The 144,179-nt window shown below is 39.2% G+C and overlaps 3 protein-coding genes, 1 non-coding gene and 1 pseudogene across 8 annotated transcripts in view; 1 reads left to right on the forward strand and 4 right to left on the reverse strand.

Moving 5' to 3' along the window:
* Positions 1-492: 492 nt before the first annotated feature.
* Positions 493-25,653, reverse strand: LOC104442512 (ABC transporter C family member 12-like). 4 transcript variants are annotated; one of them, XM_039311296.1, is made up of 28 exons: positions 25,465-25,653; positions 24,635-25,043; positions 23,766-23,950; positions 23,283-23,322; positions 22,917-23,073; positions 22,394-22,508; positions 22,220-22,300; positions 22,071-22,095; positions 21,665-21,721; positions 21,007-21,072; positions 20,608-20,682; positions 20,400-20,507; positions 20,093-20,227; positions 19,370-19,476; positions 19,196-19,289; positions 18,415-18,582; positions 17,289-17,429; positions 16,550-16,750; positions 16,361-16,459; positions 16,126-16,278; positions 15,282-15,643; positions 14,556-14,736; positions 13,905-14,228; positions 12,391-13,147; positions 3,365-3,486; positions 2,160-2,405; positions 1,455-1,884; positions 493-1,192 (listed from the first exon to the last, which is right to left on the reverse strand). In XM_039311296.1, exons 2-28 carry the CDS (start codon positions 24,965-24,967, stop codon positions 1,098-1,100), a joined length of 4,857 nt encoding a protein of 1,618 aa, XP_039167230.1. In that variant the 5' UTR covers positions 24,968-25,043; positions 25,465-25,653; the 3' UTR covers positions 493-1,097. The 4 variants fall into 4 exon arrangements, with proteins under 4 accessions (XP_039167230.1, XP_039167229.1, XP_039167228.1 ...); XM_039311295.1 differs by having other exon boundaries at positions 24,635-25,166; XM_039311294.1 differs by having other exon boundaries at positions 24,635-25,166; positions 25,418-25,653.
* A 16,963-nt stretch (positions 25,654-42,616) lies between these two features.
* LOC104440731 lies at positions 42,617-92,014 on the reverse strand (annotated as a pseudogene).
* On the forward strand, positions 81,843-81,949 carry LOC120293036. The gene has a single exon (XR_005550696.1). It is a non-coding gene; the product is annotated as a small nucleolar RNA R71 (small nucleolar RNA).
* A 7,405-nt stretch (positions 92,015-99,419) lies between the features above and the next one.
* Positions 99,420-100,067, reverse strand: LOC120292458. The gene has a single exon (XM_039310644.1). It carries the CDS (start codon positions 100,065-100,067, stop codon positions 99,420-99,422), a length of 648 nt encoding a protein of 215 aa, XP_039166578.1.
* A 41,135-nt stretch (positions 100,068-141,202) lies between these two features.
* Positions 141,203-144,179, reverse strand: part of LOC104440737 (ABC transporter C family member 12) — an 18,651-nt gene continuing 15,674 nt past the window's right edge. The window contains exons 25-28 of one of the 2 annotated variants that reach the window (XM_039311291.1): positions 143,712-143,833; positions 142,508-142,753; positions 141,792-142,221; positions 141,203-141,539 (exon numbers count right to left, since the gene is read on the reverse strand). In XM_039311291.1, the coding sequence (XP_039167225.1) occupies positions 141,442-141,539; positions 141,792-142,221; positions 142,508-142,753; positions 143,712-143,833 (896 nt within the window). In that variant the 3' untranslated portion in view covers positions 141,203-141,441. Of the gene's footprint in view, positions 141,540-141,786; positions 142,222-142,507; positions 142,754-143,711; positions 143,834-144,179 lie in introns of those variants that run through there. The other variant, XM_039311292.1, reaches the window with a different exon arrangement.

Genomic DNA, 144,179 nt, shown 5'->3' on the forward strand with positions numbered 1-144,179 from the left:
TCCGTAAACGAAACGAAATGTTGCTTTGTGAGCACAGTAGAAGGATTGTGGAAATTGTGTTCATGCTTTTGACCATGAAACATCTAAAGAGCAGAAAACAAAGGGCGACCCCACTTATGGGGTCAAGGACTGGCAATTGTCGCTGTAAGTAGCAGAGAGCATATCACTTTGCATAAGAAAACATTATGGCCCAGTAATACAGATAAGCGGCATAAAAGAATACAAAAGCGGCATTGTGGCCCCAAGACATCATGCTCACAATCACTATAAGCACAAATATTAAAAGTATCCGCCAGAATTGGCCCATGACATATCAACACATTGGTCGACCTTATGATCTGTCACCTAGATCCTTTGAGAACTTACTGATTATTCTTCCCGTTTGGTTGATCTGAAAGAAAAGCATCGGAGCCCTTAATATAGACTCTCTCTCAATATGTTGTCTTTTTAGGTAGGGAACCAACCTATTTTGGAAACGATCCCCACAAAAAGTTTGAAGTCCTAATTTAGTGTAGAATCATTTTCTCTATCAACGTTGGGCTAATCGACAATAACAATGAGAAAATACAATGCTAAAACTTGCTCGAAAAATAGAATAAATGCTAGTAGAAAACAACTTCCAAATCCTGGACCATACATGAAGCCAAGTTTATTCTCCACTGCTATGATGCTTTTACATAGATGAAGATTAACAAGTGTGGCATATTTTTTGGGAAAAATACCAAAAATGTCCTAAACCTATTACATTGGTATCAATTTAAGTTAAATATTTTAATTTGACCAATTAATTCTAAATTTTTTAACTTTTTATCAACTATCCAACTAATTTTTGCCGGAATCGCTGACAGGGAGGCCGACTGTCCTATATGGTGCGGCCGGCGTTGATATAAACATTTTTTTAATAATGTTTTAATAATTTTGGAATTTCCTTATAATCTTTTTTATTTTTTATTTTTTTCTTCTCTTTATTATTATTGTTATTTTTATTTATTTTGGGCTTAGGCCGGCAAGAATATTGTCCATGTCTGTGTTCACCTTCACGTGCAAAACCCTTTGAATAAAAGTGAAGAATTGGGTTGACGTCACCACTTGTTTTATCACATTTCCACAGCATCCCAATCCGAGTTGTCCCCAAACTTGTGCTCTAGTCGTTCGTATCTACTGTCAGCCAGTCTGCTCATCAAACCTAGACCTGCATGAAGGATGATTAATTAGACGCAATGTGCGAATGAAAATGCAAAACAGGATGCATGAAAATGCAAAACAGGACGCATCAAAACAAAAAAGTAGATACCATATGATCTTTGGTCATTTCTTCTTTAATACTTTCGCAAAACCATCCTTCTATAAGCAGGAACAACGGCATATTTTGAAGGTTCAAGTACTCGATCTCATGCAACGACTTTAAGCAAGCAGAATATAGAACAAGGTATGTCCAAGAATGAAGCACGAACCTTCAACTAACTTGTAGAGAGCAGACCACCAGCTATCAGCAGGAACTTGATAATGGTACAAAGCATTTTCTATGTCTTCATTGTGCTTCCCTTCCAAGACGCCATGAAGGGTTATAACTGCATCTTTTGTTCTCTTAAGGATGTTGTCACTGCTGTTGTCATCGTCCTCGATGTTCAAAATCTGTAGGGCATTGTTGGAATTAAGGCTGACTGCTAGAGCAACGTTGGCAGCGGCAGCCCAGTAGGAAGAGGCCGATCGTCGTCTCTCACTATCTAGACGCTTCATTTCCATCCGTAAACTACTCTCTTTCTTTTGGAGGACTAAGCCGTGTAGATACTGCGCATGGGCAGAACCCGTGCTTTGAACCATCTTAGAGAATGCGCTTGCTTCATTTGACAGCAGATTCTCTGGAGTATCGTGTTCTGCTACCTGAAGTGAAAGTTGAAAGCACTGAAATCGATACAACAATAAGTAGAAACGCAGCTACATTGAAATGCATGAATAGTTCATTGGCGAATTGGAGTCTTTGTATGCTGAATCAAATGAGATGGTTAATTCACTTCTTATTTTCAAAAGTGTCAAGGGCCACAATAATCATACTTCAGAGATGAGAGTACTTTTACATATCCATGATGACAAACCATTAGTGTGCAGTTTTTGCTAGTATTGATGTGTGCATGATGAATAGCAATGTCAGAACATACTTGGCCGGCATCAAGCACAAGAATTCGGTCGGTATCAATAATAGTGTTAAGCCTGTGAGCGATGATGAGCATGGTGCAGTAGTCGAATTCTTCACGGATGGTTTTCTGGATGAGAGCATCAGTTCCAACATCGACAGCTGCAGTTGCTTCATCGAGAACAAGAATCTTTGATCTTCTTAGTAATGCTCTAGCTAGACACAGCAGTTGCTTCTGTCCGATGCTGAAGTTCTCTCCGCCCTCAGAAACCTTTACAGGACACAACCAACATCAATAATATGAAGATTTTTAGCTTCGTCTTTCTAACTTATAAGAAAGAACCCACGGATACCTTTGAAAGCCAATAGAATAATGCAGAGCATCGGCCACTTGCATATGGAAAAGTCCAAACATATATATAAATTGACATCCCAACTTCAGTTAAGACTTCAGACACTACAATATTTTATGTATTGAGAAAACGTAATACAAGGGATCCATCTTTTGCCGGTAAAACAATCCCAACGTCTATACCACTCTGCCCACTACACCACCAAGTCCTTGCCAGATATGATGGCTCTTTTACTCTGCCCTGCAGTCTATAATTTACTTCAGAAGGAGGGATATCATTCATTTAAGGGAAATTCCGCAGATATTGTGAATAGTCTTGCTTTGGAGACTTCTCCAGTGAGATAAGCTAAACATAGTGCAAGCAGAGCATTAGAACAAGTTATAATCATACATAGAAGACCATAGCAACTAATTTATCACCAATCTTGTCTCATCTCCTTTAACTTCAAAAAGTCTTAACATCCATGCTAATTTTAGATACATAATTTTTCCCCCCCTGAAAGTATAGGATAAATATCTTTGTTTCTTCCGGATAGTGCTTCGCTGAGAATCTATTGCATATGCACGTCAAACTTTTTAGCTGAACATTTAATCCATGTAACTTGCCTTGTATCAGTTCAACTTAATTTCTCTCTTCCCTCTGCCAAAGGGTATTAATCTAGTCAGGTGTTCTCATCACTATCTCAATTCTTGCATGCTTTAGACAACGTCTAACAATCCTTGTCCTTCACAAGACAATTTTCTTGACTTAAATATCTTAATCTCAAACATTGTTAGGTAACTTCCGATAGTTTCAATTACATAAACCTGAATTTAATAGGAACTGCAATGATCCCTTCATCAACATTTTACATCTATTAACTTTATTGCAAGCCTACCTCAGCATCCAGACCATAAGAGTTCCTCCGGATAACATCCTTCAAATATGCTCTCTCCAGAGCCTCCCAGAGGTCAGCGTCATTATGTTCATTGAAGGGGTCAAGATTGAATCTCACAGTTCCTACACAAAATTGAAAAGAAAGAAACTATTAGAGATGACATTTGGCTCCATAAATAATGGAATCTAAAGTTTCTTTTTGGTATATTGTAGATGCTTCTCAGTCCACAGTAATGAATTCAATGTATGCAGTTATGATCCATTCTATAGCCATTTTCACATGAAATATCGGACAGCACATAAAAGGAAAATCAGTCATTTTTTATCCAGAAAATTCATTGGAACTAAACCAAATCAGGAGGACAGTGAATTAAGAATCATAGAAGTATAAAGGGTAAAGTAGTCACTTACCAAAAAAAAAGGGGGGTAAAGTAGTCTTTAGGACCTTTATGCCTTTTTTTTTTTTTTTTTTTTTTTGGGTAAAGGTAATAATATGTTGAGCTTCAAACCAACAATATACACAAGATCCGGCACCACAAAACTTGCACTCAACAAGACAACAAGTCAGAGTGAGTGGAAGGGAGCCAAATGTAAAAGGCAGCCGCTAAACAAAGCAGCAGCAAACAAGGAAAGAAAACAGGCTAAAAGCCAAGACTACCCAAGGCAACAACAGGAACCACCTACAAACCCCCAGGCCAGCATCACCGCCCTCTACGAACAGCTTGTGGGTGTTCAATTAATCTAGTTATGGTCTCTCGATTGGTGGTGTTTGTGGGTTGTGGAGATTCTTTTATGTGGTGATATATTTTTGATTGTGGTGGATTATTGAACTGTTGAGATTGAGTTGCCCGAAGGACAATATTGTGAGAATTTCCTTATTACTATTGGAGAATGGGTGATCCTGCAAAGAGTAAAAGTAAGGGTGATCCTAAGAAGAGTAATAATGTGATAACTGAGGTGATTTCCTCTTCTTCTAATCAAATTACCAACAAGAAGCTTGATCGTAGTGCTAATTTTCATTAATGGAAGAAAATTGTGAAGCTTACTTTGACAAGTAGGAATTAGCATAAACACTTGATTGAGCATAAACCCTAGGATTATGCAACTTGGGATGTTATTGATCTAGTAACTCATATTGACACAATTAGAGAACTATTAAGAGAATTTTTTTTTTAAATGCAAAAGTTTAACTAATCTAAAGGGAAGCAATGTTCTAATATGCAATACTTTGCCAATTTTAAGAGGATATAAAGGAGTTGAATGCTATCTCCCAAATTCAGCGAATGTTTAGTAAATGCAACTTCAGAGAGAACAATTGGCTATAATAGGATTCCTATGTCCTGAATATGAAATTGTTAGGTCTTAGATTCATAGAGAGACTATTGCATCTCTCACAGATATGTTTGCTCAGGTTTTTCGGGCAACTCAAAAGTCTTCTCAGGAAACCTTATTTATAGTAGATAATTCAGCTTCGTGTCCTACTCTCGAACTAGTAGTGGTAGGAGTGATGGAGGAAAATGTGGAGGATATAGTAGACATGGTAGCCAAGGCCCAATAACAAGGAGCGGCCAAGGCCAATAGCAATTTTATAAACAATCCCACATGTCAACTAATAACTCAGAGGCCACACAAACTTCTCATTATTGAGGCAAAGCTGGTCATACTCAAAAAATTTGCTACAAGTTATATGAGAGACTTGGGCAGCAACAACAGTTTGCAAATACTGCATTTGGTACTGACTCTTCTCCACAATCTTCAGTTGGAAAGGTAATGGTTATGTCAAATGAGAAATTTGCTTGGTACAACCAATTTCAGATTTCACAACCTACTTCTTCCACTGCTACTTTGGTACAAACAGGCAATGCCAATGCATGTCTTTCAAGTGCTTCTCGTCCTTGGATCATTGATTCTGCAACTTCTGATCACGTGTCAGGTCTTTGAAGTATATTTTCCTCTCTTACTCCATCTACATCCACAGTTACCCTAACCAATGGATCATCATCACCTGTTAAGGGAGCCAAGACAGTTCATTTAACTCTTTCATTGCCATTGTTCTCAATGCTTTATCTTCCACAATTTCCATTTAACCTCAAGTCTATTAGTAAATTAACCAAAAAATTTCAATGTCCACATTCTACCCTAATTCTTGCATTTTCTAGGATCTGGCTACAATGAGGACAATAGGGAGAGGACGTGAGGCGGAGGGCTATATGTGCTTGAAGATCCCCTTTCATGCTTGAGTGTTGCATCCCTACATCATATCCATTGTCAGTTTGGTCATCCTTCTCTACACAGTCTTCAAAAGTTAATGTTGGAAAATCTCCTATAATCTCTCCCAAATCATTTGGCATATTATGTGATATTATTTGATTTGATTTGATCATGTGATCTGATTTTGTAAGCTGTAAATTAGCTATTGACAAAGATTAGGTCCTCTATTCTTGATTTTCTCACCTAATTTAGGTCATATATTCTTGTATATATATATACTATGTAATCACTCGATGATGATATGAGAAAATACAGATTCTTTTCTACATGGTATTAGGGCCTGGTTTTCTGATGTATATTCCTTGCCTCTGTTTCTTTTCCACTACTACTGCTTCATTGGAGCCCTTTTTTCAGCTTTATAACTGCTATTCTGTTTCAGCCTTATTGCTTACTTAACCAGCCTTATTGCTGGCCTTCAATTGTGTGATAACCACCCTTGTCTCTCGATCCCTTCTTAGTCTCCTCCTATAATCTGTCCTTAAAGTTGCTGGAATGGAAGATTTAGGGAAGGCTACTCCAACCAAACAGGGTCCTCTGTTCAAAATCAATCCAACTCGACATGAAGGAGACAAAGTTGGATTGAACGAAGTAGCATTGAGCGACGCACTAAGTAGTGAAGGCAGTGGTTCAAACCCACTATCTTCATTAGGAGTCTCCCCTGAAGATAGTGGTGGGAAGTAAAAAACAATTGGTTTTCATTAAAAGTGACATCTATCAAGATAAAAACTCAACATGTTAAAGGGTCATAACATTTATAACATTTATTAGTATTAGCATATACCCAATAAAGACACACTTTAGAGCACGAGGGTCGAGTTTGTTTCAGTTATGATTATGAATACGCACAAATGCAACACAGCCAAAGACATGAGGGGAAATGTGATATTTATGGGAGACATCAAGATTAAAGGGAGACAGGAGCTGTAAGGGGCTTCTATTTCCTAAGGTTTTGAAAGGAACCCGATTAATAAGATATGTTGAAGTTAAAAGAGCTTCCCGCCAAAAATGTTTTGGAACAGACATTTGAAAGAGAAGAGCCTGAGTAACATTTAGGAGGTGCCTATTTTTTCTTTCGAATACTCCATTTTGTTAAGGGGTATCAACACAGGAAGACTCCTGAATAATACCTTTGAGTTTAGAAAAAATGGTCAAGATACTTATTTATTTCCCATTATCAGACCTAAGTCTCCTAATTGACACTCCAAATTGATTGACTATTATTTTATGAAAGTTTTGAAAAAGAGATTGAACATTAGAATTGTCTTTCATAAGATATAACCATGTAGTTCGAGTACAATCATCAATAAAAAAGACAAACCACTTAGCTCCTCTAAAATTAGCAATTCTAGAGGGACCTCACATATCAGTATGGATAAGAGAGAATGGTGTTGAAATTCTACCATTATTATTCAAAGGAAACGAAATATGATGATGTTTTGCAAGTTCACAAACTTCACACTGAATATTTTCAACAGCAACATCTTTTTAGTCCACCTAGTCCTTCAACAAGTCCATTGAGTCCTCTGACCAGTCCTAGTTTCACATCAAGTCCTCTGCCTAGTTCATCATCATTTTCATCTAGTCCTCCTAAGAATGAACCAACTATACTGCAAGTTTACTTAAGAAGGATGAAGCTCAATCTGGAACTGAATCAAGTCCCGTTATCCGAACCGTTATCAGGTAATAAAATCACTCTCTTCTTCTAATGAACCTAAGTTAAGTGATTTGGATTCACCTATTGCCTTAAGAAAAGCTACCAGGAAATGTACCCAACACCCTATCTCCCAATTTGTGTCATACCATAAATTATCTACTCAACATAAAGCCTTTATTACTGCTCTTAATTCAAGTTCTGTTCCTAACTCGGTACATGAAGCTTTTGAGAATAGGAATTGGATGCAAGCTATGACGGGGGAAATGAATGCATTAAAGAAAAATGATACATAAGAAGTTGTGACTTTACCCAAACACAAACAACCAGTGGGATGTAAATGGGTTTATACCCCTAAGTACAAAATTGATGGCACCTTAGAGAGGTATAAAGCAAGGTTGGTCGCAGAAGGGTATACCTAAACCCATGGGGTGCATTATCAAGAGACCTTCGCACCAGTAGAAAAGATGAACAGCACAAATATCACTTTCTTTTGTGGCTAATTTTGGTTGGTCTTTACAGTAATTTGATGTGAAGAACGCGTTTCTACATGGAGATTTGGAGAATGAAGTCTTTATGGAGCCTCCGCCAAGTTTTGACGAGGATTTTGAAAACAATAAGGTGTGTAGACTTAAAGAGGCTCTATATGGTCTCAAACAGTCCCCAAGAGCTTGGTTTGGAAGGTTCACAAAGGCGATACTTGAGATGGGTTACAAGCCCAGTAGAGGGGATCACACCCTATTCATCAAACATTCAAATGAAGGTATGGTCACAGCTCTACTTGTATATGTAGATATAATTGTGACTAGTAATGATGAAGCTGAACAAAAGTCTTTTAAGAGCAATCTTGCTCAACAGTTTGAGATCAAAGATCTTGGAAAGTTGAGATACTTCCTTAGTATTGAGATGACCTACTCTAAGAAATGTATTTTTATATCCCGAATGAAGTATATACTTGATCTTCTCAAGGAAACAGGATGTCTCAATAGCAATGCGGTGAGCACTCCTATTGATGCATACCATAAAATGGATGGACACGGAGAGAGTGTCATTGTTGATAAAGGGAGATATCAAAGGTTAGTAGGAAGGCTTATTTATTTATCTCATATTAGGCTAGACATAGCCTATGTTGTGGAAGTTGCAAGTCAATTCATGCATGATCCTTAAGAAGAACATATGCAAGCTGTCTACCGGATTCTTCACTATCTCAAAGCTACTCTTGGAAAAGGTATATTATTTAAAAAGAGTGACAAGCTGAATCTTGAAGTCTATACTTGTGCAGATTATGCTAGGTCACCAATAGATAGAAGGTCCACATCTGGTTATTACACTTTTTTAAGGGAAAATCTTGTCACTTGGAGGTAACAAACAAAATGTGGTTGCTAAATTGAGTGCAAAAGCTGAATTCAAGACAATGGCGAATGGGATATGTGAACTTTTGTGGCTCAGGATTGTAATTGAAGACCTCAAAGTGGAACACGAAGGAACTATAAGACTTTATTGTGATAATAATTTAGCAATCAACATTGCTCACAATCCAGTTTAGCATGATCGAATCAAGCATATTGAGATAGATAGGAATTTTATAAAGGAGAAGCTTATATCCAGTTTGATCAATGCTCCCTAAACTCCTAGCAAAGATCAGCTAGCAAATGTCCTGACCAAAGGTCTACTAGTGTCAAGATTTCAGGAGATTATCAGTAAGTTGGGCATGGAAGATATTCACTCACCAACTTGAGGGGGAGTGTTTGAAAATCTCCTATAATCTCTCCCAAATCATTTGGGATATTATGTGATATTATTTGATTCGATTTGATTATGTGATCTGATTTTGTTAGCTGTAAATTAGCTACTGACAAAGATTAGGTCCTCTATTCTTGATTTTCTCACCCAATTTAGGTCATCTATTATTGTATATATATACCGTGTAATCACTCAATGATGATATGAGAAAATACAGATTCTTTTCTACAGTTAAATTCTAGTTTTTAGTCACTTTCAAGTTTAGAATATGAGTCATGTCAACTTGGCAAATTACATCATACTAGTTACCTACCTCGAGTCAACAAACAAGTGGCGTCTCCTCTTTTGTTAGTTCATTCAGATATCTGGGATTCGTGTCGTGGTTTTTCAATTTAGGTTTCAGATATTTTATTCCTTTTGTTCATGACTTTGCGAAGTCAAGTGGTTATATCTAATGAAAAAATCGTTCATAATTGTTTTTCTATATTTCATACAGTTATATTTGAATTCATACTCAATTTAGTGTGTATGTTAAAGTTTTACGTTCTAATAATGCTAAGTAATACTTTTCTACATCCTTTTTCTAATTTTATGACTCTTAACATGTTTTTTTTTTTTTTTTTTTTGGTAAAGGACTCTTAACATGTTATGATCCATAAATCTTCCTATCCTAACACACCATAACAGAATGGTGTTACTAAAAGAAAGAATATACATTTTTTGAAATTTATTATATCCATGTTGTTTGAGTTGAAGGTCTCCAAACCTTTTGGTCTGATGTTGTCCATACTACATGCTATCTCATTAATCATGTCTTCTTTTGTTTTGGGAGGTGGTATTCCATTTTCTACTTTGCTTCCAAATGAGTCACTATTTGTCTGACCACATTGAATTTTTGGTTATGATAACTTATTCATGATCATCGACCTAGAGTATGAAAAGTTGATCCCAAGGCTATCATTTGTGTGCTTTTGGGTTATTCACCTATTCAAAAGGGATATCGTTGCTATTCTCCATTACTGAGAAAATACTTTATAACCCCTAATGTTTCATCTTTTGAATTTACTTCTTATCACGATATTCCAATTACTGTGTTTGAGTTCGATGAAGACTAATGTGTGACCACTATTCGATCATCTATTACCGTGTCTACAGAAGAACCACTTGCTCTTCAGGATTATACTCGGCATCCTCGGGTAGCTACCGTGTCTACAGAAGAACCACTTGCTCTTCAGGATTATACTCGGCATCCTCGGGTAGCTACTACTCCCCCTTCCTCCTATCACCACTATGTCATCTTTCGTTCCAAATCCACCATTAGCTGAACCTCCTCTTATACCTAATCTTGATCTCCCTATTGCTCATAGCAAAGGTACATGTGATTATACTCAACATTCTATTGCAAACTTAATCTCATACTTTTCAATGTCTTCTTTTCAGTCCTTTTTATCTACTATTAAACAATTTCCAATTTTAAGTTTGTGGTCAAGGCATTACAAAGCTCTAGCTAGAGGACAATAATAGTACAAGAATTAGAGGTCCTCCAAGTTAATCAAAATTGGGAATTGGTACTTCTTTTAGGCAAAACTATTATTGGTTGTCGATGGCTATATTCTATGAAAGTCAATCCCAATGGTTCTCTTGCTTATTTAAAAGCAAGGCTTGTTGCAAAAGGATATGCTCAAGTGTGTGGGGGTTGACTATCTGAGAACTTTTTCTCATGTTGCCATACTTCTATTTGTATTTTAATCTCTCTTCTGCCACGTATAACTGGCCCTTGTTTCAATTTAATGTCAAGAATGATTTCTCGCAGGGTACTTTTCATAAAGAAATTCATATAGAGCAACATTTGGTGTTTATTGCTCTGGGGGGGCAATTGGTTTGCAAATTAGAAAGGTCATTGTATGGCTTGAAGAAATCCCCACAAGCATGGTTTGGGAGATTTTTTGAGGTTATACTTTCTTTTGGACTATCTAGATGTGGAAATGGTCTCTCTTTAATAAATAGTTAGCGAGAGGCAAACTATTCTTGATTGTGTATGTTGATGATATTATTATCAAAGAGATGACTTAGTTGGTATAGCTATACTAAGATCTATCTTCAGCAATTGTTTCAAACTAAGGACTTGAGGTCACGTAGTGACTAAAAGGTATTGTTCAGTCATAGCAAAAATATGTATTGGATTTGCTCACTGAGACAAGTATGTTAGGATCAAAGCCTCTTGATTCACCTATGGAAAAAGGGGTTAAACTGGTTACTAAGGGAGGAGAGATTCTTAATAATCTTGAGAGATACAGAAGACTAGTAGTTAAGTTCAATTATCTCATCGTTACTCAACTAGACATTACCTTTCCAGTTAGTGTGATAGCTTGTTTTTTCTCTTCCCCTCATACATCTCACTTGGATACAGTTAGTCAAATATTGAGGTACTTGAAGAATGCTCCATGCAAAGGAATTGTTTATCAAAACAATGATCATAGTAGAGTTGAAGGATTCTCTTATGTTGATTGGCGAGATGTCTAGATGATAGAAAATCAACCATTGGCTATTGTAACTTGATTGGAGGAAATATGGAATCATGGAAGAGTATGTTAAAGAGTGTCATTGTCTGCTCTAGTGCTGAGTTATAATATAGAGCCATGGCAGAAGTGACATGTGAAATACCATGTAGTGCATATAGCTTCCAACCCTTTGTTTCTTGAGGGAACAGAATACATTTGAGGTTGACTGTTATTCTATTCAAGAGAAGTTGCAGAGCGAAGCGATCCTTCCCAATCACATTTGAAGTAGTGAACAACTTGTAGACATCTTTACTAAACCTCTGGGTAATAGGAGGATTTGTAACAAGCTGGGCATGATTAATATCCATGCTCCAACTTGAGGGGGAGTGTTAGAAATGTAAAGGGTAAAGTAGCCTTTAAGACATTTAGGGCTTATTTTGTTGCTGATTACTAATCTATAAGTTGAACTTTACATAATAACACAATTACTTTACCCTCTCACAGATATTTGAACTAATCAGGACTGGTGAGCTGGATTGTTCATGTCAAAAGGAAGCAATCACCCCATAGTAGTTGGGTAAAGAATTGGACTGCAACAAGGGCAAGTAGCTCTTGTGAATCGACGCTTGCTCCAATGAGTAAAAAAGTTCCGGAGATCCAATATTGGACATAATAAGAAAGAGCGAGAACCCTCAGCTATGTACTAGTTTGAGGACATAGCAATATCAACCAGTAAGAAGACTGGAAAAGCATGCAGAATTTCCTATGGAATATCAAAGAGGTTGAGGGAAACGGGGGAGGGAAGAATGAAGCTATTATAAGAAACAAGTTAGGGTGATAAAAGAATTTCACAGTACCTACCTGAGAAAAGAACTGGTGATTGAGGTATGATGCCAAGGACTTTCCGCAAATCTTCCAGTCCTATTTTAGAAGTGTCGCATCCATCAATCAAGATTCTTCCTTTTTGCAGCTCGACAATTCGGAACAATGCATTTATCATGCTAGATTTTCCAGCACCAGTTCTTCCGACTATTCCCAGCTTCTCACAGGGCGCTACCGTAAAAGACAATCCATGCAGGATGGGAGGAAGTTCAGGTCTGTAACGAAGGACCACATCATCAAATTTCATTGATCCCCATGAAGGCCAACCAGGAGGGGGCCGATTGTTCTCTATTATAGCTGGAGCCTCGGAAGGCAACTCTATGTATACACCCACACGCTCTACGGCATTTAGACTATTCTCAGCTCCGCTTGCTTGTCTCAGAACACCACTCATAAGGTTCGTTATATTCAAAGTGTAGCTGAGGAGGAGGCCCATAGCTGAAGCAGACGCTGCTCTGTTTTCTGCTTTTCTGGTCTGCATCACTGCAAACGTTGCGGTCAACCAGATCATTATGCCTCCTAGAGTCTCCAACCTAATGGAGCGCCAACGGTTGGAACTAATATTGACAAGGGTGAATCTGATATTATTGTCCATGGCCTTGGCATTAAAGGTGCTCAATCTATCATGTGCTTTGTATGCACATATTGTTGACATGCCATTCAATGCTTCTCCGAATTGTGCATAAATTGGAGATCTAGTGATTGAATCCAAGCGTTTCACTTCACGAGATGTAGTCTGTTGACAACACAAGGCAAACAATTAAAGGACAATTATATCCAAACTTCCCAAGGACTCGGCTATGTGTAGAGGACGAATCGTGCTTTAGAACAAGAGGGGGATAAAGACACCATAAATGCTGTAACTTCCATACGGTACTTACTTGATTGCCATAACTATTTTTTCAATCACTTGAGTGTTATAACTTTTAATTGATCGCTTGATGCCATGACTTTTCAAAAATATTAACCCAAGTGCCGGAAGTCCAACATTGCATGACACTTGTGGTGAATATTTTAAAAAGTTATGATACTCAATTTATCAATTCAAAAGTTATATGACACTCCTTTTCCCAAAGAAGAGGTGTAATGCTGTCGAGCAATTAAAATAATCTATTGTTATCCTTGATTATTAGCACCCCCTCTACCAAAAAATGACAAAAGGATGGCTAAAGAAAATGTTGTTCTGAGCCATTTGTGATTAATACTTAGTCACTGTTTCATATAAAGGAAAAAGGAAGTATTGCTTTCTACTGTAGAAGAATAATGGAAATTGTGTCTCAGAGTTTCCACTATGAAACGTCTAAATGCCGGTGCGTAGTGTCACAAGCATCACCAAAAAATGCAAATACTACATGACATCGTCAGCTTATATAGCAAAAGAAAATAGCCAAATCCACTTAGTGGGACAAGGCTTGGCAATTCTTGTTGTAAGTAGCAGAGCAAGTATAACCCTGTATGAAAAAGCATTAGGGCCCAAACAAGACTGCGCTCACCTGGTAATATAGATAGGCTGCATAAAACAAGATCAAGAGCGGCATTATGGCCCAAAGAGAGATTGTGCTCACAATTCCAATCAGCACAAAGGTTGAAAGTAGCTGCCAGACTTGGCCAATAAACCTATTCACAAGTGGGGCAACATTACAATCTATGTCACCTAGATCCTTGGCAAACCTGTTGATTATTCTTCCCATAGGGTTGGTGTGAAAGAAAAGCATCGGTGCCCTTAATATAGACTGGAGCATAGAATCGTGCAATCTTTTTGCCGCATGAAGACTCGAAATAATCAACCAATAAGCATTAGTCAGTGTCACAGTCACCTGATTCATGGAAACACAGGAGTCATCACTGGAGTTGCTAAAAATACCTTCAGGTGACATATACCCACATCCACCAAAGACTCCAAAACACAGAAATCTAAAAATATAGCAGAGCTAGCAAGTAGCCTGTTTCATGGTATTGGATTCTCATTAAAATTACATTAACCTTTCGGCATTACGAACTAGGTATTGTAATCCAAACTCAAGGACTAAGAGGTAATATGGCTTTTCCACTTCATCAATAATCAAGAAAGAAATCATAGAAGTGCAAGCTACTACAGAAAAGATAGTGAACTTAAGAGATCTATCTACTTAATATTGACGTACCTGACTAAAGGACAGGAGTGCATAGATCAATATGTAGAATCCTGGTCTGTAGTTCCCTGCAGTGCTTTGATCTGTCCAGAAACTCAACCACATGCTACTTGAAATTCGAAGAACTTCAGTTAAAATATAGCATATAAATAACACTGCCACCACCCACAGGCCTCCCAATGCCCCTTTGTACCTGAAAATAGATTAAGCAAAAAAGAAGATTAGTTCATACATTGCTATGTAAATCTATACAATGTGGTCCAGATTTATGAGTCCTAATAAAAATAGAGGGGAAAAAGCAGTTTACCCACAAGACACAGTTTTGGTTTTCACTAAAAAGGAATTAGCACATCCATCAACTGTAGGTGCTCATAAGCATTTAATGACACATAGTTATCATGTGGAGAAAACCTAAGCATCACAAGAAAAGGTACCTAGAGACCACATTTTCAGTGATGTCAAGTGAAGCTGAGAAACAAAGGTAGCACAAACTTACGCTACATCAATATTGCCTCCATACAGTATTAAAAGTAGCATGAACTTTCCTGAACTTTTCATTTGAGAAATGAAACACGTTTGAGGTCATTTAATTGGCTAATTTGAACCCCAGTTCCATTGTTGAGTCCAACAAAGTTTTTAGGTCATGAATTTCTTATCCAAAAGTAAGTCTTTTTTGTAAATAACATGTATATACATTAAGTGTTAAAAGTTAAGGCTTCATATCGTGGATTTCACTACCTCATCAGGACTTTCCAACTCATGATACCCGTTTCCCGTTCCTCTTGCTTAATAAGTATCGACTTCCCTCCTGTACCTTTCTTCTCATTGCCTTGATCTTTTGGCATTTCGTTAACAATGTTAGCTCCTGCTTTGGATGTTTTCTCCTCCTCTTCTGTTTGTAACTTCACTTTTCCTGCATTCTCCATAAGTTTCTGGAACAGTACCCCATTTCTAGAGAGCTCCTCAAAAGTCCCTTCCTCTTTGACCATTCCTTTATGAACCAAAATGATTTGATCCACTTGAGGAAGAAAATGTAGCTGGTTTGTGACAAGAACTCGCGTCTTCCCTCGTAGATTTTCCTTGATACAGCTATTAAACACCTGTAGGTGACTGTGGGTTAGTATAAGTTAATACAGGAATTGGCCTCATTTCTAAAAATTAAAAGAAGAGATCCTACTGAAGGGAAGATCTACAAATATGAAATTAAAGTTCACTTCAGATGTGGAGATAAGTTGAGCCAAAGTTCAGATACCCCCCACTTAACAACTAATAAAAAAATGGTGAAACAAAAACAATAATAGATAAATCTAAATTTAAATTAAGAAGTCTTAAATCAGAAAATACATATGAGCTTTGAAATTAGCAGACATTGCTTCAATTATCCCAAGATTGATCACAGCAAGTTGTCTTGAGGGCAGGACTGTAGCATCAGAATTCTTATCTTTGTTTAATTTAAGCATTTGAGCATGCTTCACATAAAACGCTTTTCATGTATACAGGTAATTGTTGAAGCCCTATAACATCAATTGCTACACCTGTAATAATCTGAAATGACTAATATCCTGTATCATTAATTTCATACCTGTCGACCAACATGAGCATCCAGAGCACTAAAAGGGTCATCAAATATGTAAACATCTGAATTTGAGTAAACAGCCCTGGCCATAGAAACCCTCTGCTTTTGCCCTCCACTTATATTTACCCCTCTTTCGCCAATTTCTGTAAGATCGCGGCCCTGAAGATTGATTGAAACAGATAATTAACAGATCACATCCTGTGATAATAAGACAATCTTGCAAAGCACTGTCCCACTTAACTGGAAGCAAATCAAGATCATGCTCCAGTTCAGTAACTCTAACCACCTTCCAATATCTTTCTGGTTCAAATTCAGACGCAAATAATATGTTGTCACGCACCTAATATCCAACACTAGGGATTAGGACACAACAAAATGATGATATTGTTCCCAACATTGACAGAAACAAAACCGGCACTGTGCAACTTACAGTGGCATTGAAAATCCAGGACACTTGAGGAACATAAGCAACGGTTCCCCGTATAGTAATGCATGCATCGGAGATAGGAGGGAGTTCCCCAAGCATCGCGGATATGAGAGATGTCTTTCCCTCTCCAGTACCACCAACAATAGCAACTAAGCTACCAACTGGTATGTCCAGATTGATGTTTGACAATGTGGGTTTTTCTACCTGAAGTTAGCTGAAAATTTAGCCACCAGTTGAAATAAGATATGGCAACAAAAGATTGGAAAGCACCATTTATATCAGTGAGAATAAAATAGTTACATTAACTTGAAATTTCAAAAATGATGGAAAAAGAGACGCACTCCTCTGAGTTTTGAGTTCAGTTATTTGCCTTCTCAGACATTTAGCAAGAGTGAATTCACCCAAAAAATTACACTCTAGAAATTAGCACAAGTTTCCTTCCACGATTGGTGACCTTTGTAGAAGTTGTGAATGAACTCATGAATTCATGCTTAAGTTGTTCAATGAGCTGTGCTTTAAATTTTGATTATGCCTCAACTAACTTCGGGGTTCATGAAATACTTCTAAGATGCATTTATGCTTCAAATCAGGCAGTTGTTATTTTTGTTTATAAATGCATGGTCGATGGTGTTACAACCCCTAAAACCCAGACAATTCATACATACTGAAGTCAACAGTTTATTCACATTGAAAAGGGAAAAGGTAAGCAATTTTGTGAGAATGAGGCATATGTTTATTTGACCTTTGAGTCCCATGAAAAGTGCCCATCCTTGATTGATATAGCTGGCTGTCCTGGCTCAATCGGTGGATTTGGAACTACAACTCTCTCTTCTGTTAAAAGTAGTTCCTCCAAACGTTGCAGGGAAAGATTTGCAGTAACAAACTGGGACACAAAAGTTCGATTGGAAACTAAAAGATGACATACAAATGTTCGCAAGCACTGTTAAAATAAGGTTGTCAAATCTAAGATGAAGAATATTTATCATCTTTGAGAAAGCAAAGGTAAAAAACCGTAATAAGCACAAAATGGATATTCTGACTCCCACTTTCGAAATATTGTAAAAGAAGTTTATTGAAGAGATAATCTGTTACAGATTTAGTGATTACAACATGGTTTTAGCCCTCCATTTCAATTATCACATTGATATTACAGGTTTAACCTTCAACTCATTAAATTTCTATTTTATGTTATTTCAACAACCGGACTGCCAGTTTAGTTTGGACAATAATGTAGTATATGAGAAATGATCGTCCACTTTTTGAATGTCATATTGTCCAACTCAAAGAATCAAACCCATCAGTATGATGATCTACTGTAGCTCATAGCTCACCATTGATATTCCATCTATTGAAAGACAAAAACTAAACTGAGTAGTTGATTAGGTTGATCTGACCCCAAGCTATCTTTTTATAATAAAGCCAAGAGGCCAAAATTGTAGCTCACCATTGATATTCCATCTATTGAAAGACAAAAACTAAACCGAATGGTTGATTAGGTCGATGTGACCCCAAGCTATCTATTTATAATAGAGCCAAGAGGCCAAAATTACAATATCACCCTTATTGCTGCCATACATAAAATAATAAAAGAAATAGACAAATATACCCCTATCAAACAAATACTCTCCGCACTATCTCATTTTTCTAGCAGTTTAATATTGTTAATTATATTCTTCTTCACTAAAGCAAGATGAATTAATACTTAAATATACAATATATCCAAGGTACTCAATTAGGGGGAAAAGCAAAATGATATTTTCACCAACCACATAATAACGACACATGTTATGTTGACAATGGGGTGGATCAGTAGACTATTCTATTGAGTACAGAGATACAGAAATGAGGGTAGGATGAAGTGAAAGAACCTGAGACATCAAGTTAGGTAGCCTGTTCAGAGGAGATTGTAGCACCGCAAAAAGAGAAAGTGATGTAAACGCTTTCGCTGGCGTCAAATGCCCACCAAGTAAAGTGAATGTCCCGAATGAGACAACGGTTATGATGACGGGGATGCTGTTTAGTACGAAGCTGTTAAACTGCCACCAAAGTTAAACTCTCAGACAAATAGAAAACCATCTGGCATTATGGAAGAGAAAATGCCACATTCATTAACTATCCCGCCCGCGTGACAAAGAGGGTCCAAATTCATGCGTCTACTGCTACTTCAGAAACAAATAGAGACTATTTTTCCTTGCAGTTTTTGGTAATAAATCTGCTGATTCAAACAGCTAGTATAAGTCTATGACTACTCAACTTACACAAATGGTTAACGGAGTCCAAGACCAGATGGATGATTTGACACAGTAGATCAATCACTTTTTTTGATTGTACACTTACTCTCAATATGAAAAGAAATAGAGAATTTGAATTGCTAGCACATGAGCACAAATGAAAGTCTTTTAACTGCTGTTGGGAAGTTTACACCTCTCTCTCTCTCTCTCTCTCTCTCTCTCTCTCACTCACCAACTCACTCACTCACACGCGGCACATTTGTGTGTGGATGTGTGCGTGTGTGAATGTATATGAGTGGACGCATACATGTGTGTTCTATACTGATCGGGGAAAGCAAGAATATTCCAACTGTCAATACAGAAGATAATTCCACAATCAACAGGCATAAGATCATCTAAATTTTGAAAACGTACATACCGCAGATAGAAGTTGTGCTCTACGGAACCATGAAAGCTCATCATTTCGTACTTCTTGAACTCTAAATTGAAAGATCTTTTCCCAAACACAACATCTGCAAGAATTTTTCCAATGAATTTCAGTCGTTATAAAAAGAACACAGCCATAGAGAATGTGGGCCAAAGCTTCCCATACTTCGCAGTGTCCATTGCAGCCAAAATTTCGTTCATGAGGCTGACTCTCTTGTCAGTCCACTGCAGCCCTTCCTTGGTGAGTTTTCGCATTTTGCTGATTATGACTGTCTAGTTCACCATAGAAAAGATTAGAACAAGTAAACTAATTGATTGACAGATAGACAATTAATCGTCATGATATAAATGTTAATCCACGAGCTGAGAGGGACAATGTGGCACAGAGAACCTCATTTAACTAACCTTATGGTGAATAATATAGAAGTTGTGAGTCTGGGAATTTCTTAATGAGCAATAAGCAGATTCGGTAGACACCACTAATTTTGACTCATGGAACTCTTTACATGTTAGACCATTATCCTTTGGTCATAATGGCAATAAGATATAATTGCATTCATATCTTGAGCAACCAGATTAGGCTTACCTAAAGCGTGCATTGTAGCACAAAGCACCACACCAATATTATATGCCTATCAGCAATATCAGTCCCATACAACCATTACTATATGAAAGTTCAGAGGATAAACAACCTCTGCTGAGTACCTAGATCAGAATGCCCTTCATAACAATTAAAGTTAAAGAGAAGTGGGACCTCCAAGTCAGCACAAATATTAGCATATATAACTTTAGCTTAAATTGGTAAATGGTTACTAATCATGGAACATATGGCAGTACTGATGTTATAGTGAGGATAAACTTTCAAGGGAATAAGAAAACACAATCTTACTTGCAATGGGATCATGAGGACAAGCATGAGACATCCAAGCAGAGAAGCAATGCCTAATTGCTGGTACAGAAGAACCATGGCAATGACAATACGAAATGGAGCTGACCATAAGTTGTGAAGTTGTTGGCATATTTGCTGAAGAAGGTCAGGTATCATGTAAGATGTATTTCAGAAAGTTTACTTTGGAAAAATCAGAAGTGGGGCATATGAAACTAAGGAAGATGTCACCATTGACTTAACTAAATCACGTTACAATAAGAGAACTATGGTAGCTATGTCATAGTCATGTCTGAGGTAAGAATCTCACCTCAAGTGCATTAGCATCTGTTGTTATCATGTTTGTTATCTTTCCAGATTGGAACTTCTTGCGACCCTCATGAGAGAGTCTTAAGGATTTGTGGAAAATGGCTGCCACCTGCCAATTAGGTTGAATAAGCTGTGGTAATTGCTCTCCTACACAACCTAGACTAAACATCTGATACTGAGGATTAATACACATCTGGTAGAGGTTTTACCAAAGTTGACCTCAGCCTAAATCCTGTCCGAAATGCATTCTGAAAATACTGGGCTTCACAAAGCACACCGAATGACTGAACAGAGTCCAAGCAGAAGTCAATAACATATCCTAAAACAGCAATTTTCACATATCTTATTGATGAAAGGACACAATCATGGGATCAGAACCAACACACAGAGGCACAGATAAATGATGCAGACAGCATTGACACATGGTGACAAATTTACTTTAGAGATAAATGCAATAAGCATGGGAGTTTACCATTTACAAAGATGATAATTATATTTACTTCATATATTGTACAATGAAAAATGAACGGTGCACAAACTTAGAATGAAAGGATTCTATCTCCTAACATAAATCAAAACTTCGACAATAAACAAAGAAAGGATCATACCACACCGACAAGAATTGAAAAGGCGTAGACGTAACCAATCCATGCAGGGTCCCCTCTTTGCATTGACTGCACGTTGCAAAGAAAGAGGCATCAGAAAAAAAAAAACCATTCCTGGAGCGTCTAACATAATCCACCATGATGTTGAATGAAATACAAAAACAAAAGGTCAGTCTCTGCACAGAATATATCAAGATCAACATGCCATAAAACAAAACGATAAGATTCTCATTAAACCAAACGTAGTCCTTATAGTTATTATGCCATTGCCGTTCACTTTGTCCCATGTATATTGGAGCAGCTTCTCTATCACAATAATACATGGAGCACACTCAAATGATTACTAGAAAATGACATTTTACCCTAAGAAAAGCATGCTAAGCCTGTTTCTGCCAGGGTCTGCCCTCCCTGTGAACAATCTTTGAAGTTTTCCATCCTAGGATGGCCTGTCAAACAATATTCTGATCATTGAAGAGGAAGGTCCATGGATACAATTTCCCCTAATGAAGCACATATTTCTGGAATATAAAGATTCACAATTCTAGGATTTCATCAAAATCTTAAAAGTAGAGTCCAGCATTGACTTGAAAATTGATGCCTACGCATTCATCTGTGAGAGAGAGGGAGGGAGGGAGGGAGGGAGGGACATGGAACAACTTACTTGAAGGAGGTGGTTCAGCAATGTGGGCCCTGCAAACCGGGAAAGATCGGTCCCAATCTGTGGTTATTCTTGTCAGAAAGAGCTACCAAGCTTCCAATGAGCATTGCTTATTGAAGTGAAAAAATTGCTCTTGAAGTAGCGTTATTATAGTGATCGTTCAAGCTCAAGCACAAGACAAATCCTTAGAGATTCCAGCCTTATAGAAAATGCTTTTTTTCTTTCAGGTTCATCAATTTTATTCAGCTCAACCAAACTTATTATGTAACAGGCATGCATAGTATGTGATCATCTTATCAGGAAAGAAGTCAAAATATTTGATTGAGCACCCATGCACCACAACCAAGGAATCGGAACAATTTGGAATGAACATGGTGTTCCATTAGATCATGACGGGTAAGGATGATACCTTAAAGAAGCCTCCCAACCAAAACCTGAAGAAGCAACAGAAACAAATAACATGAGATGGGGAACATTCAAACAACAAAGAAACTTACAGAATAATGACGGACAGACGTCAGTGCACGGTCAAATCAAAATTGTTTTGAAGAATGGGACCTTCCCCCAAGGCTGCCGTTCAAAGCTCTTAAAAGCCATGGTTTGGGCCTTTGAGACTCTTTGGCCCAGCATTTCTGGAATCTGCAAAATAAGATGTGATTGTGACACTTTAGAATTGCATCTGAATACACACAAAGTTCACGATACAGCTAAAGAAAAGTGACTGACAAAAACCTTTTAAAAAGTGTCTCCGTTTGATCCCATGAGTCTAACTTCCAAACATCCTTTTCGGTGATTGGTCTGTTGTAGCCTTGCCGCATAAGTGGAGTCATCCAGCTGAAGCATATCCCTTTAAAAGAGATAAGAGAGAGAGAGAGAGAGAGAGAGAGAGAGAGCTGATTAACAAAACACTAAACAAAATCCAATGTTCGATCTCATGAGACCCACAAAGACATGTCTCATTTCACTTTTATTTTCAAGCAAAGCAATTATATTTTGCTTCAGGGAGGAAGAGATATGCACAAACTGGGAACCAACAAATGCCACCATCAGAAAGCAAGCAATACAAGCAAATTGGACTCATTAAGCAGACACAATGTAAAAATGTCAAATTATTAGTTCATTATCTGTGCTTATTGGAGAACGACAAGCAGCGGTTCGATATGTCAATGCATAAAGACTAGCTGAACTGGTCTGGTTTTATAGAAAATAAGGAGCACTGTTGGATAGAGAAAAATGAAGTTCTGGTATTACTCACTGGAAAATATGTTGACATGCCTTTCAGGACAAACTTGCTCCTCTCCCGGAAGAGCCTCATATTCGACACTATCAAGAGGCTCGGTGTGGATCATCGTATACCCCGGATAAGGAACCAGATTTGGAACATAAACTAAAAGAAGAATCCCAAATAGAACCTGCATGAAAAGAAGCACAAAAAAGAAGAAGTCTTAGTCAGGGTTCTTTAGATCAAGGTGACCAAGGACAGAAAGAATATATAATAATTGTCAAATGTTCTCATCAAATCTATTAATTAATGAATCCCAGCAGGTGCTGTTTAATCAAAAGGTTATGAAAGTTATAAACAGATGATTCTGGAGTAACAGTTTTTTGAAAGAGAAGTAACCTGGCAAAAAACCTTGCTGATATACAGATAAAGTGCAGACCTGCAGGATAAAGTAGATCGATATTAGGTCCTCCCTAGAACATCTTATTATGGATCTTAAACTCTAGAACATTATGATGCATTATAACAATATGAAAGCTATTTAATGAAATAGTACTACTAGCAGCCTGCACCAGTTTAAGGAAGCTATTTACCCATATTGCCAGAGATGGATGGGAAAATCTTGCAAAATGTCTTTCTGCGATGATATTTTAACAGTAGAAAAGTTAATTGTTTTGACTACTTCATCTATCGGCATAGTTCGAAGAGAGAGAGAGAGAGAGAGAGAGAGAGAGAGAGAGAGAGAGAGAGAGAGAGAGAAAGAGCATTTAATAACAACATTTAATTTCTCTACTTGCATTCAACTGTATGGGTAGGCGAATATGAGATGTATACAGTCTGAAGTATGAATAGTTAAATGTCTGCTGAAGGATAAAAACTAACCTATGATGCTGATAGTGGTCTCTCATCAAGAAGATAAGATTAAGCATTACGGCTTCCCCCACCAGAACATAAATGAGTCCAAGCAGCAGGTAGCACCTGAACTCCCGGATGTAAACTTGCATTTCTAGGCCAATCATAACTAGTATAGAGCACCAAGCAAGAGACTCTATGGTTAATGAAACCATCTGCCAAAGAGAAAAAGAGGTTTGATTACAAAATAAATTAGATTCTCAGTTTGCCAGCCAATGTAAAACAGCAACATTTGAGATTGTTACAGACTGGAGATCTGAAGACTCATAGTATAACACAGATTGCAAACTATTATGGTCAGACATTTGTTGGCAAATGGCATTGAAATGCACATTATGGCAGCAGCAGAAACAGAGTTGTGGAATCTAAGAGTTAACTATAAATGGTAGTCATTGCTTACTCAGAGTGTTAAACTTGGAACCAATGAAAGTTGGAAAAACTCACATGTGCAAAGAAGGATGTTTTCCATTAAATTCATCATTTTCTCAAAAGACTAAGTTCAACATTACACAGAATGTTGCAGCGATGAGGAATGCCATAGTCCCACGAGGACTGGTGCCAATCTTCTTGCAAAAGAAGGCAGTTGAAACAGAAAAAAGAAAGGAGAGTCAATGTGCTAGTGAACAATTTCAGTCTAATGCCTTCTTATTTTGTTAAGGCTGAGCAACTTGCTAACAAATATAAGTTTGCTAATAAGACTTACTATATGGGACTCTGTCGATGTGCATGACCACACATTAAACAAAATAACCAGCAAACCAAGAGTGTCCATCAAACTAAGAAATATCTCATGAAAGTTGGAGAGTTGAAACTAGGTTTTTGACACAGTAAATTTCTACCTCATATGGAAGGAGGCTAGTCTGACCATCCAGACTGAAAACCGAAAAGCCCATCACCAACCTCAGCACAGGCTCAGCAGTGCAGTTAAAAGAAAGCAATCCCAACATAGAGTGGTAGCATTTTGACCTCAAATGGTATCTCTGGACTTTTGAGGTCATCTTGATCAACCAAATTCGGTAGCAGCAGAGGCCCAGAAGAACCAAATAAGATATGGAAATGACCAAGGAATCCACAGCACAAGGTGTGAACGCACCAAAGGCGCTGTCTGTGCTCCTTGCCCAAATCCCATTTGCCACCGGCCGGCAATACCACTCCAACGGCTCGAAAACCATCTTATTGATCAAGTAAGGTATCCGTTGTCAGTTCAAGTAAGTGCTTCTTTGCTTTCCAATTGAAATGAATCCTTTCCTACAACAGCGAGAGTCCATCACAACTGCTTCAGTTAGCATTGCAAATATCCACGCAGAAGTCTCATTAAGCAAAAACTTCCCCCGAATCAATGCACGTGTTCAGAAACACTCATAATGAATACTGCAGGGAAATTGGAATTAAAAGAAGTCAAGAAAGAAAACCCACTATGGCAAAAATCACAATAAGTCACAGTCCATTGAAGATTGCAATGCTAGCAAAGTCACAGTCCATTGCACTTTTTTCCAAACTAAAAACCCAGTTAATCTTTTCCTCGACTTGAGCTTTAAAATGCCCTCAATCACCGAAGCAACGCTTTGAGCTATGACCCAATAGAAATTAGAACTCCAATTGATTTTAAACAAAGTACCAACCAATCGCCCCTAACGAAATGACAAACGAGGAAGAACAGCGAGCCAACCAGAGTGATTGATTGTGAAATCGGCCGTCAAAGGCAGATCAATCATCACCAAGAAAAAGGGAATGAAAGAAAAAGAGGAAAGAGGATGAAAGAAATAAGGAAAAGAGGTCCGAGACAGGCAAGAACATTTGGCGCTATGCATGCGTCGCCGCTTATGGCGGCAACCCCCTGACATGAGCTGAAACGAGAGGAGGGCGCAATGACGAAATATTCGCTTGATTGATTTGCTTTTTCCTTTTCGGTTGGAATATTCGCATGAATGATTTTTTTTTTTTTGTAGGAATATTCGCATGATTGATTCAGGAAAAGGTACAAAAAAAGAAAATTCTAAATCTATTAAATTTGTATCAATTCAATTTTAATCATTTTAATTGAATCAATTTAATTACTAATTTAATTCATCGACTAATTTAAATTGAAAATTACTAACGTTAAAGTCGATCATGCCACATTGATCGGTAGGTGGCAGCCTGGACATTTTAAATAATATTTAAGAAATTTTTTATTTTTAACTATTTTTTTAAAGAACAATTTTTTGATTTTTTAAAATTTTTATTTATTTTTTAACCATTTTTTAAATAACGATTTTTTTTTTTTTTAAATGAATGGATTAAGTTACCACAGTTCACTTAGTAATATATATCTATTCTAAGCAAAGTGAGCATCCACTATACATATTTATAAGCATACTAGAAACTTAATAATCTCAAATCTAGAATACTAAAAATGAGTATATTACTTCAACAAAGCTTTATACATATCTTAAATACTCGGTCAATCAACAATATCAAGTCAAACATCAATATCATATCCCATTGACCAATCAGTTGCTCAACATCCAATTATAGTCACGCTGAAAAGCCCCATAACAAAGATTGTCCAAATTCCCTTGATTAGGACTCCACTTAGATCAACTGGTGGCTTGGCCCAAAGGACGTCCTAAAATAATATTTGTACTCGCAGCCCCTTAATGGGTGCCGAACATAGCAACAATGAATACCAAGTTAGTAACATCATCCAATACTAACCCACAAAGCTAATTAAGGATCCATCTCATAAATCTATCACAAAACAAAATATTTAACCTTTCACGAAGTAATTGATCAAGCAAAATACATTTCATAAACTATGTTTATAAAGCAATACATACAGCCTTTTGCAAATCCTTTCATAAAGGATTCACAAATAATCAATTCAAATTATTTGTAAAGATACTTTATTATGCCATTTCAAATATCAAGACAACAATTAAATGCCCGACCATAATGTGTAACGAATATGTTCTAAATACTATTCTTTATTTTAAAAAATCATCCCGTACAATGCCTTGCATAACTTATAACATAGCTAATGCCTGTCATTTTCAAGACATAAGTTTAGAAAATCATGGAAGAGATAAGCCCCACTCACTGCAAATAAAGAGCCCTAATCAGAAGTTACGCCGCCCGGAAAGCTTCAGAATCCTATCAAAGAAGGATTATCCAAACATCGAACTTACGCACCAATTAAAGACCTCACAAATGGCCACTTTGCTTTCCTTTTTGAGAAACAATGGCCACTCGTGTGCTGAAGTTCGTCGCATCACATCTCTCTACATCGAACTCAAATGTAAGCGAGCTTGCTATTAAAGGAAATTTTCTTCAAAGTAATTAAAGACCCTAAGCTTTGCCAAGCCAAAGATTGCAGGAGACGGACGAAGACCAGTGCCAAAAACAAAATCTCGAAACTGTTCCAGCAACGTGTGTAGAACTTAAAAAATTTATCCCGATCAAATCCTAACAAATCAACTTTTGTCAAATTCCACAACTTCACGACACCTAGAACTTTCATTATTTCATGATTTTAAAGCTAAACAGCTCCTAAATTGAACCTAGCAACTCAGAATTCATATTTTCGATAGCTTAATTATTAGAATTCATTCGATTAACTACTATGAAACGAAGTTAATTTGGTTTGATGATACTTCCTTAGTGAGCATGCAGCGTTTCATGCATGCTCTGATCTTCCCTTTTTGGTCCTCTCTCTCTTCCTTTCTTTCTTTTGATAGTTGATTTACTTTGTCAGCCACTAAAGTAAAAAAAAAAAAAATCACAAAATAGGCTGTGGTTCTAGGTAGGGAACCGACCTATGTTGAAACTGTAACATCCCGGGCCCTACTGTGTAATATTGTCCGCTTTGGGTCACCCGCCTTGGCGCGGACGAACCGTCATCCCAGCCACGGTCTTTTCCCTCACGGCTTTAAAACGCGTTACTTGTAACATCCCGGGCCCCACTGTGTAATATTGTCCGCTTTGGGTCACCCACCCTGGCGCGGACGAACCGCCATCCCAGCCACGGTCTTTTCCCTCACCACTTTAAAACGCGTTATGCAGGGGCAGAGGGCCATCCCTCGGGCCTTCCCTCTCCCAAGCCATAATATTGTCCGCTTTGGAGGCACGGCACACCGGCCCGTCCTCCCTCACGGCTTTGTTTTCAACGCAGCAGAAGCGTACGTGAAACGCGTTACACAGATTAGAGGGACCCAAACCTTATAAGCTTATCAAAATCTCTCTCCCTAGGCGATGTGGGACAAGAGAGGAGGTTATTACACTCTCCACCTCTTAACATAATAGTGTAACAACCTTCCCTCTTGTCCCACATTGCCTAGGGAGGGAGATCTTGGTCAGCTTATAAAGCTTGGGTCCCTCTAACCTGTGTAACGCGTTTCACGTACGCTTCTGCTGCGTTGAAAACAAAGCCGTGAGGGAAAAGACCGTGGCTGGGATGGCGGTACGTCCGCGCCAGGGCGGGTGACCCAAAGCAGATAATATTACACGGTGGGGCCCAGGATGTTACAAGTGGTATCAGAGCCGACTCCCGACCGCGTGTGGGACCACAGCTCAAATGCTGTTCTGATGCCCGTGGGGCCATAGCGAGGACGCTATTCTGTTAAGAGGTGGAGAGTGTAACAACCTCCTCTCTTGTCCCACATCGCCTAGGGAGGGAGGTCTTGGTTAGCTTATAAGGCTTTGGTCCCTCTAACTGTGTAACGCGTTTCACGTACGCTTCTGCTGCGTTGAAAACAAAGCCGTGAGGGAGGGTGGGCCGGTGGGCCACGCCTCCAAAGCGGACAATATTATGGCTTGGGAGAGGGCGGGCTAGTGGGCCGTGCCTCTGCCCCTGCATAACGCGTTTTAAAGCCGTGAGGGAAAAGACCGTGGCTGGGATGGCGGTTCGTCCGCGCCAGGGCGGGTGACCCAAAGCGGACAATATTACATAGTGGGGCCCGGGATGTTACAAGTGGTATCAGAGCCGACTCCCAACCGCGTGTGGGATCACAGCTCGAATGATGTTCTGATGCCCGTGGGGCCATAGCGAGGACGCTATTCTGTTAAGAGGTGGAGAGTGTAACAACCTCCTCTCTTGTCCCACATCGCCTAGGGAGGGAGGTCTTGGTTAGCTTATAAGGCTTTGGTCCCTTTAATCTGTGTAACGCGTTTTAAAGCCGTGAGGGAAAATACCGTGGCTGGGATGGCGGTACGTCCGCGCCAGGGCGGGTGACCCAAAGCGGATAATATTACACGGTGGGGCCCGGGATGTTACAGAAACCGATCCCCACCAAAAGTTTGAAGTCCTAACATAGTGTTTAAGTATTTCCTCTATCAACATTGGATTAATTGACAATCACAAGGAGAAAAGACAACCCTAAAACGTGCTCGAAAAATAGAATAAATGATAATAGTAATCACCTTATAAATCCGGGAATACATATGAAACCGAGTAAGTTTATTCTCCACCGCTATTATGCTTTAACATAGATGAAGATCAACAAGTGTGGCATATTTTTCTCCAACCATTGTTAGAGGTTGTCTTGGAAGACGTCCAAATAACAGTTACAATTTGATGTGCAATGATCTCAGTCAAATGAATTACCATGCCCCCCCCCTCCAAAAAAAAAAAAGGATAAGTACACTATCAGTGTTAAAAGTTGTGTATGGTGCTCACTTTGTTGTCAAAAGTTTCCGTCAAATCACTTAAGTGCCAAAAATTTTGAAAAACGATCATGTAAGTGCCAACGCCAACAAAATTGGCCGAAAATCCGATGTGGCCTTTTTTTTTTTTTATTAATTTTTTTAGCCGACATGGCTCATCGGAGAGTTGAGTCAGCATCCAAACACCAAAACGACGCCGTTTGGTATATTTCCCCCAACTTTGAAATCCTAATCCCCAAATTGAGAGAGAGGGAAGGCTTGTTTTTGTCTTCTTCTTCCTTGAAGACCCACACCAGCAACGGCACCAGCACAACACCACCACCACCACCACCAGCGCACCAGCAGCGACACCAGCAATGCACCAGCAGCAGCAGCAACGCACCAGCGGCACCTTCGACCCATCTTCTTCCTCCTCCTCCTCCACCCTCGCCTTCGATTTTTCTTGCAACTTATTACTCGAGCAACAATCCCAGTCTCTCCTCGCTCACCTGGTCGAGCAACTACAATGGTGGTTGAGCGATGGTGGCCGAGCAGTGACGGTGGCCGAGTAGTGACGGTGGCCGAGCGATGGCGGGTGAATGATAGTGGCCGAGCGGCGGAAACCCTCATTTCAATCCCCATGTGAGCTAAACGGCGTCACTTCCGTGAAGCCATCCATGTAGGACGGCAAAACGATGTCGTTTTCTTAAGGAAATCGAAAACGACGTCGTTTAAAGGCCCTATCAATTTTTTATTTTTAAAGCCACGTAATCATTTTGGTCGGAATTTTTCGCTAGTGGCACCCAAGTGATTATTTTTCCTTTAATTTGGTACTTAAGTGATCCGACAGAAACTTTTGGCACCAAAGTGAGCGTCGTACACAAGTTTTGGCACTAATAGTGTACTTATCCAAAAAAAAAAACAATATAACATTACCAGAAAAGATATATATATATATATATATATATATTTAAACAAAGAAACATGACATAAAATAAATATTTAACTGTGCGTTTGAGCGTATGATAATTCAATTTATTTTTCTCCTAACTTTTAGGGGAGAAAGTAGTTTAGGAATCAAATACGTTTTCAGCTGGGTAATTAATAGCATGCAAATGAGTCATGACCATTTGTTCAAATCAACTTGAAACACTCATTATACAGTTTGGCCCCTTTGGATTAGGAATAAAATACTTGCCTATCATAATCTTTAAGCACTTTGCTCTGATCGGTCCATTCCCTGCTACCTTTACATGCAACCAATCTTGAGCTTTAGTGGCCATAATATCAATCTTGAGCTTCACTCTATAATGCCAATGATCTTCCATTATTTTGCAGTGTTCAACTTCTAACACAGGGTCACACGAGCTCGCAAACAAGTGAAAGGGTGACGGCAACAACTGCAACACTGCTAACAGTAACCATTGCTCTCAAGGCGAAAAACTAGCGGTCACAATCAGTGAAACTTCCATCGGCCTGACCTTGAGTCCAGCCAGATCCTCATCAATACAAATCGCAACTACCGACACCACTGCAACTACCGACACCACCAAATCTCTGCGACCACCCTGGAAGTGATGTTTCATCTCTCGAGGTCAGCCGAATCCTCATCAGTACCACGCCCAACCACTGGCACCACCACATCTCCACAACCACCTTGTTCATGTCATTTGCCATAAGCTTATTATGTAAGTACATGGGTTAGTATTGCTACTAGATTTAGGTATACTATCGATAGGTTTTATTCTTCTTCAAGCACTTGAGTTCCATCAATCATTTTCCATGTTGTCACCCATTCACCACGCATCAACTGAGCGTTGACAATAAAACAATTCTAATAATTGTAAAACTAACTAACTAGATTGAAGTGTTTTTATTTATTATTTGGATATTGCAGGTTTTGTATGATGGGAGAACAGTAACTATTCGAACAATATCGAATTAACGTAGCGGAATAAAATAATCTTCCTTCTTGTATAAACCTAATAGGAATCAATATAGTGGAGTAAAATAAATACCAAGCACGCGAACACAAGACAATTCTTTTATGTGGAAAACCTTCTCGATGTGAGGAGATAAAAAACCATGGGACTAGAGTCCACCCAAAAATCTTCACTATCAACAAATTTGGGTGAACAATGTTCTTCTCTAGCAAATACTAGAGGTACATAGCACCAAAGATCTCAAGAATATAACTCTTGGCAATACACATGAATTGCACAAGAGATCAAGGATAAATCTAACCAAAAACGCAGGTTTTGATCAATCCATGAAAAATCTAATGTAGAGAGCTTCAAACAAAAATCAAACCGTTCAGATTCGAAAAGATTGCGCCACGAACATGCTGACAAAATTTCAACTCAATCGAAGCACGAATCAACCTCCGATGCCAACTTGTAAATTAGACTTTGCCCCAACCCTTAGATTTTCTGCTTTCTCTTTTTCTCTTGTTATTATTATTATTATTATTATTATTATTATTATTATTATTATTATTATTATTATTATTATTATTATTATTATTATTATTTTTATTATTGCGGCTACCACTTTTAAAGATAATGAGAAACCCTAATTCTCCGTATGACTTATCATATGGGTTCAAGCCCTTTTTGGGCTTGCAACTCATTGAGCTTCCTCTATATAGGAGTGAATCCAACTAACATTGCACAAGCTTTGGAGGCCTAGTCTTGTCAGGAATACAAGACTGCAAGACCAATTAAACAAAAAGGCAAAGCACCCAGTGACCAAAAATACAGACAAGTTGAGGAGGCATCAACACGATTGACAAGTTTGTATGAGATCAAGTGATCAACATGAAGGCAATCAGTGTTTTGGGCCTTCCGAGCAGAGACTTTTTAGACAAAAAAGATGAGGGCGGGTTAAGCTTCCCCTCTTGAGGATTCATGACAGGAGATAAGTGAAGAGAAGACAAGATTGTTCGGATGGTCATAACTAAGGCCCTATTTGGCAATGCTCATGTTCTTTTATTTTTCTATTGTTTTGCTCTCTGAAATAGAAAAAGAATAAAAATCAGTTTAGTAACGTCAACTAATTTTTCTATTCTCCGGAATGAAAAAGTAATTGGGGAATAAATTTGGAACAGGAACAAGAAATAGATGATAGATTAAATATAAACTAAAACCTAACGATCTCGATTTATCGATCACAGATAAATTTATACTGAATTCAGGATCGATTTGCGGAAATGTAAAGATCAACATATCTCTAGCCATTGATGAAATCTGCAAAGAGGAAAATCTCAAAACCTTGGACGGATCCACGTAGCACGATCAATCTGCAATAGAGGAACGCCAGATGTGTACGTCCTGTTCTACTAGCCAATACCCCTTAAACCTGATGGTGTGCTTTTTGTAGTGATAGGATTTGAATTAGATGACCTGACGTTTTTATTCCGTTTATTACGTTACCGATATCTTCCATCAAGACCGTTATGGTAACATATTAATAGGCAAATATCATATAATACACGTGGGTAATAAATTGGGCAATAAATCTGAATTTATTGGGAATACAATATTGGGATCATATTTAGAATAATAAAAATATATTACATATTATAACATTAAAATTATAATATTCTCCCACTTGATCTCAATATTCCATCAAATGAATTATTAACCCAAACCCACATAAACTTCATACTGAAATAAACACATGAATCACGGCAATGAGTCCTCTTAGAGCAAGTATGATCTTCCATGTATCACAATGCGTTTCATCGGCCCATATGTAATCAAATAACTTAATAAATAAACCATATATTTACTTTATGTCTCACAAATTCTTCCATATAAAGAAAAATTTACATGATTGGACCAATACCCATTCTAAATACATGATCCTTATAACTTATTGATGACATGCTTTTAGTTAAAAAATCAGCTATCATCAAGCCAGTACTTACATGTTCCATGACTACTTTCTTCTCTTTAACACGCTCTCCGATGGCTAAATACTTGATGTTGATGTGTTTGCTTCGACTATCACTTTTGTGGTTCTTAGCCATAAAAACTGCAGCTGAATTGTCGCAAAATATTCTTAATGGCCTAGCAATGGAATCCATAACTCTAAGCCTTGATATGAAACTTTTCAACCACACACCATGTGAGGTGGCCTCAAAACAAGAAACGAACTCTACCTCCATAGTAGAAGTGGCAACCAAGGTTTGTTTTGCACTCCTCCAGGATACAGCTTCGCTAGCAAACATAAAAATATATCCCGATATTGATTTACAGAAATCAACATAGCCAGCAAAGTCTGAGTCTGAGTAACCAAACTACCTCTAAGCTGTTTGTCCCTCTATACATAAGCATATGTCCCTTAGTTCCTTGAAAGTACCTCATCACCTTCTTTGCAGCTCTCCAATGGTCCATACCTGGCAAGTCGAGTGCAAACCTAAGCATACATCAAGCTTCCGATAGCAAAAGCATATGTGCTGTTCTTCATTTGTTCTATTTCAAAATTGATTTTCAGGCATTGGTTTAATTAAACCTATCACCCTTCACAATGGGTGTTATACTTGGTGAACAATATTTCATCCGAAACCTCTCCAAGACCTTATTAATATAGGTTTCTTGAGATAATCCTAATATACCTCAAGGTCTATCTCTATGGATCTTAATCCCAATGATATAAGACGCTTCACCCATATTCTTCATATCAAAACTCTCAGAGAAAAATTATTTCACTTCATATAACAACCATTTTATCATTGGTTGCAAGTAAAATGCCATCTACATATAGCACAAGAAAACAAATTTTGCTCATACTAACCTTCTGGTATATACATTGATCTATGACATTCTCTACAAAATCGAACGAAGAGATAACCTCATGGAATCTTAAATACCATTGGCGGGATGCTTGTTTCAAGCCATATAAAGACCTTTTAAGCTTGCATACCAAATGCTCACCAGCGCTAGAGAAGAATCCTTATGGTTATTTCATGTAAACCACTTCTTTCAATTTTCCATTGAGGAATACCATTTTTACATCCATATGATGTAACTTCATATCAAAATGAGCAACAAATGCCAAAATAGTACGAAAAGAATCTTTCTTGGATATAGGAGGAAACGTCTTCATGTAATCAATTCCCTCCTTTTGAGTAAATCCCTTGGTAACGAGTCTAGCTTTATATCTCTCTATATTGCATAATGAATCATTCTTAGTTTTAAAGACCCATTTACAACCAATGGTCTTCGCACCATCAGGCAACTCAACTAAATCTCAATCTTCGTTTGATGCCATAGAATTTATCTCTTTCTTCATGGCATTGTACCATAAATTGGATTTATCACAGCTTATGGCTTGTGAAAACGTATCAGGATCACTTTCAGCTCCAACATTATAGTTAGATTCTTGTAGATACACAATATAGTCATTAGGAATTGCTGATTTCTTCATTTTAGTAGACCTTCTTAATATTGCATCAACATCCTCCAGAAGAGTTTGTTATTCAACTGGAAGCTCAACAGTATCTGGTAATTGCTTAACAATTGGGTCTACCAGATCGACATCAATAGGTTGTGGATCTTCAATAATTGGTTGCTTAACAACCGGTTGAACTGAAGGGGCGTTGTAAGCACCAATCAATCCAATACTTGAGGTGGAATGTTGAGTATCTGAATAATCTTCTTCGAGAATAAAGTCCATGAATTGATCGCTCCCACTAATCGGATCATTCTTAAGAAATTTAGCATTTCTTGATTCCACAAACCTAGTAGTGTGAGATGTACAATAAAATCTGTATCATTTGGGCTTTTCGACATATCCAACGAAATACCCACTTATAGTTTTTGGATTTAACTTATTTTCCTGTGAATTGTAGACTCTTACTTCAGATGAGCATCCCCAAACGTGTACATGTCGCAAACTCAGTTTCCAACCTTTAAATAACTCAAAAGGTGTCTTTGGAACAATTTTTGTTAGAACTCGGTTTAATATGTACACAACCGTTTTAAGGGCCTCAGTCAATAAAAACTTAGGAAGTTTGGAGTTGCTTAGCATATTCTACACCATGTCCAATAATGTCGGTTTCTTCTTTCTGCGACACCATTTTGATCTGGTGAACTAGGCATAATATATTGGGCAATAATCTCACGCTCTTTAAGAAAATTCACAAATGGACTAGGTGCTTGTCCATCTTCAGTGTATCTACCATAGTATTCTCCACCTCTATCTGATTTCACGATCTTAATTTGCTTGTCACATTATTTCTCTACTTCAGTTTTAAATACCTTAAAGGCATCTAGTGCTTCATGTTTATTACGAAGCAAGTAGAGATACATAAATCATGAATAATCATCTATTTGACCATTTGAATCCATATCCGGATTACAAATATCTGTATGTATAATTTCTAATATTTCTATATTCCTCTTAGCACTTTTCTTTGATTTGTTGGTCTGTTTCCCTTTATACAATCCACACAAGTGTCATAATCAATAAAATTTAGAGTAGTAAGTACTCAATCATTTATTAGTCGCTTAATTCTATAAACAGAGATATGTCACAATCTTCGATGCCACAACATAGAGAAATCCTCATTCACAACACATCGTTTTATGCCACTGTTATCATGAACGTGCATCACATTATTAATGACATTATCTTGTAAATTAATTCAAAAGAGACCATCATACAAAATACCATTCCCAACAATTTCAGAATTATACGATAAATTGAATGTTGAATTTGAAAATTCAAAGGAATATCCCAAAAGTACAAGTCTTGAAACCGAAATTAAATTTCTAGAAAAACTAGGATTTTAAAAGGTCATTTCTAAAGTTAAAACAAAACCACTACTGAGAACTAATCTGCATGTCCCAATAGCTTCCACACGCGAGCGCATATTGTTTCCCAAATAGATGCCTTGTTCACTTCCCATTAGTTTCCGATGGTCTCGAAAACCTTGCAAAGAATTCGAAATGTGGATTGTAGAACCATAATCAATCCACCAAGTGTTGTGACTCACATCAACCATATTAGTTTCATAACAAACATATGCGAGTTGGTTACCTTTCTTTTTGAGCCATGCCTTAAATTTGGCGCAATCTTTCTTCATGTGCCATTCTTTTTACAAAAAAAGCTCTTGGATTCCTTCTTAATACTAGCTTGGGGAGGTAGAGGCATCTTACCTTTTCCCTTCTGCTTGCTTTGCCCTTTATACTTATTATGTGTTGCCATATGAGCACTTTCTTCTTTCTCCATTAGTAGCCTCTCTTTCTCTTGAACACACATGGTTATGAGTTCATTGATTGACCATTTATTGTTATGTGTGTTGTAAGAGATCTTGAAAGAGGCATACTCCTGTGAGAGAGTATTTAGAATATAGTATACAAGAAAGGATTCTAATATCCCAACCTCAAAATTCTTCAGCTGAGTTGTAATGTCCCTCATCTTCATGATGTGCTCACGCACACCTCTTACACTGGTAAGATTCAATGATGAGAACTTCATAATTAAGGTTATGGCATGCGCCTTTTCTGAAAACTCAAATTGTGCATCGATAGCCTCTAGCAATTCCTTGGCATTGCTATGCTGAATGACTGAATCACGAATGCTAGCAAAGAGTTTTGTCTTTATGTACATTACACTGAGACGGTTGGACCGCTGCCATTGAACATAATGAATATGTTCAGCATGAGTACTATTCTCGATAGGTTCAGGTGGTTCGTCTGACCTTAGAGTATAATCAATATCCATGCACCCCAATTGAGAAGAACTAATTCTCTCCACTCTTTAAAGTTATTTCCATTAAGCTCGGGAACAATTATACTAGAACTAATCGTAAGTGGTAAGACTACATCATAATCAAAGAAAACTTATGTATCAATATATTTGAGGCAAATAAACTTAAATAATATTTTACGGGATAAGTACACTAATTGTGCCATAAGTTGTGTATGGCGCTCACTTTGGTGCCAAAAGTTTTCGCCGGATCACTTAAGTGCCAAATCAGAGAAAAAACGATCACTTTGGTGCCACGGGCGAGAAATTTCGACCAAAATGATTACGTGGCTTTATATTTTAAAAAAAATCGATAAACTCTTTAAACGACGTCGTTTTCTGTCCTACTTAAGAAAACGACGTCGTTTTGCCGTCCTATGTGGATGGCTTGGGAAAAACGATGCCGTATAGCTCATTTGTGATTAAAATTAGGGTTTTTTTTTTGTTCATCCTCGCCGACCAAGCTTGCTCGGCCACCATCGCTTGGCCACGGTGCTCGGCCATCGTCACTTGGCCACGATGCTCGGCCACCGTCGCTTCGGCCACCGTGCTCGGCCACCATCGCTCAGCCAAGAACTAATGGGAAAATAGGAGGCGAGGGTAGAGAAGAAGGAGGAAAAAGGGGGATCGAAGGTGCAAACAGAGAGAGAAGATGAGGAGTGCGAGGGAAACAAGGAAGGCGCATATGGAGATGGTGGATTGAGCTCTGTTCAAAGAGTGGCTGGTGTTGGTGTTGTTCTTCGAGGAAGAAGACACCGCCGCCATGGCTTCTCTCTCTGTTGGTGTTGTTCTTTGGGGAAGAAGACGACATTGCCATGGCTTCTCTCTCTCTGTTGGTGTTGTTCTTCGGAGAAGAAGATGATGCTGCCATGGCTTCTCTTTCTCTGCGCTGGTGTTGTTCTTCGGGGAAGAAGACAACGCCACCGCCATGACCTCTCTCTCTCTCTCTCTCTCTCTCTCTCTCTCTCTCTCTCAATTTGAGGATTTAGGGTTTCGACTTGGGTTAAGACACCAAACGACGTCGTTTGGTGGTTTACTTGTTGACTGGATTCTCCGGCGAGCCACATAAGTATAAGAAATTAATATAAAAAAAAGGCCACGTCAGATTTCTAGCAGTTTAGATCGGCGTTGGCACCAAAGTGAGCGTTTTTCAAATTTTTTGGCACTTAAGTGATCTGACGAAAACTTTTGGCACCAAAGTGAGCACCGTACACAACTTATAGGACCATTAGTGTACTTATCCCAATATTTTACCAATGTAAAACATGTTATAAATATATGAATCACATAACATCAAAAATTGCCTATGGGCTAAGTTTCTAATTTAAATTGATTCATAGTTACTTCATGATGAAACTATCAAATTACATTCCTTCCTTAATCCCCATGGGTAAATTAAGAAAGATAAAATAATATTTCATCTTAATTAATCACATTAATATATTGAAAAATCCTGTGGGATAAAATTCATAATATTAATGTAAATAATTACAATTATTGTCGTTGACTATATGTGATCCAAAGGCTTTTAATGTATATAATTTAATATAATCAAAGATGCTGTGTCCAATCCTTAATTAATTAAATATATACGGATCACTAGACATTTAATTTTATAAAAAAATATTCATGAAATTGCACATAAGGGTAGAACAATAAAATCACGTGCAAGAGGGGGGGGGTAAAACTGGAATTTTGCATGGAAGGCCACAATTGGAATCTTACTTTTAAGGGGTAAAATAGGAATTTTACGCCCAAAAAGGGTAAAATCGTAAATTTCCACACCTCGGGGGCAAAATCGGAATTTCATGCGTCTAGGGCAGAACCGCAATTTTCCTTAATGCGTAGGGGCAAGATCGTAATTTTATTTAGTGATGGTAGAATTGTAGTTCTGCAAAAGCATAATTTCTTTTTTTTTTCTTCTTCGGGCGCATTCGATGCACGGACCCGTTGAAGCCCCTCGGGCGCGTGCATCACACAAGCCTGCTACATGTCGATCACAGGCGTCCGTTGCAACCGCTCGGGCGCGTGCGTCGCACGCACTCGCTACAGACCCTCGTGCTGGTGTGACGCACGCACCCGAGGCTTCTTTTCGACTTTTTCTTTCGCCGATGTTCTATTGTGACCAACCTCGTTCCGCCGCCTAGGTCTCCTCCCACAGCCTGTTTCCGACCAAATTGGTTTATGGGTTTCGAAGAGAACATTAGAACGAACGAATAATTTCAAGATCCGGCAAAAATGACCAACATATTGATCAGAATTAAGCCTAAAACAATCTACCCTAAAAACCCTAACCACCAAAATTTCACCGCTCGATTAACTTCCAACGATTAGTAATATTCCGAAAAATTTAAGGGTTTTTCTTCCTAATGGCGGTGTGATCATGCAGATTCTTATCACGTGGTGGGTCGCCTAAATTTGGCCAGAATTTTGAATTCCGATCCAAACCATACATAAATCCGAATTTACCCACACATAATTCAATGAAAATAAATAAAATTCCAAAATTCCATCAAGGCAGAGATTATAAACATTTTCTGATACCAACTGATAGATTAAATATAAACTAAAACCTAACGATCCTGATTTATCAATCATAGATAAATTCATACAGAATTCGAGATCGATTTGCAGAAATATAAATATTAACATACCTCCAGCCATTGATGAAATCTGCAAAGAGGAAAACCTCAAAACCTTGGACGGATCCACATAGCACGATCAATATGCAATAGAGGAACACCAGATCTGTACGTCTTGTTCTACTAGCCAATACCTCTCAAACCTGATAATGTGTGTTTTTAATTTTTATTGATAGGGTTTGAACTAGACGACTTGACGTTTTTATTCCATTTATTATGTTACCGATATATTCCATCAAGATCGTTATGGTAACATATTAACAGACAAATATCAAGTAATACACATGGTAATAAATTGGGCAATAAATCGGAATTTATTGGAAATACAATATTGGGATCATATTTAGAATAATAAAAATATATTACATATTATAACATTAAAATTATAATAGTAGAAAAAAGTAGTTTTAGGTCTGTTTGGTAACACTTATGTTCCGAAAACGATTTCTTTGAAGAAATAGTCTTTTTCTATTTATATTCCTCATAAGAAATTCTGAGTAAAAAACGCATTTGATAACTACACAAAATTTCTATTTTTGGAATGAAAAAAGAACATGAATATATTTGGTACAATCCACAAATTTTTTTGTAATGTATAATTTCTTCTAATTTTTTATTATTTTTTAAGATTTCTTTTTCTTTTCTTATTCTTCCTTGCCATCGCTAGCCGACGGTCAGCAATAGATGATCAACAGTGGTTAGTTGATGGCGCAAAGTGATTAACGATGGCCGGACAATGAAGGGTGACGACGGGGGTAGCAAGCAGCAAGGAAGAAGAAAAGTAATAAAGAAAAAAATAATTTATTTCTAGAAATTGTTCTTGAGAACAAGAAATTACTTTTTTTCTACTTCTTGTTCCTGTTCTTTTATTTTTTCTATTCTTTTTCTCCTTAAAATAAATAAATAATCCATTTGGTAATTTTAACTAATTTTTCTATTTTCCGGAATATAAAAGTAGCTAGAGAATAGATTTGGAACGGAAACAATAAATAGAGAAAAATAGTTTTTATTCTCGAAAATAATTTTTAGAAATAAATTATTTTTTATTTTCTCTTCCTTGCCACCTGCCGCCCATCACCATTGCCCCTTCATTGTCTAGCCACTGCTAGCCATCGCTAATAATTGGTGGTTGGCGGTCGAGCAGAGGCGGCAGTAAGGAAGAATAAGAAAAGAAAAAAATATTAAAAAATTAAAAGAAATCATATGTTGCAAAAAAATTATAGATCATATCAAACACATTCATGTTCTTTTTTCATTCCAAGAATAGAAACTTTACGTAGTTATCAAACACGTTCTTTTACTCAAAAAATATTCTAGAAAAAAAACTATTTCTGAAAAGAAATTACTCTCAAGAACATAAGTGTTACCAAACGGACTCTAAATGTTTGAGACTCCAATACTCAATTCTTACTCGAGCTTAACTAAGTAAAAAGCATTCTATAAGTTCAAACTTGACTTGACTTGGTTTAATTTGACTCAATATGCAAAGGTAATTTGGGTCTGAACAATAGCTCAAGCATAATATTGAAGATTAGAACAACCTTAAGTAATCAAATTCTGGAATTGATTTGGGAGGCAAAAATGATCAGGTCTCACTTGGTGATACTCTTGTTTCAATTCACCCACATAGCCAACGTTTCACTATCCAAAGCTAATGTGATGTTCCATCTTTTGGTTACACGTTCTCATTTTGTTTTATCCAATTTTATGTCTTTTAGAAAAGGAAAAGATCACAAACGCAGATCTAAATGATTTCACAGACTAAAGTAAGGATTTTGACCCTCGACTACTTTATTTGTTGTTGTTCTTCAGCAAATAGGATTCTGATACAAGAAAGAGGGCTTATGTAATTTTGAGTGGAGAGGATTTATCATTTCTCATGCTTTTGATGTGACGGCCCGAGCAACGGTCCTCGGACGTGCGCAAGGAAGGGGTCCCTCTCTTCTCTTGTCCTACATTGCCTAGGGAGGGAGGTCTTGGTTAGCTTATAAGGCTTGGGTCATTCTAATCTGTGTAACACGTTTTAAAGTCGTGAGGGAAAAGACCGTGGCTGGGATGGCGGTTCATCCTCCTAGGGCGGGTGACCTAAAGCGGACAATATTATACAGTGGGGCTCGGGATGTTACAAGTGGTATCAAAGCCAACTCCCGACCACGTGTAGAGCCACAGCTCGAATGTTGTTCTGACTCCCAACCTCGTGTTGGGCCACACATAGTGAGGACTCTCTTTTGTTAAGAGGATGTTGTTCTGACTCCCGACCTCGTGTTGGGCCACGGCTCAAGCGACGGTCCTCGAACGTACGCAAGGAAGGGGTCCCTCTCTCCTCCTGTCCCACATCACCGAAGGAAGGAGGTCTTGGTTAGCTTATAAGGCTTGGGTTTGTGTAACGCATTTTATAGTCGTGAGGGAAAAAGATCGTGGCTGGGATGACGGTTCGTTCGCGCTAGGGCGAGTGACCCAAAGCGAACAATATTACACAGTGGGACCTAGGATGTTACATTTGAGATTCATGCACTGTAATAAAATTTAAGGTGTACAAAAAAGTTACGTAGGACTTCCAAGTCATTTCATGCAGTATGCTTTGAACCGATTATGATGGAAAGAGGACCTCTATAATTTCCAATAGAAGAGGAATCATCATCTACCTCACCTCCGGGATTCGCAAATGGTAATGAAATTCAAGGCGTACAAAGAAGTTAGGGAAGACTTATGAGAAGATTCGCACATTGTACTTTGAATCATGTACAAAAATACATAAGACAGGTTGAACAGAATGCTTACCTAAAATACTTCCACTTGGTGAAGTTAGCTAAGCCTTGATCCCAGATTCTCATATTCAAATTGAATAGTTGGAATTTTCATTTACTAGTACTTGAACTAGCAAGCAAACATCGAGAAGAATCATGTACGCTTAAGGGCTTCATGCACATTGACTGGTTTGAGGGTAGCTAATACTGAGCATCACCAAACTTGGGGGAATATTTAACCATAGCTCAGTTTCGGGAGATACACATGATACATTGATAGACGTACGCTTGTACAAATTGAAGATTCTTCTCCACAGAGGACAATATCTCTGTATTCGCCTTCGCATGTGAAATCCTTCGATTAAAAATGAAGAATCGTGTTGAAGTCTCCACTTCTTTTACAACATTTCCACAGCATCCCAATCCGCGTTATCTCTAAACTCGTGCTCTAGTCGTTCATATCTACGGTCAGCAAGTCTGCTCATCAAACCTAGACCTGCATGAAGGATGATTAATTAGATGCAATATATGAATTAGAAAAGGATACATCAGAACAAAAAGTAGATACCATATGATCTTGGTCGTTCCATTTTTAATACTTCTACAATTCCATCCATCTATAGGCAGGAACAACCTTATACTTTGAAAGTCCAAGTACTCATTCTCATGCAACAACCTTAAGCGAGCAGAGACCCTAATTGAGATATAGAACAAGGTATGTCCAAGAATGAAGCACTAACCTTCAACTATCTTGTAGAGAGCAGACCACCAGCCATCAGCAGGAACTTGATAATGGTACAAAGCATTTTCTATATCTTCGTTGTGCTTCCCTTCCAAGACGTCCTGAAGGGTTATAACTGCATCTTTTGTTCTCTTAAGGATGTTGTCGCTGCTGCTGTCATTGTCCTCGATATTCAAAATATGTAGGGCGTGTTGTTACTGATCAAAACAGTAAACAAAAAAATAGAAAACCAGAAGCTATATTTTTCAAATGAGGAAGAGAAGCACAGAGAAACAGAACACAAACTTGCATACGTCTGTTCTAAAGGAAACTGTCAAGTACAGAACAACTTAAACAAAGCAAAAACTGCTCACGTACATGCAACACATAACTGCACACAAACGTGCTATTAACTTCCTAGAAAATAGCAAAAACACTAAATAGATAACTAAATTGAACTTGGCTGTTTTTTTTTAATAAAAAAACAGAGTAAAACAGAGCAGAAAACAGAACAGAAAACAGAGTAAAAAAAAAAAAAACAGAAAACAGCAACTGAGACATTATAATCCAACAAACTCCTCCTTGGATCAGTTGCTGCTGCATGCTCCAATTTTCTTTCTTAATACTTCAAATCTTCCAGCTTGAAGTGGTTTTGTGAACATATCTACAAGCTGATCTTCAGATCTGCAATAGATCAATTTAAGTTCACCACTTTGTTGCACCTCACGCAGAAAGAAAAATTTGACTTTAAAATGCTTGGTTTTGCCATGAAAAACTGGATTATGAGATATTGTTAACGCAGCCTGATTATCCACATTAACTTCAATACAATCACTGGAATTTAACCACAAATCCTTCATTATCTTCTTCAGCCACAAAGCTTGATTTGCAGCTGCAGTAGCTGCTATAAACTCAGCCTCTGCTGTGGACTGAGCTACAATCTCTTGCTTTTTGGAACACTAGGAAAAACAAGCAGAACCAAAACTGAAACAATATCCAGACGTACTCTTCATGTCATCTACTGAACCAGCCCAGTCACTATCAGAAAAACCTTGCAAATTAAACTTCTGACATTTCTTAAACTTCACACCAAAGAACAATGTTCCTTTGAGATATCTTAATACCCTTTTTGCTGCAATCAAATGTAACTGACTAAGACTACTCATAAACCTAGATAAAACACTCACAGCAAATAGAATATCTAGTTTGGTTGTTGTAAGATACATGAGACACCCAATCAGACTTCTATACATAGAAGCATCTATTGCATCTATTCCATCATTCTTCTGCAGCTTCTCTTTAGCAACCATAGGAGTGCTTACACTTCGACAATCTTCCATCTGAAACTTCTTTAGAACTTCCTTCATGTATTTTTTCTGACAGATGAAGATCTCATATGAAGCCTGTTTGACTTCCAAACCCAAAAAATAAGCCATCTTTCCCAAGTCTGACATCTCAAAAACTGCAAATAAATCTTGCTTCACCTTCTCTATCAATTCCATATCATTCCCTGTCACTAATAGATCATCTACATAAAGTGACAGAATTACAACATTGTGATTCACTTTCTTGACATAAAGAGTGAACTCACTTAAGCTTTTCACAAAGCCAAAATCTTGCAAATATCGATCTATCTTCCCATACCAAGCTCTTGGAGCCTGTTTCAGTCCATATAGAGCTTTCTTCAACCTGTATACACTCTCTTCTTTCCCTTTGATACTAAAGCCTTCAGTTGTTCAACAAAATTTCCTCATCAAGCTCTCCATTCAGAAATGCAGACTTGACATCTAACTGAAATATAGGCCACCCCTTCTCTATTGCAATAGCTAACAGTAACCTTATTGTATCAAGTCGTGCAACAGGAGCAAATGTTTCATAATAGTCTACTCCCCATATTTGTGCATAACCTTTCACCACCAGTCTAGCTTTGTGTTTATTAACAGAACCATCAGGATTAAGTTTTGTTCTAAACACCCACTTAACCCCAATTACATTCTTATTAGATGGTCTGTCAACAAGCTCCCATGTGCGGTTTTTCTGGATCATTGCAATCTCCTCCTGCATTGCTGCAATCCACCTTTGATCCTCCTTAGCTTCCACAAAGTTAGATGGTTCGAGCATTGCCACATTGCTTCTTTTATAGATTTCAGCAAATGACCTTGTACCTCTCACACTGTCTTCCAATCCATCTATAACTTCATCAACCTCTACATTTGTTGCAGGTTGTTTTTTGAATTGTTGCTGTTCTGCACTCTTTCCTTCCATCCAATTCTACTCATCTTCCTCTAGAAAAACAACATCTCTGCTTACAGTCACCTTCCCTGTCATAGGGTGAAAAATTCTGTAAGCCTTTGATTGGAGACTGTACCCAATGAAGATTCCAAGCTCTGCCTTCTTATCCAGCTTGTCCCTCTTGACCTCAGGAACATGAGTGTAACACAAACACCCAAAAACCTTCAAATTTTTCACATAAGGTTTAACACCATACCAGACTTCAAAAGGTGTTGACCTCTCTAATGCCTTTGTGGGCAACTGTTCAACAGAACACCGCGGTATTATTTGTTTCAGCCCAGAACTTTTTAGGCAACATCTTCTCATGCATCATACATCTGGCCATCTCCATAATACTTCTATTTTTCCTCTCACTGACCCCATTATGTTGAGGTGAATATGGAGCAGTGAACTGCTGCACAATTCCTGCTTGCTCACAATTCAACTTAAACTTGTGAGCGGTATACTGTAACCATTATCGGACCGAGCATTTTTATTTTCTTCCCACTCTGATTCTCAACTAAGGCTTTAAACTTCACAAACACATCAACAACTTTAGACTTGGCTCGCAGAAAATAAATCCAACTCATCCTAGTCATATCATCAGTGAAGGTAATGAAATACCTACTACCATTGAGAGAAGACTCAGACATAGGTCCACATAAATCTGTGTGGACTAATTGCAGCTTCTCACATGCTCTCCACCTCCTCCTTTGAAAGGAAATCTGGCTTGCTTGCCAAGAAGACAAGTTTTGCATTGTGGAAATTCCTCCTCCAAACTTGGCAAGTCATCTCGCAAGCTATTTCTCCGCATAAACAACATGCTCTTCCCGTGAACATGCCCAAGTCTTTTATGCCATATCTCTGCATTTTCTTCTTTGCACTTTAAAGCCATCTATTGTATCTCTTATGGCTTGAACATGAAACTCTTGTCCTCCATTGGAATTCTTAGCACTTCTTTGCTATCTGCATTATTAACAAGACATTCATTCCCTTCGAACTTCACTTTATAGCCATTCTCAACTAATTGGCCAACACTTAACAGATTATGGTCAATATTTGGCACAAAGAGAACATCACTAATCAGCTTCACCTCCTGACTTCCTTCAATAGCCACTGTACCCTTCCCTTGTACTTCGATATACTGTCTATTGCCAATTCTGACTCTGGACCTGACTGACATGTCTAGAATCCTAAACAACTTCGAATTGCCAGTCATATGATTGGTACAGCCACTATCCACCAGCCATGCATCATTCCCAACAGAAGATTCATAAAATGAAGCTACAAACAAGTGCTCTTCCTTAGTTTCATTCACTGCTACCTGGGCTTTTCCTGCTTGATGGTAATTTTTTTCTTTGCAGATGGCTTCCATGTGACCCAACTTGTGACATCTTTTGCATCTAGCATCAGGCTTTCTCCAACATCTAAGAAACTGATGATTAGTTCCACCACAGTATTGACAAGGCTTTTTGTTCATCTTCCATTTGCTAGACCCACCAGAATTTCCTTCTTTTGCTACAATCTTGGAGTCACCGACATTTTCTCTGGACTGAATCCATTTCTTCCCTTTGCCTCCATCATTTGACTTCACTCTAGCTTGCAGCGCACTCTCTACAAACTCTTCTCTTCTCATCAGTCTTCTGTGCTCCTGCGCCTGCAGAGCATTTAACAATTATGCAAGCTTTATATCAGGTTAGTCTCTTGTATTTTCCAGAGACGCTATGGTGGCTTCGAACTTCTCTGGAAGAGACACCAAGATCTTCTGAACAAGCCTTTCATCCTTCAAGTCAGTCCCTAAAACTCTGATTTTTTTCAGCTATCCCAACCAACCTATCAGAGTACTCCTTCACTGACTCGAATCCTTCATCCGCTGTCTCTCAAACTCCCTCAAGAGATTCAGCACCTTCATGCCTCTTATCTTCTCATCTCCCTCGTATTCATCCTTCAAGAAATCCCATATTGCCTTTGCGAGAATCACATCTCATGATCCTTGTGAAGATAGTGGGTGAAAAGCGGCGTACGGGCATGACTTTGCCTTGGCCTTCCTTGTGATTCTCTCTTTATGGTACTTTATCTGATTCAAGGTCGGATTGTCTGGAAGTGGAGCAACCTCATAATCATCCTCCATAGCCTCCCATAAATCATGACCCTCCAAGAATGCCGTCATCTTGACAGCCCAAGCCTGATAATTTTCCCCTTAAAAGACGGAGTTGCCATTGCAGAGAATCCATTCGATCCTGCCTCCATCAGCTTTTTCTTTGCAAATCGGAAGCAATCTTCACTCAATTACCCTCACTTCACAGTCCCTTAAGATCCCACAAACGCTATGATACCAATGTTGTTACTGATCAAAATAGTAAACAAGAAAATAGAAAACCAGAAGCTATATTTTTCAGATGAGGAAGAGAAGCACAGAGAAACAGAACACAAACTTGCATACGTCTATTCTAAAGGAAACTGTCAAGTACAGAACAACTTAAACAAAGCAAAAACTGCACACGTACGTGCAACACATAACTGCACACAAACGTGCTATTAACTTCCTAGAAAATAGCAAAAACACTAAATAAATAACTAAATTGAACTTGGCTGTTTTTTAATAGAAAACAGAGTAAAACAGAGCAGAAAACAGAACAGAAAATAGAGTAAAAAAAAAACAGAAAACAGCAACTGAGACATTATAATCCAACAGGGCGTTGTTGGAATTGAGGCTGACCGCCAGAGCAACATTGGCAGCAGCAGCCAGTAGGAGGAGGCCGATCGTTGTCTCTCGCTGTCTAGATGTTTTGTTTCCATCTGTAACCTACTCTCTTTCTTTTGGAGGACTAAGCCACGTAGATACTGCGCATTAGCAGAACCCGTGCTTTGAACCATCTTAGAGAATGCACTTGCTTCATTTGACAGCAGATTCTCTGGAGTATCGTGTTCTGCTACCTGAAGTAAAAGTTGAAAGCATCGCAATTGATTCAGCAATAAGAATTAGAAACACAGCGACATTGAAATGCATGAATGGTTCATTGGGGAGTCACGGTCCTTTTATGTTGAATCAAATAAGATAGTTAATTTCATTTTTTATTTTGAAAGTGTCAAGCGCCACAAGAATCATCATACTTCAGAGATAAGAGTGGTTTTGACTTTTACATATTCATGATGACAAACTTTTAATATGCATTTCTTGCTATTTCTGATGCGTGCATGAATAAGTAGCAATGTTAGAACATACTTGGCCAGCATCGAGCACAAGAATTCGGTCGGTGTCGATGATACTGTTAGGTCTGTGAGCGATGATGACCATGGTGCAGTAGTTGAATTCTTCACGAATGGTTTTCTGGATGAGAGCGTCAGTTCTAACATCGACGGCCGCAGTTGCTTCATCAAGAACAAGAATCTTTGATCTTCTTAGTAATGCTCGAGCAAGACACAGCAGTTGCCTCCGTCCGACACTGAAGTTCTCTCCGCCCTCAGAAACCTTGACAGGACACAGCCAACATCAATATCGATGGTGATCTTTAACGTTCTCTTTCTTAGCTTATAAGTAAGAACCCACGGATACATTTTAAAGCCAATAGAATAATGCAGAGCGTTACATTGGCATCAGCCACTTGCATATAGACAAGTCCAAACATTTATGTAAATCGACATCTCAACTTCAGTTAAGACTTCAGACACTATGATATTTTATGCATTGAGAAAACATTATACGAGGGATCCTTCAGTTTTTTTCGCAGGTAAAAAAATTCCAATATCTATACACTCTGCTTGCTATACCACAAAGTCCTGCCCAGATTGCTCTTTTGCTCTTGCTTGTGGTCTATAATTTAGTCCAAAAGGAGGGATATTACGCATTCATGGAAATTCTGCAGGTGTCATAAAATTAGTCTCAATTCAGAGATTTCCCTAGTGAGATGAGCTAATGGGAGTGCAAGAAGAGCATCCAAGCAATATTTATAACCATACATAGAAGATCATTGCTATTTATTTCTGACCAATCTTGTGCACATCTCCTTTAATTTAAAAAGTTTTGAAATCATGCTACTTTTAATTACATAATTCATGTTTCTAGAAGTATAGGATACATATGTTTGTTTTCCATGAATGGTGCTTCGCTGAGAAGGCATTGCATATGCATGTCAAACTTTTTTGCTGAATACTAAATCATGTCGCTTGCCTTCCATCAATTTGACTCAATTTTTCTCCTTTCTCTGCCAAAAGGCATTAACCTAGTCAATTGTTGTTGTCAACATCTCAACACTAACATGCTTTAGACAACGTCTAAAATCCTTATCCATCACAAGACAATTTTCAAATTTGAAATATTCCCCTTTAACTATGTTAGGTAACTACCGATAATTTCATCAACATGAGCCCAAATTCAACAAGAATTGCAATGATCCCTTCATTGGCATTTTACATGTAGTTACTCTACACAAGCTTACCTCAGCATCCAGGCCGCAAGAGTTCCTCCTGATGACATCCTTCAAATGTGCTCTCTCCAGAGCCTCCCAGAGGTCAGCGACGTTATGTTCATTGAAAGGGTCGAGATTAAATCTCACAGTTCCTACACAAATTTGAAAAGAAAGAAACTATTTGAAATGATATTTAGTCTTCACAAACAATGGGAGTCTAAAGGTTATTTGGTATATAATGTAGAAGCTTCTCAGTTCACAGTAAGGGGGTTCAGTGTACACATTTGTGATTCGTATTGTGGCCTTTTTCACATGAAATGTAAGACAGCACATGAACAGAAAATTGGTCATTTTTTATCCAAACTGTTCCTCGAACTCAAATCAAAGTAGGACAATGAATTAAGACATTTGAACTGATTAGGGCTTGTCAGCAGATTGTTCATGTCAAAAGAAAGCGACCATGCAAGAGTAGTTGGGTAAAGAATTGGATTACAAGAACCGTAAGTGGCTCTTGTGAACCGATGCTTGCTCCAGGGAGTAAAGACTTCTGGAGCTCTAATGTTGGACATATAAGTGAGAAAGAAAATTCTCAGCTATGAATTTGTTTGAGTAGATAGCAATATGAACCAGTGAGCAGACCGATATCAACATGTCAGCAGACTTTCCTATGGAATATCACAGAGGTTGAGTGGAACAGAAGTGGGAAGAATGAAGCCATTTTAACAAAGAAGTTAATGTGTTAAAAGAATTTCACAGTGCCTACCCGAGAAAAGAACTGGTGATTGAGGTATGATGCTAAGGACTTTCCGCAAATCTTCGAGTCCTATCTTAGAAGTGTTGCACCCATCTATCAAGATCCTTCCTTTTTCGAGCTCAACAATTCGGAACAAAGCATTTATCATGCTAGATTTTCCTGCACCAGTTCTTCCAGCTACTCCAAGTTTCTCACGGGGTGCTACTGAAAAGGACAATCCATGCAAGACCGGAGGAAGTTCAGGTCTGTAACGAAGAACCACATCTTCAAATTTAATTGATCCCAATGAAGGCCAGCCAGGAGGGGGCCGGTTGCTCTCTACTATAGCCGGAGCCTCGGAAGGCAATTCTATGTACACACCCACACGCTCTACAGCATTTAGACTATTCTCAGCTCTGCTTGCATGTCTCAGAACACCACTCAAAAGGCTCGTTATATTCAAAGTGTAGCTGAGGAGGAGACCCATAGTTGAAGCAAAGGCTGCTCTGTTTTCTGCTTTTCCGGTCTGCATGACTGCAAATGTCGCTGTCAACCAGATCATTATGCCTCCTAAAGTCTCCAACCTTATGGTGAGCCAACGGTTGGAACTGACATTGGCAAGGGTGAATCTGATATTATTGTCCATGGCCTTGGCGTTAATGGTGGCCAACCTATCATATGCTTTATATGCATGTATTGTTGACAAGCCATTCATTGCTTCTCCGAATTGCGCATAAACTGGAGATCTGGTAATTGAATCCAAGCGTTTCACTTCACGAGATGTAGTCTGTTAACAACCACAAGGCAAACAATTAGAGAGGCAATTACATCAAAAATTCTATAGGGACTCGGCTACTGGTAGAGGACGAAACATGCGATAGAACAAGTGGTGTAACGCTATCAAGCAATTAAAAGGATTTTCTCTTAGCATTGATGACTAACGCTCCCTCTGCCAAAAAATGACAAAAAGATGGGTAAAAGAAATACTCATTCTGAGCCAGCATTGCTTATTACTTAATCACTGTTTCTTAAAAAGGAAAAAGAGTGTTGCTTTCTACTTTAGAAGGATTATGGAAATCATCATTCCGGATTTCCACTGTGAACCATCTAAATGGCAGTGGGAAGTGTCCAAAGAATCCCAGAAAATGTAAATGCAACATCAAAATCTCAGGTTATGCGGCAGAAGAATATAGCTTTCTCCACTAAGTGGGACAAGGCTTGGCAATTGTGGCCATAATGAAAAAGCATTATGGAGCAAACAAATCTGCACTCACCTGGTAATACAGATAGGCTGCATAAAACAAGATCAAGAGCGGCATTATGGCCCAAAGAGAGATTGTGCTCAAAATTCCTATAAGCACAAAAGTCGAAAGTATCTGCCAGACTCGGCCCATGAACACATTTACAAATTGGGCAACATTGCAATCTATGTCGCCTAGATCCTTGGCAAACCTGTTGATTATTCTTCCCATTGGGTTGGTGTGAAAGAAAATCATGGGAGCCCTTAATAAAGACTGGAGCATAGAATCATGCAATCTTTTTGCTGCACGGAGGCTCGAAATAATCAACCAATAAGCATTAGTCAGTGTCACGGTCACCTGATTCACAGAAATACGGGAGTTGTCATGGAAGTTGGCAGAAAGACCTTCTGTTCGGTTGACAAATACCCACATCCACCAAAGACACAAACGCAGAAATAGAAAAGCTAGCAAATAGTCTGTTTCATGGTATGATAACTTAGATTGTCTCTAAAATCACATTATTGTTTCCTCACTATAAACGAGAAGTTGTAATCCAAACAGGACTAAGAGGTAATGTAGCTTTACCATTTCATCGATGATCAAGAGAAAAAATTATAGAAGCACAAGCTACTGCATAAAAGATAGTAAACTTGGAGAGATCTATCTACCGAATTTTGATGTACCTGACCAAAGGACAGAAGTGCGTAGATCAATATGTAGAATCCTGGTCTGTAGTCCTCTGAAGTGCTTTGATCTGTCCAGAAACTCAACCACTTCCTACTTGAAATACGAAGAACTTCAGTTGAAATATAGCATATAAAGAGTACTGCCACCACCCACAGGCCTCCCAGTGCCCCTTTGTACCTAAATATATCATATGAAGGTCAAAGATAAGTAGCATTATTGCTATGTGGTGCGGATTATTGAATCCTTAAAAAAAATGAAGGAGAACAGCATTTACCCCCCCCCCAAAAAAAAGGACCAGTATTGGGGTTTTCAATAAAAAAAGGAAATGGCAAATGCATGGACCTTCGATGCTATTTAACGATACACATGAAACATAGTTATCACATGGAGCAAACCTAAACATCGCAGAAAAAGGTACAACCATGTTTTGACTGATGTCAAGTGAAGCTGAAAAAAAATGTTGCACATACTTACACTATATGATTATTGCCTTTATACAGCCTTAGGTGTTAGATGGACTTACTCAAACTTTTTGTTCAAACTATCACATGTATGTTCGAGGTCATTTAATTGGCTTATTTGAACCCTAGTTCCATCGTAGAGTTCAAGAAATCTTTTAGGTCATGTATTTCGTATCCATAGATAAGCCTTTCTGGTAAATAATTTGTCTACCGACAATTGTTAGAAGACGAAGTTTCATATCATGCATTTTAGTACCTCATCAGGACTTTCCAACTCACAATGCCCGTTTCCCGTTCCTCTTGCTTAATAAGTACCGACTTCCCTCCTTTACCTTTCTTCCCACGGCCTTGATCTTTTGACGATTCATCAACAATGCTGTCAGTTGCTCTTTTAGATGTTTTCTCCTCTACATTTTTCTTCTCCTCCTCCTCGGCCTCTTCTGTTTGGTCCTCCATTTTTCCTGCATTCTCCATAAGTTTCTGGAACAAAATCCCGCTTTTAGAGAGCTCCTCAAAAGTCCCCTCCTCCTTGACCATTCCTTCATGAACCACAAGGATTCGATCCACTTGAGGAAGAAAATGCAGCTGGTTCGTGACAAGGACCCGGGTCTTCCCTCGCAGCTCTTCCTTGATACAGCTATTGAACACCTGTATGCGACCGCGGGTATAAGCTAATACAGGAATTTGCCTCATCTCTAAAAAATTGAAAAAAGAGATCCTACTGAATGTAAGATCTATGTATGTGAAACTGAAGGTCACTTGAGACGTGGAGAAAAGTGGAGCCAAAGGTTCGGATACCCCATTTTATTAAAAATTAATGAAAGAAGCTGGTGAAACAAAGAGAATAATAGATACGCCCAAATTTAAGTCCCAAATCAGAAAATGCCTATGAGTTTGAAATTAGCATATGTTGCTTCAATTATCCAGTTTTGATGGCAGCAAGTTGTCATAAGGGCAGGACTGTAGGATCAAAATTCTCATTCTTGTTTAACTGAAGCATTCGAGCATTCTTTGCGGAGAAAGCCTTGCAGTTGCAAGTATGCAGTTAATGTTGAAGCCCTGCAACATTAATTGCTACGCCTGGGGTAAAGAGTAAATAATATTCTGTGTCATGAATTTCAAACCTGTCGACCAACATGAGCATCCAGGGCACTTAAAGGATCATCAAATATGTAAATATCTGAATTTGAGTAAACAGCCCTGGCCATAGAAACCCTCTGCTTTTGCCCTCCGCTTATATTCACCCCTCTTTCACCAATCTCCGTAAGATCACGACCCTGAAAAATAATTGAGACTGATAATTAACGGATCACATATCCCATGTTAGTAAGAGAATCTTGCAAAGCACTGAGTCCCACTTAACTGGAAGCAAATCGAGATCATGCTCCAATTCAGTTACGCTGACTGCCGTCCAATATCTTTCCTGTTCAAATTTGGTTCCAAATAAGATGTTGTCACGCACCTGAGATCACACACACTAGGGATTAGGACATGAGAAAAGATGATGATAAGGCACTTAACATCGACAGAAAAACAAAAACAGCACTGTGCGACTTACAGTAGCATTGAAAATCCAGGACACTTGAGGAACATAAGCAACGGTTCCCCGGATAGTAACGCATGCACTGGAGAGAGGAGGGAGTTCCCCAAGCATTGCAGATATGAGAGATGTCTTTCCTTCTCCAGTACCACCAACAATAGCAACTAGGCTACCAACTGGTATGTCCAGATTGATGTTTGATAATGTGGGTTTTTCTGCCTGAAGTTAGCTTAAAATTTAGCCTCCACTTGAAATAAGATAGTGCGACAAAAAGACTGGAGTTATGCTGAATTATCCAATATCAGTTAGAAAACATAGTTACACTAACTTGAATCAGCAAAGTGATGGCAAAAGAGACGCATTCACCCAGAGAAATATGTCCTCTGAGTTTTGAGTTCAGTTATTTGCCTCCTCGGACATTTAGCAAGAGTGAATTTATCCCCAAAGATTACACAAGAATTAGTCAAGTTCCTCGCATGATCAGTCACGTATGTAGCAGTTGTGAGAGCACTACTCACTTATGTAAATGCTTAAGTTGTTCGATGAAAGGTGTTCTTTAAGTTTTGATTATGGCATCTACTAACTTCAAGGGTCAATGAAAATTTTCTAACATGCCTTCATCCTTCAAATCACAGCAGTGATTACTATTGTGTATGTCTATAAATGCATTGTTGGTGGTGTTACAATCCCTAAAACCTGGATGACTATACTATTATCAACAGTTTTTTCACATTGTAAAGGGAAAAGGTAAGTGATTTTGCCAGACAAAATGCAGCATATGTTTATTTGACCTTAGAGTCCCATGAAAAGTGGCCATCCTTGATTGAAATAGCTGGCTGTCCTGGCTCAATTGGTGGATTAGGAACTAAAATTCTCTCTTCTGCTAAAAATAGGTCCTCCAAACGTTGCAGGGAATTATTTGCAGTAACAACCTGGGACACAAAAGTAAGATTGGAAACTAAACGATAGCAAACAAATGTTTGCAAGCACAGTTAAAATAGAATTCTGAATCTAAGATAGAGAATATGCATCATCTTTGAGAAAGCAAAGGTAAAAAACCGTAATAAGCACAAAAGAGAAACTCTGACTCCCACTTTCCAAATGTCAAAAAAGTAAGGTAATGAAGAGATAATCTGTTGCAGATTTAGTCATCACAACATTGTTTGGCCTTCCATTTCAATTATCAAATTGACATAACAGGTTTAACCTTCGACTAATGAAATTTCAATTATTTATGCTATTTCAACAACTAGGTAATCAGTTTATCTTAAAGAAATATGTAGTATTTGAGAAATGATTATCCCCTTTCCACACGCCATATTGTCCAACTCAAAGAATCAGATCCATCAGTAAGATAATCTACTGCAGTTCATCTTCGATATTCTATTCGATTTCTCTAGCAGTTTGATATTGTCAATGGTTTTCCTCATCGCCAAAGCAAGATGAATTGATACTTAAACTGAGTGAGGCTATCATGAACAACATATTCAAGGTACACGATAGGAGCAAAAACAAAATGATAGGTACACGAAGCACGAAAATAAACACGCATGTTTGATGTTGATGATGCGGTATATCAGTAGACTATTCTATTCAAGTGACAGAGATACAGAGATAAGGTTAGGATGAAGTGAAAGAACCTTAGACATCAAGTTAGGGAGCATGTTTAAAGGAAACCGTAGCACAGCAAAGAGAGAAAGTGATGTAAACGCCCTCGCTGGTGTCAAATCCCCACCTAGCAAAGTGAATGCCCCAAATGAGACAACGGTCACGATGACGGGGATGCTGTTGAGAACAAAGCTGTTGAACTGCCACCAAAATAAAAATCTCAGACAAATAGAACCATGAGGCATCATGGAAGGAGAAAATGTCATGTCCATTAGCTTTCTCGCCCTTCTGACAAAGAGAGTCCAAATTCACTCGCGTGCCATTACTTGAATGGAGACTATTTTCCATGTACTTTTTGGTAATAAATATGCTGATTTAAGAAGAGATAGTATGAGGCTATGATGCATGAAAAGAAATAGAGAATCGGAATTGTTTGCATACAAGTACCTATGAAAGTATTTGAACTGCTGTCAGTCTGCTTGGTAAGTTTACCATGGACAGAAAGCCAAGCCAGGTCGTTTCAGAATATTTTTTTTTTTTACACAAGCAATATCCTGCCACTGATGTTCTTTCATCTGTATGGCTCTCTCTCTCTCTCTCTCTCTCTCTCTCTCTCTCTCTCTGCATGCGAGCGTGTGTTGTTGTGCAGATGTGCATGTGTCGGTGTGAAGAAGTGCTCGAGTCAGTCTGCATGTGTGTGCGTGTAAATATAATGCATATTCGGGAGAGCAAGAATTTTCAAACTGTCAATAAAACTGATAATTCCACGATCAAAATGCATAATATTATCTTAATTTTGAAATAGTCCATACCGCAGATAGCAGTTGCGCTTTACGGAACCATAAGAGCTCATCACTTCGTATTTCTTGAACTCTAGATTGAAAGCTCTTTTCCCAAGCATAACACCTGCAACAATTTTTCCATTGAATTTCAGTCATTGTAAAATGAATATAGCCACAGAGAATGTAGGCCAGGGCATCCTGCTTATTCAACATACTTCACAGTGTCCATTGCGGCCAAAATTTCGTTCATGAGGCTGACTCTCTTGTCAGTCCACTGCAGCCCTTCCTTGGTCATTTTCTGCATTTTGCTGATTATGACTGTCTAATTCACCAAGAAAAGTTGTAAGATGTAAGACAATTGATTGTAAAATGGAGGATTAATCATCATGGTACAAATGCTAACCCATGAGTTGATAGTGACAATGTGGTGCAGAAAACCTCTTTTAGCTAATCAATACTACTCCTGATACAACCGTTACTACATAGAAGCTTCGGACAAAAAACGTCCTCTACTTCCTAGATCAGAATGTCCTTCAAACAAATTAAAGTTTAAGAAAAAAGGGACCTCCAAATAAGCATAAAAGTTAACACATATATGGTCTAACTTAAATTGGTAAATGTTACAATGATCATGGAAGTGGAGATGATAAACTTTCGCAGGAAAACAAAAGAAGAGCGTAAGCTTACTTGCAATGGGATCATGAGGACAAGCATGAAGGATCCAAGCAGCGAAGCAACACCTAATTGCTGGTACAGAAGAACCATGGCAATGACAATACGAAATGGAGCGGACCATAAGTTGTGAAGTTGTTGGCATATTTGCTGAACAATATAAGGTATCACGTCAGATGTAGTTCACGAAGTTTCACTTTTGCAAAATCAGAAGAGCTGGGCATATGATTTCCAAACTAAGGAAGATATCAGCATTGACTTAACTAAATGACAGTTGCAGCAATAAGAGAACTATGGTAGTAATGTCATGATCATGTCTGAGGTGAGAATCTCACCTGAAGTGCATTAGCATCTGTTGTTATCATGTTTGTTATCTTTCCAGATGGGAACTTCTTGCGACCCTCATGAGTGAGTCTTAAGGATTTGCGGAAAATGGCCGCCACCTACCAATAAGGTCGAATAAGCTATTTAATCGCTCCACTATTATAAACGGCGAAGAATGACCTAGACTAAGTATCTGATACTGAGGATTTGTACACATCTGGAAATGTTTTTTTTACCAAAGTTGACCTCAGCCTGAATCCCGTTCGAAGTGAATTCTGAAAGTACTGGGCTTCGCAAAGCACACCAAGCGACTGTACAGAGTCCAATCAGAACTTATTAGCATATCTAAAAACAGCAGATTTCACATTTCTTATTGATGGAAGAACATCATCATTGAATAAGAAGCAAAAGCCAGAGGCAACGACAACGACAATTATAAGTAAAGCAGAAATTTTTGGCATATGGTAAAAAATTATCTCAGAGATGGTATCGATAAACTTGATTTACCATTTACCATGGTGATAATGATATTCAGGCCCCTTTTGTTTTGCGGAAGATGAATGATTTAAAAAATATTCTGCTAAAAAAGATCGCTTGTATTACTTATAAAAATGAACGAAATGAAATATTTAGTCTACGAAAATATTTAGATATAAATTGTCGTCTTTAGCGAAAAAAATTTCATTGACTAATCCAAGCGATCATTTTCTGGTAAAGGCTTTCCAAATCATCCATTTTTTAATGAAACAAACGGAGCCTTACTTCACCTATTGCACTATAAAATTTTAACGGTGTTCAAACTTGAAGGAAAGGACTCTGACTCCCAACATAAATCAAACTTTGACACAAAACATACCACACCGACAAGAATCGCAAAGGTATAGAGGTAACCAGTCCATGCAGGGTCCCCTTTTTGCATTGACTGCACGTAGCAAAGAAAGACACATCAGAAAAACAAATCTGTTCTTGGAAAAGTAACTCCATCTAACATGAGCCATCATGCGTTGAATGGAATACAAAAATAAAAGGTCAATCTATGTGCACAATATTTTATGCCATGGAAGGCAAGGCGATTGAGACCTCAAGATTAATCTACCCGTAGAACAGAACAGATGACATTTTTATTCAATCAATCAAAGTCCCACAATCATTATGCCGTTGCTGTTCATTTGTTGTCCTGTTTATGTTCAATCAGCTTTTCTGTCACAACAAAACATAGATCACTTCCAAAATGATTACTAGAAAATGGCATGTACCCTATGAAAAGCATGCTCTGTTTCTGCAGGGTCCCGCCTCCCTATTAACAACCCTTCAAGTCCTCCATCCATAGATGGTCTTTCAAATAATATTCTAGTCATTTGAGGAAGGATCCATGGGAACAATTTTCCAAAATTAAGCATATATTTTCCAAAATTAAGCATAAAAGGTCACAATTCTTAGATTGCCTCAAAATCTTAAAAGCAGAGTCCAGCACTGATCTAAAAATTGATGCCTACATATTCATCTGATGTGTATTTATATATACAGAGAGAGAGAGAGAGAGAGAGACTTGGAAGAACTTACTTGAAGGAGGTGGTTCAGCAATGTGGGCCCAGCAAATTGGGAAAGATCATTTCCAATCTGTGGTTATCCATGTAAGAAAGAGTTACTATGCTTCCATTGAGCATTGCATATTCAAGAGAACATTATGCTCTTGCAGGATTGTTGTTACTCCTAGACTCAATCACGAGACGAAGCCTTAAAGACTTCAATCCTTTAGATACCTTTTTTTTGCTATTTCAGATTCGTCAGTTTCTAATGTTCTGCTCAACCTAAGTAAATATATAAAGGTGCATGCATAGTATATGGCAATCATCATCCAGCTAAGATAGGAGTTAACATTTGATAAAGCACATCCACCACATATGTGGTATCATACTTACCTTAAAGAAGCCTCCCAACCAAAACCTGAAGAAGCAAGCAAACTGGGCAAATGAGATGGGGAACATTCAAACAATGAGGAATCTTACAGAATAAAGCTGTACAGATGTCTGTGCACTGTCAAATCGAAATTGGAATGAAGAATGAGACATGAGATGCAATTAAACCAATACATACCGTCTTCCAAGGCTGCTGTTCAAAGCTCTTAAAAGCCATGGTTTGGGCCTTTGAGACTCTTTGGCCCAGCATTTCTGGAATCTTCAAAATAAGATACGATTGCCATGCTTTAGAAATTTATCTGAATACACAAAAAGTTCAAAATACAGCTAAAGAAAAGTGGACGCAAACATTTTGATCAGCTCCTCAGTCCTATCCCAAGAGTCTAACTTCCAAACATCCTTTTCGGTAATCGGTCTTTTGTAGCCTTGCTGCATAAGTGGAGTCATCCACCCAAAGTATATCCCTATACGAGAGAGAGAGAGAGAGAGAGAGTCATTGACGATACAACAACAAGCAGCTGATTAATAAAACACTAAACAAAATCCAACTCCATTTCACTAGACCCCCAAAGAAATGTCTCATCTCACTTTCATTTTCTAGCAAAGCAATTACATTTTGCTTCAGGTAGTAAAAGATATGCGCAAAGGGGCAACAGACAAATGCCACCATTAGAAAGCAAGCAAAAACACAAGCAAATTGGACTCATTAAGCAGACAGAATCTGAAAATGTCATATTATTAGTTCATTATCACTGCTTATTGGAAAATTGCGGGCAATTTGACATGTCAATGCATAGAGACTAGCTGAACTAGTCAGATCTTATGAAAAACAAGCTGAACGGTTGGATAAAAAAATGAAGTTCACGTATTACTCACTGGAAAATATGTTGACACGCCTTTCAGGACAAACTCGCTCCTCCTCCGGAAGATTCTCATATTCAACACTATCAAGAGGGTCGGTGTGGATCATCGTATACCCTGGACAAGGGTCCAGATTCGGAACATAGACAGAAAGAAGAATCCCAAATATAACCTTCATCGAAAGAAGCACAAAAAAGAAGAAGATTAAATCAGAATTCTTTTGATCGAGTTGACCAATGACAGAAAGAAATCTCAATAATTGCCAATGTTCATATCAAATCTATTGACTGATGAATCCTGACAGGAGCAGTTTGTTCAAAAGGCTAGGAAGTTATAAACAGATGAGTCTAGGAGTAACAGTTTATTGAAAGAGAAGTAACCTGGCAAAAAACCGTGCTGATACACAGATAAAGTGCAGACCTGGAGTAGAAAAGATAATATATTAGGTCCATCCTGGAACATACTGAATATGGATCTTAAACTCTAAAACAATGCGATGCTGTTACACATTGTAACCAAACAACCTGCTTCAAAAAGGTTCTTAATTCTCCAAGAAAGATTTCCAATTCTAGTAGATTGAATAAGGCAACTCAACCTACAACTGGCTATCATCTTCGACCAATCAAAATTAGTTTCACATTCCCACAGAGAGATCATGGTGTTGGCTTAATTATGGCAAATCAACAGTGACATGCTTTCAAAACTAACATATATAGTATGAAAGATGCGTAACATGAAATATTATAACTAGCCAAACGCACCAGTTTAAGAAGCAATTTAACCGTATTCCAGGACCTGGACGGGAAAAATCTTGCAAATATGTCCTTCGCCATGATTAAGTGATGACATAATTTTCAGTAAAGCAGTGTGGTCACCAAGGAGAACAAATGCACACTCCATAGTATTTTAACAATCGAAAAGTCAATTCTTTCAACAGTTTTCATCAATCTGCATAGCTTGAAGATAGAGAGAGAGAGAGAGAGAGAGAGAGAGAGCATCTAATAGTATCACTATACTAGTATCCAAGGGTATATAAGGAGAATATGAGATGTAGATATTCGAAATAGATATTTGAAATTTGAGCAGTTATGTTAAATGTCTCCTAAAGGATAAAAACTAACCTATGATGCTGATAGTGGTCTCTCATTGAGAGGATGAGATTGAGCATCACAGCTTCCCCCACCAGAACATAGATGACTCCAAAGCGCACGTACCATCTGAACTCCCGAATGTAAATGTGCATTTCTAGGCTGATCATAACTAGCATGAAGCACCAAGCAAGAGACTCTATGGTTAACGATACCATCTGCCAAAGAAAAACGGAGGTGTGATTACAAAGCTTATTAGACTCTCAGTTTGCCAGCCAATGTAAACAGCATCATTTGAGATTGTTACAGACTGGTGTTCTGAAGACTTTCAGTATAACACAGATTGCAAACTATCATGACCAGACATTAGCGGGCAAACGGCATGGAAATTCGTGGTATGGTAGTGGCAGAAACAGAGTTGTGCGATTTGAAAGTTTTAACTACAAATGGTAGTCGATTTGCTTGCTCAAAGAGGATTAAACTTGGAACGGACGGAAATTGGAAAAGCCCACATGTGCAATGTTTTCCATTAAGGGTTGGGGAAAATGTTTTCTACTTTTGAGAAAGAGGAAAAAAATTTCCTCAATCACTTCCTCTTATCTCACACTCATGTTACCCTTTTCTTTCTTTTCTTTTTTTTTTTTTAAAGAAAAAAAAATCGAATTTTTAATTTTTAAATTTTTAATTTTTAATTAATTTATTTATTTATTTATTTTTTAGTCCTGGCTTGGCTGATCGTCGACCATGACAATCGCTAGCAACCGGCCAGGCTCATGATCTGGTTAGCAGCGAGCTCGAGGCCTTGGCAAGCCCACTCGCTTGGCTCACCGTCTAGGCAAGCTCGGGCCTTGCCAGAGGGTGAGCGCGAGCCTCTGGCTCACCAATCTGGCACTGGCCAAAGAAGAGGAAGACAAAAACAAAGAAAAAAAAATTAAAATTATTTTTAAATATAAAAATAATTTAAATTATATTTAAAAAATAAATAATAATAAATGTTGAAAAAAGAGTGCATGAAAGAAAAAAATTTCCTGGAAAATATTTTCCACTCATTTCTAGGTTTCGGCCAAATACCAGAAAAAAAAAATTACATTTTCTTGAAAAATGGCTTTCCAAGAAATATTTTGCAAAAACGCCACATTTTTTGCAAATCAAACGGAACATTTTGTGGCTTTTATCAAAAGGCTAAGTTCCACATCACACGGAATGGAGCCATAATGGGGAATGCTACATTCTGACGAGCATTTACTGGAGCCAAGCTTCTTCCAAAAGAAAGCAGTTGAAACAGAAAAAAAAAAGAAAGGACGGTCAACGTGCTAGCAAACAATTTCAGCCTAATGCTTTCATTTAGGTTGGGGTTGAGCAACTAGCTATGTAAGTTTGTTAATGGTTTACAATATGGGAGTCCCTCGATGTGCATGGTCACACATTAAAAAAAAAAAAAAAAAAACCAGCTAATCAAGATTGTTCATCAAACAACAAAGTATTACGTTTACGTTGGAGAGTTGAAGCTAGGAACACGGTACAGTAAAATTCCTACCTCATATGGAAGGAGGATAGTCTGACCATCCAGATTGAAAACCGAAAAGCCCATCACCAACCTCAGCACAGGCTCGGCAACGCAGTAAAAAGAAAGCAATCCCAACATATAGTTGTAGCATTTCGACCTCAAACGGTATCTCTGGACTTTCGAAGTCCTCTTGATCAACCAAATTCGGTAGCAGCAGAGGCCCAGAAGAACCAAATGGGATATGGAGATGACCAAGGAATTAATGGCGCAAGGTGTGTACGCACCGAAAGCACTGTCCGCAGTCCTTGCCCAAATCCCATTCGCCACCGGCCGGCAATACCAATCCAACAGTTCATGAAGTAATTCCTTTTTTGCATCGCAATGAAGATGGAGCCTTTCCTACAAGAGAAAGAGTCCATCGCAACTGCTTCAGTTAGAAATGCAACTGTATTCACCCAGAAGTCTCATAGCAAAAAATTCCCTAGAATCAATACACACGTTTGGAAACGTCCATCATGAATGCTGCAGGGAATTTGGAATTGGAAGAAGTTAAGCAGGAAAACCCGCTATGGCGAACTCACAAGAAGTCACTAAGTTTATGTAGATTGAAAAATGAACTGCAAGCAAAGTCACAGTGTTCCCACCTAAAAAGCTGGTTAAATGTCTTCGACTTCAGAACCTATGTAGCACCGACATGAACACGCAACATGCGACACGGCATGACACGACACACCAACACGTTATATATTAAATATATTTTTATATATAAATATAAATATAATAATAATAATAATAATAATAATAATAATAATAATAATAATAATAATAGCCTAGAATTAATTTACACGAAAAATCTTAAATAATATCATTCATTATTTTAATTTGTTACAATAATACATAAAACTTAGAGGAAAAAAACATTGTTTGAAGAAAAATGCTGAAATTATATTTTAAATTTATTTATTTATCATATATAGCATTTTTTTATTACTTCTTGCATAGTAAAAGAAATTTAAAAAAACAAAAACAATTATAAAAAAACAAAATCGAAAAAAAAATTGACCCCGTGCGTGTATATTTATAGCAATTTTATTACTTCTTTTATTAATTTTTTTGTGTATATTTATATTTTGCCCTCTCAAATATTAGAAATTTTTTAAATTGATATTGTCTGTCAGAATTCTGGACTCGCATGTCGGAGCGTATTGGAGAGAGTTGACTATGTGTCGGATTTTTCGACACTCGTTGACCGTGTGTGGGAGCATGTCGAGACGTGTCGGAGCATATCGGACACATGTCGAAGTGTCGGATATGATACAAAGACTTCCAGAAAGTGTTTGTGCTACATAGCTTAGAACTACGACCTAGAAGAAATTAGAAGTCTCATAACTCGCAAACATAGCACCAGACAATCGTCCCAAACAAAATTAGAAACGAGAAAGGACATATAACTCCACAAACACACACACTCGGACAGGGAGGGAGGGAGGACCTGCAACACTGTCTGGAGCTGCTTCATGTTGAAATGGCTCGTGAGCTATATACATGGCGAGGGCATTGAGTGAGACAACAAGAGTGCGGCGGATGAATCATCACCAAGAAAAAGGGAATTAAAAAAAGAGGAAAAAGGATGGAAACAAGGGTCAAAAACAGGACATTGGAAGTCTGACGTTTTTCAAAAGAAGAAAAGGAGAGGGGGACCGATACAGACAACGACATTTTGGCGCTAGTGCGTCACCACTTACGTAGGCAGCCCATTTTTTTTTTTTTTTTTGGTCAGAACGTAGGTGGCCCTCTCACATTAGCCGCAACGTGATTAGTTTATGGCATTACTCACTATATTTTGGACTTACAATCATACAAATTGACGAAGGCCGCGAGGGGCATTCTCTTTAGGAGTCCATTATAATCATTCGGATTTTTTAGTCTCTTGATTCACTATCCTCTTCTTTACAGATGGGCAACGTCCCAAGGTTTTTCTTTATGAATTTCTTGAGCTCATAGATCATTAGGATGCAACCTCCCCTAGATTGATTTGTTATATTATATCCTACGGTGTCGTGAAAGATTTGAGAAGCCTAAATGCATTAATTGATAGCAATAGTTTGGGTTTAGAGGGTGTCATGGTTCTACTTTAGAGATATCCATTAGGGTGCAACCTCCCTTAGATTGATTTGTTATATTGTATCTTGCACTGTTGTGAGATGTTTGAGAATTCTAAATGCATTAATTGATAGCAATAGTTTGAATTTAGAGGGTGTCATGGTTCTCCTTAGGATATTCTCTCAATCTTTTTGTGACATCCGGAATTTTTCATCTTTGTTGATAATATCTAGGATATAAACTTCAGTATCATTTAGTTTGGAATTTCGGATATGAATGGACGTCATCAATTTTATGGGGTGTGGAAGGTATTAGGACGATTTTCTGCCATTGTAATTGCTCGGAGCTCGATTTGTTAAAAGTAAATTGACAAGTGTTGACATCTATGTGGTAATATAGAATGATGGTAATTTATTCACCACCCTTTTAGTTGTAGATATGAACCGATATGCTTTGAATTATGTATTTCGTGATTCTTCAAGTTTTAAATTTACCAAATTAAAATTTTCCGAGCATTTGGTATTATTCACTAATAATTATAGTGGGTTCAAAATATTTTTAGGATTTACCAATTGTTTAGAACGGGCACCGATTTCCATGTTCATGTACTATTTGCTAGATTTTTTAGTAACTTGATGAAACATCTATGTTGGAAACTATGTAGTTGGAAATTGTGTAGTTGATCCACTTATTACTTTTTAATTTGTGCCACCTCTCTTCATTCCAACAATTATCTTTACCCACCATTGATGACATTAAACTAAGCCTAGCGTTGACATCATGCATGACATCGTTAATATTAATATTAGTCCATTAATAGCATTGATGACTCATTTCATTTATTTGGCCATCTACTTCAGAATTAAGCCATTTGTAACATTTTAATTTGAACACATCTTCTTTAATTTTCAAATGTTTTGTCACGTCTCGATTCTCGGGCACGCACATATCATTATCTATTGGTTGATTTTATAATGCGATATCCCAAGACTATGTATCGCCGACCCTTTCATTTCTTAAGCATATGCGGAAGCAGTTATAAATCTCTAGACAGTAAATCGATGGGATAGAAAAGTAAGGCCATATTTTTCATATTGAAACTTATAACCAAATTTTTATACAAAACATAAACTAGAGTAGGGGTGAGCAATGGTCTAGGGTCGACCTTGGACCGACCCTGGACCGACCCAACCCTGCTGGTCCTGGTCCGGTTCTCAAGGGAACTGGGTCGGTCCTTGGTCTGAAATTCGGGACCAACACCGCGGTTGGTCCTCGGCCTTAAGAATTTTGGGTCGGTCCAACCCCGGACCAACCCCCCGTATATTATATTATATTATATTACATTATATTATATTATATAATTATTTTATATATTCAAACCTAAGTAAAATGTTTGTTATATTATATTATATTGAGATGTTCTATCAATAGCATTAATAGTAATTTCAATTTAAAACTTTTGTTGAGTATTAATTAAGTGTCGTTTGTTTTGTTTTCAAGTATTTAGAAGTTTAAGTGAATTAACAAGATGTGAAGTTATATATTCATGGTTTATATTAAGTATTTTGAACTTTTTATGGTTTAATTGTATTTTACTAATGAATTGTAGCTATACTTTGCTTTTCAATTTGCGTCAAATGGTATAAGTTTTTTAATAGTAGAGTAGTACTGCAGTTGCTACGGTGATTTACTAGTCAAGTGATGTGAAGCTTATTTTTTGGTTGAGTGGACTCTACATGATCAAATGCAGGAAAACGCTTTTGCATATAATGTTATGAATATTAAAGATAGATGATTACAAGAACTTTCTATCTTGTCCCATATCTTGAAGAGCGGTTAGCAGTGCGAAATTTCTATTATTGTGTCATCTTAAATTTGCTAAATATGTATTGGTATTTATAGTTTAGTTGCACAATGCCACATTATCGATGGATGTATAATTTGAATTTGTAGATTTTCTTTTTGATGGAGTATAAAAAATAAGATGAAAAAGAATTATCAATCGGTCCCGGGTTGACCCTAGAACCGGACCAAACCCATTGGGTCGGTTTGGTCTTTGGTCCCAAGCTCAATAGGGTCGGTCCTTGGTCTTAAAAATTGAGGACCGACACTGTACGGGTGGGTCCTAGGGTTAGAGGGTAGCCCGGACCAACCCGGACCATGCTCACCCCCAAACCAGAGTACTTTACAACTATTCACACATTTTTACTCTAACTCTATTCACATCAAAATGGAGTTCTCAAAAGAAGATAGAATCTCAATCCATCCAGGTTGTACTCCAGATCCCTCTCGGTATTATCTTCTTCTTCCAAAAATTCTTCTCCTCCGATTTTACCTCAAAGTTCTCATTCTCAAATTCCTCATTTTCAGCTCTTCATCGGGATCCTGAAATGTTGTCCCACAATCGGGATGAGACTACGTCTCAGCAAGTTCTACCCCACTAAGGCCTGATTAGTAAACCATTATACTATAGGCTGCCTAAACACGCACATGTCAGAGGACTTACCTTAGTCTTAGATTCCACTTGCAAGTTAGTACAATTCATAATAGGCAACCATTTACTAAAAACAAATCGAACTAGTCGATTACATGTCACCCAAATCATTCCTCACGGTGGAATATCTAAAAGCTAGGCCACGTGCATTCTCCAGGACGACATTCCAAGTCTCCGAGCCACATGCCTCAAACCTTGGGCCCATGTGCATTCTTTAAGGCGACCTCTTTGCCAAGGTGGTCACCAAGCCATATGCCCTTTTAGATGTCATTCTCGAATACTGGATTCACGTGCATTCTCTAAGGCACTAGTTCGTCAAAGTGACGTATTAGATCACTAAGTCACGTGTTCTTTTTACGATGCTCGGGCCCACATGCCTTCTCTTAGATGCTAACTCACCAAAGTGATGCATCAATTCACCGAGCCACGTGCCATTTTAGATGCCAAACTCTGTCACCGAGCCACGTGCATTCTCCAGGATGACATACCGAGTCTTCGAGCTACATGCATTTTCTCAGGCGGCCTCTTCGCCAAGATGACATATTCAACCACTGAACTCATGTGCATTCTCCAGGTGATATTCCAATTCACCGAGCCCACATATTTTCTTTCAGGTGATTACCAACTTACTTTCGATATTGACAACCAATGCCCAACAATTTCTCAATCAAATAATCAAATCAACTCAATAGTGACATACCCTAAAATTCACAATTTAAATCAATTCCATACAATTTAAAGCTCAATTAAATAAATGGACTGTGTCATGACAATCAACACGAGATTTCGGTCATCGGCCATCTCAACCTTAATTTCTGAAAAATAAATAAATAAATAAATAATTTCGAAAATTAAATAATTAATATTAAAATTTCAATTTAGCTCAAAATAAAACCCGATTAAATAAATGGACTTCACCACGGTCATCAGCATAATATTCCAGTCACTGGCCATCCCAGTTGAATTTTTGGAAAATAAATAATTAATTAATTTAATTCCGAAAAATAATATTTAAATACCAAAAATTCCACTTAGACCTGAATTGTTAAATTAAAGCCTGATAAAGGGTCTGAAAAATCCCGAGCTACCCTCAATAAATATTAGATCATGTCTACTTGCTAAATACATATTCAATTTGTCTAATTTGCATCACAATTAACTAATAATCACTAATCTATTCTAATCTAACCACCTAATTGCATTTAATTAAACATAACCTACCCCTAAGCATAATTAGCAAACTAAGCCGGGATTAGTGAGATTACTCACCGGAATCGCGCGCAAGTCGGATCAATCCAACGGGGACGATGCGAGGAACAATAAACCTCAAAACAGGTCTTGGGTTTGGGGCCCGGAAACGGCCCAAAAGCAAGCTCGAAGTCGCTGGATACCCACTCGCTGGGTTGCTGTTCTAGGCTGGTCGAGGCTGGTCCGGTGGCTAGGGTGGCGAGGAAAGGTCGGTGGAGGGCGCGGGAAGCTCCGGTGGGTTTGAACGGTGGCTGGAGATGGTCGGGCAACCGCCGGTGGTGGTCGAACAGGGGCTGGGCAGAGGCGACTGGAGCTGGACGACGCTGGATTGGCATGCGGAGAGGGACGAACGGCAGCTCGGTGGGGGGCGCACGCGTGAACGGCGGAACAGCGGCGAGCGGAGGAGCAGACGGTGGTCTGGCGAGCTGTTCTTCAGGCGACGTTCGCGGCTGCTTCCGCTTCTGTCTTTGTTGGTCTTCGCGCGGAACGGAGGGGAAGAAAAAAAAAGAAAGCTTCAACGGTGGCTGAAGGGGGTGAAGGAGAGGCGGAGGCAAGCGGCGGGCGGGGGAGCACACGGGCGACGTGCGGGTGGCGGAGCGCGGGCGACGACGCGGAGCTGCTCCTATCTTCTTGCGGCTTCTGCTTCTGCTTTCGTTCAAACAGTGAGAGAGAGAGAACATGTCGAGAGAGAGAATGAAGAAGAGATAAGAGAGAGAGAAGAAGGTAAGGTGTTTGACTGGTCAAGAAAAAGAAAAAGAAAAAGAGAGAGAGAGAGAGAAGAAGAAACCAATTTGAAATTGGCAAGGGGTGGTAGGCGGTTGGTGGGGTGCTCGCACGAAGGGGGAGGGGAGGAGAGAGAGAGAAAAGAAAGAGAAAAAGAAGAGAGGGAGAGAGAGAAATAATACCATTAATCTTATTTTATTTCTTTTCTCTTTCCTTTTCTATTTTCTTTCGTTTTTCAAATTTTTCTTCTGATAATTTTTTTCCTGAAATTTCGAACTGTTAAATTATGACTCTTTGAAATTTGTTGGACTTGTGAAGGGATTTCAAAAAGAAAAAGAAAATATGGGCACATGTGTACGAATTCTTTCTTCGGAATTATTGCTAAAAGTTGTTGTCCTCGTGGAGCCCAGCACACACAAGTTTCGTTCCTTTTAGCCGATGAGAGAAAAGAGGAAACATCCTGCACGTGAAGAAGGGAAGTGGTGGGGCCCAAGGTCAAAGTTTTGACCTTGGGCACACACACACCCATGTATAAAAGCATCGAGCAGGTCTTCTTTTTTCCTTCTTCCGAAAATTGTTGCGGAAGCCCTACGTACGTGAGAAGCCGTGCACGTCCACGCCGCTTGAAGAAAAGCCGCAAGATCTTGAAGTCTCGCGAAGCCGTACGTAGAGAGTTTTATAACGTGGTAATTTTGTACCGTGAGTTTATACCCATGCGATTTGTTATTTATACACTTAGGGTTTGGGGTTAAATTTAGGTGTGGAAAATATTTGAGCGATTGAGCGATTGTAAACTCTGATTCTCCGATTTTAGTGGATTATTTGTTGTTAGCTCTCCCCGTGGACGTAGGTACTGATATTTTGACCGAACCACGTAAATTTCTGGTATCCTTATTTTTCTTGTTTATTTTTTTTGCGATTTCGCGTTGACGTAAATTACAAAATCCCGTCGTTTCCGCGTATTATATCCCAACAATTGGTATCAGGGCTTGGGGTTGGATTTCTTGATTGTGATTTGGGGCTTTTGCTTGTCTAATTATTATCTGGAAATTCTGTTATTGCAATTATGTTTGAGAGGAAATATGAGATTGAGAAGTTTGATGGGAGAAATAATTTTGTGTTATGGAGCATCAAGATACAGGCTTTATTGACAACACAAGGTTTGGCTAAAGCACTAAATGGCGAAGATGAGTTGCTGATTATAATGAAAGCCTCAAAGAGGATAGAGCTTATGCAAAAAGCAAATAACATAATCTTGTTAAATTTGTCGGATGAGGTCTTACTAGAGGTTATAAAGGAGAAGGATGCCGCAACATTATGGGCAAAACTTCAAGCACTTTATGTGAAGAAAGGTTTGAACAATCGCTTGTATATGCTGAAAAAGATGTTTCAGTTTAGATATACTGAAGGTACGTCTATTAGAACCCACCTAGATGAATTTAATAAACTCATGTTGGATCTAAAGAACGTCGGTAAGATACTTGATTATGAAGAACAGGGCATGATGTTGTTAGCCTCTTTACCAGAGTCATGGGAGCACTTTACTGATTTATTGTTGCAGGGGCGTACTACAATTACCTCAGAAGAGGTAAAGTTCGCCTTATTCTCTAAGGAGTGGCATAAAAAGTTGCGAGATGACGGTTTGGCAAAAGGAGCAGCGCAAGCACTGACGATTCAGGGTAGAGAACAACATTGAGAGCCTAGTAGCAGCAGAGGTAAAAGCATATCAAAATCACGTGATAGAAAGTCCAAGGGACGCGTGAAGTGCTTTGAATGTCATGAGGAGGGGCACATCAGGAGAGATTGTCCAAAGCGGAGGAATAAAGTTGATAAGCAGAATGCCACAAGCAATGTGGCAAACGCTGCTGAGGGGAGCACTAGTGATGTAGAAGCTGTCTTATATGTGACTGTTACTTTGTCAGGAGACGAATGGATGCTAGATTTGGGGTGTTCTTATCACATGACGCCTCATAAGAACTGGTTTACTACTTACCAAGCTGCAGATGGTGGTGGGGTTCTTTTGGGGAATAATGCAATTTGTAAGGCTGTGGGGATAGGAACAATTTGAATTCAGATGCACGATGGGGTGGTCCGCACATTGACAGATGTGAGGCATGTACTGAAGCTCAAGAAGAACCTTATTTCTCCGGGGACACTCGATGACATCAGGTGCAGGTACACCGTTGAAGGTAGAGTACTGATGATCTCTAGAGGTGCCATGACAGTGATGAAGGGAAAGAAAGCGAATACTCTTTATCATCTATTGGGAGAGACTGTGATCGGAACCGCTGCAGTTTCATCAAGTGAGTCAGATTCTGACTTGACTCAATTATGGCATATGCGTTTAGGGCACATGAGTGAGGCAGGTATGACGATGCTAAGTGAAAAGGGGTTGTTGAAGGGTCAAAAAACAGGAAAACTGGACTTATGTAAGCACTACATTTATGGGAAGCAGCACCGAGTTAAGTTTACAACAGCTATTCATTCGACCAAACGACCAGTTGAATATATTCATTCAGACGTTCGGGGCCCGTCTTCAGTTCCTTCTAAAGGAGGTGCCCGATATATGCTAACTTTTATTGATGATTATTCGAGGAAGGTATGGATTTACTTTCTAAAACACAAATATGAAGTGTTTGATTGGTTCAAGAAATTTAAGGCATTGATTGAGAAGCAATCAGATAAGTAAATCAAGTGCCTGAGAACCGATAATGGCATGAAGTTCTGTGGTAAAGATTTTACTAAGTTTTGCGAGAAAGAATGTATTGTAAGACACCGCACAGTACTTGGGACACTACAGCAGAATGGTGTGGCAGAATGGAAGAACAGAACTTTGCTTGAGCGAGCTCAATGCATGCTTTCGCATGTAGGACTTGGCAATGAATTTTGGGCTAAAGCAGTGAACATGTCATGTTACCTGATTAATCGATCTCCATCATCTGCTATCGAGTGGAAGACTCCTGAGAAAGTATGGTTGGGGAAACCTGTTGATTATTCCGGATTACGTATATTCGGATGTCTTGTGTATGCTCATACGAGTGACGGTAAGCTTGAGCCGAGGGCAAAGAAGTGCATATTTCTGGGTTATGCACATGGGGTGAAAGGCTACCGGCTGTGGTGCACTGATCCCAGATCACCCGGTTTTCTAATCAGCAGAGATGTGATCTTCGATGATACTGCAATGCTTCAAAAGAGGAGTCTAAGACACAACTAGTAGAGAAGACAGATCATGGTGTCATTAGAGAGGTGGAGACTCTTGAGACCTCGAAGGTAACAGATGTTGAGACTACAGATGAAGCCATAGTTCCTGAAGTCGGTGATAGTGAACAACTAACAAAGCCACAGTAGACTATAGCCGCAGATAGAGAGAGAAGGCAAATTAAACCACCGGTACGTTATGGTTATACATATATTGCTTATGCATTAACTGTAGGTGATGAAGTGGTGACAGATGAGCCTTCGTCTTACTCTAAGGCGATGGCTAGTTCGGAGTTATCACAATGGCTAGGGGCTATGAGTGAAGAGATGGAATAACTCCATCGAAATCAGACATAGGAGCTGGTCAAAGTACCCAAGAACCAAAAGATTGTTGGAAGTAAATGGGTTTTCAAATGGAAAGAGGGCATTCATGGTGTCAAGGCAGCGAGGTATAAGGCGAGACTTGTGGCGAAAGGATATAAGCGTGAGGGCATTGACTACAATGAGGCATTCTTTCCTGTGGTAAGACATACTTCTATTCGTGTTTTACTTGCCTTAGTTGTTTCGCAGGATCTCGAGTTAGAGTAGCTAGATGTGAAAACTGTGTTTCTTCACGGTGAGTTGGAGGAGCAGATTTACATTAGGCAACTAGAGGGTTTTGCTATTCCGGGTAAGGAAGATCATGTTTGCTTGTTAAAGAAATCTTTGTATGGGCTGAAACAGTCTCATAGGCAGTGGTATAAACATTTTGATGCTTTCATGGCTAGTCAAGACTATTCAAAAAGTCAGATGGATAGCTGCGTTTACTTTAGGAGATTGAAGAATGGTTATTTGATTTATCTACTCTTATATGTTGATGATATGCTAATAGCAGCTAAGAATATGTTTGATATTGATGTGCTGAAGAGGCAGTTAAACGCTGAATTTGAGATGAAAGATATAGGTGTTGCAAATAAAATATTGGATATGGAGATTTTTCGTGACAGGGCTGTAGGAGTTTTACGTCTATCTCAAAAGAAATATATTGAGAAGATCGTGGCACGTTTTAATATGCAGCCAGCGAAATCTGTAAGTATACCTTTAGCGAAGCATTTTAAACTTTTAGATAAATTATCACCGCAGACTGAGGATGAGGAGGAGCATATGTCCCGTGTTCCTTATTCTAGTGTCGTGGGTAGTATTATGTATGCTATGGTGTGCACTAGGCCTGATATTTCACAAGCTGTGAGCGTGGTTAGTCGCTATATAAAGCGTCTTGATAAAGCTCATTGGAAAGCTGTGAAGTGGATCCTCATATATTTGAAGCGGACAACAGACGTGGGTTGTTCGTAAAATTCTAAACGCAAGTGCACGTATCGAACAAGTAATATAATGATGAGATAAAGTATTGTCCCACGGAGATCGATGATTAATAACTAATTAAATACTAAAATAGATTAATTCTAAAATTTATCTAACAGATCAAAATATAATTAAGAATAAATTAAAAACGAAACTTGAAGACTTTGAAGACTAAATGCAGTAAAATCAATCAGATAAATATGTTAGAGCATCCGATTTTACCATAACCACTAGATATGAATTTCATATTATTGTGAATAAAAGAACGATATCAAACATGTGATAGCGGAATTTCCTAACCTATTTACTATCCTATCTCTAGGTATAGCAAACCTACTCAGCTTATTAATCCACTATATCTCTATGTGAATTAAAATAAACATGAGTACATTAAAAACTATGAATATTCCCGGTTTACAATGAGTCTTTTGGATCACCTTATCACCGAAAGTTACACAAATAACACAGTATATTTCTATCCACGTTTAATTCATGGTTATATATTATAATGAGCAATTGCATATTATCACCTCAGTCTCAAACATGCATATCAGATCATTTAAGTGGTGGCCAGTTACTCAAAAACATTAAATGTAATAATATATAACTCACATGAATGAAATCAATTGTAAAACATAAAAATCATGAAATTCACATCATCATGGTTAGGCTACATCGTAGCCCTAACAAAAAAAATTAGAACATAGTAGAAGAAAAAGTAAAAATATAAATCAAACCCAGCATCTTGAATCAAAGAACAAGAATTATGTTACCACTTTTGTCTTCTCTTCAAAATACTTGAAAAACTCTCAGAACAATGGAAAACGATCTAACTCTCCCCCCAAAAAACCCTAGCTGCTCTCTCTGTCTCTATTTATAGGATATATCCAAGATATCTATCTCCCAACGCTTGCAGATAACATTAGGGAACAAAATCAAGAATTTCCTGATTTGATATCCATCTTTCACTGCTGCTTTTATTTGAATTCCTGATAGTTACCATTATTTTCCTTATCCTCTTCATATCTCATTATTCTGCATAAACAAGGAAAATTCAAATAATCAGAAGGAAATCCAAATATTTTTCCACAGATAATGCATTAATTACCGCCTAAAATAGGTCAAATAACCCTATTTTTATAGAGTTATCAAACCCCAAAACTTAACATTTTGCTAGTCCTCGAGCAAAAGTAAGACATAACACATACTCAACCTAACAACCTTCTCCATGACATCTTTCTATAATTGCTCAAATTCACAATTCAAAGAAAAACACAAATTTCATTCAAACATTGAAATCGATTTATAAGTTAAGACCAATTCTAACTATATGATCCAAGTGTGTGTGTGAGAGTCCTCATCTTTTTCGAATTATATGCAATCTAGAATAATTCACATTAACATGTAACCTCTCAAAAATTCTAAAATATTATGACCAAATCTCATAAGTTTGCTTTTCATTCCTCTCTCCACTAATGTAAGCTAATCATCCAACCAAAAATCAATAGGACTTTTCTCGGGTTGTAATGTAAGGCTGGGCTAAAGGTGAGATAATGTCAATTTTAAGCTCAAATCACCCATCAACATGTTGATTTCTAGGATCTAATTAGAGCCAATGTCACTGTCCAATTTCACCCCTTCAAGATAATTTTTCTGACACCACATATCACCATTCCTTTTTTTTTTCTTTCGCCTTTTTTTTTCCCTTTTTTTTGAATTGCTTTATGGTGGAGTTTCTCCCAAAGTCCCTCCTAATATAACATGAAAATTTCCAACCCATTGAGTATCCAAAAGGCTCACTCAATTGAAAGTTGGATAGGGAACCATAAAAGCAAATTTTTTTTTTTGACAATACACCTCACACAACCACTGTAATCATTTTTTTTTCTTCTTTTTACTCCATCATTCCTCCCAAATTTCTATCAAGCTCAAATAATTTTTTTATCCCAAAAGAAAAATCAACGTGTTCATAGGGCATGGGATAAGGATATAATTTGATTACGGCTAGGCTGAACATATATGGGTGCCAATGAAAAATTGGGTAATAATTAAGGCTCAACGAGGTGACTAGGGGTAAATAAATAGGGTTGGCTTGAAAGGCTCAATCGATCCAAAAACTGCCTATATCATTTTCTTAGTTAGATTTAGCTTAGGATTTCGCCTCAAGAGAAAATCAAACAAATTTTAAGATTTGGGTGAAATCTAAGAAAATCACATATTTCACATGAATGTTCTCTAGATTTACACATAATTCAAAAAGTAAGGACTTTTAGTGCTCAGTAAGGGGATCAACATAATCAGAATTAAGATTAACTCACACCTCAATTGCAAGTTTAAATAAAATTTAAATTTTCCTAATAATCGCAAAAATTCACAACCAGGAAAGCAATAATGATAAAAAATTATCCAAAAATTTGTCTTCCCCCCAAACTTGAATGAAGCAGTGTCTTCAATGCGAAAAATAGAATATGAAGAAGAAAACTCCCCTGGTTGTAGGATAAGTCCATAGATGACCGTGATGATTAAACTCTTGAAAGGTGCTCCCTAAAAATTAACCTGGATAAAACAGAGAAAAGTTAATATGTTTTTTTTTAACAAAACATAAACTTAAAAATAAATAAAAAATAATTAAAATGCTTGGATTGCCTCCCAAGAAGCGCTTGCTTTATAGTTTTCAGCCAAACTATCTCAGATGTCGCTATTCTAAAGGATGAAGTTCAATGGTGGTCTTCTGCTTGTTGTAACCACCTTCAAAGTAGGGCTTCAAATGTTGACCATTCACTTTGAATGTGCCCTCAGTGTCATGCGCAACTTCAACTGTTCCATATGGGAATACCTGTGTAACTGTAAAAGGACCAGACCATCTAGATCGCAATTTTCATGGAAAAAGTTTAAGACGAGAGTTATAAAGTAAGACTTTTTGACCAATTTTAAACTCTCTTCTAAATATGTGCTTGTCATGCCATCTTTTTGTACGCTCCTTGTACAACTTAGAATTTTCATAAGCCTCATTGCAAAATTCCTCCAATTCATTCAGTTGCAATAATCTTTCTTCACCTGCAGACTGCATATCAAAATTCAGAAATTTCAATGCCCAATATGCTTTATGCTCTAATTCCACTGGTAAATGACAAGCCTTTCCAAATACTAGCCTAAAAGGAGACATTCCAATTGGAGTTTTGAACGCTATCCTATAGGCCCAAAGTACATCATCAAGTTTTATTGACAAATCTTTCCTAGAGGCATTCACTGTTTTTTCTAAAATTCTCTTGATTTCCCTATTTGAAATCTCTACTTGACCACTAGTCTGAGGATGATAAGGGGTTGCAACCTTATGTGTGACTCCGTACTTACTCAAAAGTGCTTCAAATTACTTGTTGTAAAAATGTGTCCCCCTATCACTTATGATTGCCTTAGGAGTGCCGAATCGGGTAAAAATATTTTTCTTCAAAAATTTCACCACAACCTTAGCATTATTTGTTGGCAATGCTACAACTTCTACCCACTTAGACACATACTCCACAGCCACTAAAATGTATAAATTTTCATAAGAAGGTGTAAAGGGTCCCATGAAATCAATACCCCAAACATCAAATAATTCACACACAATAATGTTGTTTAAAGGCATCTCATTTTTTCTTGAAATATTTCCAGTTCTTTGACATCTATCACATGAAGCTACATAGAAGTATGCATCTTTAAAAAGTGTAGGCCAATAAAATCCAGATTGTAAAATCTTAGCTGCAGTTTTTGTGGCACCAAAATGGCCACCTGCCTCTCCATCATGACAATGATGTAGAATGTTTGCCTTCTCTTCATCTGGAACACATCTCCTTATGACCTGATATGCACATACTTTAAATAAGAAAGGTTCTTCCCAAAAATAATTTTTAACATTAGAAAATAATTTTTTCTTCTATTGATATGATAATTCAGGAGGAAGAACATTACTTACCAAATAATTTACAAAGTCGGCGTACCAGGGAATTTTTGTGGACATGATGGAAATAATTTTCTCATCAGGGAACTCTTCCAAAATTGGTCTTACCTCTTCCTTTGAGTTTGGAATTCTTGATAAGTGATCTGCAATTAGATTTTCAGTCCCCTTCTTATCTTTGATTTCCAAATCAAGTTCTTGCAGCAATAGAATCCACCTGATCAACCTGGGTTTTGATTCTTTCTTTTCAAGCAGATACTTAAGAGTAGAGTGGTCAGAATAAACTATAACTTTTGGACCAATTAAATAAGAACAAAATTGATCAAAAGCAAATACTACCGCTAGAAGTTCCTTTTCTGTTGTTGATAATTCAATTGTGCACCTGACAAGGTTCGACTGGCATAGTATATGGTTCGAAATTTTTTATTCTTCCTTTGTCCCAAACAGCTCCTACTACAGAATCGCTAGCATCACACATCAGCTCAAAAGGTAAATCCCAATTTGGTGCTGCCATAATTGGTGTTGATATTAACTTCTCGTTTAAAGTGTTAAAAGCCTGCATGCATTCAACGGAAAAATTAAAAAGAGCATCTTTTTCCAAAAGATTAGAAAGAGGTTTAGCAATTTTTGAAAAATCTTTTATAAATTGCTTGTAAAATCCTGCATGCCCCAAAAATCCTCTGACAAGTTTCACGTATGTTGGCGGAGGTAATTTTGCAATGACCTCCACTTTGGCTCGATCGACTTCTATTCCGTTTTGAGAAATTTTATTCCCGAGCACTATTCCTTCCTGCACCATAAAGTGACACTTCTCCCAATTCAAAATAAGGTTAGTCTCCTCACATCTTTGTAAGACCAAGGCCAAATTATTTAAACAAGAATCAAATGATAGGCCAAAAACAGAAAAATCATCCATGAAAATCTCAATATATTTTTCAACCATATCAGAGAAAATAGCCATCATGCATCTTTGAAAAGTAGCTGGTGCATTAAAAAGACCAAAGGGCATTCTTCTAAAAGCAAAAGTACCATAAGGACAAGTAAAAGTAGTTTTCTCTTGATCTTCCGGTGCAATAGGAATCTGATTATACCATGAATATCCATCCAGAAAGCAATAAAATTCATGCCCAACAATTCTTTCTAACATATGATCAATAAATGGTAAAGGAAAGTGATATTTTCTAGTGGCATCATTCAATTTTCTATAATCCATACACACACGCCACCCGGTAACTGTTCTAGTTGGAATCAATTCATTGTTGTCATTTATCTGAACAGTCATACCACCTTTCTTTGGCACAACTTGCACAGGACTTACCCAAGAACTATCAGAGATAGGATAGATGATACCTGCATCAAGTAGCTTAATTACCTTAGCTTTCACTACTTCTTGCATCTTCGGGTTCAAACGCCTTTGAGGTTGGATAGTGGGTTTATATTGCTCATCCATCAAAATTTTGTGCATGCAAATTGAAGGACTAATTCCCTTGATATCAGCTATTTTCCATCCAATTGCACATTTATGCTCTCTTAATACTCTGAGCAATTTCTCCTCCATCAAATCTGTCAAAGAAGATATAATTACCGGTAAAGAAGAAACTCCATCTAAATAAGCATATTTCAAATGAGAAGGTAAGGGTTTGAGTTCAAGAATTGGAGGCTCTTCAATTGATGGTTTAGGCTTTGTAATGTGTTGTCCCAACTCCTCAAATTTAATTGCCTTTTGCCTTGAATATGGTGGAATTGCCTCCATGAAATTTGCGTACTCCTTTATCTCCTCATTCTGAATATCTTTGTCTCTGAGTTGAATCAGACATGCTTCAAGTGGATCTTCAAAAATATTTTCCTGAAAAACCTTATTCACCAACTTGTCAACTGTCTCAACTCTAAAACAAGAATTATCATTAGATGGATATTTCATTGCTTTAAAAACATTAAATAAAACAAGATCATCTTGAACTCTAAGGATCAACTTCCCCTGTTGTACATCAATAAGAGCTCTTCCTGTTGCTAGAAAAGGTCGACCTAAGATAAGTGGTATCTCAAATCTTCCTCCCTGTCAAGAATTATGAAATCTGCAGGAAAGATAAATTTGTCAACTTTTACCAAAATATCTTCCACAATACCTCTCGGATATTTAATTGATCGATCAGCCAGTTGAAGTGACACCGTGGTTGCTTTTACCTCACCCAATCCTAATTTCTTGAAAACTGAATAAGGCATCAGATTAATACTTGCACCTAAATCACATAATGCTTTTTCAAAGTAAGAATCCCCAATAGTAGTGCAAGGAATAGTAAAACTCCCTGGATCTTTTAATTTCGGAGGTAATTTGTTTTGTAGGATGGCTGAACACTCCTCATTTAACTTCACAGTTTCATAATCCTCCAGCTTCCTTTTGTTTGCCAAAATCTCCTTCAAATTTTTTGCATAACTAGCCATTTGCGTTAAAGCATCTGCAAAAGGAATGTTAATGTGCAATTTTTTTTAAATACATCAAGAAATTTAGAAAATTGCTTATCTATTTTGTGCTGCTGGAGTCGCTGAGGGAATGGAATTGGCGGCACATATGGCTTGGGATTATCTGGAAAAAGTTTACTCTTGTTTGTCTCCTTTGATTGTTTATTAACCACCTCTTCCTTGTCTCTGACAATCTCTTCTTCTCCCACTTGTTTACCACTTCTCAGGGTAATAGCCTTTATGTTTTCAAATGGATTTTTCTCTGTGTTGCTCGGCAAAGAACCCTGTTGCCTTCCTGACATCATGCTTGCTAACCGACCCACTTGCATCTCCAGATTTCTGATTGAAGCCTCTTGATTTTGAAATCTCACATCCGTGCTTTTGAGGAAGTCATGAGTCGTATTAGCAAGTTTGGTGACTATGTCTTCCAAATTTGACTTTGTCTCTTCTGATTGTTTGAATCCAGGTGGTCTCGTCACATTCTGATTATTCCATGAAAAATTTGGATGATTGCGCCATCCCGGATTGTATGTGTTGGAGTAGGGATTATTTCAGTGACCTGTTAAAATTCCCAACAAAGTTAGAATTTTCACTAGGTTGTTTGAAAGTATTACCTACCACGACACTCTGTGCTAACATGTCCCCCACCACAAAAATCACATGTCAAATTATGAATTTTCATGGCTGAAACACTCATATTATCAAGCTTTTTGTTGATTGCTTCAAATTGTGTAGCAATTGCAGCAAAAGCATCCACTTCATGAACTCCGCTAACTTTTCGCATTGGTAATCTCTCAGTAGGCCACTGATAACTATTGGACGCCATCTCCTCTAATAGATTGTAGGCTTCTTCTGGTGTTTTATTATTTAAAGTCCCCCCTGCAGCTGCATCAATCATAGAACGAAGATTTGCACTAGAGCCATTATAAAAAGTTTGTACTTGCATCCATACGGGTAATCCGTGATGTGGGCATCTCCTAAGAATTTTTTTTGAATCTTTCCCATGCTTCATATAATGATTCATTATCCATCTGCATAAAATTAGTAATATCGTTACGCATCTTCGCAGACTTTGCAAGTGGAAAGAACTTACCAAGAAATTTCTGAGCCATATCATTCCATGTAGTAATTGATCCCGGGGAAGAGAAGAAAGCCAACTCTTAGCTTTGTCTCTAAGAGAGAATGGAAATAATCTCAATCTAATAGCATCATATGTAACTCCATTATATTTAATGGTGTCACAGATTTCAAGAAAAGCATCGATGTGAGCATTTGGATCATCGCTTGGTAGCCCACTGAATTGAACTGATTGTTGAAGCATCTGAATGAGTGACGGCTTAATCTCAAAGTTGTTTGCTTGAATTGCAGGTCTTCTGATACTTGATGTGGTGCCTTGAATTGTTGGCGCAACATAATCTCTTAAGAGTCTACGTGGATTTTTATTCTCACTGTCTGCCATCTTAGCCTGATTTCTCTGTTCTCTTAGTCATCTTTTGAATGTACGGTCGATTTCTGGATCAAGCTCAACAAGTTTCCCTTGTTGGCTACGTGTCATAAACTGATGTACACCATGAAAAATAAAACAAAACAAAAGCTAGATTAAACTTAGAATTATCTGGTATCAATATTAATTAGTATTAAACAAACGATCCCCGGCAACGGCGCCATGGGTATAGTATACCGGAGGGACAGCAATGGCAATGAGACCATTGGTTTTGTAGATTCGGATCATGCCGGTAACTTGGATAATTGCAGGTCTTTAGCAGGGTACGTGTTTACGCTAGTAGATGGTGCAGTTAGTTGGAAAGCATCCTTACAGGATCACATTGCCTTGTCTTCGACTAAGGCAGAGTATATGACACTAACCTTTGTAGCGAAGGAGGCGATATGGTTACAAAGTTTGCTCTCGAACTTTGGGTTAGATCAGAAAAGTGTGGATATACATTGTGATAACCAAGGTGCGATATATTTGTCATATAATCTAGTTTATCACAAACGAACGAAACATATCAACATCATGTACCATTTCATTTGGGATGTCTTAGCTAAGGGTATTGTTACTGTTAAAAAGATTGCTACAGCAGATAACCCGGCAGACATGATGACTAAGTCTGTTCCTTTGGCGAAGTTCAAGCTCTGCTTGAGCTCTATTAGCATCTATGGAGAGTGAGCGCCCGTCGGGACGTTGGGAGAGCAGCATGGATGATGAACACTATAACTTGGCTTCAAAGATCGAGCTAAGGTGGAGAATTGTTAAATTATGACTAGAGTTTGAAATTTGGTGGACTTGTGAAGGAATTTCAAAAAGAAAAAAAAAGATGGGCACATGTATACGAATTCTTTCTTCGGAATTGTTGCTGAAAGTTGTTATCCTCGTGGGCCCAGCACACACAAGTTTCGTTCCTTTTAGCCAATGAGAGAAAAGAGGAAACATCCTGCACGTGAAGAAGGGAAGTGGTGGGCACACACACCCACGTATAAAAGCATCGAGCAGGTCTTCTTTTTTCCTTCTTCCGAAAATTGCTGTGGAAGCCCTACGTTCGTGAGAAGCCGCGCACGTCCATGCTGCTTGAAGAAAAGCTGCAAGATCTTGAAGTCTTGCGAAGCCGTACGTAGAGAGTTTTGTAACGTGGTAATTTTGTGCCGTGAGTTTATACCCAAGCGAGTTGTTATTTATACACTTAGGGTTTGTGGTTAAATCTAGGTGTGGGAAACACTTGAGCGATTGAGCGATTGTAAACTCTGATTCTCCAATTTTAGTAGATTATTTGTTGCTGGCTCTTCCGGTGGATGTAGGTACCGATACTCAGACCGAACTACATAAATTTATGGTGTCCTTAATTTTCTCGTTTATTTCTCTGGCGATTTCGCGTTGACGTAAATTGCAAGATCCTGTCGTTTCCACGTATTATATCCCAACACGGACTAGTCAATAATTTGACGGACGATGAGACGGGATCCTAAAAATGAATTGTGACACGCTCGAATATTCGATTCCCGAAACCAAATTAAATTTTATGGTTAGAATCAATCAAAAGTGATTTTAGTCCAATCCAACCAATTAAGTAGTTTTTAGGGATTTTACTGTAGATACCTCCCTTAACGGCTTCACCCAATAGGTTAGTTAACTCGTGAGTGATCAGCTCAGAGAAAAAGGACCATAGGCACGTCGACAAAATACCCATTTCACTTTATCGAAACGGGGTCGAATTTCAGGATGTCACATGTTTTTAACTCAAAGTTATCATTACATTTAACTTATGGTTAGTTGTTCTTATCATTTTGTATCTCATGAAACATCCCCTTATTGATCATAAGAAGCCACTACAAGTATTGAAGCTCTAAATAGATACTTTCAACTTATTCTTGCAAAGAAAGAGAGAGTTCCATGCCATATTTTCTTCCCTTTCTTTTCTCATTATTTTGAAGCAAAGGTGAAGGTCCCACGTTTGTCTTTTTTAACCCCTTCCACGTTTCCTCTTAAAGATGTGAGATTAGGTGATGAGATCATGCAATATCTCATGAAATTTGGCCTTAGTTCATTAATACTTGGAATGATTTTAGCTTATGCTCGGCCTAATGACATGAAGCCATCTCCCCTTTCTCTTAAATAGCTCATTCTTTGGATTATGATAGCAAACCACATATGCCCTAATTATGATTATAGGGGCCACATAAAATAATTTTTTCCTTAATTTATTAAGGCAATTAATGCCCCAATTGTGGTTAAATTCATCTCAACCTTTCCTTCTTTACCTTGATCGATGGAGGGCTTTTAAAAGGAGTGCAAGACCCCACTTCACTCATAAACTCATTTCTTTAACTTTTGTTTTCAATTATTGCGAGTAAAAGTGAAGGCCACGCGTTTGTGTTGTTGAAACTCCTAGTTTCATCTTTTTAAGTGACCACAAGGTGAATTGTTGTAATTTCCTCTTCAGCTTAACAAACTAGTTTTGTTGTTTATAAAGATTAAGGGCTATTAATCGGTGTTCTTGATTATTTTACTTTCTAGGCGTTTAGAGGTTTGATTTTCTCAAGTCATTTTCAAGATAAGTGAAAACTCTAGGTACTAAGTTGGATTGACCTACTCTTAACTTGGTTGGTTGTTGGTTGTTAATTTGTGTTTGGCTTTTGTTGTCATGTGTATGTAAGTCTTAATGATGGTATGTGAAATCTTGTATTCGTTTGAATTAGATTGTTAAGCTTGTTACATGCCTAGGGTGTGTTTGATGGATTTCTCATGGGGTATTTTATTGTTCCTTTAAGATGCGATGTCAACGTTTTGGTGATATGAATGTGGAAACGACAAATATTAAACCTCAAAGTGATATCTTTGTTGGATGTTGATTTGGTTAGTATAAGTGTAGTAGTGTTAGGTGACCCTTACCTTTCCCAAGACTATGTATTTTGTAGTGATAATTATTATCACCGTTTGTACAAAGGAGAGTATGTATATCATCGAACTTGTGCAATTTTCTAGTAAGGCCTATTGTGAAAATTTTATTGTGCTTCTACATGTATAATTATGATTATGAGTATCAATAGAAAAGACACTTGCCGTGCGTAACGTTTTGGAGCGTCACACTTCTGTTGAACTTGAGATGCACTAATTGTTTTACATACTTTAAGATCGCATTTGGTAGTCTGGATAGGATGAAAATAATCCTATCTAATATTTGAGGACGTCCTCGAGACCAGATCAATTAGGATATGTCCGGATAAAATGTCAGATAAAAAAAATATGGGTAGAAGTGAGATGGACCCGGAATAGACAAGAAAAAATAGAAGAAGACTTGAGAAGAATGACAACAAGCTGTTGCCTTTCTACTATGATGATCGGCGCCACAATTGCCAACGACGTCTCCAGCAAGTGAGTTATGCCGATGGAAGAGCTGATCAAAATACCTTCGGCTCATCAGACCGCATTGCGACGGCTGAATTCTAATCGAAACCAGAGATAGGCTGCAATCGGCTTACGGCATATCTTTCTATAATTGGTGTCAGAATAATTCCGTTATTATAGTGTTAACCAATCTATGGATTATCCTAGTGTTAGATACTTGGCCTTGGGGTTCATTCTGTCTATGTTTACAAATAGAGCATCGACAAATTTTGGTGGGTTTGGAACCACATTGGTTGGTCTGCTAAATTGACTGGTACTTCCAATATAAGCTGGTCTATGAACTCTCTTCATCTTTTTTATTTTTTTCTTTTTCAATATAACCACTATCGTAGGATTTTAAATGGAATAATAGTACAAATCCTATACGGCCTAACGCTGTTTTTTGTAATTTTGTGTACCTGTTTCTTTTTATCTAGTCTCGCTAATCCTTTGAAGATTCAACAATAGTACATTTTTTTTTTTGTCAAACAATAGTACATTCAGTGTTTCAAATTCGATGCACGAGACTGAGGCTGCGTTTGGGAACAGCTTTCCCAAGTGTCTTTAGACACCTAAAGGCCTTTTGGCCAAATATCAGGCGTTTGGCAAATATTTTAGAAGCCCCATTGAGCCAAAGCCAGCCTTCGAAGGCTGAAAGCCCAAGGCAGCTCTTGGGGTGCCTTGGGCTTTCAGCTTTGGCTTTGCATTTGTTTCCCTCTCTACTGTTCATCGCTTTGTTCAATCTTCCTCTTCGTCGAGAATTCTCGGATGTCGGCAGGCGAGGTGGCGACTCGGCCGGCGAGGTGGCGATGGGTCGGCAACGGGTTGGAGAGGCCGGCAACCGTCGCCGCACCCCGCCGACCGTCGCCGATCGGGCGTGCGACCCGAGATCCGGGTCGCGTCGGTTGCCTAGGTCACGGCGAGGTCGGTTGCCGCGACCTCCGGCGACCTCCGCGACCCAGATCTCGAGTCGCGGACGTCGCTCGGGTCGCGGCGAGGTCTGTCGCCGCGACCTCCGGCGACCCACGACCTCGCCGCGACCCGGATCCGGGTCGCGGAGGTCGCCGGAGGTCGCGGCGACCCGGGCGACCCGGATCCGGGTCGCAGAGGTCGCGGCGACCCAGCGACCCAGACCTCGCCGCGACCCGGATCCTCCGCGACCTCGGGGTGACCTTCGCGGCGCGGTGGGTTGCGCGACGGCGCGGCGAGGGTCGCCGCGACCCTCGCCGGATCGCCTACCCTTCGCCGGCGCGAAGCCCTGGCCGGCGCAGAACCGGCGAAACCTTGGCCGGCGGTCACCGGCGAAGCCTTGACCAGCCAACTTTCCTTTTGTTTAATAATAAAAGCATTTTACAAATTTAATTTACCCAAACACTATTTTGCACAAGTATACTTCAGAATTGACTTTCACAAATAAATTTACCAAACACATTTTGCATTTTGAAAAACATCTTTGACTCAAAGATCTTTGCATTTTCTCAAGGACTTTCCCCAAAAGTCTTCCCAAACGCACCCTGAGTCATTGAATGTGATTGTGCGATGTCCATTCCCAATGGCCATAGACTAATTTGGGGGGCTTGCAGCCTCATTGCTTCATTGACTCAATTGGCTTGTACTCGTAATGTTAATTAGTGTTTAAGCTCTCTCTATCTTTTTACTTTTAACATAATCACTACATGTCACAACCCTCCTAAGGTGAACTCCGAAGGAGTTCAACGGATTGCTTAAAGAGCTTGAATTATCCTCTTGCGAGATGATGCTTGCATTTAACTCATATTCTCTCAAAGTTTACCAAACACGACTTGATTTTCCCACTAATTATGTTATTCAATTTACTTTTGAAGTCACCACTAATCTATTATGGCTAGTTATAAACCAAGTAAGATGCCAAGGTCTAGGCCCATCTTACTCTGCAAACTAGAGATTCTTGAACTCGGGGAACTTAGGCTGCATTTGTTTTTGTTCTTTTTTTCTGTTTCTAAACATTTTTTTTTGTTTTTCTGTTCCTAGGAACAAAAAAGAAACAGAAACGCGTTTGGGCGCGTTTTTGTTCCTTTTTTGTTCTTTTGCTCCCAGAAACAAAAAGAGAACAGAAATAAGAAACAACAAATTTATGTTTCTTATTTCTGAAACATATTTGAAGAACAAAAAAGGAACAAAATCGTGTTCTCCTGCGAGCCTCTCCTCCTACGAGCGTCTCCACCGTCGTCTTCTCCGGCGCCGACAGTCGCCTCTGTCTCAAGACCATCCGGCTTCTCCACCGTCGTCCTCTCCGGCGCCGACAGCCACTGCGAGCGTCTCCACTTGCAAGCATCTCCACCTGCGAGCGTCTCCACCCGACGCGGCGAGGCCGACCTCGTGCCTGGCCGGGTGAGCTCGATCTCGCCCAGATCCGGCGAGGCCGAGCTCGCCCAGCGGCCGGGGGGAGCGGCGAGGATGGCCGGTCGAGTCGTGGGTCGGCGCAGGGTCGACGATCGAGCGGATCTCGAAGTCGTGGGTCACGGCGCGGTGAGATCTGATGCGGTAGTGGTGAACGGAGGCTCGAGACCTGCAGATGCATCGATTGGGCGTGAGGCGAAGGGGCAATCTTTGGGGCTCCGGCATCGCTGGGTCGTCGGCGGAGGCTTCGGGTGCAGGTTTGGTGTCGCGAGGGGAGAACACTGAGTGGCAGGCGACGGATCTGGGGACGCAGAGGTCGGCGACACCATCGGGCGCGGGTCCGGCGTCGCGGCGTGCAGGGGGCGCGGTGGTTGCTCCAACGAACGGCTGGTACGGTGGCGGTGAGGAGGCGTCGAGCGCGGTCGCCGATGCGGTGGAGGGAGATGACGGTGTGGCTCTGGGTCACCGTCGGCTTGGCTACCGGCGCGGGCGTGCTGGCACGGTCGTGCGAGGAGATGCCAGGGAGGAAGAGCGACCGGCCAAAAGAGGAAAAAAGAAAAAAGGAAAAAGGAAAAAAAAAAAAAAAAAAAAAAAAAAGAAAAAAAGAAAGAAAATAGAAAAAATAAAATAAAAATATTTAAAAAGTAAAAGAAATAAAAAAATTATATAAATTTACCAAACTTATTTCTGTTCATTTTTTATTCGTGGAACAAGTTTACCAAACGCGTTTTTTTTGTTCAAAAATTGTTTCTCGGAACAAAAGCATTTTTTTCTATTTTTGTTTTCCTGGACCAATTTTTAAACAGAAATGTTACCAAACGCACCCTTACAGAATACTCATCTAACGACCATCATCAATAAATTTTTCTCTCATATAAAGTTGCATGCAATCTTTATTGAGTTTTTTCCTTTTCATTTTATCTATAACATGAAATATAAGTTCTCATGCATGGATGCTCTAAGATAAATGTGACAGCTTGAATTTTCAGAATTTGTTTTCGATTAAATAAATCGGACCTTTCGTCAACACGTCTGTAGTGCTATTCTCTGAGCTGATCATTCACGAAATAACTAGATTATATGGAAAGCAATTAAGGAATCTAAATATAATAGACTTGAGAATTCAATCAAGAATCGATTACTCGACCGTGTCGATCTACAAGGGTCATTACAACACTGTTAGAATCGATCAGAGATTAGAGATAGGTCGATTTGACTGGGATATGTAATTAAAGTGTGGGTGATTCCACCTTATTGCAAAATTCTGATCGATCGGCACTATGTTGATTTTCTATCGTTTTGGGTACTCTGTGTTTGTAATTGAAACTTTGAGATTTTCACGACAACTGAGAGTCACCAATGGCTCGGAGATGTACATTGTGACTCAAGATAAATTGATCACGGGTCAATTACACCAAAAATTCATAAAAATTACCCGGTAGATTAAGTCACACTAAAAGCGTGCCGGAGTGAAATTAACCGTGAATTTAACCCGATTTCAAAAATTGAAAGTTCTATGGTGTCACGAGCTATTTTAGGAATGTTGACTCATTCTTCGAAATTTTTTTGGAGATTCCAGGATTTTTATGAAAAATGGATTCGGACGTTGCGGAAAATTAACAAAAATTCGTATGGGCCGAGTTTAAGGGAATTTGGACTTCCAAGCCAAGCTATTTAATGAAGGGCACTTGTAGAAATTCTACGGGCTTTTTCTTCACCGAAATTGGACGTCAGATTTGGGAAATTGTTGAAGAAATTGAAGACCAAAAATTGTGAAATTCGGAATTGGAAAAGGGCAGCAATTTTAGGCTTCAAAATTAGGTTTATTTATGAAAATAAAGCTTAGAAAGTAATTGGAGACAAAATGGGATAAGATTGGAGACCAAAGGGGACCAAGCATTTAAGTAATTGGATTAGATTGTTGACTTTACCCTTTTTCTTATTCAATCTTCATGGGCAAGCCTCGCCAACCTCCCTCTCCGCGGCTCCTTCTTCAATATTTTTCTTCCATGTTGTCAATCATTCTCTCTCTCGGCCAGCGTATGCTTTCATTTATTTCCTTGAACTGAATCATCCTGCAGCTGCTCCACTTCAGTTTGTCTCTCATGAGTCAAACTTCACCTGCAATCTTCAAGTGTTGACTCCTCCTGCCGAAGCCACACCATCCCACGGAGCAACAGCCTCACTCCACCAGCGGTTTCTCACGTTGGCCACGATTTCTTTCGGTCAACAACAACACTCACAGAAGCCCCAAAAGTTGACCGCAATCTCCACTCGTTCCACTGCCACGACCGAACGCCCACCAGCCTGCTTCCATTTCCCCCGTCGATCTCTCCCTGCAAGCTGCCGCTCATCCCGCATCTCCGCAGCTCAGTCACAAGCTGCACGAAGCCAGCTCGCCTCCACGGCCCCGCAATTCCGGCCCAAATCGCAGCAAGCTTCAGCCATTTGAAGTCGTGGGCTTCACCAGCAGCAACCCATGAGCAAACAGCCCACTTGAATCCTCCTGCCGCAAGCCCGATCCAGCAACTTTCAGCCCAGCAAGTTATTGTTTTCGTCAGCCCAAGCCAAGTTTCAAGCCCATTTGAAGCCTGCTTCAGGCCCAACCCAACTCAATAACAAATCTCAATTTGGGCTGAGATTTGTTGGGCTGGTTTTAGGCCCGGTCCAAGTCCGCCGACGCCGCTGAAAATTCGGATTTCGGTCGCTGTCGCGCCGTCGTCGCGGTGAACCGGTTTCCGCAATTAACCGGTGAGTTTATGCACTAAACTCTTCTTAGTAAGCTAATAATGTTTATGGGGTGTTTAGATTTATTTAAGTATAATTAGTTTAATTATTAATTCAGTTAGTTAAATTAGGATGATTAGATTAAGAAATTAGGTGGTTAGAAACTTATATTTAATTAGATTAGTGCATTGTTACATAGCTAGGATGAATAGAATAATTTAGTTAGCTCAATAGGTGGTTAGATTAAATTTATTTAACATAAGTTAGTTTTTTTAGTATTTAATGCATTTACTTTATTAATTTTTAGAAATTATTTAATTATGAATTATTTTTCCGGAAATTAGGCCTGGGTAATCGGTGAGCGGAATTTCGTGCTGATTGCAATGGTGTGATTAATTTCTGCAATCAAGTGATGAATTGTGAAATTTGAGTGTTGATTGGAAAGTGGGTCAATATTCCAAAATTGGTGAATTTTGACATTTTTTCAGAAAATCCTGGGTGTCAGGTTTTAAACACCGAAAATAGTTTTATATATTATATAAACTAGTGGGATTTTAAAATAAATTTTTTTTATTGAATTTTCAGGTCCAATCTGACCGTGTATCCACGCACGACTAATTTCACTAGATGTTTTTAATACGAAGAAAATAGATCAGGCTCACTATTTTAATTAAGGCATTTGAGTGCAATATATAGTGTTCTAAGTCAAGACTGAGTGGTCATGTGTTGATTAAGTGAACCCGTCCCCGAACTGTATCGGATGAACGTTACCCTATGTGGGATTTGGGTCGCAGTAGAGGCTGGCCCTATACTCCTTCGGGAAAGTTGTCTTTGAGAGACGTAACCGTGCTCAATGGGATGAGACGATACCTAGTTACACCAGTAGACCGCCAAACTTTGAGTAGGCCGTACCTTAGAGTGGGTGTAATTACCAATTGGAACGCTTGTTGAGTGGAATTGATGTGTTAGATAATGGGACAAAATTATGTGACATGGTATGGAACATGTCATAACGATTTTGCCCTATAATTAGGACCCCTGTACTGATTTGAGAATTTGGTGTGGCGTTCCAGTTGTTGGAACTTAGTTATTGCTCATACTTGTATGGTTGTCTATGATATGAATTGTACTAACCTGCATTGTGGAATTAAGGCGAGGTAAGTCCTCTATGTCAATGGCGTGATTGTGTGGTTAAGACATCTCTTGACGTATTATCCTCCTAATCGGGGTTTAGAGTATAGACTCGCTGAGATTTATATTTCACCCTGTTATGGGACAATTTTTCAAGGTCGTCGAGGTGGAGGACCTAAAGCTGAGAGGAGGTGATCAGAAGTGTAGTCAGCTAGAACCATCTCTTTTGGAAAGTCAGTTTTTGTGGCCTTTTGGTCATAGACTTTGTACTTGATTTTATGTGAATATAAAAGCATGTTTGTTTTGTGAATTTATTGTCCTGATTTTTTATCCCGAGATGATTATTGTCAGGAGATTTATTTTTGCTTTCGCATGTGCAATAAAACAAAAAAGGGTCGGCGACTTGTCCTGAGAAGTTGCAAAATATTATCAACCAGAGAGGGATATGCATGCACTTGGGGTTCGGGGCGTGACAATACAAATCCATCATTAAAGAAAAATATATAACATGCTTTACAAATGAATAAATGTAATAAGTTTACCCATCATAGGAGGAAAAAAGTACATCGTTAGAGGCGTCTTTTATATGATTTCATATATGTCAACGTAAGTATGACAACATACATAATAAGTGATGACTTTCATGATTGAAAAATGGTATGGATACCCATTGTGACCATATTCGTCAAGTAAATGATAACAATAAAAAAAATGCTCCATAACATAATAGTCCATGTCTAACAAATAAATTATATAAATATGTACTATATTTGTTCTAAATAGGGTGCTCACTAAATGTTGAACGACCCAGAAATTTCTATTATAACATCACAGTCTAAATTTAACATAAATATTAGTTGATTGACAAAAAAATTATCCATCATCACAAACAAATTATATTACATGCTTTACAAAAAAAGAATATTAGCAAATAAGAAAACAACTATTACAAAATTTATAGAAAATACCTTATCCATTATTACAAAAGTATATAGAATGAAATTATCATATGTTTATAGAGTTTTTTTTGTTGTTGGTAAAAGTACGAATTATATGTTTATAGAGTTAAATTACACATTTGCGTATAAATCATAAATAAATATAATGAAATGTGAAATCATTGACGACACTTATGATTTTATTTTACATCTACTGTAACTCCAATTATTTTATAGTTCATGTAAACAAAGTCTTACATTTCGTATCATTTTGATTACTTTAAATTCAATAAGAACAAAGTAAGTTGAATAAATAACATGAAAGGTCCATTCTTAATGAATAAATGATTTTAAATAATAGAAATAAGATAATAGTGCATTTTTAATATACAAATAAAAATTAGCATATTAATAAAAAAATGCCCATTAACAAAAACGATTAATCAAAGAAACAATTAATTTAAAATGGCACTATAACGTGATCGTCCATGTCATTAAAATATGATGCTAGAGGATAACTGAAAATGTTATATCACATGATGCCTTACCTTCTATTTGATAAATGAATGATATTAGAGAATTACTAAAAAAAAAAAAAACCGTACCACTAAAAGTATCATAGCCCATCTCTTATAGATAAGGATTTATTCTGTAACCATTAAAGTAAATGCTATCAAATAAATAAAAAGAACCCAGCATCACGAAAAATGTATGGCATATATAAAGGGATATTTTACATGATTATGCAAATTTCATAAACATCCATAAATATTTTCATGACCCTTATAAATGAATAATTAGAGATAACTCTTATCACTTTGCATTGAAGATAATTGTAAAAGATTTCAATAATATATAGATACACAATATAACAAAGTATTTTCACAAATAAATTATGTTATCTTGTTGCAACCTATTCCTCGGTAGGAGGAAAGCATAGGTTTAGGAGTGTTGTCTAAAAGATGAGCCTACGGTCCATGATCATCGCACAACATTGGGGTGTTTATAAGAATTTTGTAATAAAGAGTTGCCACTAGCCTATTAGGGTCAATTAGAAGCCAAGTGAGACATGGAAATATATCTCACTTTCTACGCAATCAGAAATTCTAGGGTCGGGGATTTGATCATATTGATTAACCAATTAGTGTCATTTCGGTATCTAATCTTGTTAATTAAAAAAAAAAAAAAGATTTTGGTCAGGTAGTTTGGATTAATTTTAGACCAATCCACTAATATGTGAAGTAATTATGCAGATGCACATTTATTAAAATAACAATTAGGGCATGTTTGGCAACGTGCCAAACAATGCCTGATTCTGATTTTTTGTTCCCAGAATCAATTTGGAACGAGAATCGCGTTTGGTAAAAATTTTGTTCCCAGAGACAGATTGGGAAGAGAATTGAGAATAAAAAAAATATGATTCTCCATCCGAGAATCAAAACAGTAAAAGTCTCATTCTTCCCTTCCGACATTGCGCGATTGCCATCCACCACCACCCGCCGCTGTCCGCCGGTCTGGTGAGCTCACCAAAGGCTGGCCAGGCCAGGGCAAGGTCCGGCGACTGGCCAAATGAAGAAGAAGAAGAATAGGAGAAAAGGGAAAAAAAAAAAGGAAAAAAGGAAAAGAGAAAAGGAAAAAGTAAAAAAAAAAAAAAAAAAAGCATTTAAAAAGCATTTAAAAATTAAAAGAAATTAATTTGGAATAGAATCAATTAGCACGGTATCAAACACAATTCTATTCCAAAATCAAAAAAATTGGACAGTTACCAAACACACTTTTTACTCGGAATTAGTTCCGAGAACGAATAAAAAATAATCATTTTTAGTCAGAATCAGCTTTCGGGAACAGAATTGTTACCAAACGCGCCCTTAGCAACCAAGGAAAGTGTTAAATAAATTGCATGGAAGAGCAAATATTTAACATTATCAAATAGGGAGCATGCCATCTCTAACTAAGCTAGAGGAAGGCTACAATCAACATAATGAAAGTGCACAATCAAGGGCATTCATTTTTAAGGATTTTTTTTGTCAGTATTTTAAAGGATAATTAAAACCCCATGGTAGAGTCCTAAAAGCTTGTTTAATTTTGAGCAAGATTTTCACCAAGGTTTTTCACACATTTAATGAGAAAAACTACCCAATAAGACTTTTTTTTTCCGAGAAATTAAAATTTGCGAAAGTTTTCCTGGATTGTTAGGATTTTTCAGGACATTTTAGCATTTTTAATATTTTTCTGAATTTTCTAAAAAAAAGAATTTTATTTTTTCGAATTTTTTAATTTTCTGAATATTTTTAATGATTTCTTTAATTAATATTTTTCTATGATCTTTTAACATTATAAAAAAGAAATCGGACCGGGCTGAGACTCGGCCCATCTAAACCGACCCGGACCCTATCGGTCTAGGTTGGATTAAGAACATTTTTTTTTTCAAAAGACGGCCCACTCAGCCCACTCACAATTTCCTCATTTACACCATCGGCCCACAATAGCCCGAAGCCCACCAAGAAACTTCAACATCCCATATCCATTTTAGAATAAAACAATTTTAACAATGGCACCCTTGTCATGATGTTAAACCAAATACCAAACCTCCACGAATAGACGAGCACCATCACCATCGCCCATCACTAGCGCCGTTCGCCGGACGGTGGAAGTGGCTGGCCAGGTGAGATGAAAGGCGACGAAGTTCGTGAGCGTCCGAGAGCGTGGTTTTCAAAAGAAAAGACCGATCTTCGAGTCCCCCTCGTGCTCATTGAAGCATATATATAATGGCAAGAAGTCTGTGTTATAATTGCACTAACTCAAAACCAAAGAAGGCAGAGAGGACATAGCTTTGGTTTTGCTACTGGAGCTGCAGGAAACGCAGATGATTCTTCTTTGGCAGCAGGACCACCACCCGCTGGCCGTTCAGGAGGTCCTTCGCCACGATTGACACGAGGCGGCGGAGCATATGGTGCCTCGCGTCCAGTTTGTGCAGTTGAACCCCTATCAAGTGAACAAGCTCTGGCTCGGGGCGCCTGCGCGTGAGACCCGAACAGCAAAAGCACGGCCTCGTCTCGTGGGTCAATGTCGAGCGGTTCGCAAGGGTTCAAGCTCATCAGCAGGAGTACCCCAGAACGCGAGCACGGGCAGCATCGCCCCGTATAGTTTCACGGGTCGAGACGAATTTGTCTCCACTGTGAAGCGCTAGCAAAAGTGGAGGCTTGATGTGTTGAAGCTGTCTGATGGAGGGGTCGAAAGGTTCGGAGAGCAGAGCAGACATTCCCTTTCCGCTTTAGTCTCCGGTGCTCTTACCTTTGAGCATTAGAATCGCCATTGAAAGCATAAAGCCTCCCTCTTTTCTTCTCACTCTCTCCTTTTCAAATTGTTATCTTTGTCTCTTTTTTAGCCAAAGAACAAGAAGCAGAATCCCCCTGTCCGAAGAACCTCCGCAGCCCCATAGAAAGCTCGCCCTCACCTACTTTGAACCACCACCATCCGTCGCGCTTCCTACGTCTTCGACTTCGGATCTTTGCGAGCGATCTTAGGCATGAGCCCGTGTCGAGCTTCGATCAGAAAGCGAAGAGCTTTCATGGTCGTCGGACAGAGTTTGTGCGCGGCGTGGTGGCCACTGGAGCGTCTCTCTCTCTCTCTCTCTTCTCTCTCTCTCTCCCATCGCTCGTACTCTCTTCACCCCTGGACTTCTTCTTCCCCGATGCTTCTCCTTCACCGAGGGACTTGCTTCCTCACCAAAGCTCATCCAACCAACGGCACGGCCCGGAACAACCGGCGACCCATCTACCGCCGAACTGCCGTCGGTCGCCGGTCGTCCATTCCGGCCGGCGTCGACCACCGCCGGCCATGAACTCCGACGGCCATTAATCCACTTGCCGGAACGAATAAAACCACGCCAACTCGACGGTACACGATTTTGGTTAGGGAAGAGCTGCTGCGACGAACAGCAGGCCTCCGACGACGATCGGGGACTCTCACGAGCTCGCCGTCGCCCTCTCTCTCTCTCTTGAGCTCGCCCTCTCTCTGTCGCTCCCTCTCTCAGCTCTCTCCTTTTAACGGCCAGCAACCGGCGTGCCTGGCTTCTGCCACCGCCAGCTCACCAGCCGGCCTGACCCCGACCCGCAGATCACGCCGCATCTGCAGCTCGCGATCCTCTGCCACTTTCTGACTTGGTACTCTTCTTTTCCTTGCAAAGACGTGACCGGCATAAGGAGGAAGAAGACCCACGCGCGGGCTGGGCCTGGAGAAAGGATGTGAGGCTGGGCTTGGGTCTAGGGGAAAAGAGATACAGATCCTTTGTTTTTTTTTATGTAAAAGTAAGCAAATATATTGAGCTTTGGACAAATTTCCAGAAAGATGGTGCCAAAACTTACACTCTAACTATAGTGATATATTGTTTGCTGTAAGTATGGTGAGCTAGTTCATGCACTCACTAGGGCCAAGGCATTTTGAAGCAGTATATAGAATTCTACGCTACTTGAAGGGAAGTCCTGGTAAGGGTCTAATGTTTGAAAAACATGGACATCCGGAAATTGAGGTGTTCACCGATGCAGATTGGGCTGGAAGCAATATGGATATGAGATCTACTTCAGGCTACTGTACATTTGTTGGTGGTAATTTAGTCGCTAGAATTTATCTCTGATTATATTACGTGATTATATTACGTGATATTATCTGATTTGATTTAATTTTGTTAGCTGTAAATTAGATATTGATAGAGATTAGAGGCTACTTAGGATCTTTACCTAAATAGGTTTCTTACCTAATTTAGGTTCTCTGTTCATGTATTTATACTCATTGTAATCACTCTACGAGAAATAAGAAAACAGATTCTTTTCTTCACTATAAATGGTAGTCATTGCTTACTCAAAGTGTTAAACTTGGAACCGATGAAAGTTGGAAAAACTCACATGTGCAAAGAAGGATGTTTTCCATTAAAGTCATCATTTTATCAAAAGACTAAGTTCAACATTACACAGAATGTTGCAGCGATGAGGAATGCTGTAGTCCCGCCAAGACTGGTGCCAATCTTCTTCCAAAAGAAGGCAGATGAAACAGAAAAAAGAAAGGAGAGTCAATGTGCTAGTGAACAATTTCAGTCTAATGCCTTCTTATTTTGTTAAGGCTGAGCAACTTACTAACAAATATAAGTTTGCTAGTAAGACTAACTATATGGGACTCCGTCGATGTGCATGATCACACATTAAACAAAATAACCAGCAAACCAAGAGTGTTCATCAAACTAAGAAATATCACGTGAACGTTAAAGAGTTGAAGCTAGGTTTTTGACACATTAAATTTCTACCTCATATGGAAGGAGGCTAGTCTGACCATCCAGACTGAAAACCGAAAAGCCCATCACCAACCTCAGCACGGGCTCAGCAATGCAGTTAAAAGAAAGGAATCCCAACATATAGTGGTAGCATTTTGACCTCAAATGGTATCTCCGGACTTTTGAGGTCATCTTGATCAACCAAATTCGGTAGCAGCAGAGGCCCAGAAGAACCAAATAAGATATGGAAATGACCAAAAAAACCACGGCACAAGGTGTGAACGCACCAAAAGCGCTCTCTGCGCTCCTTGCCCAAATCCCATTTGCCACCGGCCGGCAATACCACTCCAACGGCTCGAAAACCATCTAATTGATCGAGTAAGGTATCTGTTGTCAATTTAAGTAAGCACTTCTTTGCTTTCCAATCGAAATGAATCCTTTCCTACAACAGCGAGAGTCCATTACAACTGCTTCAGTTAGCATTGCAAATATCCACGCAGAAGTCTCATTAAGCAAAAACTTCCCCCGAATCAATGCACGTGTTCAGAAACATTCATCATGAATACTGCAGGGAAATTGGAATTAAAAGAAGTCAAGAAAGAAAACCCACTATGGCAAAATCACAATAAGTCACAGTCCATTAAAGATTGCAATGCTAGCAAAGTCACAGCCCACTGCACTTTTTTTCCAAACTAAAAACCCAGTTAAATTTTTCCTCGACTTGAGCATTAAAATGCCCTCAATCACCGAAGCAGCGCTTTGAGCTATGATCCAATAGAAATTAGAACTCCAATTGATTTTAAACAAAGTACCAAGCAATCGCCCCTAACGAAATGACAAACGAGGAAGAACAGTGAGCCAACCAGAGTGATTGATTGTGAAATCTGCCGTCAAAGGCAGATCAATCATCACCAAGAAAAGGGGAATGAAAGAAGGGTCAAATGGGACGTTTGGAATTTTGTGATGGTTCCTAAAGAAATAAGGAAAAGAGGTCCGAGACAGGCAAGAACATTTGGCGCTATGCATGCGTTACCGCTTGATGGCGGCAACCCCCTGACATGAGCTGAAACGAGATGAGGGCGCAATGAGGAAATATTCGCTTGATTTACTTTTTCCTTTTGGTTGGAATTTTTTTTTTTTATTATCGTAATTAGACATTTCATTTAAGTAACGCTGAAAAACAACCCGCTTGTACCGCGTCCGAAAGCAGTCAATTAAACAAAGCTGAGGGAGGGGGAAAGACATCAGCGAAAGACAAGGACCTGGAAGAATGGGCCTTGGCAGCCCAGTCCATAGGTGCGTTTGTCTCACGTCCGATAAACCTAATGAGAAGATGAGAGAAACAGGGGAGTAAGGCGGTTGTTTCCGCTAGCAGCAAGCGGCTCTCCCATGGCGTCTTCTGAGGGTCGTGCACGGCGTCGACCACCTGGAGACAGTCCGTCTTGATGATGAGGGGCTCATCAGACTTCCCGATCCGCAGAAGATGGCACAGTGCTATATTCAAAGCTTGGACTTCGATCTGCAAAGCAGAATTTGCTGTGGCTGCACAAGTGAAACCTTCTTGCATAGAACCAATATGATCACGACAGATATATGCAGTTGATCCTGAGATATTACCACTTCTGAAGGCTCCATCTATGTTGATTTTTAATGTACCAGGATTAGGGGGCCTCCACAGAGATCCTGGAGCCGAGCGAGGGGGGATGGATCTTGTTATGGTGAACTTCAAATGCTTCGCCAAGTTGGAGGTAGCCCATGTCGCTTCCACAACGAAGACGGGATCTGGCTGCTGGTGATGAAATAGACATCTGTTGCGTGCTTTCCAAATGTGCCAGAGGAGAACAACAATAACCTCCATACCTAGTGAGTTTTGATTTTCCACAAACCTGTCAGCTAGCCACTCTTCAATACGCTTGATTTGAGTAGGTAGAATTCGTATGCGAACCCGAGGGTGAGACCTATATGGTTGAAGTCCACGGACAGAGAAGGAAAAGATGTTCTAGTGTTTCTGTAGTCTGAGTTGCGCACACCCTACAGATAAGGTCTGCACTAATATGTCGGTGAAAGAGATTAACCTTAGAGGGAGGGCATTTTGAGTGATGGACCAAAGGAAGAACCTAATTTTAGGTGGGATGTGGAGTTTCCAAATTTGCTTCCATAGGGTTGAAGGTAGTTAGAAAGAAGAGGATGGTCTACTGTCCTGAATGTGGATGTCGGTTTGTCAAATTATCTTATAGGCACTCTTCACAGTTAATTGACCATTGGTAGTCTCTGTCCAAATAAGCTTATCTTATGTTTAAGTTGGGTGCATCAGGATGCTGAGAATTTCCTTGATAATGTATTCATCGAAAAGCCGATGAAGCAAATCTTCATTCCATTTGTTCTGATCAGGTAGCAATAAGTCAGCCACCATTCGTGGCTCTTCTCTGGTGACAGGGCCTCCTGAAATTCCTCGGGGCAGCCAACAATCCTCTCTGATGTGGATATGAGACCCGTCCCCTACTGACCATTTCAGTTTAGGCAGAATAGAATCCCTTCCTATAAGCAAGCTCTGCTAACCCCATGAGGGGCGGGCGCCTTTTTTAGCACTTGTAAAGTCTTGTGCATGGAAATAAAGACCTTTGAATAGCTGACTACATAAAGATAAAGGATTTTGAAGTAGTCACCACGCCTGTTTGCCGAGCAATGCTCTGTTAGATGCAATAAGGTCCCTAAAACCTAGACCCTCTTGATCCTTCCTTTCCTTTAGTAAATCCCAACCCTTCCAATGGACACCTTGCTTTCGACTATCATTTTGCCACCAAAATCTCGCAATCTTCTGTTCAATTGCCCGGCATATAGACACATGAATTTTAAATATAGACATTGCATATTGAGGAATAGCTTGAACAACACTTTTTATTAAAATCTCTTTTCCCCCTTTCAACATGAGGTGTTCTTTCCACCCATCTAACTTGGAAGTCACTCTCCCTAGGTTCCAGGCAAACATATCTCTCTTCAAACAACCCCAGTCAAACGGGATTCCAAGGTATTTGCCAGTCTTGTGAAGTACCGGTATCCTAAATTGTTGTGTCAGATTATCCTTGAGACTAGTCGGGCAGTCTTTACTAAGAAAAAGACCGGATTTATTTCTATTAATGACTTCTCCTTGCCTTATATAGGCAATAAGAGGTCACAAGGACACACACATGGACCTAGCTCACGGGTCCAGATACAAACAGGGGCACCGAAAACTTTCGGGAGGGAATTATTCGCACACTATGAACAGTATTGATTCAGGATATTGGATAAATTCTAGCATTCTAGAACAGTCCCATCTAAGAAAAAGATTGCATCATCTGCAAAGAAAATGTGGGAAAGAGTAGGACACCACCTATTCAACTGTATGCCCTTTAGCTGTCCCATGTCAATCGCTTGATGAATAAGAGTTGATAATAGATTGACCATTAGAATGAAAATACAGGGAGATAGGGGATCACCTTGACATAAGCTGCGAGTGGGGTGGAAATAGTGAAGCTGGTCTCCATTAAATTTAACACTAATCTTGATAGTGGAGATACACTGCATCACCCATCGGACCCAACTAGAATGAAATCCCAGCTTAATAAGATAGTCATGAAGGAAATCCCACTCCACTTTGTCATAAGCCTTTTGCATGTCAATCTTGAGTAACGCTTGAAATTTCTTTTTTCACTTTCAGGTGTTAAGATGATGCAACACCTCTTGTACAATAAGTATGTTGTCCTGTATCTGGCGGCCACCCACAAATGCACTCTATTCTGGGGATATTAGGGCGGGAAGGAAGAGTTTAAGTCTGTTAGCAAGGATTTTGGATATGATTTTGTATGTGTAGTTGCATAAACTAATAGGTCGAAATTGATCAAGGTGTTCGAGGTTAGGGACTTAGGGGATAAGGGATAGGATTGTTTTGTTTAGGTCAGAGGGCAGGACTCCAGTTTGAAAGAAGGCTTGGATAGATAGAAAAAGATCCTACTTAATGATATCCCAGTGAGATTGGTAGAAAAGGCCATTCAACCCATCGGGGCCTGGGGCTTTTGTTTTACCCAGCCGGAAAGCAGCTCTTTGGACTTCCTCCATCGTTAGTTCAGCAGTCAACCCCTCATTCATCTCCGGTGTAACAATGGACAAGCATTGATTCAGAATGGGGTCATAATTCTAATACCCTGTCGTCCTGTATAGATTAGAAAAGAACTCTAAAGTCATATCCTTAAGAGCAGCTTCATCACTTACCCATTGTTGTTGATGGTCTTGTAATAAGCTAATTTTATTACACTATCAACGCTGAATAGTTGTAGCATGGAAGAAACGTGTGTTTTGATCTCCCCACTTCAGCCACTGTAATCGAGACCGCATTGCCCAGTACTGCTCCTCTTGTTGCCATGCGCATTGTAAATCTGCATTTAACTTGAATGCTTTTTGGAAATCATATCTATCTTGGCTGTGGTTTGTTAGTGCTTGTAATTGCTGTTGTAAATCTGCTATGTGTGATTGTGCATTTGAAAACTTAGTGTGGCTCCACCTACTTAATGCAGCACTTACTAGTCTTATTTTATGTGGTAGGTTGATACTATCACGCTTAGCTGAGGCCTAAGCAGCAATAACAATGTTGCGGCAGTCCAGGTGATGTAACCAATAGGCCTCAAAGACAAAAGGTTTGCTTGATCATGGCCTTTTAGCCTCTGTAAATAATACCAAGGGGTTGTGATCATAACCAATAGCAGGTAACATGAAAACCTTAGCTGCAGGGAAAAAGAGACGCCAATCCAGAGTGCAAAGAGCCCTGTCCAACTGTTCTTTCACCAAGTCTCCACCCTATCGGTTGTTCATCCAGGTAAATGCACAACCTTTACTCTCTAAATCCATTAGTTTACAGTCATGAAGCATTTCTCTGAAATAATGCATACGAAGCGAGTCCGCTGACCTCTTACCGTCTTTTTCCTAGTGGTAGAGGATGTCGTTAAAATCGCCAACACACAGCCAAGGGAGGTTATTAATATGTGAAAGCTGAGAAAGAGCTCTCCAAAGAAGTTGTCGATCATGAAAATTGACTGGCACATAAACACATGTGATCTTCATCAAGATTTGCTTGTTGTTCTCCGAACAAAAGGTATCTATCATATTAAGATTTGCATATTCCACATTGATATTGATATGAGAACACCAAAACAAGGCTAGACCCTCGGACATGCCTATAGGAATGATAATATAAGAATTAGGATACTTGAGTCTTCGCTGAATTTTAGTTACCACCTCCTCCCTGTTTTTCGTTTCCATCAAAAAGACCAATTCAGGCTTCTCTTTGACCACGAGGACCTTGAGAGCTTGAACTGTCAGGGGAGAACCCAGTCCCTGACAGTTCTAATAGCAAAGCTTCATTTATCAAACGGTGGCTTTTTGGGGTAAGCCACCTCAACCCACTGGCCAACATTGTCAGCATCCTGAACAGGAGTTTCTAGAAGGGATGCTTCATCTAGCTCTTCAATTGTAGAGGTATGAGTATCGTATGGATTATACCTTTTCAATTCCTTAGCAGTCCCTAGTCTGGTTGATAGTCTGGAATTTTTCTTATGCTTTAGAGATGATGTCTCCCTATGCTGATCATAGGAACTATGCTGTTGTGTGCGAGCTATAGTCTTGCCTTCAGTTACCATGTTCTAGAGCAAAGAACCAGCATGAGTGTACTGCAAAAGGGGAATTACTGGCAGAGTATGAAGGATAATAGAATCATGTTGCATACTAGTCGGATCTTTAAGAGAATCATTAGGTAAGACCACCTGTTTCCCTTTCCACTTAGCTGCCCCAATTTTAGGAGTACTGCTTCTTGTATGCTCAAACAGTGAGCTGACCTGGTAATGCAGAAGAGGTGATGGTTGCTGCTCACCTGGTTTGAAGTGCCTCGAGACTGAACTTCTTGGAGGGGCATCACTTCTGATTGCTAAGGGAGGTAATTAAAGGACTTGTGGCTAATGTTGATCAATGTATGGTGGGCTAGAGTGTTGCAAACCTGACTTGTTTTGAAGTCCCTCTGCTAAAACTTCTGCTGGTGGTAGAGTAGGGAAATCAGGCCGCAAGAAGGGAGGAGTTTCGAGAACAGATTCTTCAGTCGCCACAGGATCAATCTTTTCCCCATAAAAGGTTAGCTAATACCGACTAAACTCTTTAATCTCTGCTTTAAGTCATTGGCCAAATGCCATTTTTTCCTTTCCTTCCATTTTGGCATCTGTAAAAGGGATTTCTAGACAGTGGACAGCATAGTGCCCCAAACGACCACAAGAATAACAAAAGTGAGAGAGCCGTTCATATCTAAAGTCAAGCTATGGAGTTTTGCCGCCTATACGAATTAGTTGTCCCATCTTGAGTGGTTGACTTAGATTCAATTCAACCCTCACTCTACCTGCTCGGAGTGTGGTGCCCTCCTTAGTATCTATCTTAACCTCCAACACTTGGCCTATACTCTTAACTACTTTGCTGAGCATAGTTGAAGTACACCATTCTAGTGGAAGTCCCATGACATGGACCCAAGAGGCACATTTCGAAAAAATCATAGCAATGTAATGGGGTGGTGGGAATCCAAGGCTGGAAAATGTCTAGGTGATTAGAAAATAACCACAGACCACCCTCTAATACTCGCTGCTGATCACTTTCAGAGTAAAATTTAGCCACATATATACCATTTGAGAGTGCTAGAATGAACACCTAGAGGGGGGTGAATAGGTGTTCAAAATAAATCTTGGCAAATATATGTGGAATAAAATAAACTTCAAATAAAGGAGTTAGGGAAGAGAATAAGAACACAAGATTTATAGTGGTTCAGCTTAATCCAAACCTATGTCCACTCTCCCACACTAACAGCATTCTTGGCTGGATTCCACTATGCAATTAACAAGAGATTATAACTTCGAGTGCAAACACTTAGTAGATCACACTATCTCACTAAGTCACTCTTTTGGTATTTCTCTCACGATCACAAACGTTTAAGCTCTCCAAAGACAAGTGTATAATCGAAGGTCGCTCAGACTTTGGAATTTTAAATTCTACGCTCTATCTCTTATTTGCTCATCAGTCATTCATCTCTTTAAATACTTCTCTACTTCCAAACTAGCCGTTGGACAGTATCTCAGAGAATCGTCTTCCAATATACCCATTGGACAGCTCTATATCTAGAAGATTTGGTAGCCGTTGAGTGACAAAGGTAGAATCCCAAATTGATTCCGATCGCCCATACAAACAGAGTATTGGTTTCCATAAGTAGAGCTTCTTTGTATAGAAAGTTCTTGTCTTCAAGATCCAATTGTCAATCAATTAGATTGAGTCAATCAAATCAATCTTGATGTGGAATCCAAACTAGATCACTAGCCGTTGTATGATTGGGCTCGTATTACATTTTGTCGAATCTGGATGTAAAGTCTAAGAGCCATAGACTTTACAATCTGAGTCTGAGTGCAATAGACTTTACAATTTGAGTCTGAACATATTCTGATTTAGCATAGAGTCTGTCTTCTAGTTCAGCTTCAGCATAGAGTCTGTCTTCTGATTCTTCCAAGTATAGACTTTGATAATATCCTTTACATGTTCTATCATCTGCATGGTCTATTACTCAACCACCAAATACATTAGTAGCCTTTGATTTATTTTGTCATCTTCAAAACATCATAAGGGATTTCCCTAAAACCATTTTCCCATTGACAAATATCAACTTGGTTTGTGCACCAAGCGCGCTTCAAAGTACTCTGAAAAGCTATAAAATTGATGGAGGGATTCGAAAGGATTTTACCGACTAACATTTTCTTGCAGGCGTCAATCTGTTCCACCGAAGGTTGTTCATCCCAGATGTTGATATCATGCTCAAACCAAAGACAGCCCAGTCGATTACAAAGGGCAGCCAGGCGCCAATCCTCTTCTCGTTCTTGGGTGTCCATTAAATGGACCACAAGAAGGAGACAATCGTGGAGGGAGAGGTCGCAAGGGATTGATGCATGCAAAATCAAGGTGCCAAGGAAACAAACCAGATGAAATTCAGTTGGGATGAGGGAAAGACTATACTAGTGGGCGCGACAAAAGGAGTAAAGAAAACAAATTGGGTCATCGCTGGAAAACAGGGCAGAAAGCTCTGTGAAGAACGAAGCGGGTCCCTTCCAAACAACAAATTCAGCGAAAGTAAACTGCGAGACTCAACAGATCGAAGCAATCAAGGAAATTGCGATGAAAGGAAGGGGAAAGATACTTGCGGGAGACAGTCATTAGGGTTTGGAATTGAACTACCATGGATGGTAGAGAAAGCTCTTCATGTCGAGAGAATTTTCTTTTATGGTGAGGATCATTCATACTTTTTGGTTGGAATGTTCGAATGAATAATTTTTTTTAAGGAATATTCGCATGATTGATTCTGGAAAAAGTACAAAAAAAAAATTCTAAATCTATTAAATTTGTATCAATTCAATTTTAATCATTTTGATTGAATCAAATTAATTCTAAATATTTTATATTAGTACTAATTTAATCCACATGACTAATTTAAGTCAAAAATTACTAACGTAAAAATCGATCATGCCACGTTGGTCAGTAGGTGGTAGCGTTGACATTTTTAAAATAATTTTTAAGAATTTTTTGATTTTTAACTATTTTTTAAAGAACAGTTTTTGGATATTTTAAAATAATTTTTTGGTTTTTTACCATTTTTTAAAGAATTTTTTTTTTTTAAAAAAAAATGAATGGATTAAGCTACCACAACTCACTTAGTAGTATATATCTATTCTAAGCAAATTGAGCATCTATTATACATATTTATAAGCATACTGGAAACTCAATAATCTTAAATCTAGAATACAAAAAATGAGTATATTACTTCAACAAAGCTTTATATGTATCTTAAATACTCAGTCAATCAACAATATCAAGTCAAACATCAATATCATATCCCATTGATCAATCTAATGCTTAACATCCAATTACAGTCACGCTAAAAAGCCCCATAACAAAGATTGTCCAAATTCCCTTGATTAGGACTCCGCTTAGATCAACTGGTGGCTTGGTCCAAAGGACGTCCTAAAAATAATATATGTACTCGCAGCCCCTTAATGGGTGCCGAACATGGCAACAATGAATACCAAGTTAGTAACATCATCCAATACTAACCCACAAAGCTAATTCAGAATCCATCTCATAAATCTATTTCACAAAACAAAATATTTAACCTTTCACAAAGTAATTGATCAAGCAAAATACATTTCATAAACTATGTTTATAAAGCAATACATACAGCCTTTTGCAAATCCTTTCATAAAGGATTCACAAATAATCAATTCAAATTATTTGTAAAGATACTTTATTATGCCATTTCAAATATCAAGACAACAATTAAATGCCCGACCATAATGTGTAACAAATATGTTCTAAATACTATTCTTTATTTTAAAAAATATTCCGTACAATGCCTTGCATAACTTATAACATAGCTAATGCCTATCATTTCCAAGACATAAGTTTAGAAAATCATGGAAGAGATAAGCCCCACTCACTGCAAATAGAGCCCCAATCGGAAGTTACGCCGCCCGGAAAGCTTCAGAATCCTCTTAAAGAAGGATCATCCAAACGTCAAACTTACGCACCAATTAAAGGCCTCACAAATGGCCACTCGTGTGCTGAAGTTCATCGCATCACATCTCTCCACATCGACCTCAAATTTAAGGGAGCTTACTATCAAAGGAAATCTTCTTCAAAGTATTTAATGACCCTAAGCTTTGCCAAGCCAAAGATTGCAGGAGACGGGCGAAGACCAGTGCCAAAAACAAAATCTCGAAACTGTTTCAGCAACGTGAGTAGAAATTAAAAAATTCATCCCGATCAAATCCTAACAAATCAACTTTTGTCAAATTCCACGACTTCACGGCACCTAGAACTTTCATTATTTCATGATTTTAAAGCTAAACAGCTCCTAAATTGAACCTAGCAACTCAGAATTCATATTTTCAATAGCTTAATTATTAGAATTCATTCGATTAACTACCATGAAACGAAGTTAATCCGGTTTGTTGATACTCCTTAGTGGGCATGCAGCGTTTCATGCATGCTCTGATCTTCCCTTTTCGGTCCTCTCTCTCTCCCTTTCTTTCTTTTGCTAGTTTATTTACTCTTTTTTTTTTGGTGAAAGTAAGCGATATATTGAGGGAAAGGTCAAACTGTACAAACGAATAGGCTTCAAAAAACTTGCACTCAAGATGAACGTGCTCATTATGAGTGGAAAGAAGCCGAGGAAAAAGCCAAACGACTACAACAATAACAACCAAAAGAAGAGACCAATGGCAGAACAATCACCAGGCAACAATAGACTAGCAGACAGCAAGACGCTCAACTGGCCAAATGACGAACAGAGGAAGAGAAGATAATGGGGTCCAAATCCCAAGAGCATTGCAACCTCTTGTTTCTAGTGGAGTTCTCAACATTTTTTTAAGGTAGTAGCATTGTCTTTGACGACCCTGAGGAGATGTTTCTTCATGGCTGAGATGGAAACCGGCTCTCCCCTAAAAAGAATATTGTTCATGTTCTTCCAAATGATGTGACAAAGCGCACCAAAAGAAAAACGGGCATTACATTTATAAAACTCCTTGCCCAAGAGCAAGGTAGTGGCCCAACTAAGAGTCTCCTCCCAAGTCCAGTTCCTCTAGGGAAGATTACATCTGGTCGCCCAAAAAAAAAGCAATAGTAGAAGTAATGCGACATCCAAAAAAGAGATGATCGATAGAGTCAGGCACCTCGTTGCAAAAGGGGCAAGAAGCGGCATCGATCCTGCCATAAGACATAAGGAGAGACTGTGTAGGCAACCTACGCTTGGTGATGAGCCAAAGGTTTAGTTGGTACCAAGGCAAGATGGCATTGTTCCAGATGAACTGATGCCAATTGACTCTGACCTTCTTCCACCTTAAGGCCTCCCAAGCTAAGGTCACCAAAAACACTCTCGACGAGTCCTCCCTCCAGCAGAATCGATCCTAGACTCCTAACAAGGAGGGAAGAAGTGAACCCCAAGCCTTAATCACTGATCTAATAGCCCGGCCATCCTTCAAGAAGAGGTTAGCCACCAAAGCCTGCCTTGATAGATGAGGGAATTTGTGAAAAGTAAATTCATAGGACCCCTAGGGTGCCAATTGTCAAACCAAAGCGACGTTGATAAGCCATCACCTATCCTCCAGTGGAAGAAGCCGGATTTCCATCCTGAGTTGTAGAATTTTCTTCCAAGCCCAAGAACAGTAAGTCGGCTTCTTGACAACCTAGAAATTACTTCTCTTTAAGAAGGTCAAGTGGACCCATTTACACCATAACGACTCCTTATCCGAAAATAAATTTTAGATGTGTTTGAGCACAGCCGCCTTGTTGCACTCACGCAATCTCTGGACGCCAAGACCTCTCTCCACTTAAGGAAGACAGACGTCCTCCTAGGAGACTTTAGCACCCCCTCTACCCATCTCTAGTCCTTTCCAAAGGAATTGTCTGAGAATCCGCTCAATCTGATCCAGCACTGCTGCAGGAAGAATAAAGACACTCGCCTAATAGGCCTAAATGGCATGGAGAACTAACTTGATTAGCTAAAGACAACCGGCAAAGGAAAGGAATTGATGAGTCCAAGACTGCACCCTGGAGGTGTACCTAACTAGAATAGCACAATCCACTTTCCCTAGACTCGAAGTAATGACTGGAACTCCCAGGTAGCGGATTGGTAAGTTCCCCTCTAAGAAACCAAGATCCAGGAGGATTTGATTCCTTAAGAATGCCGAGCCTCCCGAGAGGAACACCTCACTTTTCCTAGGATTTAGAAAAAGGCCACTCCAAGAAGAAAACAATTGGAGTCCTTCCTTGAGGAGTGTCACGGATGGCAGGTGAGCTTCACAAAGAGGAACACATCATCTGCAAAGAAAAAGTGCAAAAGGCTAGTAGTCTTGCATCTCTAGAAGAATTTAAAATCCGTCTATTGCGAGCACCTCCCAAGAATCCCAAAGAGCACCTCTATAACAAGCGTGAATAAATACGAAGAGATGGGATCACCCTGGCGCTAGCCACGCCCACTAGAAAAGAAACCATGAAGCTTCCCATTCAACGCAATGGAGAACTGAGGTGTCCGCACACAGGTCATGATAAGGTGAATTAGCCGATCAAGAAAACGAAAAGCAAGGAGCACGTTCTCAAGAAACCGCCAATCAACAGTATCATACGCTTTCCTGAAGTCGACTTTAATCTCACACCTAGGAGTATAGGGTTCTAGATGGAAACCAGAGAAAAGTTCCTACGCCAAGAGAATATTGTCCCTAATCCGCCTCCCCTTGACGAAAGCACTTTGAGACGGGCTCATTAGATCCTTCAGCACAGCGGCAACTCTATTGGCCAACACTTTGATAATAAGCTTGTAAACAATATTGCAACAAGCAATAGGCCTACAGTCATTGACAGTAGTCGTATTGGGAACCTTTGGAACCAAGACCAGAATGGTGTTGTTAATTTCCTTCAGGAGCCTCCCCAAGGTGAAAAAATCCATAACGGCTTCCGTGACTAAGTGTCCCACCGTCTCCCAATTCTCCTTAAAGAATTCAACCGTGAAACCATCTGGACCAAGCGCCTTCCCTTAAGCAAGGGAAAAGACTGTATCCCGAATCTCAAACACCGAAACAGGTCGAGCAAGAAAGGTGATCTGGTCATCATTAAGCTGAGAGTGGATAACCCCCCAAATCTCCAGAACCAGAGGAGTATTCTGCTCCACTCGCAGCAAGAGGAGATCACAGAAATACTCCACAAAATGATGTTGGACCAGCTGAGGCTCAGTGATTTAGTTGCTTGAGGAATCCACCACCGAGAGAATTCAGTTTCGCATTTGTCTCTTATTGACATAATGGTGAAGGAACTTCCTATTTCGATCACCCTCTTTGAGCCATCTGACTCTAGCTTTCTGTCTAAAAAATGACTCCTCCTGAGAACGAAGCTTTACAAAGGAACGACGTTGAACCCTCTCTAGGTTTGCAAGCACAACGTTGTTTGAATCATGAAGGAGGCCAACTTGAGTATGCTTTAAAGCTTCCCTCGCTTCAAAAGTCCTTGCGGAAATATTGGCAAAGGAATCTCTATTCAATTGCTTGAGACGACCTTTCAGAGCCTTCAGCTTGCAAAGAAGCCTAAACATAGGCACTCCTGATCCCAGAGCCTCCCAAGCTTACTTCACAATTGATTCAAAGTCTGGGTGTTGCATCCAAAAATCAAAAAACTTAAACGGCCTTCTCCGAACAACCAGGTTCTCTACCTTAACCACCATAGGTGAGTGGTCAAAAATCCCAGGCGCGAGGAAGGAAGCCTCCGAAAAGGAAAAAACCTGACTCCAATAGGAGTTTACCAAGACCCTATCAATCTTCCTCACCTTGCGAGAAGAGCCTGAGGAAGTTGACCAAGTGTAATGAAACCCACATATCTAAGGTCCTCTAGCTCCGCCTGATCAAGGCAATTCCCAAAATCTTCGAAGCACGGCAACTAAAGGTTCGAACCACCTAGCCTATCCGAGGGGTCCTTTATAGCATTAAAGTCTCCCATAACAAACCAAAGCATATCTTGAAAACAAGAGCTTCTAGACATCAGGTCCACCTAAAGAGGACGCCAAGAAGGAAAATAATGCTTAGCATAAATGATAGAAACATAGCAGGCCACTTCGGTAACCAACCACCTAGAAACCCATGAATCGCTTGATCCGAAACTGAGATAACTTCAAAAGAAACCGAAGTGGGATCCCACCCAACCCATATTCTACCTCGGTTGGAGTACTCAAAATTAGCTCTCCAGTACCAATTCGTCATCAAACTCCAGAAATGACATTGAATAGGTTGTAGGGCACTTTGGTCTCAACTAACCCGATCAAAGACAACCGGTTTACCAAGACAAGATTCCTCACCTCCGCTTGTCTGAGAGGGCCAACAAGCCCTTAATATTCCAACAACCTATGTACATATATACAAAGAGGAAAAGGAAGAAGAGTTACCTCCTTTTAGAGGAGCCATGCTGCGTAGAAGGCAAAGCAGGCCGAGCCATCGAAGGGGAAGGATCCAAAGCTAGAGCAAGTAGTTTGTCCTGCAAAGTCGAAAGAGGAGGATCCGAAGCTAGAGCAGGCCTCCTATCCACATCGGACGCCTTTGGTGAGGGGCATGGGGAAATAAGGTCGTCATTTGAAGAGAAGATCTAAATATCTGAGCCCCCTACCCCCTTACCCAGGCTAAGCAACTCAGGATTTAAGGGCTCTAAAAGGGTGTCAATCTCCTCCGTGGAAACTAGAGCATCTTCAGTCTGCTCCGAGATGATTAAAAACCCCCTAGGAGCTTTGTGAGGATAGGTACTAGGCAGTCTCTTCTCCACTGCCACAGTCTTGAGTTTCAAGGATCTCCCTTCATCACTCGAACTGACCGAGATAGTCGAGCTAGCCACCAAAGGCGGGTGAGGCTTCTTTTTTTTGCCCTTCACCTACTTTTAACCATGTTTTGAAACTGTAAGAGGTGACGAGACAGGGGCGAGGGGTAGAGCAGGGGCTGAAGTAGCAAGGACAACTTGGTTTTGCATCGAGGACACTGGTATTCAAGAGGGGGTGGGCGCGATGTCACACTTGTGACCAAAGACCCCACACTTGAGGCATTCAACGGGCCTCCATTCAAACTCAATAGCAATGGACCTAAAGAATCCATTGACACTCACTTCAAACAACGGGACTCTAGGCTAATTTGCTTGGATCTCAATGCACACTCTAGCAAAGGAAATCATCATCTTGCCCTTAGTGCGTTGGTCCACATACAGGGGCTTGCCAACGAAGCTAGCTATTGCACTAATTGCTAGTGTGGATTATAGGTCAAGAGGGAGGTTCTTGAGTCTGATCCACACCGGAACAGAAGATTGCTTGTCCTTCTTCAACTCCAAGAGAGGTTTCCATTGATGCAAGAAGAGTGGGACCCTAGCAATAGTGAGAGGTCCCTCTTCTAGAATCTTCCTACGGAACGGGTCCAGCACATGGAAAAAGAAGAACCCTTGGTCGTCGACCAACACATCAACTAGCTTAGGACCCCATGTATTATTCTTCAATGCCTGCTCAGCAAACTAAAATGGAAGCCTTTTCCCTACGAAATACCCAACCAAGAACTCACTCACTTCACTAGTTAAGTTAACAACTGGTTTATCCCCCACGAAAGAGGGAGGGACATATGACAACTCATAGCCCTTTACTGCCAACCGCGCCACATTGGCCCACAAGTGGGCTTGGGGAGGCCTAGAAGAGCTTGCTGGCTTGTTAGGGGCCCTCTTGTTAGGAGCCCGTGCACAACTCTGTCCCCTGGAACGACCTTCTCAAGGAGGCCGAGGGCTCGACCCATGCTTAGAGCCATCTTCGGTCGAAGAAGACCCCCTATAGGACGAGGGGGCTGAGCCGACATACTGGGAGGCCTAGCTACAACCTTGCGAGGAGGAGAGGTCAGCCCCTTCCCACTATTAATGCCTTGATGGGTCTCAGTCGAAGAAGACGCCATCATGACTAGCAATAACCTTAAAACAGCCTAACCAACCTTCTATAGTATAGCTGAAGGAAGGATATCCATACCAGGGCCAAGCCGTGGAGAGGAGGGAAGCTGAGGAAACACCACACCCACCGTGAAGCCCAAGCTCAGCTCCCAAAGTGGCACGAACAAATCCCGTGAACAAGAACTCCAGCAACAAACCAGGCGAACCAAGGACAAGAAGGGCAGAAGAGATCTCCACTTGGGGGAAAAACCGGGCCAATCCGATTGGTGAGAAGATGGAGAGTAGCAAGAGGAAGAAAACCACCAAAAATTGGAGCAAATGGCCAGCTAAATTGCCTAGGCCGAACGAAAACTAGTCCGCATGAACAAGACAATAGTCGGCCCCTAGAGAGAAAAGATGAACAATATACCGAGAGAGAACAAATGACCCGTTGTGCTAGTTTATTTACTTTGTCAACCACTAAAAAAAAAAAATTCACAAAATAGGTTGTGGTTCTAGGTAAGGAACCGACCAATGTTGAAATCGATCCCCATTAAAAGTTTGAAGTCCTAACATACTGTTTAAGTATTTCCTCTATCGACATTGGGTATTGACAATCACAAGGAGAAAAGACAACCCTAAAACGTGCTTGAAAAATAGAATAAGGGCATGAATGATAACAATTTTAGCCAGAAATTGATTTTTCTATTTCTATTCCTAGATGAGTTTCTAAGGGTGCGCATGACAACTATTCTATTCCAGAAATAATTTCTGGAATAGAAATAGATTTTTCTATTTCCATTTCTAGAAGAGTTTCTAAGTAAAAATAATCGTTTAATAACGACACAAAATTTCTTCCTTTCGGACGACGGTGGACCAACGGATGGTGGTGATGGATGACGGCGGCGGCAACCAGCGACCGACAACTGACGATCGGCAATCGACGGTGGCGGTCGACAACTGGCGAGCGGCGGCGGGCAACCGGTGGCAACCGCCGGCGGCAGCGACGGCGAGGGCCGGCGGGCAACTGATGGACGATGGTCAACGGCAACGGATGAAAGACCGATTCACAAACGTTGAGAAAAATTTTTATTTCTCATTTCTGTTCCAGAAATAGAGAAGTAAAACATTTTATTTTTTAATTTATATTCCAAACCTATTTCTGGAATAGAAATCTATTTCAGAAATAGAAAAACAAAATAAGTTTATCAAACAGATTTCTATTACATAAGCAGTGCGGAATAGAAATTATGGTTTGTCATGCACCCCTTAAGTAAAAATACCCGTTTGATAACAACACAATTTCTACTCCCAAAATAAAAATTCGTTTGATAATGACACAAAATTTCTTACTTTTGGATGACGGCGATCGATGATTGGCGACGAGCGATGACCAACGACCGGTCGTGGTGGCGGCGCGGCGGCGGCGGCAATCGACGGAGGATGGATGACCGATTCGTAGCAAGGATGAACAATTAGAAGAATTTTTACTTCTCAAATTTGTTCTAGAAATAGAAAAGTAAAAAAAAAAAATTACTTCTGATTTCTATTCCAAACCTATTTCTGGAATAAAAATCTATTCCAGAAATAGAAAAAAGAAATAATTTTATCAAACGGATTTTTATTCCAGAAACAAGTATGGAGTAAAAAAATTATTTATGGAATAGAAATTTTGGTTTGTCATGCACCCTTAAATGATAATAGTAATCACCTTACAAATCCGAGAGTACATATGAAACCAAGCAAGTTTATCCTCCACCGCTATAATGCTTTAACATAGATGAAGATCAACAAGTGTGGCATATTTTTCTCCAACCATTGTTGGAGGTTGTCTTGTAAGACGTCCAAATAACAATTACAATTTGATGTACGGTGATCTCAGTCATAGAAAATACCATGCGCCCCCCCGCCCCCCTCCCCCCCAAAAAAAACATTATAACATTACCAGAAAAGATACTATCTTTTACATATTGTATCCTCTAACATGTAAGAAAGGTTTTCGATTTTTTTTTTTAACAAAGAAACATGAGATAAAAGAAATGAAAGATTTTACTGTGTGTTTGAGCGTATGATAATTCGATTTATTTTTCCCCTAACTTTTAGGGGAGAAAGTAGTTTAGGAATCAAATACGTTTTCGGCTGGGTAATTAACAGCATGCAAATGAGTCATGACCATTTGTTCAAATCAACTTGAAACACTCCTTATACAGTTTGGCCCCTTTGGATTAGGAATAAAATACTTGCCTATCATAATCTTTAAGCACTTTGCTATGACCGGTCCATTCCCTGCTCCCCTTATGTGCAACCAATCTTGAGCTTCAGTGGCCAAAATATCAATCTCGAGCTTCACTCTATAATGCCGATGATCTTCCATTATTTTGCAGTGTTCCACTTCTAACACAGGGTCACACGACCTCGCGAACAAGTGAAAGGGTGACAACAACAACTACAACACTGCTAACAGTAACCATTGCTCTCAAGGAAAAAAACTAGCGGTCACAATCAGTGAAACTTCCACCGGCCTGACCTTAGTCCAGCCAGATCCTCATCAGTACAAAGCCCAACCACCGGCACCACCACATCTCTGCAACCACCCCGGAAGTGATGCTTCATCTCTTGAGTTTAGCCGGATCCTCGTCAGTACCAAGCCCAACCACTGGCACCACCACATCTCCACAACCACCCTGTTCATGTCATTTGCCATAAGCTTATTAGTAAGCACATGGGTCAGGATTGCTACTAGATTTAGGTGGACTATTGATAGGTTTTATTCTTCTTCAAACTCTTGAGTTCCATCAATCGCTTTACGTGTTCTCACCCACTCACCACACATCAACTGAGCTTTGACACTACAGCAATTTTGATAATTGTAAAACTCACTTACTAGATTGAAGTGCTTTTATATATTATTTGGATATTGTAGGTTTTGCACAAGCTTTGGAGTGGAGGCCTACTCCTATCAGCAATACAGGACTGCGGGACTGACTAAACAAAAAGGCAAACCACCCAGTGACCATAGGATACGGACGAGTTGAGGAGGCATCAACACGATTGACAGGTTTGGATGAGATGAAGTGATCAACAGGAAGGCAATCGGTGTTTTGGGTCTTCCGGGTAAAGACTTTTTAGACGAAAAAGATGAAGGCAGGTTGAGGTTCCCCTCTTGAGGATTCATGACTAGAAATAAGAGAAAAGGATATAAGATTGTTTGGATGGGTTGTTGATCAAATTTCGCATGTACATTAACTAAGGTCCTGTTTGGCAATGTTCGTATTCTTTTATTTTTCTGTCCTTTTGCTCTCTGGAATAGAAAAAGAATAGAAATCCGTTTGTTAATGTCAACTAATTTTTCTATTCCCCAGAATAGAAAAGTGGCTGGAGAATAGATTTGGAAAAAAAATAAGAAATAGAAAAAAGTAGTTTCGGGTTCATTTGGTAACACTTCTATTTCAAGGAACAATTTCTTTTCAGAAATAGTCTTTTTATATTTCTATTTTCTAGAATAATTTGTGAGTAAAAAAAGAAGTTTGGTAAGTACACAAAATTTCTTTTCTGGAATGGAAAAAGAATGGGAATGTGTTTGGAATGATCCACAATTTTTTTTTTTGTAAAGTATAATTTCTTTTATTTTTAAATAATTTTTAAAGATTTTTTTCTTTTTTTCTTTTCTTATTGTTCCTTGCTGCCACCACTGCAATCTGTAGCTGGTTGGCAATCAGCCAATGACGGTGGTGGTCAACGGTGGTTGAATAGCATGGGTAGCGAGTGGCAATGAAGAAGAAAAAAAAAAAGAAAAGAAAAATAATTTATTTCTAGAAATTGTTCTTGGGAACACGAAACTACTTTTTCAACTTCTTGTTCATTTTTTTCTATTCTTTTGCTCCTTGGAATAAAAAAGAACAAAAATCAATTTGGTAACGTCAACTAAGGCCCTATTTGGCGATATTCCTATTGTTTGTTTTTCTATTCTTTTGCTATCCGGAATAGGAAAAAGAATATTGTTGACACCTAATATTTTAAAAAATAATAAATTAAATAAAATTCGGTTTTTGAAAAATCTTTGTTGTTGAAAATATATTCTCATTTCAAAATTTTAAAAAAAATTAACCGTTTGATTTTGGAGCCATTTCTTTGTTGAAGAAGTTGAGTGAATATCGCCGGATCTTCAACAATTTCAAGTCTTTCCTCTATAAAAAGGAATGCGTGGTTTCGGAACCGGGGGCTTCTCTTCTTGTCTGGGTCGAAGGAAAAAGGAAAAAACTGAAGAAGAAGAGAAAAAGTAAAAAAAAAAAAAGTGAGAAGAGAAGGAAGAGGGGTTTCGGTGCTTTGGGAATAGAAAATCGAAAGAGAGCAGGTTTCTTTTTCCTTTTTGCTGATTTGCTGCGAGAGGGGAAAAGAGAACATAAGGAAAAGAGAGCGGGGGAGAAGACGTAAGAGTGACGGAGAGAGAGAGAAAAGGTAAAGAAAAAAAAAAAGTTACTGTTCATCTTCTCGGAGCTTCCCCCGTCCGCATCCGCTCGACCGGTCATCCTGACCTCCGCCGCTGCACGTCCCAGCGTCCAGCGACCGCACCTCCGCCGGAGCGAGACGCCATCACCTCCACGTCCGCCCGGCGCCCGACGTCCTGCCGACCCGCGTCGCTCGCCGCCCCGAAGCCAGCCGCGACCGCCGCGCCGCCCTTAGTTCCTCTGTTGCAGCCCACTTGTGACCCGCGACCTGCTGCTCGCAACCACCGTGCGCCGCCCCGCTCTGCGCACCAGCATCATCCCCGAAGCCCGTCGGTGACGCCGGCGAGACCACCCCGCAACCCGCGAGCGCACCTTCGTCGCTCCGGCAGCCCATTCCGCGGCAGCTCGCCTCTGCCGTCCACCGCCGCACCGAAGCCCCGCTTGCTCCGCCGCACCAGTATCCGAGGCTTGCTTCACCGCGACCTCCCGCTTGCTCGCGCATCCGCAGCACCGCTGCCGCTACCACGGCTCGCATCCTCACCTCTGCAGCAACCGACGCCGGCTCCACGCCCGAACGGGACCATTTGCTGCCTCTCTGTTTTCTTTGCTGCAGTCTGGTTCTTGCCGAACCTTGCCGAAGCTCGACGAATAGCCCTTGTTCCGAACGGCGACCCATCACCGAACCACCCATTTGCTCCTCGCCATTTCCTCAAGCCAACCGTGAGTTGGACTAGGTGATTTTCTAGATATTTGATTTCATGTTTTTTTTATATATATTCTAACTTGATTTGTTTTGATTTATTTTTATCATTAAGAAATTTATCATATTAAGTTATGATAATCAAAAATATTGACCCGCGAGACGTCGGGTTAGATTTTTGATTATTTCGATTTTTATGGCGAAATTCATGAATTTCTTTGCATCATTGATTCATATTAAAATGCCATTGATTTACATGGATGGATTTTTATTTTAGCGTGTTATTATTTGCTCATCACATATCATGCATCATATTAGATATTTAGGTTTATACACATTTCACATTTGAAGCAACGTATTTTAGTTTCTTTTTAAGATTCATGTGGAATTAGAATGATCTTCCTTTAATAAAACCAAAACACAAAAAAAAAAATATTAAAAAAAACAAAAACAAAAAAAAATGTTATTTAGGTTATATAGATTTTATAATGTGCACACCACATGTTGCGCTTTAGTTAGTGGGTCATGGGTTAATGCTTTAATATTCTCGTAGTGTAATTTTTTAGTATTGCATCATTATCTTTTAAAGTCATTTAAAAAAGAAAACACAAGAAGATCATTTCCTTGGTTAGTTAATAGGTTAATTCATAATTAATCTCATATCATCATTATTTAGCATAGGTTGCATATATGCATTAAAAATGAATCATCATTAAAATAAAATCATAAAAGAGCATGCATATAGAAATACCATGTCATTCATCCCATATCACGTAGCACATGCATATTTAGGATTATATAAATTAGATTGCATACATATAGTAATAAGTTTAAGTCATACCATATGAATTGCATCTCACATATCATTAAAGTAAAATCCATGCATATCAAATTTAGATTAAGATTGCATATAATTAACATTTAAAAAAGAAAAAGAAAAATTAGGTGTCATGTCATTTAAAAAATCATGTTTAGGGCATGCATTTTTATTAACATTTTTTTATTGAATGTTATTTTATTGATTGTGCACCCGCATGATCACCATTTGCATGTTAGTAGTTTAGGTTTAAATTAATCAACATTGCCTGCTAAATATTTTTGAAATTAAAATAAAAGGTACCGAAAGGGCGTTAGACTAATCTAGCGTAATCATGTCCCGGACTTATTAAATCTCTGGTTCGCAAATTAAAGTATTCTCCCATACTTTATTTGGGTTTCTAATCAACCCTAATTGATTAGTGGCGGCTCCAAATTGAATAGAATTGTATGTTTAAATATATTAATTTCAAGTCGCGATTGGTAGGACAGGAGGGTCCGCGTCAAGTCTTCGAGACTTAGTAATCCATTAACCTAAACTTTAGGATTGCCCCTGAAAATTTAGGTCGTGACAGCTTAGCGACTCCGCTGGGGAAAGAGTTAAAACTCATAGTGGACATAGGCCTGTTTACTTTTTAATATTTTGTTTGGCAGCATGGAAACCAGGTACGCTCCTAACATAAAGTGTTAAATGTTTTTGCAGATGGGAGGTATAAGGGGAGTAGTCTTTGCTAACCCTTGTTTTGCAGGTTGGAGTTAAGGATGAATGGTTCAATTTAAACTATAGAAGTGTTGTTTTGCAAATGTTTAATCTTCTCTTATTCTTCCTTGCAGTTGTTGGCCTTTGCTGCTGGCTGCTATTGGTGATCGGTGATCTGTGATGGTTGGTCGCCGACAATAATGGCCGAACAACATGGGGGCAACGGCGGATCTATGCGTAGAACTAGGGAAGACCAAGTTAGTCATACCGGTACGCTATCCCACAATAGGTGAACCTCTCTATTCAAGCTTTCAAAAGACTGCCTTTTAGCTGTGAACTAAGAAATTTGGATCAAAGTATAGAGACGCTCAAAGATGCCAGAATAGTAACATCTCTAACTTAGTAGAGCTGCATTTCTCAAAGGATCTTACAAAACTGGCGAAGAAGAAGTGTTTAGAGAGACATAGAGAGAATTTGCATAAGCACACATTTTATTTCAAGGAACTTTGCTCGAAACATTACATCATTTTTGCCTTTCATAGGCATTTAGAGGTCACAAACAAATAAGGATCAAACAAACAGAGGCTCCGAGAATTCCGATTGGGAATTATTCTAGGTGGTATAAACAGTGATTATGAATAGTAATTTCCCTAACCTATTGCTACAGTACTTTGCTATAGTAACCTAGGCTACAATAACTTTTGCTACAGGTCTGTCCGCCATCCTGAGAGTCATAGTCATAGTTTGAATCATCAGAGCTATGTCTTGCCAGCCATTTTTCCTCATAGCGTTATTCCATTCCAATGTCATCATCAAGAAGTCTATTGATATTGTGAGAGAGTCCCTTTCGTGAGATCAAGGCATTCCACATACTTTGAATACTTGAGGCAGGTTGTTCTTCATGAATCCTAAAGGGTCTTAGAATGTCGACATACATGATTGGCTAGGACTAGTTTGCTGTTTGAGCATAATGGGATACTATGCTGGGGTCCATTCCAAGAGATAAGGACAAAGGTCTTTAATCATAGGAGTCTTAAGAGAGAGGACCTCCCTATTAAGCATAGGATGCTTGAGTATAGGATTCTTAAGAAGATTGTGTGGGATCGTCTGTGTTTACCATTTCTTGCTCTTGTGATGGAGGTGTACTTGCTTGATTATGTGCTTGCTTGAATCCTCGAGTGCTTGTTTGGCTTCAGGCGCAAGACCATAGTAGTTGTTGACACCTAAATTTTGACGATTTAGTTTATTTATTTATTACATAGGAAATTAGGGGTTAATTTTATTAATTGCATAGCATATAGATTTATATTTGCATTTATTTTGTTATTGGCATTTTATTTATTGGACCAGTGCGAACGGGTTCAAATTAATTGGACTAAGCCCACAAAGCGAGCTGGTTGGCCCAAGCCCATGTTTTTTAATTATCTCGTGAAAAATAAAAATTTTGAAATTTTTCCGGGATATGAATATTTTGGATAAGAGCACATGTGTAAAAAAATATTGCGATTTATCTTTGCGAGATTTGGATTTCGAGAAAATATTCATCGTAATCTTAAATTTTTATCAATAGTGATCGGTTGGTGAAAATGTATCACGGATGTAGATTTGAAGGGGAAATTGAAAGCTTATCTCTTACCCCCCTATAAAAGCAACCGTGTACGATGACCAGGGGGGAGCTTCTTTTGAAAAGTCAAAAAAAAAGGGAGAAAAGAGAAGGTACAGAGAGAAAGTGACGTGAGAGGAGACAGGAGGAGAGAGAAGGAAATAAAAAGGAAAAAGCACTGTTCTTCTTCCCCCAGTGGGCTCGACTGCTGCCCGCGCTCGCTGCACTCCGGACACCGCCGCCTCGCCCCAACGACGCCGCCCGGAACCAAAGCCCACCGCGGCCGCCGTTCATTGCCCGTTGCCGCAGCAACGACGCCCTTGCTACCGTTGCTCCATCGCCCGCAAGCTCGTGCCGCAGCTGCTGTCCAGAGGCCGTGATTTGCTCACCGCCGTACTCCGCTTGTTCCCGTTCGCCATCGCCGCCCCGATCTTACGTCGCCGCCATACCAGCGTTGCTGTCACGCCAGATCCAGACGCCCGAGTGCCAGCGCCCCTCGCCGCACCTCCTTCACGAGCAACCTGCCCGCTGCCGCCCGAACCACCCCCTGACGAACCCACTCCAGTCGCAGCGCTCGTCTCCCTCAGGACGATCTTGGTGCCAATCGCCACGGCCTCCGACCCGTTTTTGCCTGTAGGTCACCGGAGTTCCCCGACGCCGCTCGGATCCAAACCCCCTGCACAGAACCCGCTGTTCGCAATTGGAAGTGACCCGCAAGTCCCCTTCCCAAGCTCCGCCACCTGTTGCTGCCGGAGTTTCTTCCCTACCAGACCTCTGTTCTGCTGCCCCTCATCGGAGCCGGTGACCAGCCGCACTAACAAAAAGCTTGAAAGGGAAAAAGAAGAAAAAAAAGGAAATCAATTAGGTGGTTCTTTTTTTATTTACTTTATTTTACTTTTTTTTAATGTTATTCTCACTTATTTACTTTTTTCTTTGGTAGGATTATTCCTAAATATATGATCGATGTTCCAACATGAAATTCCTCCTCAAGCAAGGGATTGATAGTCCGATTTTCGCGCCCGAAATCCGACTCGCAATCCCTTATAAAAATCGACAATCCAATCTCAAGCCCGAGATTTGATTCGCGATTTAAAAATTAAAATTGGTCAACCCGATCTCATGCGCGAGATATGGTTCGCCAATTTTTGGATATCAATATTGTCTTGCTTGATTTGATATCGTGTGTTTGGATCAATTTTATTTTCATAAGAGAAAAAAAATGAAAAAAAAATTCAAATTAGGATTAAGTATGTTTTAGAATATTCTTAGTCTTAGGGTTAAAATCGCAATCTGATTTCGAATTTTTAAATAAGAAAATCAAAAAGAAAAATCTGAATAAGGTCTAGGTTTGTTTTTGTCATCTTGCATATTAGGATTGCAATCTTATTATGAATTTTTAAATAAAAAAATCCAAAAAAAGAAAGTGTATTCATTTAGGTTGTTAGTTTTTTTTATTTGAATTGCATGTTAATTATGTATTAATTTTAATTTCGAGATTAAAGAAAAACACAAAAAAAAAAAAAAATCACTGTGTATATTAGATTAGAATTGCATGTTTCATTTTAGATAATCTTTTTTAGATAAATGGCATTTTAGATTTAGATAATATCTTGGTTTAAATTAGGATTTAATATGATTTAATCCCTAGTTTAAATTAGATAGAATCTTAATCTAGCTAGATTCATTTGAAATTTCATAAAATTTGTCTTAGGATGAATTAGTTGCAATTTCTAGGATAGATTGCATTTCTAAAATAAAAAATGTCATTTGCATGTCATATAGATTTAGGTTCATAGCATTTAGTGATTATTGCTAAGTTCATTTCTAATTAGAAATTTACCATCATCAGATTAGGTCATTTGATAAATATTGTGTGACATATAGCTCACATGTCATTTTAATTGAAATAATTTTGTACGTCATTGCATTGCATCGCACGTCATTAGAATTAAGTCATTTAGGTTAATTTAAGTTGCATATTTAATTATTACATTTCTTTATAATAGACTGCATGCTTATTTATGTCATATAGTTTAGGTCATATTGCCATGCTATATCATTTCATGTTAAATTAATAGCATTGCATTGCATATTGACTATATTTTCATTTAATAAGTGAAAACAAAAGGAAAGAAATTGTGTGTAAATTAGAAACCATATCTAGGATTGTTGATGTGGATTTTAATTTAACACTGCAGGTGCTTTCGTTGCTTTGAGGTAAGTTATGCATCATTTAATTGCTTTCTTGGGTGTTAAATTGATGGTTTGCGCACCTGCACGAATACCTCACATGCTAGGAAAATAGATTTAAAATCAATTCAAGCTGCCTGCCAAACTTTTTTCAAAATAAAAAAGAAAGGTACCGAAAGGGCGTTAGAGAAATCTAACGTAACCAAGTCCCCGTACCCTTAGTCTCTGGTTCGTAGGAGTAAAGTAAATCTCCCGCTACTTTACTAGGGTTTCTAATTGACCCACCAAAAATAGATTAGTGGCGACTCCTAGTTAAAATTCAATTGCATGTTAACAATTCAAACCTAAGTCGCGAATTGGTATGGGCTTGGGAGAGTCCGAGTTAAGTCTCGGCTTAACAATCCATTAGCCAAACCCTAGGTGGTTCACACCCGAAAAAATTGGTCGCGACAGTAGTCTCATGGAACAAGTGTTGTGTAGTCCCATACTTTTTCAGGAATGGTTCAGTTTTCTTGGCATAGAACCATCTGGAGCTCTCTGTGATTGTATTCAATAGATCCATTGCAACTTGGAAACCTCTTGTAAATATGGGTTTCTTGGAGATGCGGTTGAGGCTTGTATGTTGTAGTTCCTATTCCTTCTAGTGCACTAGTAAGGATGCCATTGTGTCGCACAAAAGTCCATGGTCACTCGAAAAATAATGCTATTTGTAGCTTTAGTTCTGCTCGAGGGGCTTTTCCTAATTCTTATACAAAGAGGTGTTTCCATACATTATGAGGATAGAACCAGTTAAGTACAACCAAGAGGTTCCTGTCACTTTCACTCCCTTCATACGCCGAAGCACAATCAGTTTGTTTAACTTGACAATAGATGTTATGGTGGGGAACTCAACAGTTATTAAGTACTTATTGGTTAAGTCAGGGAAATCATTTTCTTTCTAAATTAATGGATGAATAAAAAGATACTTAGAGTTTAATCTAAAAGGATAAATAATTGAGCCACCATGGAATCTGAATAGATCTGTATGGCATTGCCACATGAGGTTATCAAGATTTTTAATGAGGCTATCGCTTTGGATTTGTTCAATGATTTGATGAGGGTATTCCAGGCTTGGCCAATTTCACATTCTTTCAATCTTGTAGTTTTCCTGCTAAGAAAAAACATGTTTGAAAATATACATATTAATCTTTGTTGGTGCCTTGGGTCTGGAGAGAAAATTAGCTTAAATATTTTTATTTCCCATAATGTGATTGGTTTCAAAAGAGTGTTTCAAATATTTTAGTGGCTATAGATTACTGAGGGAAGAACAGGATGGTTACTGGTGTAGTTCACACATTTGTAGAAAAAGTATTTCCTGAGGCAGCCGAACATAGGAAGTCCAGTATGCTTTAGGAAAAACTTTAGTGTTTAGAATTGAAGAACTAACACCAATATCTATAAGAGTAATAATAGTGATTGGTTTAACAAACTTTGATGTGAGAGTTTTTACAGGAAAATAAGGATAATAAACTTGACAATATACCGGGGTCTTGTTTTGAAGAAATAAGAGATATGTGGAAAAAATCTTCAAAGTCTAAATTAGAATCAGATTCACTCGAGGTTTGATAGTAAGGAATGACATACAGAGTTTACTCAGATGGTTCTTCATTAATAGAAAACAATCATTCAATATCATCATTTTCAAGTAAAATACCAGTTTCAATTTCAATGTGGTGTATCAAGTGATTCTGACATTTTTTCGCCTAGGAGCAATTTTTGGCAAAATGACCTTTCTTGTTGCAAATCAAACATTGGGTTGATTTCTTGCGGCATGAGCGATCTTTCCTTCTTTGCAAAGAATGGCCATTTTTTCTTTCTTCAAAGATACTTATATCTAACTTGGACCTTTTCACCCAATACCTTTTGAAATGCTTTTTCTTTCTTGAAAATTTTCCACAAGAACTATCACCATCTTTTTTGGAACACTTAATCTTCAAATTTTGTCATGAACAAGCTCCATCAAGTTCTCGATTATCTTTGAGATAAGTTTTCATCCTCCGACGTCTTAGACATAAATCATCAAGACATAAATGGATCCCTTGCTGTATTTCTCTCAAGGGAATATCCACTATTCTTTTTGCTTGTTGAGAAATGATCTCTCAACTTGCTAAGATAGCTCTCTAGAAATAGAGGCTAGAAAAACTTGCTACAAGTTTTCATCAACTCTAAGGCCATAGAAGAGTTTGATCATTTCTCAATAATGCCTACCGAAATGCCTTTTTTGGAGAAAGCATCATTTTCTTTTAAAAAACTCTCTTCTCTTAAGCTCATGGAAGTCAGTAGGTTTGCCAATGAAAAAATGGTAGAGGAAAGCAATAGCTTAGCCGAAGTCTGCTATAACCGATTGCCACCAATGTCTAAGGCTACCTGTGAACCTCGTGACAAATCAAAAAATGACATTATACTTGTCATGATTTGTAAGAGCTTGGGCATTTAGTTGAGTATGAAACTTTTCAAATCTTTCTGGCCTCAACGGTAAAAAGCTATTTGGAGGAGGAAGTTAGATTTCGAGAGGGATTATTTGGTTGGATGATCTCTAACTTATAAGGATTTGAATCCATTTCCTAATTTGGAGGATTAGTCATGAATATTGAAGAAATGGCTAGTATAATGGAAAATGATTTGATAGTAAGGATCGAAAAAGAGGAGGAGGATGAAAGGTGTCACGTCCCGAACCCCGAGCACACGAACATCCCTCGTTGGTCGGTTGAAAATGTAACGTCTCAGGATGCATCGCCAACCCATTCTTTTTATCTTTCAATTAAGCACATGCGGAAGTGAATTAAATAAACACATTGCCAACAAACAAACATAGGGATAGTGAAAACACAGCAGACATTGCCGAAAACAACATATTCATTTATCAACTATTAACCCTAGGAAGTTTAATACCTACAAGCCTTCCTACGGCCACTTCCTATCGACCCTCTCAAAAACCTTCAGGGACTAGGGTCAAACTAAACTTCACTCGCGACAGGGCCAGCCAAAATGTGTCGCATCTCGTGCCCACCAAATCCACACTCAGCAAATCTCCATGCTACAACCCTGAAATGTTTAACCACAACGGGGTGATATAAAATCTCAGTAAGTCCAAACCCTAAGCCCCGATTAGGACGCAAATTTGCCTCGAAGGCGGTCCTAAACACACACCATACAAAACTCACCTCGCCTCGGCACGTCCTTGCACATTAGTGCATCACATATGCATTTATAGAAACGACAAGCATAATTAATAACCGGAACACATGATTTCATCATTCAAACATTCACATGGATCCTGATTATAAGACCAAACCGTTATAACACGTCCCATACCATGCCACACAATTTTATCCCATAATCAGGCGCAACTATCACAACCATTCAGGCGTGTTCTAGTTATTACGACCCATAGGCCACGGCCAACTCAAAGTCGGCGGTCATCCGGCGTAACCCAGCATCGTCCCGTGTGGCACCCCCCGACGGCCCCCGATCTATTAAGGTTGCCACAGATCACGTCATTTCTCTTTACCTAAAAGTCTATTACTCTAATACCATAAAATTTTGATAAGTCCTTGAGTCTTAGGGGTTTACATCTTTTAGATTGGTCCCTGCGCAATTTATATGGCGGAAGTGTATCCAACAACTCCCTTCACTATATTCAGAAACGATGCACACCAACTAAACATTTTTATAAGTAAAAGCCGAACACTTTTATTTACATGAACTAGATGAACATCATTCGTCGGTACACCAAAATGCCATAGTTTTCTATACCCGGCTACATTCCAAAAGGGTACCCAACATTTCTAACAGTCGTATACGTAAGGTCCATCGTTTAGTGTCGGCGTCCAAAAATTTCTTCCTCTGCTGACCCCATCTCATGGTCACACCTAGCCCTTTGGTCTGTTTGCTAGTGGTGGTGGCAGTGGCCCCAACGTTTGTCCATACCAATGGAAAAATACAGCGATGTACTCCTGGAGTACAAGGCTGGTGGGAAGATCGGTATCGAACACCATAATGACTCTCACTCGTACAAACGTCAGTCCTCGCAACTCAGGGTCTTGATACTCCAACCGCTCTCACTGTAAGTCGATCAGGACTCCATAGAATGTACCGGGAGGTGCAGGCAGCAGAGGCATCTTATCTATTCTGAAAGGTTAGTCCCCAAAAGGGGTGAGTACAACCACCCAGCAGCGAAAGATCCACTAAACTATATCATGCATAACCATCATAATCTATTCATGCAAGATAGACAAAACATATAACCAAAGGAATAGGTATGCATCAAATCCATGGAACTTTTCAAAGTAATAACAAGTGCAATTTCAAAACTAGAATGCACCAATTTCAGTCACACAGGTCCCGATTATAGGGCCAAACTATTATAACACGTCCCATTCAATGCCACATAATTTTGTCCCATAATTAGGCGCAATTATCAGCAGGATCATGAGTTTTAAAACTCAGTTTATTTTCATTTCCCTACATCTATCCCAGAGGATTAGTGTTTGTGTCCCTCCGGGCATTTGCACCCAACCTGGCATCGTGAAAGCCTCCGGGCATGTGTTCATAATACAACCAGGCATCCAGAGCATGTTGCGTTACACCTCTAGGCATCTCGCACCTCACCTAGCATCACAAGGAATCTCCAAGGCTCGCCATGAAAATGGTTACCGCTACCCTCCGGGCATGTATTCAAAATACAACCGGACATCCCGACACTCCCGGGGTACCTCTGGGGCATTGCGGAGCCCAGGCATCCAAAGGGCATCAACTCTTGCGAACCTTTGGGCCTCCCAACTCCCGGGGCATCTTTGACCCGAGGGTCCAACGGCAACAATATCATCTCACATTATCTCAATATCAAAAACATTTTCAATGCAATGACATCGGAAGTTCCATGAGTTTTCATCGAAATCTCCATGTTGAATAATATGATGGATGCCAAAACCATCATATCAGATAATAAACCAAGATGCATTCACCTTTGGTGTAAATTGAGCAAATTCGGAATAAAGACAATCCAGAAATCAGAACGCACAGTTTCAGTAATAATTTTGGAATGACCCATAAACGAACTCAGAAAATTCTAATATTTTAGTATGTTATAAAAAAGATCTAAAGGAAAGAGTTTCATGAAGAACACTAAGCCAAATTATTCACGTATAAAGAGTAATAAATCACACAACTCGGTTTCAGATTTCTTTTATCAACAAAATTTACATTTCGGCAGAAAGCATTGTACATTAAAAGAAGTTTATGCCACTATATTGATTCCGAAAAATCTGACCAAAAAATATGTTCTAGTTTAAACCATTCCCCACAACTTCCATGAAGGAATCGGGACCAAAATCGCACTAGAGTTGTCCCTAGAAAATCTACAAAATTGCTGAGTTATACATGACTTATTTGGACAGTGTGGATTCAGCAGGATCCCGTGCCTATACCGCGACAATCTCACATCCAAAAATCCACCATAAACCGGTCTTTCGATCATAATTCAATAGAATCGAAAATGCCTAGAGAAAACCAAAGTATTTCCTCAATTTCATAGTTCCAACCTACTTCAATCACCCAATAACTCAGCATTCAACATCCAACTCAAACATTTCTTAAGTCCAATTGCACCACATCAGACAATAATAGCATTGCATTATATAGGTTAGTAGAGTTCCACTTGCCTCAAGTCCTAAGCACCAACGGCAAGTAAAAACAGGAAGCTCGGGTCACGGACACAGCTCAGCGACGGCAAACACAAGTGGTGTTGACAGCGGCAGCGCACACGCACGGCAGAGGGCAGCCTCCTTCCTTTCCCTCGCCGTTCACTCCCTCACGAATCTCTCTCTCGCTCGTTCTCTCTTTTGCTCGCTCGCTGCGCTCTCTCTCTCGCTCGGACTTTCTCTCTCTTGCTCACACTTACGAGCGTTTTGTTCCTTTGGTTAGTTGACTTTAAGAGTCAATAAAAGTGAAGCTCGGTGGCCGCACGCGCAAGGGGCAGCTGTTGAAGACGTGGCCTCTTGCATGCGGATTCTTCTCCTTGCCGAGCCAGCAAAGCCACACTCTCCCATTTGCTGTCCACCGAAGGAAGTGCTACGTGGCTTGGTCAAATGGGCTTCTTTGGTTGACTCCAATTTGTCGACCAAGAGGAGAGAGGGCTCGGGATTACTTGGGCCAACAAATTTGTGGCCGCATTGTCCTTAATACATGACCCAAATTCCTTCCAACTGTTAGCCCTAAATTTCTATACGTGCATGGAGCATTTTCGGTTCCATGGTCTTCATGGAATCAACTAATCTCCTTTTATTCAACCACCACATGTACATGTACGTGGCTGCAATTCTTGCATGGAGAAAGAATTCGACAAGGTTGCATGGTGATCGATGAGGAAGAACGACATGCAAGGTTGTTGTATAATCCTAGTCACATCTTCATTTGCTCGAGGGGTACACAATTGGACAGCTAAAAAATTATCATAAAAGATATCTTGTCGACACATCTTATGGAATAAACCTCAGTCTCACTTCAATGTAAGGAAGATTTTTAATAAGACTATAATTTCTTCAACGATAAGGCCATTACTAAACGTGACATATCAATCCAATAATGATAACAAAACGATGTCCATTGTGGTGTCAATAACACTGTCCGACGATACTTCCATCGCTTAGTCACGGACCATCGCATATCCGAGGGTCGTCAAAATTTCCGAATGCCACATCCTGCTCCGTCAAGCATGGCATCATCCTACGTATTCATACGCATTAGGATGGCATTCCAATAAGGAGTATCGGTCTGGCCTCTACAGCGACTCGGCATCCATTGACGTGGGGCATCTGAACTTAACCAGGCATCGTCCCGCATATTCATACGCATCAAGATGGGTTTGTTACCCCGCATAATCATACGCATCAAGGTATTTAGGTAATCACACGAGCACACCATCAATCAAACCACTTTTTATTGCCGTTATTAGCCAGGAAAACCAAAATCCCTTTTTAAATGATAAAACTTATAACTCCCTTTTTTTTTGTTCAAAACCTTACAAAATAAATTCGTACAGGGTCACGTATTTGAAATTAACCCGCCAAACTTTGCACGCATTTAGTATAAAACCTCCTCATTTTATTGAGCACATAAAATTTGGCGTCCAAACCTGACACCTCATTTATTTTCTATTTTCTATTTTCTTTTCCAACCACCCCTCTTTGGAACTAAACTTGGGTAATCCCCTTTTTTTTTCTTTAAAACTTTTGGAAAGAAATTCGTAGGTGCTCACGTGCTCAAAATTAATCCGTCAAACTTTATATGCACCTAGTTTAAAACCTTATTGTTTTATCGAGCAAATAATTTTTGGTGTTCAAACCCGACACCTCATTGTTTTTCTAATTAATTGCCCATAATGCCATCTTTTGCAATAATAATAATCAATCACCATAGAACAACCATTCACATAATATCACGCATAAATTCTAAGCATGCAAAAAATCACCCAAATCACAAAACATACATTTTCCATCAGGCGAGACACCAAGAACAACCACAAAACCACAATCGGCCCTAACTGACAGAAAACGGGTCCACTCGTGCGTCTCTAAGTTTAATTCCAGAAACACAACCAAAAGAGTTCAAAAAATTCTCAAATTTGAATATATTATAAAAGACATTTAAGTGAACACATTTCATGAAGACACCTTGACCACATCTTTCTAGAATAAGATCAGCAAATAGTCCAAACCGTTATCAAAACTGTGTCCGTGTCTAGAAATTATGTTTTCCAAAACTAGTTTGGTTTGAGGTCCAAAACTCGTCTGTTTGATCTAAAATTTGATTATGTTAAACTAAAAAATGTGATGAACAACTTTTGTGAAGAAACTCTTTCAAAAATCGAACCCTAAGAGTTGATAAAAATCTTTTAAACACCAAAAGGTCACGGGTTCCAGCACAAACCGAGATTATGTCTTGCCTGTAACAAAGCTGAAACCTTGTCCTTTTAAATCCCTAAAATCTTGAGTAAATTATATGTCATAGCTGAAGATGCTTAAAACATTTTTCAAGAATGAAGCAACCTCAAAATTGTAGCACATTTTAACCCACAAAAATAGCAAACGGCGAGTGTCCAGTAAATAGATCCGAAGTGAAGCTAATCCAACTTAACACTAATCTAATCAGGCTAATTAATACTAATCTAACCAAGTTAATTAATACTAATCTAACCACCTAAGTGCAATTAATAACCTAATAAAGGATTATGGAGTTAATTCATCAGATTAAGACAGCAGTGGGCTTACGACGACGGCAACGCGACGGCAATGAGAACCCAAGACTATCGTGTCTCGAACGGAGACTCAACGGCGGCTGGATCAGTCCTACAAGTCTCGGCCAAGGAAGAGGGGGCTTCGGCTTGGGGCTATTGTAGTGGCTACGGGGCTGCGGTGGAAGAGCTGGGCTTTGGTGGGACTATTCAATGGTCTCGATGAAGGTGGCTATGATGGATGGCAGTGAAACGAGTTGCTGGCGTGAATGGTGCTGAATTGAGACGTTGCTGGGGCGTGAGGTGTTGGAGGGTGGTGTTGGCGGCTGTGGTGTGGCCAAGGGGGGAGATGGAGGTGCTGGTTGGTGGTGGGATGAGGGAGTAATGAAGATGGGATGAGGGGATGAAGGTGGCGTTGGGGTGGGTGGATGAGGGGAAAACGTGAGGGGAAGTGAGCGTGCGGCAGAAGGGAGAAGAAGATGGGGCTGAGGGGAAAGAAAGAATGGGTAGAGAGAGGGGGGCCTGAATGTGAGAGAGAGGGAGGGAGAAAACCATGAAGGTCAAGTGAGGGACCAATCACAAGCTTAGCCAAAATATCAATCCATCATCATCAAGCCACAAAAGTCTTCATGTGCATAGTCAAGAGGCCCTCCAATCCCAAATTAGCTTCAATCTCCCCCACATAATTCCTTTTTGGGCAGCAAAATCCCATTTTTCCTCTTAATCCGAATTTCCACTTATTTTCCATTTTGTTCGAAAACCGATTTTTCCACAAAATTTTGGACTCAACGAAATTGCACCAAAAGATGAGATGGCATCCAATAAATGAATCGTGACACGCTAGAACATCCGATTCCCAAAAACGAATTTAATTTCGTGGTTAAAATCGACCGAACGCATTTTTAGTACGACATAACGTATCAGATAGCTTTTAGAGATTTTAGCACGTTTGACCCGTGGTCGATAATTTTTTATTCACATTTGTGCATCTCCAAATTATAGACAACTCTCGGTTGTCGTAAAAATTGCGAGATTTCAATTACATGTCTTGAACATAATATCAATAGAAAATCGGTTTACTGTCGTTCGACACGAATATCGCAATTATGTGGAATCACCCGCAATTCAACTATGCAATTCCATCAAGTTGACTTATATCCATTCACTAATCAATTATAACAGTGTTGTATTGACCATTGTCGATTATTACAGTCGAGTGATCAATTTCCAATCGAATTCTCTAGTCCGTTGCATTTATATCCCTTAACGGCCTCACCTAATAGATTAGTTAACTCAAGAGTGATCAGTTCTGAGTAAATTAACCATAAGCGCGTCGACAAAACAACCATTTAGTATATTCGAAACGGGGTCAAATTTCGGGATGTCACAAAGGGATATCGAGTCTGGCTTTGAGTTTGAATTGATCGGAAGAATCAATTCTGAAAGATGCTGAATCTAGTCTTTCAAAACAGAAGGATCAAGTTGTTTTTCTTATTGATTGCTCAAATCTCTTAGAAATGATTCTGAGGGATTGGAAAGCATCATTTAATCTGGCTTTTCCTTTGTAGAACTTGAAATTTTTTTAGGAATCTTTTCTTTCTCCTTACCTCTTCTTAGTCAGTCCATTTCTCGAAAGTGGTTTCGCATTTCTACGAAATTAGTTTTGTCTCCTCTAGTAGAGGTTTCTACAAGAGATACAAAGATTGAAGTGCTTTGTGGTGATGGAAGAGAATACTTAGTTCGTGGCAAGTTTGGGAATGGATTAGAATATTTGAATTTCCCTTCCTTAAAGAGTTGTATTTGCCTTTTGAGCTTCTCTATTTCCGCCTTTACACTTTCGATATGATGATTACCCAAATGTTGTCCAAACTCCATGACATGAAGCTTTTTTTGAAAGTTTGAAAGCATCTTCTTTGTGATTTCATCATATCTTTTAAGATTTCTTTGTACATCAATGATCTTAGAATGGATTGTTTTGAAAGCACTGTTGTGTGCTAAAAGAGTTTCAAATTGCCAATTTAGAACAGTTTCAGCAATAGGAGTTCTCTTTTGCTTTCTATGTTCGTCCACATCAGTTAGTGCAGGTATTTTTCTGACGTGACGGTACCTTCTCTGTGGATCAATAAATTCTTCGGTAATAGGGAAAGAAAGTTTAGAGCCTTCTCAACCAAGGGGGAAAGTCTATATCATGGAACATGGAGATAGATGGATTATCATTCTTTTACTTTTCTTGGATGGATGATGTTTCATTCGAGAGTTCAAGTGGGTATGAATGCTTTTTTGCCCACTTTAAAATTGGCTTATAGGATAGGGAAATGATTGGTTTTTTGTAAGGAGGTGAGGGAGGTGGTGTAGATGGTAAAGCTGGTGGAACGAGTGGTGATGATGTGTATGCTGGCGATGGAGATTGGCATAAAAAATCATGAATTGGAACTTATCACTTTCATCAAGGGTATCAACAGAGAGGTCTCCGTTCAAATGCTTTTGGTATACACCATCCTTTGATTTTTGCGTTTTCACTTGGGCCTTGTAGTCAGGTCCACTTCATCAAGAGAATTTGTACAATAAGAACACTGACAAAAATTATCATAAAAATAATGACCATATCGATATTTGTAGTAATGGACAAGATTTCTATTATTCTAGAAATATTTAACAAACTTCTTTAATTTGGCTCAAACATTGATTCTAGAACATATGGTTCAATCATAAACAGAGTTTGGAAGATGGAACGGTTTTCTTCCCTTTCTTTGCTAAATTGGATGGCAATAATGCCATCCTTGTTCCTCACAAATTTAGAATTTAAGGACTAGATAGGCTTGTTGTTCTGGTGCAGCTTTTCATAATCGGTAATCCAAGTTTCTAGAAGAAGTTTGACCAACTTTTCTTTGGGGAATTGCCTAGGGACATGGATGTAGGATGCTTGGTCATTTTGCATGGAGATGAACAAGGCATCTTCATTTCCATTTTGGAAATTTAGATAAAGGGTGTGGTTTTGCACTCGATAGACCATTTGATAGTGTAGTGTCGTCACAATGGAATCGGTAGTCTGAGTTGCTCCAATAAGTTGAATTTGAACCTTTAAGAAGGAAAGCAAATGAGGATCTAAGAGAGTAACATTGAAGTTTGGATATAGAGTTATAAAGGTTGTTCCAGCATTCAAAGTGGTTTGGACAATGCCAAGTATGCTAGTATTCTAGAAACTGAATATCTAATGGAGTCATTCTGGCCATGACCGGTAAGCCTTTTCGACAGTAGAAAGTAAGTGTGAGATGGACGGCTCCATAATGGATATAAGAATATCCCAATTGAGACCACTGTTTGGGAAATTCTAGAGGAATCTGGAGGATAACAAAGTACTCCTTTTTGTGACTAGAATAGGATGCTAGTCAAACTTAGAGGATTGCATGTACTCTTTCACTTCTTTGGGAGTTTGGTGGACAAAATGTCTAATAGAATGGATGGGGGAAAATGATAAAGAGTGTTTAGCAAAAACAGAGTATAGATTCATAAGAAGAAATTGGGTTTTAGAAATTTTTGTGTCATCACTAAGAGAGGTCTCATAAAGATAGTCAATCTTAGAAGCATTTAATATACAAAAGTCTGAGAAAGAAGAAGAATATAGGAATGAAGTAGAAGTAACAAGTGCATTGAGAATTTCAGGGTCGGCCATGAGGATGTGAAAATCTTATCGATATTGGATTCACTATCTAAGCACATGGAACTAATCAAGTTATAGATGGAACCATGGGTTTGATACTAATGAGGGAATCTATGCTTAGAATTAGGGGAGTGACAAGGAAGAAGAAAAAAAGAAAAGAAAAAGTAATTTATTTCTAGAAATTGTTCTCAAAAATAAGAAGTTACATTTTTTACTTCTTATTCCTATTCTTTTATTTTTCTACTTTTTTGCTCCTAGGAATAAAAAAAGAATTGAAATCCGTTTGATAATGTTAACTAATTTTCTATTCTCTAGAATAGAAAAGTGATCAGGGAATAAATTAGGAACATAAATAAGAAATAGAAAAAAAAAGTATCTTCTTGTTTCCTAAAATAATTTCTAGAAATAAGTTATTTTTTCTTTTCTTCTTCCTTACCGCCCCCCCACTGCCGCCACCCCTTGTTGTCCTTGCCACCGCCAGCTACTGCCATCGCCAACTAATTGTTGTTGACCGCCAATTGCCGCTTGCCAACTAGTAGCCAGCGACGGCAAGGAAGATTAAGAAAAAAAAAAACAATCTTAAAAAATATTAAAAAATTAAAAGAAATTATACGTTATAAAAAAAATTGTAGATTGTACCAAATACATTCCTGTTTTTATCCATTCCAAAAATAGAAATTTTGTGTAGTTATTAAATGCATTCTTTTACTTAGAAATTATTTCGAAATTAAAAAAAAAAAGACTATTTCTAAAAGAAATTGTTTCCGGAACAGAAGTATTATCAAACAGACCCTAAATGTTTGAGACTCTGATACTCACTTCTTACTGCAGCTTAACTAAGTAAAAAGCATTCTATAAGTTCAAACTCGACTCAACTTATTTTAATTTGACTCAATATGCAAAAGGTAATTTAGGTCTGAACAATAGCTAAAGCATAATATTGAGCCCTGGAACAACCTTAAGTAATCAAATTCTCGAGTCGATTCAGGTGGCAAAAATGATCAAGTCTCACCTAGTGATAATCTTGTTTCAATTCACCCACATAACGAACATTTCAATATCCAAAGCTAATGTTATGTTCCATCTTTTGGTTACACGTTCTCATTTTGTTTTATCCAATTTTATGTGTCTTTTAGAAAGGGAAAATATCACAAACGCAGATCTAAATGATTTCACAGACTAAAGTAAGGATTTTGACCCTCGACTCCTTTATTTGTTGTTGTTCTTCAGCAAATAGGATTGTGATACAAGAAAGAGGGCTTCTTTAATTTTGAGTAGAGAGGATTTATCATTTCTCATGCTTTTGAGATTCATGCACTGTAATAAAATTTAAGGCGTACAAAAAAGTTACGTATGAATTGCAAGTCGTTTCATGCAGTATGCTTTGAACTGATTATGATGGAATGAGGGCGTGTGACATCCCGAAATTCGACCCCGTTTCGATAAAATGAAATATGCATATCATCGGCGCGCCTATAGTCATTTTTCTCTGAGCTGATCACTCATGAGTTACCTAACCTATTGGGTGATGCCGTTAAGAGATATAACCGCGGTAGAATCCCCAAAAGCTACCTAGTTGGTTGGATCGGACTAAAATCGCGTCCGGTCGATTTTAACCATGAAATTTAATTCGGTCTTGAGAATCAAATATTCGGGTGTGTCACAATTCATCTTTAGAATTGTCTCATCGTCCGTCAATTTATTGACGAGTCCGAAATTTCAAGAAAGAAATTATCGGAGGAAAAATTGAAGACCGGAAGAAAATAAAAAGGGAATGAGAAAAGGAAAATAATAGAAGTAATAAGAAAATTGTGTTTTCTTATTAAAGTGTTATTTTCTTTCCCTTTTTCTTTTCTCTCTTTTCTCTCTCTCTTCTCTCTCCTCTTCCCTCCCCCTCGAGCGAGACCCCCCCCACCAATCACTCCCTTGCCAAATTCAAATTGGCTTCTCTCTCTCTCTCTACTTTTGACTAGTCAAAAGCTCTCTCTCTTATCTTCTTCTTTCTTCTTCTTCTTCTTCTCTCTCTCTCTCTCTCTCTCGCGGTCGGTACTCTCTCTCTCTCCCCTCATCATGCGAGCGAAAACAAAAGCAAGCAGCAGCTCGCCAAAGCAGCCGTCGCCGCTCATCCCACCACCCGCGCCCGTGCGTCCACCGCCCACCGCCCGTCTTCACCCCTCAACCGTCGCCGCCCTCCTTCTTCTTCCTCTCTTGTTTGTGAAAAACCAGCGAACCAGCGGATAGAAGCGAAAGCAGCCGTGGACGTGGCTTGGAGAATAGCTTGCCAGATCGTTGTCTGCCCCTCCGCCCACTGCTGTTCCGCCGTTCACGCGTGCGCCGCCCCCACCGAGCTGCCGTCTGTCCCTCTCCGCATGCCAGTCCAGCGTCGTCCAGCTCCAGTCACCTCTGCCCAGCCCCTGTTCGGCCACCACCGGCGGTTGCCCGACCATCTCTAGCCACCGCCTAGCCTCCCCGGCGTCCCCCTCACCCTTCGCCGACCTCCCCTCGCCACCCTAGCCACCGGACCAGCCTCGGCCATGCCAAACCGCAACCCACCGAGTGGGTTTCCAGCTCACTCGTGGGCCGTTTCGGGCTGTTTCTGGGTCCCAAACCCAAGGCCCACTTTGGAGTTTGTTGCTCCTCGTGTCACCCTGGTCGGATTGATCCAATTTGCGTGCGATTTTGGTGATTAATCTCACTAATCCCTTATTAGTTGGCTAATTATGCTTAATGGTGGTTTAGCTTTAATTAATTAAGTTTAGGTGGTTAGATTAATATGTATTAGTGTTTATTAGTCAATTGTGATGTGAATTAGACAAATTGAATGTGTATTTAGCAAGTAGACATGGTCTACTATTTATTGAGGGTAGCCCGGGATTTTTCCCGACCCTAATCGGGCTTTAATTAGGATTTTCGGGCCTAAGTGGAATTTTTGGTATTTAAATATTAATTTTCGGATTTAAATTAAATAATTATTTATTTTCCGAAAATTCAACCGGGATGGCCCGGGACCGGAATTTTATGCTGGTGACCGTGGTGAAGTCTGTTTATTTAATTGGGCTTTACTTTGAGCTAAATTGAATTTTTAATATTTATTAATTAATTTTCGAAATTATTTATTTATTTATTTATTTATTTTTCGAAATTAAGATTTAGATGGCCGACGACCGAAATCTCGTGCTGATCGTCATGGCACAGTCCATTTATTTAATTGAGCTGCAATTTGTATTGAATTTATTTAATTATGAATTTTTAGGAGTTATTCATATTGAGTTGATTGTTAATTATTTGATTGAGAAATTGTTGGGTATTGGTTATCACCTGAAAGGAAATACGTGAGCTTGGTAAATTGGAATATCACTTGGAGAATGCACGTGAATTCAGTGGTTGAATATGTTATCTTGGCGAAGAGGTCGCCTAAGAGAATGCACGTAGCTCGGAGACTCGGTATGTCCTCTTGGAGAATGCACGTGGCTCGGTAACAGAGTTTGGCATCTAAAAGGGCACGTGGCTCGGTGAATTGATGCATCACTTTGGTGAGATAGCACCTAAGAGAAGGCACGTGGGCCCGAGCATCGTAAAAAGGACACGTGGCTCAGTGATTTGATGCGTCACCTTGGCAAATTAGTGCCTTAGAGAATGCACGTGGGTCCAGTATTCGGAAATAGCATCTAAAAGGGCACGTGGCTTGGTGACTTGAAGTACCACTTTGGTGAAGAGGTTGCCTTAGAGAATGCACGTGGGCCCAAGGTTCGAGGCACGTGGCTCGGAGACTTGGAATGTCGTCCTGGAAAATGCACGTGGCCTAGCTTTTAGATATTCCTCAATGGAGAATGATTTGTGTGACATGTAATCGACTGGTTTGATTTGTTTTGAGTAAATGGGTGTCTATTGTGAATTGTACTGACTTGCAGGTGAGATCTAAGGCCAAGATAAGTCATCTGCTCTGTGTGTGTTTAGGCAGCCTATAGTATAATGGTTTACTAATCGGGCCTTAGTGGGGTAGAACTTGCTGAGACGTAGTCTCATCCCAGTTTTGGGAAAATATTTCAGGATCCTAATGAGGAGATGAGGATGAGGAGTCTGAGAAGGAGAACTCTAGGGTGAAACCTAAGGAGAAGAATTTTTGGAAGAAGAAGATAATACCGAGAGAGGCCTTGAGTACGGCCCAGATGGACTGAAATTCTATTTCTTTTGAGATCTCCATTTTGATGTGAGTAGAAATAGAGTAAAAATTTGTGGATTACTCTGGTTTGTGTTTTGTATAAAAGTTTGGTTATAAATTTTAATATGAAAAATATGGCATTGCTTTTCTATCCCATAGTTTTATTGTCTAGGGATTTTAATTGCTTTCGCATGTGCTTAATAAATAAAAGGGTTGGCGATACATAGTCCTGAGATATTGCATCATAAAATCGACCAAGAGAATGATGTGTGCGTGCCCGAGAATCGGGGCGTGACAAGGCCTCTATAATTTCCAATAGAGGAGGAATTATCATCTACCTCACCTACGGGATTCGAATATGGTAATGAAATTCGAGGCGTACAAAGAAATTAGGGAAGACTTATGAGAAGATTCTCACGTTGTACTTTGAATCATGTACAAAAATACATGAGACAGGTTGAACAGAATGCTTACTTAAAATACTTCCGCTTGGTGAAGTTCGCTAAGCCTTGACCCAGATTCTCATATTCAAATTGAATAGTTGGAATTTTCATTTACTAGTACTAAAACTAGCAATGGACATGAGCAGGTTCTTAAACTACTTAAGGGGAACCCCCACAGAAGGGAAAACCTTCTAGGGGTGAGAGTCCCCAATGTGGGGCCCCGTATCCTTCCTCCCTAGGGAGAAACAAAATAGGGAGGGACGAGAGGGTTGCAGCCACCGGGGTAACGGTAGGTGAGGCAACTCACGGTGGTTTGGATGCTAACCGATTCAATTAGAGGCTACCCAAGGACCATGCAACGGTAGGCGTTAAAACCTACCCACTACTTGAGCTGGCTTGAATGCCAAGTTGCGCCAACTCAACGCTCAAGGAGTGCCCTTAGTTGGCGCAACTTGCAAACATTGAGAAGAATCATGTACGCTTAAGGGCTTCATGCACATTGACTGGTTTGAGAGTAGCTAATACTGAGCATCACCAAACTTGGGGGAATATTTAACCATAGCTCAGTTTCGGGAGATACACATGATACATTGATAGACGTACACATGTACAAATTGAAGATTCTTCTCCACAGAGGACAATATCTCTGTATTCGCCTTCGCACGTGAAATCCTTCGATTAAAAATGAAGAATCGGGTTGATGTCTCCACTTCTTTTACGACATTTCCACAGCATCCCAATCCGAGTTATCTCTAAACTCGTGCTCTAGTCGTTCATATCTACCGTCAGCCAGTCTGCTCATCAAACCTAGACCTGGATGAAGGATGATTAATTAGATGCAATGCACGAATTAGAAAAGGATACATCAGAAAAAAAAGAAAAAAAAGTAGATACCATATGATCTTGGTCGTTCCTTTTTAATACTTTTACAATTCCATCAATCTATAGGCAGGAACAACCTTATATTTTGAAAGTCCAAGTACTCGATCTCATGCAACAACCTTAAGCGAACAGAGATCCTAATTGAGATATAGAACAAGGTATGTCCAAGAATGAAGCACTAACCTTCAACTATCTTGTAGAGAGCAGGCCACCAGCCATCAGCAGGAACTTGATAATGGTACAAAGCATTTTCTATATCTTCGTTGTGCTTCCCTTCCAAGACGTCCTGAAGGGTTACAACTGCATCTTTTGTTCTCTTAAGGATGTTGTCGCTGCTGTTGTCATTGTCCTCGATATTCAAAATCTGTAGGGCGTTGTTGGAATTGAGGCTGACCGCCAGAGCAACATTGGCAGCAGCAGCCCAGTAGGAGGAGGCCGATCGTTGTCTCTCGCTGTCTAGATGTTTTGTTTCCATCTGTAACCTACTCTCTTTCTTTTGGAGGACTAAGCCACGTAGATACTGCGCATTAGCAGAACCCGTGCTTTGAACCATCTTAGAGAATGCACTTGCTTCATTTGACAGCAGATTCTCTGGAGTATCGTGTTCTGCTACCTGAAGTAAAAGTTGAAAGCATCGCAATCGATTCAGCAATAAGAATTAGAAACACAGCGACATTGAAATGCATGAATGGTTCATTGGGGAGTCACGGTCCTTTTATGTTGAATCAAATAAGATAGTTAATTTCATTTTTTATTTTGAAAGTGTCAAGCGCCACAAGAATCATACTTCAGAGATAAGAGTGGTTTTGACTTTTACATATTCATGATGACAAACTTTTAATATGCATTTCTTGCTATTTCTGATGCGTGCATGAATAAGTAGCAATGTCAGAACATACTTGGCCAGCATCGAGCACAAGAATTCGGTCGGTGTCAATGATAGTGTTAAGTCTGTGAGCGATGATGACCATGGTGCAGTAGTTGAATTCTTCACGAATGGTTTTCTGGATGAGAGCGTCAGTTCTAACATCGACGGCCGCAGTTGCTTCATCAAGAACAAGAATCTTTGATCTTCTTAGTAATGCTCGAGCAAGACACAGCAGTTGCCTCTGTCCGACACTGAAGTTCTCTCCGCCCTCAGAAACCTTGACAGGACACAGCCAACATCAATATCGATGGTGATCTTTAACGTTCTCTTTCTTAGCTTATAAGTAAGAACCCACGGATACATTTTAAAGCCAATAGAATAATGCAGAGCGTTACATTGGCAACACCCACTTGCATATAGACAAGTCCAAACATTTATGTAAATCGACATCTCAACTTCAGTTAAGACTTCAGACACTATGATATTTTATGCATTGAGAAAACATTATACGAGGGATCCTTCAGTTTTTTTCGCAGGTAAAAAAATTCCAATGTCTATACACTCTGCTCGCCATACCACAAAGTCCTGCCCAGATTGCTTTTTTGCTCTCTATAATTTAGTTCAAAAGGAGGGATATCACGCATTCATGGAAATTCTGCAGGTGTCATAAAATTAGTCTCAATTCAGAGATTTCCCTGGTGAGATGAGCTAATGGGAGTGCAAGAAGAGCATCCAAGCAATATTTATAACCATACATAGAAGATCATTGCTATTTATTTCTGACCAATCTTGTGCACATCTCCTTTAATTTAAAAAAGTTTTGAAATCATGCTACTTTTAATTACATAATTCATGTTTCTAGAAGTATAGGATACATATGTTTGTTTTCCATGAATGGTGCTTCGCTGAGAAGGCATTGCATATGCATGTCAAACTTTTTTGCTGAATACTAAATCATGTCGCTTGCCTTCCATCAATTTGACTCAATTTTTCTCCTTCCTCTGCCAAAAGGCATTAACCTAGTCAATTGTTGTTGTCAACATCTCAACACTAACATACTTTAGACAACGTCTAAAATCCTTATCCATCACAAGACAATTTTCGAATTTGAAATATTCCCCTTTAACTATGTTAGGTAACTACCGATAATTTCATCAACATGAGCCCAAATTCAACAGGAATTGCAATGATCCCTTCATTGGCATTTTACATGTGGTTACTCTACACAAGCTTACCTCAGCATCCAGGCCGCAAGAGTTCCTCCTGATGACATCCTTCAAATGTGCTCTCTCCAGAGCCTCCCAGAGGTCAGCGTCGTTATGTTCATTGAAAGGGTCGAGATTAAATCTCACAGTTCCTACACAAATTTGAAAAGAAAGAAACTATTTGAAATGATATTTAGTCTTCACAAACAATGGGAGTCTAAAGGTTATTTGGTACATAATGTAGAAGCTTCTCAGTTCACAGTAAGGGGGTTCAGTGTACACATTTGTGATTCGTATTGTGGCCTTTTTCACATCAAATGTAAGACAACACATGAACAGAAAATTGGTCATTTTTTATCCAAACTGTTCCTCGAACTCAAATCAAAGTAGGACAATGAATTAAGACATTTGAACTGATTAGGGCTTGTCAGCAGATTGTCATGTCAAAAGAAAGCGACCATGCAAGAGTAGTTGGGTAAAGAATTGGATTGCAAGAAC

Source organism: Eucalyptus grandis, chromosome 4, assembly GCF_016545825.1.
Source record: "Eucalyptus grandis isolate ANBG69807.140 chromosome 4, ASM1654582v1, whole genome shotgun sequence".
NCBI classification, from domain to species: domain Eukaryota; kingdom Viridiplantae; phylum Streptophyta; class Magnoliopsida; order Myrtales; family Myrtaceae; genus Eucalyptus; species Eucalyptus grandis.

Coding starts and splice junctions, on each gene's coding strand:
- LOC120292458 (XM_039310644.1), bottom strand. CDS start 100,067: ATGGAGGTTATTGTTGTTCTCCTCTGGCACATTTGGAAAGCACGCAAC.
- LOC104442512 (XM_039311296.1), bottom strand. CDS start 24,967: ATGGTTTTCGAGCCGTTGGAGTGGTATTGCCGGCCGGTGGCAAATGGG. Junction 19,290..19,369: donor GCTGCAATGGACACTGCGAA/GTATGGGAAGCT, acceptor AAATTCTTGCAG/ATGTTGTGTTTGGGAAAAGA. Junction 1,885..2,159: donor TTGTGCTTGATGCCGGCCAA/GTATGTTCTGAC, acceptor CTTTCACTTCAG/GTAGCAGAACACGATACTCC.